At 40.3% G+C, this 138807-nt stretch overlaps 2 long non-coding RNA genes across 2 annotated transcripts; one reads left to right on the top strand and one right to left on the bottom strand.

Annotated features, from left to right (window-relative positions):
• Nucleotides 1-17157: 17157 nt before the first annotated feature.
• Nucleotides 17158-75542, bottom strand: LOC131191109 (uncharacterized). Its single transcript, XR_009153420.1, has 3 exons — nt 75394-75542; nt 49983-50180; nt 17158-18514 (listed from the first exon to the last, which is right to left on the bottom strand). It is a non-coding gene; the product is annotated as an uncharacterized LOC131191109 (long non-coding RNA).
• LOC131191110 (uncharacterized) lies at nt 75477-79824 on the top strand. The gene is made up of 2 exons (XR_009153421.1): nt 75477-75613; nt 79643-79824. It is a non-coding gene; the product is annotated as an uncharacterized LOC131191110 (long non-coding RNA).
• The last annotated feature ends 58983 nt before the right edge of the window (nt 79825-138807 follow it).

The following is a 138807-nucleotide window of genomic DNA, read 5'->3' as shown; positions in this document are numbered from 1 at the left end:
TCATTGTCTCGAATGAGACCAATCACTGTTGTGTCATTTGCAAACTTCAGTAGCTTAACAGATGGATCGTTGGAAGGGGTTTTCCCTGCCGCCTTGAAAGAGGCGGTGGTGAGACCTCTCCTCAAGAAGCCTTCCCTGGACCCAGCTATTTTGGGAAATTATCGTCCAGTCTCCAACCTTCGCTTTGCGGCGAAGGTTGTAGAGAGTGTGGTTGCATGGCAGCTCCCCCGACACCTGGAGGAAGCTGTCTATCTAGACCCGTTCCAGTCCGGCTTCCGACCCGGTTACAGCACGGAGACGGCTTTGGTCGCGTTGGTGGATGACCTCTGGAGGGCCAGGGACAGGGGTTGTTCCTCTGCCTTGGTCCTATTAGATCTCTCAGCGGCTTTTGATACCATCGACCATGGTATCCTGCTGCGCCGGTTGGAGGGATTGGGAGTGGCAGGCACCTTTTATCGGTGGTTCTCCTCCTATCTCTCCGACCAGTCGCAGACAGTGTTGACAGGGGGGCAGAGGTCGTCCGCGAGATGCCTCACTTGTGGGGTGCCTCAGGGGTCGATTCTCTCGCCTACCCTGTTCAACATCTATATGAAGCCGCTGGGTGAGGTCATCAGTGGTTTCGGGGTGAGTTATCATCTGTACGCTGATGATACTCAGCTGTACTTTTCCACCCCGGACCACCCCAACGAAGCGGTCAAAGTGCTGTCCCGGTGCCTGGAAGCTGTATGGGTCTGGATGGGGAGAAACAGACTCAAGCTCAATCCCTCCAAGATGGAGTGGCTGTGGATGCCGGCACCCCGGTACAGTCAGCTGCATCCGCAGCTGACTGTTGGGGGGGAGTTAGTGGCCCCAAAGGAGGTGGTTCGCAACTTGGGCGTCCTCCTGGATGGACAGCTGTCCTTTGATGAACATCTGGCGGCCGTCTCCAGGAGGGCTTTTTACCAAGTTCGCTTGGTCCGCCAGTTGCGTCCCTTCCTTGACCGGGATGCCTTATGCACAGTCACCCACGCTCTGGTTACGTCTCGGTTGGATTACTGCAATGCTCTCTACATGGGGCTGCCCTTGAGGTGCACCCAGAGGCTGCAGTTAGCCGTTCTTGGCTCCCACATAACATCACTGCTCCGTAGTCTGCACTGGCTTCCTGTGGTCTTTCGGGTGTGCTTCAAGATTTTGGTTACCACCTTCAAAGCGCTCCATGGCTTAGGACCCGGGTACTTACGAGACCGCCTGCTGTTTATTTATTTATTTATTTATTTTTCATATTTATATACCGCCCTATCTCCCTAGGGACTCAGGGCGGTTTACAGGCAAGTAAAACATATAAATACAGACTAAAATAACAATTAAAAAACTTATTCTAATAAGCCAAATTATTAAAAACAATATAAATGATAAAAACCCATTAAAAACCAACAAATTTAAAATCTAATCCAGTCCTGCGCAGATGAATAAGTGTGTTTTAAGCTCGCGACGGAAGGTTCGGAGGTCCGGAAGTTGACGAAGTCCTGGAGGGAGTTCGTTCCAGAGGGCGGGAGCCCCCACAGAGAAGGCCCTTCCTCTGGGTGTCGCCAGACGACACTGTCTCGCTGACGGCACCCTGAGGAGTCCCTCTCTGTGAGAGCGCACGGGTCGGTGAGAGGTATTCGGTAGCAGTAGGCGGTCCCGTAAATAGCCCGGCCCTATGCCATGGAGCGCTTTGAAGATGGTCACCAAAACCTTGAAGCGCACCCGGAAGGCCACAGGTAGCCAGTGCAGTCTGCGCAGGATAGGTGTCACACGGGAGCCACGAGGGGCTCCCTCTATCACCCGCGCAGCCGCATTCTGGACTAACTGAAGCCTCCGGATGCCCCTCAAGGGGAGCCCCATGTAGAGAGCATTGCAGTAATCCAGGCGAGACGTCACGAGTGCGTGAGTGACCGTGCATAGGGCATCCCGGTCCAGAAAGGGGTGCAACTGGCGTACCAGGCGAACCTGGTAGAACGCTCTCCTGAAGACGGCCGTCAAATGATCTTCTAGAGACAGCCATTCATCCAGGAGGACGCCTAAGTTGCGGACCCTCTCCATCGGGGCCAATGACTCGCCACCGATGGTCAGCCGCGGATTTAGCTGACTGTACCGGGATGCCGGCATCCACAGCCACTCTGTCTTGGAGGGATTGAGCTTGAGCCTGTTTCTCCCCATCCAGACCCGTACGGCCTCCAGACACCGGGACAGCACTTCGATAGCTTCATTGGGGTGGACCGGTGTGGAAAAGTACAGCTGGGTGTCATCCGCATACAGCTGGTACTTCACACCGAAACCACTGATGATCTCACCCAACGGCTTCATGTAGATGTTGAACAGCAGGGGCGAGAGAATCGACCCCTGTGGGACCCCACAAGTGAGGCCCCTCGCGGTCGACCTCTGCCCCCCTGTCAACACCGTCTGCGACCGATCAGAGAGATAGGAGGAGAACCACCGATAAACGGTGCCTCTCACTCCCAATCCCTCCAACCGGCGCAGCAGGATACCATGGTCGATGGTATCAAAAGCCGCTGAGAGGTCTAATAGGACCAGGGCAGAGGAACAACCCCTATCCCTGGCCCTCCAGAGATCATCCACCAACGCGACCAAAGCCGTCTCAGTGCTGTAACCGGGCCGGAAACCGGACTGGAATGGGTCTAGATAGACAGTTTCATCCAGGTGCAGGGGAAACTGATATGCCACCATACTCTCTACAACCTTCGCCGCGAAGCGAAGGTTGGAGACCGGACGATAATTACCTAAAACAGCCGGGTCCAGGGAAGGCTTCTTGAGGAGGGGCCTCACCACCGCCTCTTTCAAGGCGGCCGGAAAGACTCCCTCCAACAAGGAAGCGCTCGTAATCGCCTGGAGCCAGCCTCGTGTCACCTCCTGAGTGGCCAGCACCAACCAGGAGGGGCACGGGTCCAGTAAACACGTGGTGGCATTCAATCTACCCAACAGCCTGTCCATGTCCTCGGGAGCCACAGGGTCAAACTCATCCCAGACAATATCACCAAGACCGCCCTCAGACGCCCCGTCTGAATCGCCGCAATTTTGGTCCAGACCGTCCCGAAGCTGAACGATTACCCTATGCCTCCCACCGACCCGTACGCTCTCACAGAGAGGGTCTCCTCAGGGTGCCGTCCGCCAAACAGTGTCGGCTGGCGACCCCCAGGAGTAGGGCCTTCTCTGTGGGAGCATCGATGCTCTGGAATGAACTTTCCCCTGGCCTACGTCAAGTGCCTGATCTTCGGACCTTCCGTCGTGAGCTAAAAACACACTTATTTATTCAAGCGGGACTGGCATAATAGTTTTGATTTGATTTTAATTTGGGGTTTTATTGATATTTTTAAAATTTTAAATTCAAATTCTTAAATAATCAGCCTTTTGCAATTTGTTACGTTTTAATTGTTGGTTTTAATTGTATATATTCTGTGTCTTATCTCTGGCTGTACACCGCCCTGAGTCCTTCGGGAGAAGGGCGGTATAAAAATTTAATAAATAAAATAAATAAATAAATCGTTGGAGATGCAGTCATTGGTATACAGAGAGAAGAGAAGTGGGGAGAGCACACAGCCTTGGGGGGCCCCTGTGCTAATTGTACAGGTATTTGATGTGATCTTGCTTAGCTTCCTGTTTGTTAGTTGTGCTCTTGCACAGCTGAATATTTCAGCTTCCCCAAAGTTACTGAATACATGTCATATATGAACAATTATTCTGTTATCGGAAGATTATGGCTAGTACAACATTCTGCTCAGAGTCACAGAATGGTGAGTTCCATTGCTGAAGAAATCCTGGTAGTCCACACGGTCTTTGTCCTGAAGCTAAAAAAAATAAAAATAAAGAACCTGTTGCCATCAAATATTGCAGAACTATAATTATGGTATTCTCTACCATTTACCATCCTGGTAGAGACTCTTAGGAGTTATATTTCAACATGAGCTGAAAATTCCAAAGCTGGTCAGCATTTAATATCTGAGGAACATGATCACTTTTTTTGAGTAAAGACTTCAGTGGACCGAGTTATATTCAAAACATTTTCACACACAATGGATCTGACATTTTTTGGTGGGGGGAAGGGATTTTTTTTTTTCTTATCGTAAAAGGTCTTACCTTCTACTTGTACTTCATGGTACTGATCATTGTGATTGAAAGAGAGTTGTAGAAAAGGAGTTGACGATCAGAAACAACACTGAGGCCTCAAGTCCTTCTCTATTCCTCTAAAGGCCTATTATCAAAGATTGTACACAGACCGTTCATCAAATCTGCCCTTTGAGTTTCTTCATACTTCTTCATAGCACTTTTACAGGTAGTCCTCAACTTACGGCCACAACTGAGTCCAAAATTTATTTGTCAGTTTTCATTTACGTGATTAGTTTTGGGAGAGTTGGCTTGCTGTCAGGGTTCTAACTGATGCCCTAATTAAATCATGAGCCTCAAGCCAAGCTTCAAAAGAAATCCAGTTATTTATTAGGAGTTTCATGTCAGCAAGATCCAAGTGAAGCCAACTCTGACCTCACTTAATTCGCGCCTTGGCTCTGACTCTGTTTCCCCCTCTTCCCATGTGTGTTATCAGTCACATTTCCCAATGAAGCAATTCCACTGGTTGTAGAAGTCACTCCCTCCGGCCACTGTGGGTCCCCCTGGAGATGACTTTGATGTTGCCTCTGGAATGTGCTTTATTTTGATTGAAATGCAAGTTCCTCAATTCAGCCGCGAGGCTCGGTTTTCCCATCCCTCTGCCTATGGCAACTCGAGAGCAGGTCAGGAATGCTTCGCGAGTTGACATTATGTTGCTAAGTGAGAAATGTGTAAAGTGGGTTTTGCCCCATTTTATGACTTTTCTTGCCATATTTGTTAAGTGAATCACTGCAGTTGTTAAATTAGTAACATGCTTGTGAAGCGAATCTGGTTTCTCCATTGACTTTGCTTGTCAGAAGGTCACAAAAGGGGATCATATGACCCTGGGACACTGCCATCATCATAAATACATGCCAGTTGTCAAGCACCAAATGTAAGTCATGTGATCACGTGGATGCTGCAACTTAAGTGTGAAAAATGATCATAAGTCCCTTTTTTCAATGCCACTGTAATTTTGAAGGGTCACTAAGTGAACTGTTGTAAGTCGAGGACTACCTGTATAGACTTCTTTCTCCATTTTCATAGGAGAGTACTCTCCAGGCCTCATTTTCTATGTTATTATATCCAGGAAGAGTTTTTTTTTCCCCTTTTCCTTGGCTTTCATCCTATCGCTAAAAAAAATAATGGAACGGTATGACCCTTTCAACAGGAGGAACAGGAAGAGCTACAACTATTGACCCAGTTGTAACTTTCTGAGGAAAAACAATCCTGTAGCCTTTCTCTATCTTATCACATAGGCAAACTAAGGTTCATTATCACCTCGTATTCAAAGAATAGTTGACTCAGAACAGTTAAATAAGAACCTCAGCTGCCTAAGCACTGTTATCCCAAATCAGATCGGAGCACATGGCATTTGATCACGTAGAACTATACCAACACTTTGTTCATCAGAACTTGTGGTTTCAGAAAATGTTATTTCCATTTGCTTTTAACTGACCTCCTCCATCTTTCTCTCGCTTTTTTAAAATTAAACCCAACCTACAATCTCAGGACAAGGCTTCCTCTTTCCAGCTTACTGTATTTTATTAAAATGAAATATGACATATTTTGTGTATATAAATATGGAGTTGAGAATAACATGTCTAAATGCTTGTCAGCCTGGAGAATTGAGTTGTGGTTGAAGTTAGGTTGAAAATTGTTCTGTTGGCCTTCTTTCAGAAGAATAGATAGATAGAAATTCATAAATGTTCTCCAGTATATTTGTAAGAGGGGAGGGGCTTGTTTTACATATTGTAAGAAGCCAGGGCTTCTTGGAACTCTAGTTTTGGAACTAGCAATAGTGACTTAGGCAATGGTAGTGGCTTTGTAACAAGACCAATTGTTAAATTTTCTGGAACTCGGTGAGCTGGTTGAGAGCAAAGCTGAGCTATATTGCTTGGAGCCCCAATCAGTTCAGCAGTTAGTGGTAAAGCAAGGCAGTATCAGTGGAATTGTCAAAACCAAATATTAACCATTTAGCAGTACACTACTGGACTAAAGTCATACACAACATTAAGCGATAGCCATAATTTACAACCCACAGTGACTGAATTCATTCATCATTAACATCAACATTAAGCTGCACCCAATCAAGCTATAAGCTGATGCTTTACATAATGTGTGAAGCCAAAGAGAAAGAGAATTTTTATAGCATCAAAAATATTTCATACCAGTCTGGTATAGATTTCAGGAAGATGTGAATACTGTTTGTCTCGGTATGTATGTGTATGTGTGTGTATATAGAACACTTCAGCACAGTAGTGAAATTTCTGTTGTATTTCTGTTTGAATTATGGCATAAATTACATTTTTCAACGAATGACTAAGGTGTTTTTTAAAAATATGCTGAATGTCTGAAATATTAAAGAAAAAAACACACATATGCATTTTTTTTTCTCTTGAAGGAGTTGGCATTGCAATAAGCTGCAGTTTCACCTTTGAATTTGCTCATTTGAAAATCCAGAATAACTAACATCGTATGGCTTAAAATTCAGCAAAGGAACATCGAGCGAAAATTTTCATTAAACCCTCCTCTCACTTAAACAATTCCCATTGGCCTGTGGCTTACAGCTTTTCCAATGTCTGATCCTGTCTAATGCCAAATATCTTTATTTATTAGGCATTTATCATTGAGACAAGTCTTGGAAAGCACTGGTGTCATAAACATTTTTCATATTTTGTAATAATAAACTGAAAAATATCAATCTGGACATAAGATAAATATTTTTGAAGGATCTCAGCTGAGCTTCTAACAAGACCTCCGTGTTCAACAAAAATGTTATTGAATGACACCATGTGTTCACTTTCAACTATTGACATGAGTTGCTTTCCTTTTCTATAAATCAAAACCTAGAACTTTCTGTGTAAAAGTATACACACTGTTTTGCCGATGATAATTCGGTGAAAATGTCGAGATTATGCTACTGAGAAGTGTGGGCGAACAATAATTTTATTTTTGAAAATAGTACAATTGAAAAACAAAATAAAACCACAATACAATACAATATAATATAATACAATACAAATGGAAAAATGGTAGAAATTACCTTTGTTTGAAGTCCTAGTGAAGGAGAACTTGACACTTCATATGGCTGCCTACTTTATTGGATGACAGTCTGCATAGTAAAAAAGATTTCCCTGATATCTAGCCTCAACCTGCTTCTTTATAGTTTTAATATTTTGGTTGATCCTGTCATCTGGGGCAATAGAGAAGAACCTGACTCTGTCCTTTATGTGACAATACTTCAGAATAATCAAACTTTTAGGATAGCACTCTCACAAAATTATTCCACTGGATGAGGTGTCTGTTCGTACCCTTTCCACCAAGGTAGTAATCACCAATCCCAAACACCTATTTTCAAATGTAAATACAAACTCACATAATGTATAGGCAAAAGAGTCAAATATTGGAGCATAAGAATACAAATTATATTTTGATTGTTTGCTTTCAGCTCCGGATGAATTTAGCTTTTCTCAATGAAATCCCTTGGCTATGTTCGGCACATTGCTGTGCTGAAGGAATATGTTAATAGACAATTTCAAACTGTTGTCAGGAGGACTGAATAGCTCTGTGTAAGAATAATATGGATGAATTACATTTTAAGTGTCTCCATGAACCATGAAGATCTTAAATGAGTGATAACATGAGCTATTTACTTCTTCAAGTAGACAGAACTTCGACCACTTCGTTTTAATGTGGGGTAATACTGCTCACATATAATTCCAATTCTACAAGCCAGTTGTAGAATTATATAAAAGATAATACAGTACCTGAACAATGTAACAGGGGCAGCCAAGAGGTGTTCATTAAACTGAAGCCTGTCTCTTAATGTGTGTGTTAATTTCAGATCTGCATACTTACTCTGGAAGCAACGTAGAACATGTTCTTCTTCCTTTTGGGCTAAGACCAACAACCCTATTAAAGTTATTGCCATCAGAGGACATAGCTGAAATCTTTTCCATCTGTGTTTTATAAGCCAATCAGTGGAGGAAGTACCCTAAAAATATGCAGGGAGCTGATAAAACAATCACATTAGCTGTATCACTTAGCTGTGTCTTGAATGAGCGTTTTCCCGTATGTTCTTTGAGAAAAGAGCAAATGAGATCTCTCTGAGCATAGGTAAAACTAAAGTACTCTTGTATATAAAAATAAATTAGAAAAAGAATAGAAAGTCTGTAACTAGGCAAATTCTAGCATGCATGCACAGCCCAAAGCATGACTGGTCCGGCTGCACATTTAGAAATTTCTGAAATATCTCATTGATACACTAATCTCCATCAATAGACTTCCAGGTTATATGCTTGCAAAAGTGTGCATCTACTCAGTACAGTGTGTACTCCACGTATCTCATTGAAATACACATTGTTGTGGTCAAAACCCGGCTCACCTAAAATAACTGAATCACTTTAAAGATGCATCATGATGTGACTAGTACGCAAACATTAAAATGCTGCACGCTGAGCTCTCAGAAAAGGATCGGTAGCCTTTCTGAGCAAAGGCAAAACCAGAGGCCTGCCATATTGCAAAGGCAAGACAAAGGCAGACACTGTGTAAAATTGTGGGGTCCTTGATGCTCTCTGAGCTTGGTTGTTTTCTTGTAGATGTTTCATTATCAAACTAGGTTACATCATCACTGCTCTCTGTTTTTAAAATGGATGTTCTTACTTACCTCTGATGGTTTACTCAGCTGAACATAAGAAACAGAACAAAACCATCAGCGGGGAAGGTCAGTGGACTGCACCTGGGATTCTCCTCCCATCCCAGGGTTGCTTCCATGCTAACCAGCCTTGAACCACTGGGGACCCACTTTCGTCCTTTCTTCCCAGTCAAAATGCAATGTCCCAAAAGAGTTCCCAGTAGGACAGAGGTCACGACACCCAAAGTTGCAAAAGGCTGGACCAAATCTGTTACTAAATCACAAGAGCTAGAGAAATGCTATTGGAGATATCTCCATCTCATTTAAAGACTCATCTCATTCCTCAGAATGCAGCAATGGATTCTAGATGGGGCTGCCCCCGAAGACCCTTGTTGTTTAGTCCTAAGTCACATCTGCCTCTTTGTGACCTCATGGACCATAGCACATCAGGTTCTTGTGTCCTCCACTGTTCTGAGAGTCTTCCCAAACTCATGCCCATCACATCAATGACACTATCTAATCATTTCATCCTCTGCCATCCCCTTCTCCTTTTGCCTTTAGTCTTTCCCAACATCAGGGTCTTTTCCAATGAGTCCTCTCTCCTCCTTAAATGGCCAAAGTATTTGAGCTTCAGCATCCATATCTGCCCTTCCAAAAAATAGTCAGGTTTGATTTCCTTTAGGATTGACTGATTTGATCTCCTTGCAGTCCAAGGGACTCTCAAAAGTCTTCTCCAACATTCTAAAACACTCTGAAGACCATTGAGAAGTTAAAGTTTGGCTGGAATGCAGCAGCTCACACAGGGCTGAACACCCATCAATTTGCCTATGTTACATCATTGCTGGCTCCCAGTTTCTTTCTGGGTGCAATTCACGCAGCTGATTATTTAAAATCGTACATAATCCAGGGCCAGGTTATTTGTGGGATTGCCTCCATGGTCTACGGACAGGGTGGTTTCGGACCGCTGGAGTTCAGTTCACAGCCCGCTTCTGGAAGAGCCTGATGGCGCGTTGGAGGTGCAGGTATGTCTGTCGTCATCGCACCATCCGGAGACCGACGGGGGTACAGAGAAGGTCATCGGTATACTGGAACAGTATCTCCGTTGCTTCATCAACCAGCAACAGGACAACTGGGCCGACTACCTGTCCCTGGCGGAGTTTGCTTTTAACAACTCTCAGCACACCTCTACTCAGATGACCCGTTCTTTGCCAATGTGGGGTACCATCCGGCTCTTCCCTCTGGCACCACCGGACTCTCCTGTTCCCGAAACGCAGACCTTCCTGACGGAATTGCGTGCGGTCCAACAGTTGGTACGCCAGCAGCTGAATCGGGCAAAGGAGGACTACAAACGGTCCGCCGACCGCTCCCGACGGGCAACGCCCCGCTGGCAGTTGGAGACCGGTGTGGCTCTCCACCAAACACCTCCCGTCCGACCGACCGGTAAAGAAGTTGGACCACCGATTCATCGGCCCGTTCCTTGTCGAGGCAGTCATCAACCCGGTAGCCTACCGACTGACCCTGCCACGATCCATGCGGATCCACCCGTTTTCACCGGTCCCTTCTGGTTCCTGAGGCCACACGAGTCCCCGGTGCCCAACAGCACCCGTCACTGTCGCTGAGGACGGATCTGAGGAATCTGAAGTCCACAGCGTCACGAGACTCTCGCTGGCTAAAGGGTCGTTTCAATATTTGATCGCGTGGAAGGGATACGGGACTGATTTCTCCTGGGTAGATGCCTCCGGCGTTCATGCCCCTGACCTGGTGCAGGCCTTCCATGAGCAGAACCCAGCCCGACCGCATCCCGATCGTCAGCCCGGGGAAGGGCCCTGCGGTGAGGATAGTGTTGTGACCCAGGTTCCTGGACCCAGACTCCTGGACTCGGATGATTCAGAAAATGAGGAGAAGACCTGGCAAGCCCTGCTTCTCTTGAGCCTCTCCTCCCTGGCACCCACTCAGAGGAGGGCCGGCGGGCCTGATTCTCCCGGGCTTTCTTCTGATTTGGCAACGCCCCAAGAACAGTTTTGGAGGGACGCAAGGTTACGAAGGCTTGATCGGCGTGCGCAGCAGCGGAAGAGTTGGGACAAAGCCAAGTCATAATTGTCATGCAGTGACATCTGCAGAGACTATAAATAGGAGGCGGGACTTCCTGGTTTTTTGTCTCGGACAAAACAATGAATTTGGCGCAAGCTAATTCATGGAGGGAAGAATATATTCGTGAGTAATTCTGGCCTTATCTATAATTTCCTCGTTATCTCCAGAAACTTGGCAGGCCCGTGGGTAGACGTGGCCAGGACATGTATCTATGTAAATAAAAGGAAAAAAAAAGGAAGGCCTCTGACGGACTCTTTGCTGGGAGTATTGGGGGAAGGGAAACAGAACAGATATCTCCATCTCATTTAAAGACTCATCTCATTCCTCAGAATGCAGCAATGGATTCTAGATGGGGCTGCCCCCGAAGACCCTTGTTGTTTAGTCCTAAGTCACATCTGCCTCTTTGTGACCTCATGGACCATAGCACATCAGGTTCTTGTGTCCTCCACTGTTCTGAGAGTCTTCCCAAACTCATGCCCATCACATCAATGACACTATCTAATCATTTCATCCTCTGCCATCCCCTTCTCCTTTTGCCTTTAGTCTTTCCCAACATCAGGGTCTTTTCCAATGAGTCCTCTCTCCTCCTTAAATGGCCAAAGTATTTGAGCTTCAGCATCCATATCTGCCCTTCCAAAAAATAGTCAGGTTTGATTTCCTTTAGGATTGACTGATTTGATCTCCTTGCAGTCCAAGGGACTCTCAAAAGTCTTCTCCAACATTCTAAAACACTCTGAAGACCATTGAGAAGTTAAAGTTTGGCTAGAATGCAGCAGCTCACACAGGGCTGAACACCCATCAATTTGCCTATGTTACATCATTGCTGGCTCCCAGTTTCTTTCTGGGTGCAATTCACGCAGCTGATTATTTAAAATCGTACATAATCCAGGGCCAGGTTATTTGTGGGATTGCCTCTCCATGGTAGATTTTTTTTCCTTCATCAAGCCATTCTTGCTGTGTCTGTAGTCTATTTCTTTTGTGCAAATGTCTCAGTCTGCCACGTGTAATCAGATCTTTCTTATTATAACCATCTTTTAAATTGAAAGTGTTTGAAAGGTGAAATTGTTAGACTTATCCTGGCTTTGAGGAAGTTCAAAAAAAAAATTTTTTAAAGAAACTTTTATTTAAATGAAACTGGAACAGGAACCCTTCCAAGTTACTCTCCCACACAATGCAAGTTTTCTTCCAAAGCGACCAGAACTAAGTGTAGATCTTTGCTGATGTATCAAAATTTATTCAATATGTGACTAAAATAAAAAATAATCTTCATTCTTAGGAATTGCAAATGCTTTTCTCTGGCATATCAAAGTGGAACATCACGCTTGTATGATTTATCACTCATTGAATGTAATGCTACAGCTGAGCCTAAAAACCTCAAGAACTGTAACTTCTTATCATTGGATACCATGAATTCTTATAATATTCCAACCACTGATTAGATTGGTTTCACCATGAAAATATATTCAAATTCCATGTAGTTTTGCTATAATAAGGTATTATCTATGCTTCTATAACCATTTATATGAAAATTTCACAATTTCAATGTATCATTCTGCATGCTTGTATAGTGAGGTTTTTATTATTATATATGTATTTTATTGTGTATGTATGTGTATGTATATATATGTATATGTATATATGTTTTCTGAGGTTTTCACGGGTGTTTGTATATAGGTCTTTGGTTGTTCGGGTTTTCTCCCGTGTAAAATTGGAAGTGTCTTGGCGACGTTTCGACGAAGTCTCATTCGTCATCTTCAGGCTTCAGCTTCGTGCTTCTGGGAGCAATGTGTGATCGCAGCTATTTCTTCCTTTTAACTGCTAGTGGGGGTTTGAACTGATTGGGTGGGAGCTTGGCTGTGCTCTGATTGGCTGGGGTTTTCTGTGCTCTGATTGGCTGGGGTGTGTCCTGTGTTGGTGGGGGCTTGGTTGTGCTCAGTCTAATCTGTGCTGCAGGGGGATTTGAGCTGGTGAGCTGCACTGCTGCTGTTTGGCTTCGTGTTCGTGGTCGTGCTACATCTTCGTAGTGGGTGTCAGTCTGCTGCATGTATGGATTGGAGAGGTTTGAAGTGGCTAATGTTGCAGCTGCGGTCTGGCTTCTGGTCCTTGGTCGTGCTTCCTGATCAGTGTGGGTTTGGGTGTGCTTTCTGGGTGGATGTGTGGTGGTGACATCCTGTGTGGACCTCGTGAATGTGACCACACAGGAATGACACCAGACCCACACTCACGAGGTCCACACAGGATGTCACCACCACACATCCACCCAGAAAGCACACCCAAACCCACACTGATCAGGAAGCACGACCAAGGACCAGAAGCCAGACCGCAGCTGCAACATTAGCCACTTCAAACCTCTCCAATCCATACATGCAGCAGACTGACACCCACTACGAAGATGTAGCACGAACACGAAGCCAAACAGCAGCAGTGCAGCTCACCAGCTCAAATCCCCCTGCAGCACAGATTAGACTGAGCACAACCAAGCCCCCACCAACACAGGACACACCCCCAGCCAATCAGAGCACAGAAAAACCCCCAGCCAATCAGAGCACAGCCAAGCTCCCACCCAATCAGTTCAAACCCCCACTAGCAGTTAAAAGGAAGAAATAGCTGCGATCACACATTGCTCCCAGAAGCACGGTTGAAGCCTGAAGATGACGAATGAGACTTCATAAACGCCGCCAAGACACTTCCAATTTTACGGAGAAAACCGAACAACCAAAGACCTATATATGTATATATATATGTATACACACACACACACACACACATATATATACCTGTACAATAAAAATGATTTTTAATGGTTAAAAATGATTATAGCAAGAAGTTACTAGGTAGCCTTCAAAACAGTTATAAGAAATGTTTCTAGCAAATAAATGGTGCTATGGAAGCCTACAGTAAGTTGCTTTTAGTGCTAGATCATAAACTTGTTTTATAAAATGTGATCAAATTCAATCACTTCTACATTAAACCAACATAAATAAGGAAGCAATTATATTTATGCTTTACGTTTTGCTTTAGAAATGATAAAACAATGAAAAGTATAAAATTAAACATTAAAATATAATTTTTTTACAAAGATTAAATTGTTTTTATGTAAGCTAATATATCACAACTTCTCTCTGAGTCTGCTTGCAAATTTCAGTAAGAATGTAAGATCAAAAATAAAAAAAAACATTTGCTAATTGAATAATTTAAATTACTAGCCAAGCCAAGCTTTCCAAGAAGATTTGCAGGAAACCTTTCTAAGTTTGTAATGTTCAAGTCTAGAATTAATTACACCACAGCCACTCCAGCCCACATTTAATTATATCAACCCTAAGAATAACTACACCTAATTCATCCGCAACTGATATTTATGTAGCATTCTTTACTTAATAATACATGCATAGTATACTCTAGAAGGTTTACTAGTGGAAAAGACTAATGTTTAATTTATACTTTCTTGTAAATTAAGCCTGCTATGTCTTATACTAATATGTATAATATATTCGTGGCTTCAATTTTCCAAAATCATAAAGTGTACATTTCCATGACTTCAAACTATTTGAGGGACCTCATCTTCACAATTATTTCCACCCAAACCATCAAATCCAGAAGAAGAGATGTGCTCCAGGTCAAGTTTGCAAAGGAATTGTGTTGGTGGGACCAAGAAGATGGACCTCTTGTGGTATGGCACCCACCCTGTGGAACATCACGCTTGTATGATTTATCACTCATTGAATGTAATGCTACAGCTGAGCCTAAAAACCTCAAGAACTGTAACTTCTTATCATTGGATACCATGAATTCTTATAATATTCCAACCACTGATTAGATTGGTTTCACCATGAAAATATATTCAAATTCCATGTAGTTTTGCTATAATAAGGTATTATCTATGCTTCTATAACCATCTTTTAAATTGAAAGTGTTTGAAAGGTGAAATTGTTAGACTTATCCTGGCTTTGAGGAAGTTCAAAAAAAATTTTTTTTAAAGAAACTTTTATCTAAATGAAACTGGAACAGGAACCCTTCCAAGTTACTCTCCCACACAATGCAAGTTTTCTTCCAAAGCGACCAGAACTAAGTGTAGATCTTTGCTGATGTATCAAAATTTATTCAATATGTGACTAAAATAAAAAATAATCTTCATTCTTAGGAATTGCAAATGCTTTTCTCTGGCATATCAAAGTGGAACATCACGCTTGTATGATTTATCACTCATTGAATGTAATGCTACAGCTGAGCCTAAAAACCTCAAGAACTGTAACTTCTTATCATTGGATACCATGAATTCTTATAATATTCCAACCACTGATTAGATTGGTTTCACCATGAAAATATATTCAAATTCCATGTAGTTTTGCTATAATAAGGTATTATCTATGCTTCTATAACCATTTATATGAAAATTTCACAATTTCAATGTATCATTCTGCATGCTTGTATAGTGAGGTTTTTATTATTATATATGTATACACACACACACACACACACACACACACATATATATATATGTATACACACACACACACACACACACACACACACACACACCAACACACACACACACACACACACACACACACACACACACACACACACACACACACATATATATATATGTATACATACACACACACACACACACATATATATATGTATACACACACACACACACACATATATATATATGTATACACACACACACACACACACACACACACACACACACACACACACACATACATATATATATATGTATACACACACACACACACACACACACACACACACACACACACACACACACACACACATATATATACCTGTACAATAAAAATGATTATAGCAAGAAGTTACTAGGTAGCCTTCAAAACAGTTATAAGAAATGTTTCTAGCAAATAAATGGTGCTATGGAAGCCTACAGTAAGTTGCTTTTAGTGCTAGATCATCACATTGCTCCCAGAAGCACGAAGCTGAAGCCTGAAGATGACGAATGAGACTTCGTCGAAACGTCGCCAAGACACTTCCAATTTTACACGGGAGAAAACCCGAACAACCAAAGACCTATATATGTATATATATGTATACACACACACACACACACACACACATATATATATACCTGTACAATAAAAATGATTTTTAATGGTTAAAAATGATTATAGCAAGAAGTTACTAGGTAGCCTTCAAAACAGTTATAAGAAATGTTTCTAGCAAATAAATGGTGCTATGGAAGCCTACAGTAAGTTGCTTTTAGTGCTAGATCATAAACTTGTTTTATAAAATGTGATCAAATTCAATCACTTCTACATTAAACCAACATAAATAAGGAAGCAATTATATTTATGCTTTACGTTTTGCTTTAGAAATGATAAAACAATGAAAAGTATAAAATTAAACATTAAAATATAATTTTTTTACAAAGATTAAATTGTTTTTATGTAAGCTAATATATCACAACTTCTCTCTGAGTCTGCTTGCAAATTTCAGTAAGAATGTAAGATCAAAAATAAAAAAAAACATTTGCTAATTGAATAATTTAAATTACTAGCCAAGCCAAGCTTTCCAAGAAGATTTGCAGGAAACCTTTCTAAGTTTGTAATGTTCAAGTCTAGAATTAATTACACCACAGCCACTCCAGCCCACATTTAATTATATCAACCCTAAGAATAACTACACCTAATTCATCCGCAACTGATATTTATGTAGCATTCTTTACTTAATAATACATGCATAGTATACTCTCTAGAAGGTTTACTAGTGGAAAAGACTAATGTTTAATTTATACTTTCTTGTAAATTAAGCCTGCTATGCCTTATACTAAAATGTATAATATATTTCTGGCTTCAATTTTCCAAAATCATAAAGTGTACATTTTCATGACTTCAAATTATTTGAGGGACCTCATCTTCACAATTATTTCCACCCAAACCATCAAATCCAGAAGAAGAGATGTGCTCCAGGTCAAGTTTGCAAAGGAATTGTGTTTGGTGGGACCAAGAAGATGGACCTCTTGTGGCATGGCACCCACCCTGTGGAACATCATCCCCCCTGGAGGTGAAACTGCATCCATTCCTGCCATCCTTCTGGAATTCTCTTAAAGCAGAGGTCTTCAAACTTGGCAGCTTGTGGACTTCAATTCTTAGAATTCTCCAGCTAGCTATGCTATGCTCCAGCTATGCTGGCTGGAGAATTCTGGGAGTTGAAGTCCACAAGTCTTAAAGCTGCCAAGTTTGAAGACCTCTGTCTTAAAGCCTAGTTCTGTCAACAGGTTGATAATCTCACATAAATCAAATTTAATGAGATGTCTACATTGTGTTTAACATCTATGCACTCCCTACTCTTTTTAGTTTTTTTTTAAAATAACAACACTATTTATATTTTAATTTTAGACTATTTTTATAATGATTGGGGTTTTCATGATTTTATTGTACACTGCCCAGAGTCAATTTTCTGTGAAGTGGGCAACATATAAATATGATCAATCAATCATTTCTTTCTCTGAAGAAGCGAGTAGTGAAGCTAGTGAAATATTGGCAGGTATATTAATGGTCTTACATGGCATAACTCAGAAGTCACTTCATCAATATTTCCTAAACTGTATTTCACTCAGTATGCTGCATAGTAACGAAGCGGACTTTGGAGAGAAGAAGTGAAATTTTGCTTTCATTTCTGTGTTTCTTAAGGCTGGTTAAAAGAGTTTGGGGATTGGAAGAAGAGCTGGCAAAAAAAGTAGGGATGAAGCAACAAAGCATTCCTATATCAAAACTACAGATTGCAAATAAATTCTGTTTGGTTTGAATTAAACCAAATTGGTTTCTCACACTTTCTCAACATTCTCCTGGCTAAGTTAGGTTCTTCCAAATTTTAACTCAATAAAAAGTAAGCCCGAATTTCTATTTCCCCAAAGGAGAATGCACACATGCTCATATATAGTTATTAAAAATGAGGAGATCTCAAATGTACATTAACATCAAACTGTGCCTATAGTCCGAGAAACCAAGTGGCTTAACAGACCCATCATTTTAATGTTTCCAGTTGCAACGTAGATTTTGTATAGATTTTTTTCCTCCTCCCCAAAAAAGCTCATTTGGGTGATGGTTTTAGCTAAAGTAATATTTTGAAGTAATGCAAGCCATATGGATCTGTAACTTCCATCAGTAAAAATAGCCAGGATGGGACATGTGGTCAAAAAGTAAGTGGGGGATGGGGGACACGGGGGAGAGAATCACAGTTGGGTTTGTTTTTTTGTTTTTAAGAAAAGGGCTTTAAGAAATTTCGAGCTTGGAAAAAATAAAATTAGATAGAAGTTACATCTTGCTATTACAAAGAGGCATTTTGGAGACAGTCAAGAGGCAGGAAATTCAAGACCTAACTGCATTTTTCCCATTATAAAATTGAGTGATGAGATAGCATCACGTAGTTTCTAAAGAGTGCTTCAAAAAAGCTTCATTCGGACCACTGATCAACCTTCGCAAATCGTGTCAGGAAGCTGTTTCAAAGCCGTGAATTGAATAAGTGCCCAAGTGCTTTACAGAATTCACTGTTTTTGCTTCTTTCCACTTACAGACAATGAGTCCGGGTTAGATGTGATTTTCACTTAGATGCTATTCACACTTTCAGAGTTGTAGCTCTGCTGTTCATTAAAGCAGCCTTTTTTCAAACTTTTGCTCAAACCTGAAAAACATAAGATATATTGCTATATTAACTTAGTTATGTCATGACCCCGTCGAAGTTGTGTCATGGCCCCATCGGAGCCTGGGTCTGAGGAGGAGAAGGAAATGGAGCCCGGACCAACAGAGTAGGAGGGCGCAGTCCCTATGGACCATGAGGAATGACCTGGGGATCAGTGGTGGGTTTCTACTGGTTCGCCCTGGTTTGGACAAACTAGTAGTGGCAGTGTCGGGAGGCTCCGCCCACCCACCCAGACATCATCACAGATGCTCTGCGCATGCGTAGAAGGTTCTGTACATGCACAGAAGTGCCATGCACAAGCAAAGCGAGCGTGCACGTGTGGTCACAGTTCCCAGCAGTGTGGGTTCCACTACTGCTGGGGATGAGGACAAGTCAGTCCTGGGTCCCTTGTGCTTTGGAAGAGTAGGGAGAGAGGGAGAGAGGGCACAGGCTGATCAAGGAAGGGAGGAGGAGATGAAAAAGGCAGGCAGAAGAACAGAGGAGGAGCAGAGCTATTTGCACAGTGCTGGGCTGTTGTGCTCGCCTCCCTTTATCCTTGCTACCTCTACTTGAAAAAAGCCAGAGGTAAAGGATATTTCAAAAATGTATGGTGGTAATATCCTTCATGTGGTATTGAAAAGAAACATTGGAGTAACTTCATCGAACTATCAGCTTTTAGTCTACCATGCCAAATTTCCAAAACAATGGCAGTAAAAGAAAACAGAATGTAGCTGTGCAAGACTTGAGTTGGATTCAGTTTAGTCTTTGAATCCAATCCACTCTCTGAATTGGATTAAAAAAATATGGAATGAACCAGATGGCCCACAAAGTGATTCCATAATTGCAAGGGCTTTTTTACATGGAACTGCCACCCCACTGCATTGATTTTCTTAGATGGCATTGAAAAATGAATTCCAGTTATCAAACTGAATTGACTTGATTTCCTAAATACAATCAGATCCTCAAAGCAGACTGAACTGACGTTCTAGAGCAGCAGATTACATACCCCTAGAATCTGAAAGCACTAAATAACAGAAATTTCAATGTGTTTTTAGATGTTGGCTGAAAATCAGAAGGAAATATGAATCCATCCCACTACAGCTGTCATCTTACTATTATGTTAGTTCAGGGGTCAGCAACCCACGGCTACAGAGCCGCATGTGGCTCTTTCATCCCTCTGCTGCAGCTCCCTGTTGCCACCACAATTTTGAGAGGAGCTTCCGGTTATGGGGAGGAAAAGCACAGCGCACCAGGAAGAGACTCTATGGCAAGGAGCGGGTTTTCATAATTGACAGGGCTTTCAGTTAGGACAGATAGAAGAAAAAGGATGCCACGCTAGGAGGAGACTCTATGGTGGGGGAAACTGGACTTCCAGTCGGCTCCAGAATTGAAGGTGGGGGGGCTTCCTGTTAGGACCTTTGTGGCTCTTTGAGTGCTTAAGGTTGCCAAGCCCTGTGTTAGTCCATCAATCATTTTAAGTATATATCAATTAATCTCCGTGTTTATCAATAGCACAGTATTTATTTTTGCCCCCAAAATCTTTTGCTGCATTAGATGTAAAATTGGATTTTGCTCCACCCATGCCACATTAAAAACAACAACCAATAAATTATTATTTGATTACTCACTACGGGAACTATCTTCTAACTTGCCTACAATAGCAATAGCAATATCACTTAGACTTACAGTAGATACCACTTCACAGTGCTTTACAGTCCTCTCTAAAAGGTTTACAGAGTTAGCATATTGCTCTCCCCACCCCCACCAAAACAAATCTGGGTCCTCATTTTACTGACCTCGGAAGGATGGAAGTTTGAATCAACCTTAGCCTGTAAGAAGTGAACTACTGACAGTTGGCAGAATTAGCCTGTAATACTGCATTCTAACCACTGTGCCATCAAAGCTCATTTAGCATAGCTTGAAAGATTGGAGCACAAACCATGTGGAACATGTAGCTCTGCCTTCTCATGCTCCTGCATTGCTTTTTTTCCTTCCATCATGTTGTGCTTGAGAGACTTGCTTTCTTTTGAATGATAAGCCTTATAAGTATTATTAGATGCTTGGGGAGAAACGAAGAAGAATGTTTTCATTATATTCATTCCAGATCTAAATTATTATGATTTATGGAATCCTCAATTATAAACTGAGACACAACAAGGTTGCACTCAAATGCCATTGTTCTCCTTCTTAAGATACAAGGGGCACTATTAAACAGTGATGGTAGAGGCATCTGGAGGCAAGTCGTTCCACTGATAAATTGATCTAACTGTCAGGAAATTTCTCCTTAGTTCTAGGTTGATTCTCTCCTTGATTAGTTTCCATCCATTACTTCTTGTTCTGCTTTCAGGTTCTTTGGAGAATAGGTTGACCCCCCTCTTCTTTATGTTAGTCCCTCAAATATTGGAACAGTGCTATCGTATCTCCCATAATCCTTCTTTCCATTAAACTACACATACTCATGTCTAAGATAAATCTGTCAAATGTTGGAAATGTAACCAAACATCAGGTTCATATTATCACATGTGGTGGATGTGTCCCAAAGCAAAAAAATATTGGAAGAAAATTTGCATGTGGCTAGAAGCTATGATAAAACAACACATAGACTTGAAATCTGAGCTATTCCTGCTGGAAAAGTACAATCAGGGTAACACATATTTAACTTTACATATTTTAACAGCAGCTAAGATTGTATACGCACAATGTTGGAAAAATCAACAACCCCCCCCCCAGATGAGAATATAATCAAATAAATAATGGAATGTGCAGAAATGGATAGGTTAATGCTAAAAATTAAAGAAAAAGAAGGTTCTGAATATTTTATGACATGGGAACTTTTTTTACAAATAGTCAATAGTTACAGAGTTCAGATGGATGGGTTTATATGGAAATATGGATTATATCAGTGGTGAAATCTGAACCAGTTTACTACCGTTCGCTGGATGAACATGAGCACCAAGCCCCAAATGCGAGGTGCGGATACAGTGCACACCAAAAGGAGGCATAGGGTAAGTAGAACAGCGCGCGGGGTGTGTGTGATCAACTGTGGGAAGCGATCTTTTTTAAAAAACTTTTAAAAGCATTTTTTTACAACCTATTCAGCCGAATAGGTTGTAAAAAAATGCTTTTAAAAGTTTTTTAAATAGGCTCTGACAATCAGGCGGTTCAGCTATGAGAGTCAGAGCCTCTTTTTTTACCTTTTAAAAGCATTTTTTAAAAGAAGCCGCAATCAGGCGACTGGGCGATTGGGTGGACATGGGCAGGGGGGGAGGGGCAGGGATTTTTGCTACCGGTTCTCTGAACCACCCGTCACCATCGCTACCGGATCGGCCGATCCAGTCCGAACCAGGAGCATTTCATCCCTGGATGAAAGAAAGAAAGAAAGAAAGAAAGAAAGAAAGAAAAAAAGAAAGAAAGAAAGAAAGAAAGAAAGAAAGAAAGAAAGAAAGATTAGTAAACATTTTGATGCTTATATAATTGATGTTCATATGGAAGATAGTATAGTTTATAACAATGATTGATAATATCTACTATATATTTGTATGTTGATAGGATCACAATGATTACGGGGATGTTTAAATTTTAACACTTTTGTTACTTAGAAAACATACTGTTCAATTTTAGAAATGGAATTTGTGATATAAAAACAATAGAAAACAATGAAACGTGGGGGGGGGGAGAAACTACATATACCCAATTGCTGCAATTGTTCTTTATATGTTTTAGCCTCCAGTCCCCCAATCGTCTTTGTTGCTCTTCTCTGCACTCTTTCTAGAGATGAAGCAGCTGAGAATTCAGCTGCTCTGTGCTCAAGTTTCCTTCCCAGGTTTACTGAAGAAATTAATTTCATCTGGCAACAGAAATACTTTCATTCATTCAACCTTTCTTTTTCAGCCTAGCTCATGAATGTTGTCGATTAGACTACGTGAGTTAAAAGAGTATCCAGTGTTAAAGATTTCTCAGAAATGTTTGTCTCCAATTAAAATTCTCCAATGAGGTTATTTGTAAATGAAAGGAAATACTCAGAACAAAAGCCTACCACATCAAGAATGGCCATCTGGCAACATGCAGATATAGACCTGGCAAAGAAACAAACATATAGCCAAAGGGGCTGAAATAAAAAATGTTCTCCTTGCATTGGGTAGAGGATTCTCCTGCCTTTTTTGCAACTGGCTCAATTTGATAAGAAAGAATTTCCTTTAGAAATTCTTGCAACTGAAAGGAGAATTGCAGAGGAACTCCTAGAAACTTCTCAAGAATGTGGCATTCTTACATTTATTTGGTTACCAAGAGAAGTGCCAGAATGTTCTGCCATTGATGTTTCCAGTGACCTGCACCTCTTTGACTTCCAAATTCCATTAAATCCCAAGGAAGAACTTTCTGAGGAAACTTGTCCTGTTGGCCAATGACTGTAAGTTGGAGCATCGGCCTTAAAATATCATTGTTATTTTCTTCAGAGATATCCCAGAAATAAAGCAGATTTCTGAAGGAGTGAATTTCTGCACTTGGCAGACAATTGGACAAGTTGATCTCCACATTCTGTTCCAAACCCTTAGATTCAGTTTTGAGGAAGGGTCTAGTCAGTTTCTCCATCAGCAAATCTGGTGAAGAACTTAAAAAGGTTGTTAGTGCCTATCTGTACTTTTTCCACAGAAATCTGTGCTTTTTCAACCTTCAGATTTTTGCCATTATCATCCTCTGATCCTGCCTGACACACAGACACTTGATAATTGATTTTTTTTCCTGTTAGAATCCCTCTATCTCTTATGGACATAGTGTATATTGGTTTTTTCCCTCCCCAAGTGTAAAAGGAATGTTTTATATTTTTCTTACAGAGAAGCATTTCCTACAATACTGTTACCCAAATTTCTGCCTTCTAAACAGGGCATCCGTGAGTATATGTTTGTGTGTTGGTGTGCGTGTGTCTTTATCTGTCTATGCCTGTGGGGGGGAGGGGAAATCCAGATAATAGTTAGGTAAAGGTAAAGGTTCCCCTTGCACATATGTGCCAGTTGTTCCCAACTCTAGGGGGTGGTGCTCATTTCCATTTCAAAGCCGAAAAGCCAGCGCTGTCCGAAGAGGTCTCCATGGTCATGTGGCCAGCATGACTAAATGCCAAAGGCGCACAGAACGTTGTTACCTTCCCACCAAAGGTGGTCCCTATTTTTCTACTTGCATTTTTTACGTGCTTTTGAACTGCTAGGTTGGCAGAAGCTGGGACAAGTAACGGGAGCTCACCCTGTTACGTGGCACTAGGGATTCAAACCGCTGAACTGCCGACCTTTTGATCGACAAGCACAGGATCTTAGCCACCTCGTCCCTATAGATAGTAATTACAACCAGGCAATCAAGGCCACACTGCTTTTTAAAGTATGTCATATGTGTTATGTTCTGGGTGAAGAATGGAGATGAGGCCAGAGTGATTTCTAACAGCTCTTTATTCAATGTTGCCTATAAGGCAACTGTTGCTCCCTGGCTGACACAGCTCCTTTTATAGAGAAGCTGATCAGCCCACATCCAATCAGGAGAAAGTATTTTCTCATTCAAACAGAGGACCAGACTGAGAACTTCAACTGACAACTACATAAAATACATAACAATATGGATCACACGCTTGTAAAAATAGGGGTGGAATTTCAGATGTGCTTTAACTATATCATAAAAAAATGCTCCATCTCCCCGCCCCTCCCATGGAAACCTCTTCCTTTAAATATATTGGATTTCAGTCTGCAGAATTCCAAGGCATCAATTCTGCCATGTGTGAATTCTGAAAGTTGTAACCTAAACTGCTCGTGTCAAAGAGACTAGATTGGGGATCGCTATTTTCATGCAAACTAGATTCATGAGCAACTCAATCCAAGTATCAGAAGAGAAAGAGTGGAGGTTAAGAAGAAACCGCTCCAAGAATATAACTCAAGCATTTCAGCCTTGATTTACAGTAATAGGAAACGTGACTGAAGTAATGAAAGAGTTACATTAAAGTGTTGTTACGGACACAAAGAGCATCATTAACATTTTTAAAATGCCACAGATCAAAGCAATGATGGCAGGTGATTTATTAGGTGGCAATGTTATTTTAATCATCTTACTCCACCTGAAAGCTAGTGAAACTACAATCCTGTCAAGGGAGGAGAAGGGACTACCTACAGATTAGCTGAGGTTCCATATTTCCTGCTTCAAACAGAGTCAAACTTGTTTGCGGGACTTCCTTTGTGAGGCAGGTTACAAAGTACAAAAAAAGCTGGGAACTAACAAGAAAACCACCTTGGTTTATTTATTTATTTATAAAATGTATTGCTCACCCATCTTACCATAGGATAATTCTGGCATCTTATAGCTACATCTAAATTAAACTCTAAAAAGTTAAAATCAAACATTAATATCAAAGACACATGGGGGGGGTGGAGTGGGGGGGAGAAAGTTGGATCTGTTATTACTCAATCAACCACCTCCATTGTGCTGCTCCATCTCTAGGACCCCAAGCCAACCAAAGCCACATCTTTAGGCCCTTGGTTGGGAGCAAAATCTAAGTAGTAGCTGTATTAGAAAAGGGAACTTCAAAACTGAGATCTGAAAGTCAAAGAACTGATATTGTAGGTGCAGACATTGGGCTGATCCTCACCTCAAGAGCTTTTTTGTCATCTTTGAAACAGGATGCCAGCCTTATGAGGTAGACCAGCAGGAAGCAAACCCAGATGAGCCAACTCTGCTTTATTGCAAGATTACATTAATAGAATTTTCCGTTGGGCTGTCATGTCTACAGCCTATGACATAAGGAAGGTCTTTTGAGATGTTTCCTATACTCATATTCCTTCTGCACGCTAAGCTGTTTCTTATCCAATCATTCCCATGGCTTTGGTTCATCCTTCTGTCTCGGAAGGACATTACCACATACTCAGGGTGGGGGATAAGAAAAAGATGCCCTGGTAGTGGTCTTTTGGTGGTACCTTGAAGATAAAGCCAGCAAGGTTATCGCTTTCCACAAAGGCAGGGGCAATGTTTCTGTTGCTGCCGTCAGAGAACAAGGAAAAAGAAATTCCAGCTAGTCATCTAGGAAGCCAAACGTCTTCCTTCGGTTTCCTTTATTTCTTCTTTTTGAATACTTCCAAGGTTCTGTTACAGAAGACCTAGCTGAGTTCTTACTTAATGAGGGTCTTATGCTTTTACTTATGTGAAGTCCTGGCAATCTACTGGAATAGAGAACGGGGAGAGCATTTCATAGCATGAAAAAGACAATGAGAAAGCCTCTTGAAGGGTTGAAATCTCCTGATCTTTGTGATTCTAAGAGTAGACTTGATTCTTGGGACGTTTTAAATCCTTTGAATGGATGTTGACTGGAATAATATCATTCGTGTCACACTTCACATTCTCTCCTTTTTACTGCTAATGTTTCAGATTGGAAAGAGACTTATAAATTGCCAAAGCCCCCACAGATATTTAGGGGCTTTGGCCTTACAAATAAACAGAACTGTAGCAATAAAATCTTTGCCACCGCAAAGGATATTCCAACACAACAACCACATCTGACCATCTTACACTGTTTTGTGCTTTTAAAGTGCCAAATGCTTGGTAGACATCTCTATGCCTAAACAAGACTCAGCCTTGGTCTTAAATCTTGTTACCCAAACACTGGAGCATGCAACCTCAGAAATATAAGTAACACTGAGGAAGAGAGAAGTTCATAGCATACAGTACAAGTTGCCAAAATCCCTGGCATGCATTAAACGGGTGGTCCTAAGAGCAAATTGATTTAACTGGAAGCTGAACCACATGGAACTCTGAGACCCTCAGAACCACTGCTTCCCTTTCTCCCCCTGGCATCAACGAATCAAATTGTAATGTTCAAGAATAGGGCAACAAAAAAAAAAAAATCTAGAGGAGACTCCTTTACGATTCCTTTGTAGTTCAAATGGTTTTGAAAACACAATTGCATTTTTATCACCATCTCAAGAAAGAGCCGTGGTAGCACAGTGGTTAGAATGCATTAATGTAGTTTAATTCAGCTCATTGCCAGGAGTTCAATCCTGATCAGCTCAAGGTTGACTCAAGGTTGACATCCTTCCGAGGTTGGAAAAATGAGGATCCAGATTGTTTGGGGGCAATATGCTGACTCTGTAAACCACTTAGAAAAGGCTGTGAAGCGCTATGAAGCTGTATATAAGTCTAAGAGCTATTGCTATTACAATAATTAAACAAAGCAAGCCATTGCATTTTGCTGTTCAAGGCATCATGGCTATAATTACTGTAACACTTGAGAAGAAATACTATAATTGGTTTATAATTGTACACATGCTGGATTTATTTCAGACTGAATCCAGCTCACAGTTGGTCAGCCTGGAATATGTCAAAAGTAGCAAATCTAGTCAAGTAACAAAAAGACCTAGGCCTGGCTGTAACACTGAGTTAGATCTATGTAGCTCCTTTTCCCTGGTTAAAGGAAAACCACATCAACCACACAAGAATAGCATTTCTTAATTTGAACTGCATATGCGATGGACTCCTTTGACCAAATATTGTGCACATTTGGCAAACTAGCACTTCATGAAGACTACTGTCAAATTCATGTTGTACCAAAGTCTGTTTTCCAAAGAGTTCTCTTTCCCTGGAAAAGATGCATTTGATATTCTACTTCATTCCCAGAGTGCTTTAGAATTAATAATAATAATAATAATAATAATAATAATAATAATAATAATAATAATAATAATAATAATAATAATAATAATAATATAAAAAAACAGAGTTGGAAGGGACCTTTGAGGTCTTCTAGTCCAACCTCCTGCCCATGCAGGAAACCCTACATCCCTTCAGACAAATGGTTATCCAATATCTTCTTAAAAACTTCCAGTGTTGGAGCATTCACAACTTCTGCAGGCAAGTTGTTCCACTCGTTAATTGTTCTAACTGTCAGGAAATTTCTCCTTAGTTCTAAGTTGCTTCTTTCCTTGATCAGTTTCCACCCATTGCTTCTTGTTCTACCCTCAGGTGCTTTGGAGAATAGTTTGACTCCCTCTTCTTTGTGGCAACTCCTGAGATATTGGAACACTGCTATCATGTCTCCCCTAGTCCTTCTTTTCATTAAACTAGACATACACAGTTCCTGCAACCATTCTTCTATGTTTTAGCCTCCAGTCCCTTAATCATCTTGGTTGCTCTTCTCTGCACTCTTTCTAGAGTCTCAACATCTTTTTTACATCGTGGTGAACAAAACTGAATGCAATATTCCAAGTGTGGCCTTACCAAGGCATTACAAAGTGGTATTAACACTTCACATGATCTTGATTCTATCCCTCTGTTTATGCAGCCCAGAACTGTGTTGACTTTTTTGGCAGCTGCTGCACACTGCTGGCTCATATCTAAACGGTTGTCCACTAGGATCCCAATTTAGATAGATGCTGATTTCCTCTTCCCATGATTGCGTATCTTTCCACCCTGATTATTGTGCAATTTGTAAACAGTCCTTTGTGATATAAAATGGAAGAAAGAATCCATGCAGAAGCTGGAGAGTTAACTGGGAAATAAGTGAATCAGAGAAGCCTGGGAGATTACAGACCTGAGAGAAACACTGTACAACAAAAGGCAGAACTATAATACAACCAACCCTCATAACATACAACCACCACATAACTAGGATTAGGGCAAGAAGAACCCCATCCCTAACTATGAGGATTACAGAGACATCCCATCCCTTACAAAAAAAGTAATAAAACAATGTATTTTTCCTCTCTGGTATAAAACTAACACAGAAGGGAATTTTAGCAAAGCACTAGCTAAAATCCTTGATCCTAAACTGTAGTTTTCAAATTACAGTCATATGGCTGAACGTTTTGATAGGCATCCCAAAGAAATAACACATTTTTCTTTGAGCCATACTTGGAAGCGGAACAGTTTAAAACCAGGATAATCATATCCAGGGTCAACAAAACAGAAGGACTTGCGTTTGTACGTCTGTACGCCCTAGATAGATAGATATGGATAGACGTGTGTATGAAACTATCACTGCTTAACCAATAAAATATGCTTTACAAAACACTCAGTTGCAATCTAGTACCAATGGGATTGTAAATGCTTAGCCTTGAAGTGAAGCACTCTGGCATGAAATGAAATTGCTATTATGGAAGAGTTATTTCATTGCATGACAACTGAAACGCATGTTGTGGAAGTATTTACATATGTTCTTTTGGATGCTACAATTCATTTCACTTTGATAGAACACAGATAACATTTTTTTTTATAATCTTAACAATTGCCTTTCACTTATTTTTAATACTCCCCTTGCAAATTGAAAGTACAGTCTCCACCCTAGAATATTTTCCTATCGATGCACTCCCCCATTAACAGAATGTTGCTTTTTCAGGCCCACCGATCATCCTTAGTTACCCAAACACAAGATGAAATGGAGAATCTGTTCCTGATGAGCAACCCAGCTTCACATATACATTTTGATCATTGAATAGCCCTCCATAAACCTACAAGCTATTTTAATGATTGCTGGCTTTGCTGGTTTTAAAGGGCTAGAAGACAACAGGTGCTGCCCATGACCATTGGTGAAATGTCAGATTCTGACACTACATGTCCATTGCTAAGCAAGAGAGTTGTTAAGTGAGTTTTGCCCCATTTTACGACCTTTCTTGCCACAGGTGTTATCCATATGTGAATCGCTGCCATTGTTAAGTTTGTAAAATTGTTGCTACATGAATCTGGCTTCCTTGTTGACTTTGCTTGTTGGAAGGTCGCAAAGGTGATCACATGACACTGGGACACTGCATCTGTCATAAATATGAGTCAATTGCCAAGCATCCAAATTTTGATTGTGTGACTATGGGGATGTAAGTGTGAAAAACGGTCATAAGTCACTTTTTCCAGTGCCATTGTAACTTTGAATGGTTACTAAACAAACTATTGTAAGTCAAGGACTACCTGTACTTAATTACTGGCCTAATCCAGTCATTTCTCTCCTCTTTTTATACATTCTACAGCAGTGTTGGCAACTTTATGATACATAGGCTTCAACTCCCGGAGTGCTTCCCTTATTTTTCCTATTCTTTTTTTAATTCCTCCTGTACCACGTTTTAGTTCCTAAAACTTGAGATGCTAATGGAAATAAGCCACCAAAGATCCAGCCTAGGACTGGATCATGCAAGATAACTCCCAAAGATCTGAATGTGAATTGATGTGAGTCCAGATATTGAATGTGCATTGATGTGAGTCCCGATGCTGCCACCCAAGGCTGCTACAAAGCCTTGATGCTATCATTCAAGCCTGCCTCTGACTAGCCTCCAATTATGATTATGTAATATTAAGCTGTGATGGCACAGTGGTTAGAATGCAGCATTGCAGGCTAACTCTGCCCACATCTTGGAGTTTGATCCTGACAGGCTCAAGGTTGACTCAGTCTTCCACCCTTCCGAGGTCGGTAAAATGAAGACCCAGATCTTTTGGGGGTGATATGTTGACATTGTAAACCTCCCAGAGAGTGCTGTAAATTGTTCAGAATGCTTGCAGAAAAAACACAAAAGTTTATATTCTCTTAAACATCAAATTCTTCTCCTTAAACTACTATGATGGTGTTATTTTGCTAGGTAGTTAGACTTTGTTTTATCCCTAATCTGGGTGCAAACATGATGTCTTTCAAATGCACAGGTCAGTTTAAGTCAATGGGGAGAGACCTCCACTGACTTTGCTTGTATGTCAGAATGTAAGGCATCTGGATGGGGAATAAGCCCTCCTTTCTGCTTGTCAGTTCTGACAAAACCAATTTGAGTAAAGCACTTGTCATCCAAGTGGATAGCACATATCTAATGAAGGAGAAGGAGGAGTCCGAGTGTTTCCATTTACACTGCATTGCTCCGATTGCCTCTCTTGATTTACGTTGTGGAATGCTATGCCAAATTGGCATTCTCCTGAACTGGAATAGAGAAAGCATCCCATTGCAAGTTCCAAAATAATTAGGAACAGAGTACACTTGGAAAAAAAAGGGGGGGTGGATTTGAAAAACCCAAAGACGTCACTGACCAAATATTTTATTCCTTTTCTTGCTTATTTAATGATGGTCATTGTAGCATATTGTTGGTGCCAATAACCCTGGAATTTTGTCTTACTTCAACATGAGACTGGCTCACAAGCAGAAACAGACAGACTATCAAACTTATATTTCATGCAATTAATGTCATTTGCCTCCTGCTCTTGGCTGGGTGAACGTAACAGTATTTTCTTCCTGCTTAATTTAAGCAATCAGCTTCAGGGATTCTAAGTTTACCCCACATAGCTTTCATAATTAGATCTGAGTGTGCCCACCCACTACTCTATGGATTGGTTTATTGTAACAGAATGGATACATTTTGTAAAAATAATACTTTACCGCCCCTTCCCCTCCAAAAATTGAAAAGCTCTTACTGCTATTTTTTTTTTCATCATTCAGGGAATGTCAGACAACATTCAGGGAATATGGAGTTTTCCTTCAAAACACTTCTTTGCCAATCCAACCTATCCTTTCCTTCTTAGATTTCAAAAGTTAAATTGGAAAGAACAAACATGGAATAACTTCCTCTCTTGAGAATGCAAATTCTTCCTGCTTTAACTTCAGCCAGAGATAGTTTGAGGACAGAGTTGCTCACAATATTTTTTTATTTTTTTGCCTCTGGGAACCAAAATATTTAATAGTCTTTGAAAATATTTGGTTCAGATTTTGGATATTGGGATGTTGCCGAACCTGGAGATGAAAGAACAGAAGAGAAAGAACTGTAGAAAATCACAACATACGAAGACTTGCAAATAGAAGTAGAACTGTGGAGAAAGAAAGCAAAGTAGTAATAGGTGCCTTGGGTGCAATCCCAAAACATCTAAAGCACTCAAATGCCAATGTTTAATGATTAGTTATTATAGGATCATATGTTCTCCATCAGCATTGACAAAATCGCCATCAGTCAATTGCAAAAGGCAGTTTTACTTGGAACACCATATATCCTCTCTCAAAACATCTGGCTGACTGTGGGACCAACCCTAATAATCAGAGGTGGGTTTCAACAGGTTCTGACCAGTTCTGGAGAATCGGTAGCGGAAATTTTGAGCAGTTTGCAGAACTGATAGTAAAAATTCTGACTGGCCCCGCCCCCATCTATTCTCTGCCTCTCAAATCCCAGCTGATCGGGAGGAAATCGGGATTTTGCAGTAATCTTCCCCGAGTGGGGAGGGAATGGAGATTTTACAGTATCCTTCCACTGCCACGCCCACCAAGTCACGCCCACCAAGCCATGCCACACCCACCAAGCGACACCCAAAGAACCGGTACTAAAAAAAATTTGAAATCCACCACTGCTAATAATTTAAACTTGTATGCCACTGATTTTCTACAACTCTGGCTGACACACAATAATCGAACATAGAAATAAAATCAATAAAAGATAAATAGGGATAAGTGCAACAAAGTGATTGGTCTTACTCTCCCTTGCCAAAAATCTGGATGAAGAAGCAGGTCTTCACAGCTTTCAAACGACACAACAGTGAGAGCAAATCAGGATCACAGATTTCACACATAGTTTAGGACAATCAAGACTGGTTGGCAGCTTGGCCACATAGAATAATAATAATAATTTTAAAAATCATTAAAAAGTAAGAAACACCATACTAAACCCTATCTAATCTAGTATATCATTCATACAATGGAGCATAGTAGCATCAGAATACTAGCACCATTGCTAATCATAGCTGTGTTTAATGCCTTTGAACAAAAAGTCTATGAACAGGCAAATTTTAATCAGCAAAACTGAGAGCTGCAATTTCACATTCTGGCGTGTAAATATTTCTTCTTTACCTTTGCACCAGCTTTCAAGTATCCATCATGGACTTCTTGCCAATTCTTCTCCTAAACCGAGCTACATCTGTTTCCTAGTTTTGGAAACCTTTGCAGTTGTCTCCTAAAAATATCCAAAATCTTTAGATATCCAAATGATAATGCTTTATATCAATTTTGGCTGACAATTTCCACAGATGAGGAATTGGTGCAGCATTGTTTCAGAGGCTCCCTGCCAAGTGAAGTTAAATTGTACATTACATGTATATTACACTAGAATCCATAACTAATCATTAAACGTTGGCATTTGAGTGACAACCAAGTTGCTACAAGCATTCATCATGGAAATAGTTTTAACCATAAACATACATATGCTTCACTGCCAGACGAAACAAAGAGCAAGCAGAGTCTATCACAGATGCTAAATCTGGCCTACTTTCCTACCACAGAGTACAGTTCATAATTTCATTATTAGAACTCTGTACAGAATAGCGAAATGACTAGTTTCATGAGTCTGGGTTGGTAGCTTCTCTCCCCTTCCAAACTCTTCTGGAAAAAAGTTTGTTTGAAGTCTATTTAGAAAACACTATGAGTCTAATTAGTAAGTAACCATTAGCCATTGTGAACAAGGAAAAACAGTGTGCTCCACAATGCTTTCAAACTAATGAGCTGCATGCAAAAATGCAACTGATATACTTCACTTCTTGTTACCCTCAACTATTTAGACTATTTGCATCAAATCAATCGACACAATTATTACATGCTGGCAGGGGTGAAATCCAGAAGGTTCTGACAGGTTCTGGAGAACCAGTAGCAGAAATTTTGAGCAGTTTGGAAAACCGGCAGCGGAAATTTTGAGTAGCTCAGAGAACCTCTGGCTGGCCCCAGAGTGTGGTGGGAATGGAGATTTTGAAGTATCCTTCCCCCCAGAGTGGGGAGGGAATAGGGATTTTGCAGTATCCTTCCCCTGCCACACCCACCAAGCCACACCATGCCCCCAGAACCAGTAGTAAAAAAAATTGGATTTCACCACTGCATGTTGGACTATTCATGGAAACAACAACTGTTTTAATGCTACAAGCCAGGATACGCTGGAGAATACATGTCATACCAGTAATAAAGCCAGTTAGATTAAGATCAAACAGTGTTAACTCATAAATGCTAAAACAGTGTCTTTGAACACATATTTTCTAGAATTTCTTGGCCCCTGCAACTTATGCTTCTCTTCACTGGATAATAGAACTTGTTTCTGAGTCCTTCGGGAGAAGGGCGGTATAGAAATTTAATAAATGAAAAAAATGAAATGAAATATTGACAATTTGAGTTTTTATAAAATTAAAAAGAACCAAATATTGTATTACTATTATTATCACCATGTGGTTTATCCAACAAGTAACCTTAGGCTCTGTCACAGAAGATGGAATAGTTGAAGGTGTTTGGGGTCCCCACTATGTAAATCATTAGTTTTGGATGAAGTAGCACTTCCCTGTTTGAGACTGATGTGGAGACCAATGATTATCTTCTTCTCAAAAGAGTGGCTTACTACTCTTTTGTTACATAATCTATCCAAGCAAGAAAGAAAGACTGAAGTTATGGAGCACAAGCTGTTCTCCACTGTGAAAGCCCAAGAGAGAGAAAGAGACAGACTTAACCACCAGACATTGGTCATTTCTCTACTAATGACTTAAAATGCCTTCTGGAGTCATCCAATCATTATGCTATAATAACAGTAATGACGACAAGCAATAGCTGAGTAACGCTATGAAGAAGCTATAAGTCACTAGCAAGGAAGTAAACCAAGACAAATATCAAAATACAAAATGCAGCTTTTTGACTGCTGTTTCCAAGCACCTACACGGAATTTATTAGCCAATGCCTGAATCTAGGCAAGTAAAGAAATACCAGCCAGTCTGCAACTGCTCCACCTAAGCTGAATATTTGTTATTCATTTTTAAAATATGTTTTTCACTATAACCATCATATTTTTATAGATATTACTATCTACTCTACAGCTGAAAAGTACACAATAAGTTTATTAAATAAAAAGCAAGTAGAAAAATGGATAATGCTGATAATGATCAAAGAATCAAATTTTATGCAATTTTAAAAATTTAAATCACAATTGTAAGAATCCATACCCAGCATCTTTTAGAAAAAAAGGGTTCAACTGATAAATGCCAGTTGTGGGCCATAATGAATTAAAATGTTCTTAAATTCTTCCCTTTGCTTTCAAAAATACTATGCAGTTTCCAATATGAGTAGATCATTCTAATAGATATGCAGCATATGTATTTCATAGGAGTTGGTAAATGGAGAGGAGAGAAGATAGGAGAGGACATGAAGGGGGGATGGGATGCGATGGGAGGGAAGAGAAGAGAAGAGAAGAGAAGAGAAGAGAAGAGAAGAGAAGAGAAGAGAAGAGAAGAGAAGAGAAGAGCTTTGAACATGCAGCTGAATAACATCTGGAGATATATGTGACTGTTTGTATAAACAGAAAAAAATAATATGTGTCAGAAAATGTGCCCCTGTTTTTGTACCAAATATACAAATTACATTCCAAGGTGTGCTGCCTTAATTTGTTCCATTTAGATGGGCTGTTTACTTTTAGTTGTTTATTTTTACCATAAAGTGTAAAATATTTTATAGGGCTTTATTCATACACCAAGTATTTACAGGGCAGCATTCACTCTTAATGTATTGTCTTACTTGACATTAAATGACTAGAGTTACATTTATTTATTTATTTATTCAATTTATATACCGCCTTTCTCCCGAAGGACTCAAGGCGGTTTACAGCCGAATAAAAACAGAGTTACAAAAATTAAAAACAATTTTAAAATCCAAATTCAATTAAGGCCAAAACGAATAAAACAGTGATAAGACCATAATTAAAACCCACATTTAAAATACGTTAGGCCAGCCCTGAACAATAAAACAAGGTCTTTAACTCGCATCGGAAGGTCCGGAGGTCAGGGAGTTGGCGTATCCCCGGGGGCAGCTCGTTCCAGAGGGCAGGAGCCCCCATGGAGAAGGCCCTCCTCCTGGGCGTCACCAGTCGACATTGTTTGACTGATGGTACCCTGAGGAGTCCCTCCCTTTGGGAGTACACAGGTCGCTGGGAGGCTATTGGTGGCAACAGGCGTCCCATGATAACTACTGCGCAGATACCTGGCTACAAAACCAGAGAGATGACCAGCTTCAAAATTTTAATCTGACTGATTTTGCCTGCATTGATTTTACTGTTATGTTATATCTGAATCTTTTTTACAAAAATTCTAAGATGCCTTGAGCACTTAATACAACAGAAAGGCAGGGTATATTGAATGAATGCATGAATGAATGAATAAGTGAACGAACAGGTAACCAGCCTTCAAATACAACCCTGAATCATTGATACGGATGAGACAGAAACCAGTGGTTGGCAATCAAAGATGATTACTACCAAAACATACAAGAACTTCTAATTCCAGGGGCAAACACTGTACTCTATCAAGAATCAGCTCTTCTAGAGGTGAGGAGGAAAATGACTTGAGTTTAAAATCCTGAAAGTACAAACGTATTTTACATCTTTATTCTAGCAGTGGATAATCAGCTGATAGGTAAAGTTAAGCTTCTGAGCTGAGCTAAGCCCCAGCTGAGAATTTTCAACCAAGTGAAGCCAAGTAGTTTTATTTATTTTTTTATTTGTCACAACAGTATATATAAGCATAAGCATGGAATAACTATACAATATATAAGCATAAATATAATCATAAGTATGTAATAACTATATGAAATTGGATACAATCAAAGGGAACATTAGGACAGGAACGGTAGGCACATTGGTGCTCTTATGCATGCCCCTTACAGACCTCTTAGGAATGGGGTGAGGTCAATAGTAGATAGTTTTTGGTTAAAGCTTTGGGGATTTTGGGAAGAGACAACAGAGTCTGGTAGTACATTCCAGGCATTAACAACTCTGTTTCTGAAGTCATATTTTCTGCGATCAAGATTGGAGCGGTTTACATTAAGCTTAAATCTATTGTGTACTCGTGTATTGTTGTAATTGAAGCTGAAGTAGTCTTCAACAGGAAGGACGTTGTAACAGATGATTCTATGAGTTAAACTCAGGTCATGTTGAAGGCAGCGGAGTTCTAAATTTTCTAAACCCAGGATTTTAAGTCTGGTGGCATAAGGTATTTTGTTGTAATCAGAGGAGTGGAGAACTCTTCTTGTAAAATATTTCTGGACACGCTCAATTGTATTAATGTCCGAAATGAGGTATGGGTTCCAAACAGGCGAGCTGTATTCAAGAATTGGTCTATCATAAGCTATCATAAGCCACAGGTGTCAAACTCGTGGTGTCATGTTGCCGTCTCGTGACATTTAGCTACATTTTTCCCTTTGCGGAGCTGGGTTGGGCGTGGCCTGCACATGATGCATCTGGCCCATGGGCCACCAATTTGACACCCCTGTCATGAGCCATGAAGCATCAGAAGGCCTTTGATAAATTTCTGAGCATGGCTCAGCAATTGAATCCTGTGGTGCAGTAATTAGAATTCTTTTATTCCAGGCTAACTCTGCCCACAGTCAGAGTTCGATCTTGACCAGCTCAAGGCTGACTCAACTTTCCATTCTTCCAAGGTTGGTAAAATGAGATTATTTGAGGACAATATGCTGACTCTGTAAACCGCTTAGAGAGGGCCATAAAGCACTATGAAGCAGTTTAAGCGCTATTGGTATCAGGAAGACGTCAAATGAAATCCTTTCTCACATCTCTCATGTAATATTAAGTATCCCTTGCACTATCATTATGATATAATTATAGAACAAACCATCTCACCGAAACCAAAAGGTGAAGCTGGCTGGTGCTCTTCTGCATCAAAAGCTTCAAAAGAAGATCTTCAGTTTTGCCAATATTGCAACCACCTTTTTTTTCACAGCCAGCATCAAATATCAGAAGAAGCAATCAAGACAGTGGGCAAGTTTAGATTGGGAAACATCCAAAATACCATGAAGAATTTCCTGTTCTGGATGATGCACTTCCAGAAATGTACAAACTACACCCAAAACGTTTATATCAGCCTGTTCTGGGGGGGGGGAGGAATATTCGGGGGGGGGGGGGAGAATAGTGATTCAGAGCTAAATCTTTCTATTTTGGACATCTCTAAATGATGCTATTATGCAGATCATCACAATTTGATTTCAAATAGGCACTTTTTCATACCCGGCCAAGAATAAATCAGTACCTAGCATATTGCTGAGTGTTTTATGGCAAAACCTTAAATCTTAGGCTTTAACCATCATCATAGTTTCTGCAAAGTGTTCTTCAGCCACAGTTTTGTTTCTAGCCTCAAATCATTTTCTTCATTTTCCCATAACCCTGACTGGAGAAATTATGTATTAGCTATCAAATCATCACTAATCCATAAAGCCTGTAAATTAACTGAATTCGTAGGAAAGGAACACAGTGCAAAGCGCATTGGAATAGCAATAGCACTTAGACTTATATACAGCTTCATAGTGCTTTACAGCAATCTTTAAGCAGTTTACACAGTCAGTATATTGCCTCCAACAATCTGGGTCCTTATTTTACCGACCTCGAAAGGACAGAAAGCTGAGTCAACCTTGAGCCGGTGAGAATCGAACTGCTGGCAGTCAGTAGAGGCAGCCTGCAATACTGCATTTTAACCACTGCACCACCACAGCTCACGAACACCAGCTGACTATGTGGAGCAACTTTAAAAGACACATTTAGGGATCAAGATGATTAATGGGAAGAGAGAAAACAAACGAAACAAGCTTTCAAAGGTGTTATACACAATCATAAGAGCGATGAACTCTTCTACTATTTTGGACTACAATTCCCCAAAGAAACATTACATTAAGAACTTTGGGGGCACCTTCATTACGACAGAGTCAGTTTGGGGCAATGGTTAAGGCACCAAGCTAGAAATTGGAAGACCATGAATTCTAGTCCTGCCTTGAGAACAAAATTAGTTGGGTGACCTTGGACCAGTCATCCTCTTTCAGCCCTAGGAAGAACGCATGCAGTTCCCAGGAGTATTTAACTCAATACTAAGTCAAAGGCATGTGAACATACACAAACACACATTATGATATTCTTGGTGCCAGGATAGATTTTATTTATTAACAATGATATTTATACCCAGGCATGAGGTGTTAAATTCCACCCTGAATTACTTAGCTTGTTTGGGCACAAAGGCTTCCTACAAAATCATTTTGAGGGAAATGTTTAAGCCATGTAAATTACATGCCAAATAAACTTAGTGAAGTTGTTATCCATTTTCTCTTAGGAAAATCTGACCTCTTTGAGAGAAACCTACAAGATGTATCCAGGCTAATCAATTGATCTTAGCCTGCTGTTTGTTGTGACATCCACTTGGAAAATATTTGCAAAAATTAATTCAGTATGTTCAGTAAAAAAAAAAAAAAAGCAAAGCAAAACAAACACAGTGAAGCCAATATTCTGGATATATCAGCATTAATATTTACTATCCCTTTAAACTACATTTTTATAAAGTAATGCTGAAATTGTTATTGTCCCAAAAGAGATGACATAACTCTTCAATTCTAGCTTTTACAGTTAAGATTGCTTGTAATTGGATAGGCCTTTGATTTTCAAAATTCTATGGCAAAGTTTATTTAACAAATGCTGTAACTAGGAAGTAATAGGTTAGCAGTAACCAGCTTTTTGACAATGGTCTCTCAACTGAAGTCCAAGAGTACAAAGAGCCAACATCGGTGATGAAACACATGTTTTGCATTGAAAGATTGCAGGTACAAATTTTGGCATCTCCAAGCAGAAAAGTTATTTTAGCTTGGGAGGTTGCTTGCTAAGCCAGACTTTATATTCCTGTCCGGAACACTTTTGTCATTTTTGTGGTTATTTCTTGGGAAACTACCAAAACAGAGATATTTTAACATGGCTTTGCAATGAGACTGTTGAACTTCATTTATAAACATTTACAATCGAAAAGAGAGTCTTCTGCTTGTCACAAGCTGAACTTCACAAGGGCTGAGGAGTGAAAGTTGAGGCTATGTCAGACTGATTTTGGAAGAAGAGACAAGTTTTTATATTTTGTAACTGAAAAGCTTTTTTTAAGATATGTCAAGGCTGGAGACAGGGTTCCCACCTAAAAATAAGGGGAAATGTGGAAATGGTGTTTGCACCAAATTTTCAGCATTTACAGTACCTTCAGGATTTGGGGCAGGGGTGAAATCCAGCAGGTTCTGACAGGTTCTGGAGAAATTTTGAGCAGTTCAGAGAACCGGTAGTAGAAATTTTGAGTATTTCGGACAACTGGCAAATACCACTTCTGGATGGCCCAAGAGTGGGGAGGGAATGGGGATTTTCCAGTATCCTTCCCTTGCCACACCCACCAAGCCACACCAAACCCACCAAGCCATGCCCACAGAACCGGTAGTAAAAAAAATTGGATTTCACCACTGATTTGGGGACATATTTAGGACTTGTCAGGTGAAGGCACTTTTTAAAAAAAGTTTGGAGGTGGCATCCATGATATGAAAACTTCTGTAGCCGTGAAACAGAGACATTTGCTACTTGGGAGAAATATTATGGCTCATCTTCACAAAAAATATTAAAATGCAGAGATCTCACCCTGTCAAAAAAAAAAAAAACCCTACATATTTTCAAGGCCATTGTTCTTCCAGCTGAAACAGATGTCTGCAAAACTCAAGATTCCTGGACTATATGCTTTTGAAACAGGGATGAAACTGTTGAGAATACCACAAGAAGAAATAATTTTTATAAAAAATAAATAAAATAATTTCAGGGGTTAAGATGCTGATCTTGTTGGCAGCCCAGGTTCAAGAGTCAAATGCTGCGGGATGGGGTGAGCTCCATTTTTGCCCCAGCTCCTACCAAACTAGCAGCTCGAAAGCATGGAAGTGCAAGTAACAGTAGGTACCACTTCCCTTAGGTGGGAAGGTAATAGAGCTCCGTAACATCATACTTGGTCAGTGAACAGTAACAACAATTCCCAATAATAAGATGAAAGGAAACTGTATGTTGTTTGACTAGAGGTAGCTTTAAAATCTCATCCATCAACTCTGTCACGTGAACTTTATTTGCTCTAAAGATGCCGGAAACCGAATCTGGGACTCTTTACATACAAAACAAGTGTTGAATTACTAAATTCTGATCCTAAGACAGAAGTTGGGGACCCAGGAAGGAAAGAAAATACATTCTGTAACCTACTCTGTGAAAACCTTCTATTTGAAAGACAGCGGAAAAACCATACATTTACACACACTCACCAATTTGCCAAAAGAAAAATAAAAGTTTTCAATGAAAACCAATGAAAGAAAGCAATTAGCTGGAAACAGATCACGAGAATTCCACAACAAATCTGTACTTCATTGGCATGTATCATGCAGCTATGATCCTTAAGATACCCAGAAGAATCAGACGAAATTCATGAAAGTTGTAATAGGAAACAGACACGCTTACTTTCCCAATAGCCTTATTTATTCCACCTACTAATGATTCAACAAGACTAATAATTTGCTGTGTCTCAAGACTATTGTTTATATTTTAGAGCTGCCTTCAAGGATGGTGGCAACTGACATAGAATTCTGTTCAATTTCTCAACATTTTGAGCCAATCTAGAAAAAAAAATATGGTTCAGGAACAATTGGATATAAACAATCATACAATTGGAAGTATTGGCTGCTAATTTTATTCCTAAACAGGCAGTGGAGTTGGAGAAACTCTGGATAGCCCAAGGATAGGTGAGCTGATTTCCTTCAGAAGTATTTTTTATTCAAGTGAACAAATGTGACCTTGAGAACATATCTGATAGGTACAAGGTGCCATTTATTATTAAACTTTAAGATATGTCACTTACTGAAAACTCTTAATCTGAAAATTGTCCAACTGTTTGGAAAGGAAATTCCACTTCTGTTAAATTTTAGCTCATCAACTAACCTTGAGACCTGAATAAAGCTTCATGATGCTAGAGGAGCTAAATTGAGGAGAGGTACATAATGGTCAAAGACAATTCCTATTAAGAGTAATTAGTGGGTTCTAACTTTCCCATTGACATATTTTCTAAAATTTGAATGGGGAACGGAATAAGAAAGATAGTCTCTACTTGATTAATGTCAGGCACTGCTGGATGACCATCTTCTGGAGACAAGGAAAGTCATACAAAATCCAAACGAACAATTTACAGTGAACCCATGAAAAGTCTGAGGGCAATTTAGCTGAACTTAAATTACATTTAAGGCAATTATTCTTGGAACAGATGAAGTACAAACCAGTATCAAAATATTTTCTTCAGACACCTTAAAAAGGCAAGAAAATTGTATCCTCTTTGCTACAAAACTAAAAAATGTAGAAAATCATGTATTATTCTAGTCCTAAATTTTCAGTAGTATAACCTTGGGAATAATACAGTACAGACAGACACAAACACAAATGTTCAATGTGGGAAATTGACTTAAACTACTTATACACTTATACTTTCAGTGATTCCCAACAATATTTCCTAGGTTCCTATATTCTCTTTATCTCCTAGTTCTTTCTGAGCTTTTATTGACCTTACACCCTAACACACCAACTTTCAGCGATATGGAGACCTAGAAAAATAATGCAAATATTTTAATATACCTTTACCCTGCTTTACTCAAGAGTACTTGTTACTCAAGAGTAACAAGAGCTTCTGTCTCTTTCAAGTTTGGGGGAATTTTGGTAGAATTTATTTTTATTATTTTATTTTTATTTATTTGTCACAACAGTATATATAAGCATAAGCATGAAATTACTATACAATATATAAGCATAAATATAATCATAAGTATGTAATAACTATATGAAATTGGATACAATCAAAGGGAACATTAGGACAGGAATGGTAGGCACGTTGATGCTCTTATGCATGTCCCTTACAGACCTCTTAGGAATGGGGTAAGGTCAATAGTAGATAGTTTTTGGTTAAAGCTTTGGGGATTTTGGGAAGAGACAACAGAGTCTGGTAGTACATTCCAGGCATTAACAACTCTGTTTCTGAAGTCATATTTTCTGCGATCAAGATTGGAGCGGTTTACATTAAGCTTAAATCTATTGTGTACTCGTGTATTGTTGTAATTGAAGCTGAAGTAGTCTTCAACAGGAAGGACGTTGTAACAGATGATTCTATGAGTTAAACTCAGGTCATGTTGAAGGCAGCGGAGTTCTAAATTTTCTAAACCCAGGATTTTAAGTCTGGTGGCATAAGGTATTTTGTTGTAATCAGAGGAGTGGAGAACTCTTCTTGTAAAATATTTCTGGACACGCTCAATTGTATTAATGTCCGAAATGAGGTATGGGTTCCAAACAGGCGAGCTGTATTCAAGAATTGGTCTATCATAAGCTATCATAAGCCACAGGTGTCAAACTCGTGGTGTCATGTTGCCGTCTCGTGACATTTAGCTACATTTTTCCCTTTGCGGAGCTGGGTTGGGCGTGGCCTGCACATGATGCATCTGGCCCATGGGCCACCAATTTGACACCCCTGTCATGAGCCATGAAGCATCAGAAGGCCTTTGATAAATTTCTGAGCATGGCTCAGCAATTGAATCCTGTGGTGCAGTATTAGAATTCTTTTATTCCAGGCTAACTCTGCCCACAGTCAGAGTTCGATCTTGACCAGCTCAAGGCTGACTCAACTTTCCATTCTTCCAAGGTTGGTAAAATGAGATTATTTGAGGACAATATGCTGACTCTGTAAACCGCTTAGAGAGGGCCATAAAGCACTATGAAGCAGTTTAAGCGCTATTGGTATCAGGAAGACGTCAAATGAAATCCTTTCTCACATCTCTCATGTAATATTAAGTATCCCTTGCACTATCATTATGATATAATTATAGAACAAACCATCTCACCGAAACCAAAAGGTGAAGCTGGCTGGTGCTCTTCTGCATCAAAAGCTTCAAAAGAAGATCTTCAGTTTTGCCAATATTGCAACCACCTTTTTTTTCACAGCCAGCATCAAATATCAGAAGAAGCAATCAAGACAGTGGGCAAGTTTAGATTGGGAAACATCCAAAATACCATGAAGAATTTCCTGTTCTGGATGATGCACTTCCAGAAATGTACAAACTACACCCAAAACGTTTATATCAGCCTGTTCTGGGGAGGAATATTCGGGGAGAATAGTGATTCAGAGCTAAATCTTTCTATTTTGGACATCTCTAAATGATGCTATTATGCAGATCATCACAATTTGATTTCAAATAGGCACTTTTTCATACCCGGCCAAGAATAAATCAGTACCTAGCATATTGCTGAGTGTTTTATGGCAAAACCTTAAATCTTAGGCTTTAACCATCATCATAGTTTCTGCAAAGTGTTCTTCAGCCACAGTTTTGTTTCTAGCCTCAAATCATTTTCTTCATTTTCCCATAACCCTGACTGGAGAAATTATGTATTAGCTATCAAATCATCACTAATCCATAAAGCCTGTAAATTAACTGAATTCGTAGGAAAGGAACACAGTGCAAAGCGCATTGGAATAGCAATAGCACTTAGACTTATATACAGCTTCATAGTGCTTTACAGCAATCTTTAAGCAGTTTACACAGTCAGTATATTGCCTCCAACAATCTGGGTCCTTATTTTACCGACCTCGAAAGGACAGAAAGCTGAGTCAACCTTGAGCCGGTGAGAATCGAACTGCTGGCAGTCAGTAGAGGCAGCCTGCAATACTGCATTTTAACCACTGCACCACCACAGCTCACGAACACCAGCTGACTATGTGGAGCAACTTTAAAAGACACATTTAGGGATCAAGATGATTAATGGGAAGAGAGAAAACAAACGAAACAAGCTTTCAAAGGTGTTATACACAATCATAAGAGCGATGAACTCTTCTACTATTTTGGACTACAATTCCCCAAAGAAACATTACATTAAGAACTTTGGGGGCACCTTCATTACGACAGAGTCAGTTTGGGGCAATGGTTAAGGCACCAAGCTAGAAATTGGAAGACCATGAATTCTAGTCCTGCCTTGAGAACAAAATTAGTTGGGTGACCTTGGACCAGTCATCCTCTTTCAGCCCTAGGAAGAACGCATGCAGTTCCCAGGAGTATTTAACTCAATACTAAGTCAAAGGCATGTGAACATACACAAACACACATTATGATATTCTTGGTGCCAGGATAGATTTTATTTATTAACAATGATATTTATACCCAGGCATGAGGTGTTAAATTCCACCCTGAATTACTTAGCTTGTTTGGGCACAAAGGCTTCCTACAAAAATCATTTTTGAGGGAAATGTTTAAGCCATGTAAATTACATGCCAAATAAACTTAGTGAAGTTGTTATCCATTTTCTCTTAGGAAAATCTGACCCTCTTTGGAGAGAAACCTACAAGATGTATCCAGGCTAATCAATTGATCTTAGCCTGCTGTTTGTTGTGACATCCACTTGGAAAATATTTGCAAAAATTAATTCAGTATGTTCAGTAAAAAAAAAAAAAAAGCAAAGCAAAACAAACACAGTGAAGCCAATATTCTGGATATATCAGCATTAATATTTACTATCCCTTTAAACTACATTTTTATAAAGTAATGCTGAAATTGTTATTGTCCCAAAAGAGATGACATAACTCTTCAATTCTAGCTTTTACAGTTAAGATTGCTTGTAATTGGATAGGCCTTTGATTTTCAAAATTCTATGGCAAAGTTTATTTAACAAATGCTGTAACTAGGAAGTAATAGGTTAGCAGTAACCAGCTTTTTGACAATGGTCTCTCAACTGAAGTCCAAGAGTACAAAGAGCCAACATCGGTGATGAAACACATGTTTTTGCATTGAAAAGATTGCAGGTACAAATTTTGGCATCTCCAAGCAGAAAAGTTATTTTAGCTTGGGAGGTTGCTTGCTAAGCCAGACTTTATATTCCTGTCCGGAACACTTTTGTCATTTTTGTGGTTATTTCTTGGGAAACTACCAAAACAGAGATATTTTAACATGGCTTTGCAATGAGACTGTTGAACTTCATTTATAAACATTTACAATCGAAAAGAGAGTCTTCTGCTTGTCACAAGCTGAACTTCACAAGGGCTGAGGAGTGAAAGTTGAGGCTATGTCAGACTGATTTTGGAAGAAGAGACAAGTTTTTATATTTTGTAACTGAAAAGCTTTTTTTAAGATATGTCAAGGCTGGAGACAGGGTTCCCACCTAAAAATAAGGGGAAATGTGGAAATGGTGTTTGCACCAAATTTTCAGCATTTACAGTACCTTCAGGATTTGGGGCAGGGGTGAAATCCAGCAGGTTCTGACAGGTTCTGGAGAAATTTTGAGCAGTTCAGAGAACCGGTAGTAGAAATTTTGAGTATTTCGGACAACTGGCAAATACCACTTCTGGATGGCCCAAGAGTGGGGAGGGAATGGGGATTTTCCAGTATCCTTCCCTTGCCACACCCACCAAGCCACACCAAACCCACCAAGCCATGCCCACAGAACCGGTAGTAAAAAAAAATGGATTTCACCACTGATTTGGGGACATATTTAGGACTTGTCAGGTGAAGGCACTTTTTAAAAAAAGTTTGGAGGTGGCATCCATGATATGAAAACTTCTGTAGCCGTGAAACAGAGACATTTGCTACTTGGGAGAAATATTATGGCTCATCTTCACAAAAAATATTAAAATGCAGAGATCTCACCCTGTCAAAAAAAAAAAAACCCTACATATTTTCAAGGCCATTGTTCTTCCAGCTGAAACAGATGTCTGCAAAACTCAAGATTCCTGGACTATATGCTTTTGAAACAGGGATGAAACTGTTGAGAATACCACAAGAAGAAATATTTTTTATAAAAAATAAATAAAATAATTTCAGGGGTTAAGATGCTGATCTTGTTGGCAGCCCAGGTTCAAGAGTCAAATGCTGCGGGATGGGGTGAGCTCCATTTTTGCCCCAGCTCCTACCAAACTAGCAGCTCGAAAGCATGGAAGTGCAAGTAAATAAGTAGGTACCACTTCCCTTAGGTGGGAAGGTAATAGAGCTCCGTAACATCATACTTGGTCAGTGAACAGTAACAACAATTCCCAATAATAAGATGAAAGGAAACTGTATGTTGTTTGACTAGAGGTAGCTTTAAAATCTCATCCATCAACTCTGTCACGTGAACTTTATTTGCTCTAAAGATGCCGGAAACCGAATCTGGGACTCTTTACATACAAAACAAGTGTTGAATTACTAAATTCTGATCCTAAGACAGAAGTTGGGGACCCAGGGAAGGAAAGAAAAATACATTCTGTAACCTACTCTGTGAAAACCTTCTATTTGAAAGACAGCGGAAAAACCATACATTTACACACACTCACCAATTTGCCAAAAGAAAAATAAAAGTTTTCAATGAAAACCAATGAAAGAAAGCAATTAGCTGGAAACAGATCACGCAGAATTCCACAACAAATCTGTACTTCATTGGCATGTATCATGCAGCTATGATCCTTAAGATACCCAGAAGAATCAGACGAAATTCATGAAAGTTGTAATAGGAAACAGACACGCTTACTTTCCCAATAGCCTTATTTATTCCACCTACTAATGATTCAACAAGACTAATAATTTGCTGTGTCTCAAGACTATTGTTTATATTTTAGAGCTGCCTTCAAGGATGGTGGCAACTGACATAGAATTCTGTTCAATTTCTCAACATTTTGAGCCAATCTAGAAAAAAAAATATGGTTCAGGAACAATTGGATATAAACAATCATACAATTGGAAGTATTGGCTGCTAATTTTATTCCTAAACAGGCAGTGGAGTTGGAGAAACTCTGGATAGCCCAAGGATAGGTGAGCTGATTTCCTTCAGAAGTATTTTTTATTCAAGTGAACAAATGTGACCTTGAGAACATATCTGATAGGTACAAGGTGCCATTTATTATTAAACTTTAAGATATGTCACTTACTGAAAACTCTTAATCTGAAAATTGTCCAACTGTTTGGAAAGGAAATTCCACTTCTGTTAAATTTTAGCTCATCAACTAACCTTGAGACCTGAATAAAGCTTCATGATGCTAGAGGAGCTAAATTGAGGAGAGGTACATAATGGTCAAAGACAATTCCTATTAAGAGTAATTAGTGGGGTTCTAACTTTCCCATTGACATATTTTCTAAAATTTGAATGGGGAACGGAATAAGAAAGATAGTCTCTACTTGATTAATGTCAGGCACTGCTGGATGACCATCTTCTGGAGACAAGGAAAGTCATACAAAATCCAAACGAACAATTTACAGTGAACCCATGAAAAGTCTGAGGGCAATTTAGCTGAACTTAAATTACATTTAAGGCAATTATTCTTGGAACAGATGAAGTACAAACCAGTATCAAAATATTTTCTTCGTACACCTTAAAAAGGCAAGAAAATTGTATCCTCTTTGCTACAAAACTAAAAAATGTAGAAAATCATGTATTATTCTAGTCCTAAATTTTCAGTAGTATAACCTTGGGAATAATACAGTACAGACAGACACAAACACAAATGTTCAATGTGGGAAATTGACTTAAACTACTTATACACTTATACTTTCAGTGATTCCCAACAATATTTCCTAGGTTCCTATATTCTCTTTATCTCCTAGTTCTTTCTGAGCTTTTATTGACCTTACACCCTAACACACCAACTTTCAGCGATATGGAGACCTAGAAAAATAATGCAAATATTTTAATATACCTTTACCCTGCTTTACTCAAGAGTACTTGTTACTCAAGAGTAACAAGAGCTTCTGTCTCTTTCAAGTTTGGGGGAACTTTGGTAGAATTTATTTTTATTATTTTATTTTTATTTATTTGTCACAACAGTATATATAAGCATAAGCATGAAATGACTATACGATATATAAGCATAAATATAATCATAAGTATGTAATAACTATATGAAATTGGATACAATCAAAGGGAACATTAGGACAGGAATGGTAGGCACGTTGGTGCTCTTATGCATGTCCCTTACAGACCTCTTAGGAATGGGGTGAGGTCAATAGTAGATAGTTTTTGGTTAAAGCTTTGGGGATTTTGGGAAGAGACAACAGAGTCTGGTAGTGCATTCCAGGGATTAACAACTCTGTTTCTGAAGTCATATTTTCTGCAATCAAGATTGGAGCGGTTCACATTAAGCTTAAATCTATTGTTTGCTCTTGTATTGTTGTGATTGAAGCTGAAGTAGTCTTCAACAGGAAGGATATTGTAACAGATGATTCTATGAGTTAAACTCAGGTCATGTTGAAGGCGGCGGAGTTCTAAATTTTCTAAACCCAGGATTTCAAGTCTGGTGGCATAAGGTATTCTGTTGTAATCAGAGGAGTGGAGAACTCTTCTTGTAAAATATTTCTGGACACACTCAATTGTATTAATGTCCGAAATGAGGTATGGGTTCCAGACAGGCGAGCTGTATTCAAGAATTGGAGGCGCTCTCTACCTCTTTCACATTATCCCATTTGCTTTTGCCCCTGGGCCAAATGGGAACAACCCATCTAAAATACAAAGAAAAGTCACATCCAATCTCTGCCCTTTTGACATTGCCTGTCTACTCAGAGAAGGAAGGTAAACAGTGACACCAAGAATAAGGTGCGGGTGTTGGGGAGATCAGAAATGGGGATGATGGAGAATTTAGCCTATTAGATTCCTAACCAAATGTATCTATTTTCAGACTGCCACTGTGTAGGTGAGTCAAAAGGGCATTGTCACGCATGAAGTTCCAGGGAACTACTTTATTATGTTCTACCTATAATACAGGAATCTCCTCAGACTGGCTACACACTCCTGGGAACCATTAGATAAGGCTCCAAGGAGACTTGGGGTGTGTGGGGTTAATTTTAGATCTTTTGTGGTTACACAGTGAGTCCAGGCTAACTCCACACTTGAGTCTTCCTCCCTGCCGGGTTGCGTATTTCTCAACAGGTATATACATAATTAAACCCATTTTTATATGATATGATTTATAGCTAAAAAAATGCCCTGAAGGTCACTGGGGAAAAAATGTACAAGTATATGTATGTATTCTTGTACATCGTATATTATGAGAAATTATTCAGAAAACAATGGTTTTTCCTCACACAACTCAACAAAATCCTTCTAGGAACATTCCATCATTAAAATTAAATCCAGCATAGAGTTAAATTCAGGTTGGCAATATCAGCCCGAGGTTTGATGATCTCACAGAGGATGTGCAGGAAATCTTTACCCAGGCACTGATGGTCATTACGCTCTGTGCATTCCATTATCCATAAAGCTAAAAGATAATCTTCAACTGTGTTGGGTGGATTGTCCCAGTTGTTGCTTTTGACACATGATTTTATTTTATTTTTTGCTCCATCTGGTCAATGTAGCAGCAGCTGCAAACATTAGCTGGGGTCAGTAGTTAAGTATAGCCAGCTGTGTTTTACAGGACTTGCCCTTATAAATAATTGAATAACTCCCTCCCTCTGTCCTATGCTGAGTAGAGCAGGGAGGTAGAGGAAAATAAGCCAACTGAGCTGTAAAATAGTATAACAATGTTTTCAGACCCATTTGGATAACAGGCCTATGGGCTCTTTTTATTATTAAGAAGGGGGAGGAAGCACTGCTATCAGTCAGAGCACTGGGCACCAACCCAAAGGTTACCAAAGAGACATCAGCTTGTTCCAATCAAAAACACAACTGTGTAAAAGGCAACTTCATACCTCTAGTGCAACTCTTGGATTGGCTCGGGATCAAGCAGCCTGATTAAGAGCTTTTAAGACATGGCATTGCTGCCAGCTGTATGACCCCCTGCTCAGAAATGGCCATTCTGACAGTCCGGCGCACAACCTGGAATACATGGAAGTTTTACGGATGACTCCCTCAAGTGATACTCATAATCCAGATGAAATTCAGTTTTCCTGGAAAGAAAGAAAACGATGATGCATGGGCCAGTTTAGTGGGTTCTCGTGTGTTAATTCACAGTTTTAAAAGAATTCGAACAATGCACATCCCAAAGAAGAACTTGAACAAGAGGTCAGGCTAAACATGGCAAGAAAGAGGGCATGATTGCACCTCGTATCTTTTCCCTCCAAAATGGACTACTGTAAAGCCACTAACCCAGAGGTGTCAAACACAAGGATGTGGTCAGATTCGGCCCGCTGGGCCATCCTGGAAAATGTAAGGGGCTGGCCTGTGTCATTTTGGCCCTGTCTACCCGTGTCGCTTTGGCCCAGTCTACCCAGTGTGAAGAGGAAACATGCCAGCAGTTTGGGTAGTAGTGTCAAGCTGGCCACGCCCACCCAGTCAGCCATGCCCACCCAGTCAGCCACGCCCAGTGAGTGGCATCAAGCTGGCCATGCCCACCCAGTTGGCCACACCCCACCCAGTCAGCCACACACACCTGGCCCCCCGAGGTCAACCACAGTCCTGATGTGGCCCTCAATGAAATTGAGTTTGATTCCCCTGCACTAACCATAGAAAGAAGCATATTTTCATCAGTGGCAACCAAAAAGAGACTTTAAACACCTTCGCTGCATGTTCACTTTATCTGCTGTTTATAATACATTTAAAACCCAAATTAGGGATTTAAAAGAAAATCAGAAGACATTAACCTTCATTAATAGAGCAGACCCAGAAATGGTTTACTTAAAGTGGAATATGCAGGACTTAAAAGAGGGCAGGGGGCATTGACAACACACTGAGCTGTATCTGCAAAGTTAGTTAGATTTGTGATTTATTTATTTTTTTGCTGGTTTCCAGCAATTTTGCCCAGTTTCTAGTTCTGTTTAATATCTGCCATGTTCACTTAATGATAGTGATGAAAAATGTCAGAAAAACACTTCTGGTCAAGTGGGTGTCTTGACTTATGACGGTAATGAAGTACGACAGGATTTCTAGTCTCAATAGCTGTTGTAAATCAAGGACTCTATACTCTGCTCTTCCATTTTTTTAGTTCTATATATAAAATGAGGCCTAGTCACTGCTGCAACACACAGATTTGAGTAATCTCTTCACAGACAGTGGTACTCTTTGAATATATCCTTCATTTCTTCAAAAAGCTCTTTGTTTCCACTGGTGACATTAGCTGCCTCCACATCATTCCTTACTCAGTAAAATTCACACCCAAAGGAAATTCACTCAGTGCATTTCTTGTAGTTTCTTCAATTGAGGATTAAAATGTTCACACAGGTACACCCACAGACATTATGTGAGTTTTCATTGAAGTATCGAAGTTCCTTACATTAAAGATATGTATTCTATGATATGCAAATAGAAAAAAACAATAGATCAAATGCTAATAAATAATTATTAGGGCAGTGGCAAAAGATAAAGAGGGGAAATCCACAATTACGTTTCTACTTTTCTTTTGTTAAATCTAGTTTGGTGCCTGAAGGAAGGGAGGGAAGAAACCATAACCCACTGGAGTAGCTGCAGAATGAGGAAATACAATTAAAGAATGAAGTTAAAAAGAAAGGATGGATTTTTTCCAACACTTCATGGAGAAAATTCTGTTCTCACTTGTTATCCAGGACTCTCCTAAGTCAGCCATGGCTCTGTTTTCCATGCTTATGGAGACAAAGCTAAGTATTAATACAGGTCTTTGATTTTCCATTTTCCTTTTTCTGCCTGTTAAGGATAGGTGTCTTTCTCTGCCATGTAAAAACTCTCTCTCTCTCTCTCTCTTTCTCTCTCCCTCTCCCTCTTCCCCCCCTTCCCCCTCCCCCTTTCTCTCTCTCCCTCCCTCTCCCCCCTCACACACATCTTGCCAAGGAGATCACATAAATCCTACCAGAATATCCAAATTACATTTGAATTCCAGGTCTTCCCAAGAAAAATTTGGATGAACTAAGACTCCTGTTTACTAGCAGTTTTGGTAAAGAATATTCCAAGTAGTAAGTGATTAAGTATAACACAAGCATGCAAAAGTGTGCATGGAGGGAGGGAGAGAGAGAGAGACAGAAACAGAGACAGAGAGAGAGAATCACTTTCCTGATTCACAACTACTTCTAGAAACAGCTTTGATCTTACTTTTGTTCTTGCATGTGTATCTCATGTGAATGTGATCTCCCACCACTTCACTTTCTTATCTATTTTTTTCTTTTTCTTCTTTTTCTTTGGTTTCTCTATTCCAACCCCCATTTCCCTCCTTTTTCCTTCAATGGACTCAAGTTTTATTTTAATTTCTTTTATTGATTATAAATCCATGAGTTTTATGTTGCCTCAAACCTTTCCTCTTTTAAGTAGCTCCAGTTCAACACTGTGCTGTATTGAATCTATTAGGGATATCTCCAGAGGTGGGTTTCAGCAGATTCTGACCAGTTCTGGAAAACTGGTAGCGGAAATTTTGAGTAGTTTGGAGAACCGATAGTAAAAATTCTGAGTGGCCCCACCCCCATCTATTCTTTGCCTCCCAAGTCCCAGATAATTGGGAGAAAATGGGGATTTTGCAGTAACTTTCCCCTGTCACGCCCACCAAGCCATGCCACTCCCACCAAGCCACATCCACAGAAACGGTAGTAAAAAAATTTGAAACCCACCACTGGGTTTCTCCCTTATATTTTCCTAAATCTACTTAAAAGTCTGGGAGAATACAAAAAAAAAAGTCACCTGGTAAACTAGAAGATATTTCTCAAGGGGCAGGAATTACATAAAAAGTATTTCATTATTCATTTGCGGACAAATGCTAAAATGAATGTTTGGAGACCTCCACATTGTCATCATAGCAGTCACTTCTTCAAAGATTAATTTCTGACTCTGAATATGAAAGAGGGATACCAACAAGAAGGAGATGAAGCAGAAGGATAATAGGGTGCTTGTAGACCTCAGCTGACTTTTCTAGGGGACCCAGCTTGATTTCATAGAGGAAAACCCAGCAGTCAGGAGCTTCTTCACGCATTTCTGAGTTTCTTGTTATCTGAATCTCTAGAAGAAATTATCGTGATTGGACAGTATGATTTCCTAGGGTCCACATCTATTATCGGCACAAGGAAATAAGATGTTTTGCAGGGAAGCAGCAACAGTTGAAAATTTATAACTTTTTTAAAACATCTGCTTTGTTTGATCTCTTTCATTTTTTCCTCTTTCCTCTTATTTTTAGGTTAGTTTTGCTTAAGTCCCTTCTTTTAGCATTTTTCTAAAGGTAGAGTTATAGTTTTAAGCATCCATTTGTTATTGTATGTATGTTGTTTTGTGTGGGTTTGTGGGTACACTGTGTAATAACTCAAGATACCTTTTCTCCTTATTGCTACCATGGTGTAGTTCAGAAGCACGGGAAGTGAACACTTGTAAGAGAAATCAAAATTATATGGAGTTAGAGAAATAAATATTTGCTCCTATTTTTTCCACTTCATTTGCAGAATAACATGTATAACAACTTAGAAATTAATTCCTAAGGATAGAGGTTGTTCAAAAATAGTTACAGTTGTGTCCTTTAAGACTGCATCATGACATCTTGACTTTTTTCTTTTTGACAACCATACCCATTTGAAGAAGCCTCTGAGAACTGTCCAATGGTCCTACTTCCCCGAAAGTAGATAAGAATGAGGTCAAAGTTGACAATGGATTTCATGATGATGTTACCCTTTCAGCTGTGTCTGACTCTTGGGGATTCTATGAGCCAGATCTCTCCATATCTTCCAATCTTGCACCATTTCTTCGAGTTGTCTATGCTTTGGTTGATGTCAGCTTTGATGTTGTCCTGCCACCCTGTTTTTTTGGTGGCCTGGTTTCCTTTTACCGCTAACTCTTCCAAACACAATTGCTTTCTCCAGTGAATTCCCCCTTATGACATGACCAAAATAAGTGAGATAAAGTTTTGTAACATCTCCGGTCTTATGCGTTCTAGTACTTGCTTGTTGGTGAATGAATTTACGTCACTGATATTTATATTTCTCTAACATGAATATACCTAACACAATTATTCTCAGGTCAGTTAACAATCTCCCCTCTTATCTTAAAAACAACCATTTTATTACAACATTGTACAATAACAACCTCTGGAGGTTTTAGCCAAAGCTTTCACGGATAACCCTGAGGTCTCCTATTGGCAACTCTGATGTGAATTAATAGCATATCAACATTTGGCCTGACTAGGTTAAAATAGTTCCCGAGACAGAAAGTTTAACAAAGTAGAGAGATGAAAAGTTTGAAGTATTTGAAAAGTATATTGCTGGCAGGCAAAATAGCAATGTTGGTGTTACAATGAGTACATAGCATATAAGACCAACATATATTAAGATTAAAAACAAAATGACTACAGATATAGAGGGAACACTGGCAATAGATAACCACATCGAATCATACGGCTGGGAAGGAATCTCAGAGACCTTCTACTCCAACCTTATGTTCAAGCACAACCACAACTATTTCATTAAAACATATTTTAATGCAGCACTCCTGGTTATACTCCTGGGAATACATCTGTTTTCTCAGGGACTAGATGTAGTAGAACAAATATCAACAAAACAGAGTTGGAAGAAAACATAATTAATGTACTGTGTGGGCAAGGACATTGCTACCATTCCACCTCCAACGGTATGAAAAGCTATTGTTTGTACAAAGAGTTTTTGTTCTCTGTTATTTCAACACAACCTTTTGATCCTTGAAAGAGCAGAAGTATAAAAGCTTCCAGGATTAAAATAAATAAATAAATACATTTAGGTTAGGTAATAGCTAGAGTCAATGGAATAACCTGAAAGCCTCTTGTTCAAAATGCCTAAGTGGAACCTGCTTCTAGAAGTCACAAAATGAAGAATTGTATCATTTCAATCTTCCTGCTCAACCTTTTTCAGAACTCAGATTAAAAAGAAACCGTTTCTAGACAATTAGTAGAAGGATACATCCACAATAATATCTCTACTCCCTGGAAATCAAAAACCAGTATTAAAGAAAAAAGGCCTTTTGGATTTTAGTTTAACAACTTACGTTTTAAACATACAGTACTTCCCTCCCATAACTGTGCACTGGGTTCTACTTTTAATTGTAAATTGTGTGATAGGTAACATATAGAGCATAAAAAGTGCCTTTCTAAGGCTTGAGCTGCTTATCAAGGAAAGTTTCATTGCAGATAAAAGTGTTTCCTTTTTAAGAATGCAGCTGGAAAAATGCCATTGTTAGAACGATATGGCATTATCTCCTCTTTTAAGCATATTCGTATTAAGGAGCAAAATGTATGGGAGAAGGCAAAATGTTCTTCTGTTTTAAGTGAAAATAATCTGAAAGGCCTTCTCCTTTGAGTAAGGGATATTTCTACACAGCTACATATACTTGAAATCCTCAGAGCCACCTTTTCAATGCCCTGCAATCATATAGAAAATATCATCAGTAAGAGCTGCGGTGGCGCAGCGGTTAGAGTGCAGTAATGCAGGCTACTTCTGCTGATCACTGTCTGCCAGCAGTTTGGCAGATCGAATCTCACCAGGCTCAAGGTTGACTCAGCCTTCCATCCTTCCGAGGTGGGTAAAATGAGGACCCAGATTGTTGGGGGCAATAGGCTGATTCTGTAAAGCGCTTAGAGAGGGCTGTAAAAGCACTGTGAAGCAGTATATAAGTATAAGTGCTATTTCTATCTCACCTGTTATCTCTATGAACATCAATCTTTGGAAGGCACAACAATCTTTTCAAGATTTTAATGAAATATCTAGTCATATCAGGGTCAACTAACCCTCTCCCAGTCAGCATCCTTGTGCATTCCCTTGAATAGAAAAAATGCAGAAAAATTGTCTAGATATAGGAAGCCCAAAATCTGATGGAAGGGTTCCATAGTCCAGAAGAGAGGGGGAGAACCAAGGGTCAGAAAGGGAACATTGGCAGAATGTCTATGGAGAGTCTCAATCATCCAGGTCATGGTTGTCTCAAAGGTGCTTTTTCAAAAGGCAACTTGACTTTCTTGGGGGTTTTTTCCCTGAAAATGTTTCACTTCTCATCTGAGAAGCTTCTTCCTGCTGGGCCTCAACTCTCAGGGGACATAAGCAACTTATTGGGCAACATGATTGCTGAAGAACACAATGCCAAAGTCGCATGCGGAAATACATGTTGTATCACTTTCTCTTTTATCCAATTGGCATTTATTTGGTTTAATGCCCAGCAAATCACTTTTGGTTTATTCAGAAAACCAGATGAAAGATAGCTTCATGTGATGTTGGAATCCAGCCTCTGGATCCTCTGATTCTTTACCAAATTCCTGCTTACATCAAGCTCATCACAGCCATTTTCCTACTGAGATCCATATTTTTTTTTCAGAAACATGCATGTCAAGCCATCGCACAAGAAAGATTGCCAAATGAAAGAGCTACCTTTATCCACAAAGGGAACAGCAAATATCTTCCTAAACCTGCCCTTTGTGCTATGCCTCATGGCACAAAGGTCACTCTGGATTTACTTATTTCAATGATATGTCAAAGCAATCTGATTTACTTAGCTAATGCTTTATTAATACTTGGGCAATCCTTGCTCTGTTTGACTATTGGAAAAAAAGGCAACTTCTCTGTGAGAGAAGCAAGAACATAAGATGAAAGAAAATGGATCTCTACCCTAGAATCCAACACTTAATGGTAAAATGGTAATTTGCCAAAAATGTGATAGGCTGGGCAACTCAGGTGATGCTTCCATGCTGTGCAATTGGTTTAAGTTTCATCCATGTAAGCCAGAAGGCAATTGTGTTCAATCTGCCACCTGTTGAATCCAAAGTAGATATAGAGACCGCTCCAGAATGAACCTGGAGATTTAATGGACTTGTCATTGAGCCAATACACCAGCAACATTCAAAGAGGAGTGCCAAGGCAGAATTAAAAATGTGGACCATACCAGGTCTACAGCTGTGCAGGCTCCAGGTATAAAAGTAAAAAATATCGATTTTTGAGGAGTTTTCTTTAAAATACTATGATTCATGTGACATAGTTGGAACTCTGTGACAAACTTGGAACTCCGTCGCCTTCGACAAGACCTGAGTTTAACTCACAGAATCATCTATTGTAATGTCCTTCCTGTTAAAGATTACTTCAGCTTTAATTGCAATAATACTAGAGCAACCAATAGATTTAAACTTAATGTCAACCGCTTTAATCTAGATTGCAGAAAATATGACTTCTGTAACAGAATCATCAGTGCTTGGAATACTTTACCTGACTCTGTGGTCTCTTCCCATAATCCTAAAAGCTTTAACCAAAAACTCTCTACTATTGACCTCACCCCATTCCTAAGAGGACCATAAGGGGCATGCATAAGCGCACAAACGTGCCTACCATTCCCGTCCTATTGTTTTTCTTTTCTTCTTCCTATATACATATATGCTTATACCTCCTTATATTTACTCATATATGTGTTTATATATTATATAATCTTTTGTATGATACCTACATATATTGTTGTGACAAAATAAATAAATAAAATAAATAGTACAAAACGACCCGTTTTCAAACCTGGTTTATGACACGCTGCAGAGTGTCAGAGCAGAGTGTCATAAGCCAGGTTTGAAAACATGTCATTTTGTACTGGTCTTGCTCTTGGGACTTGATAGTTTGAAACATGGTCATACAGCCCATGTACATGCACATGCACATACAGATACATGCACACTGATGCAACAGAAGAAAAAATATCTGCTTTTGATCCTCCTGTTTTCTTTTTGCTCAGTATGACAGGTTTTTGGTCAATCAGCAGTTCCTGTTGAGTTTGGAGTAGGTTACAGAGAGAAAAATTGGGGTGGCATTGTGAAAGTACAATTGTTGCAGTTGCTGGGCACAAGCTGGTCAAAGTCAGTATCCCCTAGTAAGATTCAAAGTTGGAAAGCAAGAAGGGAAACTGAAGGAGAGATGCAAGCAGAAAGAGATGGAAGTTTAAGTCAACATTAACTTAAATACATGCCAATCCAGAACAGAAATCAAGGAATATAATGTTAAAAGGATACAGAAAAGGACAGACAATTTCATTGAAGCCCAAGGAGAATATTATCAGATAAAGCCAGTGGTGGGATTCAAGTAATTTAACAACCGGTTCTCTGCCCTAATTATTTCTTCCAACAACCAGTTTACCAAACTGCTCAGAAAGTTAACAACCAGTTCTCCCGAAGTGGTGCAAACTGGCTGAATCCCACCACTGGATAAAGCATCTCTCGTCATTCTTTCAAGAAATGTTATTTGCCACATTTGACAGGCAGTTCAAAACAAAACAAAACAATGCACATTCACTTTGTCAATATTGGCAATGTTTTATAGTGGAGGGTATTAGATCCTAAAATATGCCCATTTCCCTTGATTGTAATTTGTACCACAAGGTTTTCTCAGGCAGCTTGGTTGCGTAATACTGCGTGCCTACGTGAGGCTGAACAAAGCCCAGTGTTGTGATGACTCAAAAGCTTCCAAACCAACTCCAGCTGTTTAATATCTTGATTATTCTTTTTGCTTAAGACCAACATTCATGAGCAAATTAGTGTGGCATGTAGACAAGGTGGGTAAATTGCTTTTAAGATCAGATTGTTAGATTTCAAATGGATCTGAGAACAGCGAGCAGCGCAATTGATACTGAACTCAAATTCTATATCTTGAGGTCGTGGTAGAAGTTCAATTAAGGTTGAGACAACTAGTTAGTTTCTTCATTGTTGAAAGGCAGGATCTCTTGACATTCCAGAAAGTCTTATTCCACACTCCTTTGCTATAAAGTATGTTAGCCAATCATTTATTGTACATTTCATTTTCAAGGGCTTTGTTCTACCAATTGGATTTAGTGAAGGTTGCTTCTTTAAAAAGCTTCAGATGAAGCATTTTAGTCCCCTTGGGAAAATAATGCAAGCTAAAATCCATTATTTAATAAAAGCATGTGTTTTTTATATGGCTGAAGTTTCTGTGGTTTTTTTTTTAATATTTCATTTTAGAGTGCCGGAATAAACTCCATCTTCTTAAGAAGGTGCTGTCCAATGGGCTCCTTCTGTTTCAGAACTGAAATGATACCCAGCAGTGGCTTTCACAAGTCATGATACTGTCAAAATGATGATGTCATCATATATGTATCAAGCCCACCTTAATACCTCTGGATATATCATACTTTCAAAAGAGATCCCATTAGAAAGAACAGGCTTGTTTCCTCTCCACGTCTTATGTATCTGCCATAGCATTCTTCTTTATATTGTCTGAATATCGTTCCAAAATCTTCATAGTCTAAATAACCAAACAACATTGTAAAAAGGATCTAAGACTGTACTATATTGCCTGTTTTCTATAGGCAACACTGAAGAGTAAGATGCATAGAATAAATAAGCTTCTCTATCACTGTACCGGCAGCTTTTGACTAAGCGAACCTCATATATTGTTAGTTTTTATTTATGCTCTGGATGTTGTTTTACTTGTTATGAGCCAGTTCCAGGTAAGATGGGCAGCTTTACAAATCAAATGAATAAAATTAAAAAATAATAAATAAAATTCTTCAATTTACCCTCAGAAAGGTAAAATAATATCTTATTCTGCAAGTTGGGTGATTGTGTTTGTACATATACATATACATATACATATACATATACATATACATATACATATACATATACATATACATACACTGTACACACACACACAAATTTATATTTGCTGATAAAGAAATAAAGGCAGACTAGTGTAGATCTATTTCGAGCTATTTAGATCTCATCAGCCAGCCATACCTTTACTCATATTTGAACTTATTTCTTTATCAGCAAATATATATTTGGTATAAAAATGGTTTGTCATGAATGCGACTGCTTGAGGGCTCCTGGATTGGAGCTGAAAGGGGAAAGGGAAGCAGTATGTTTCCTCCCATATTGGGGTAGACCAGATGCTTCAACAGAAAAACACTATATATATCAACAAGGTTAATGCTACATGGAACAAAACTGTGATTGAATCTAGATGTTCTGCTTTGGATACTCCAAAGCTTCCTCCCAGAAAGTAACAAGGAAAAGAGATCATGAAGAGAATGTGCAGTGTCCCATTCAGTACTGAGGACCATGCAAGTTGTCACCATGCAAGTTGGAAAAGGCTGGTACTTGAGTCACAGCTCCACAAAGCGCATTTCATCCTTTGCCACCATAGGCATAGCAGCCCTGCCTATGAATTCCATCTCTGCCTGATGCGCACTCACCAAATTTATTTCAGATTTTGGCTAATTTACGGTAGGTTTTTGCCTTAATGCCTCTTACAGTCCTACACAGCCAAACAATCCATTGGTGTGGCAATACGTGAATGAGAGTAAGGTATATCACAGGAGGGTGGGGAGAGAGTAGCCTCTGACAAAAGTTGTAGGTTAAATGGAATGAAAGAAATAAAAAGTTAAAATGAACACGTTGACTGCAATGGGTTAAACTGATAAGGAAGCAGGCTCAGGAGAGGGATCAGGAGCGACTTCATGGCAGCTGGGGAAAACAGGCTACCACACTGCAGGGTTCTTGTAGCTGGTCCTCAACTTATGTCTGTAATTGAGCCCAACATTTCTGTTGCTAAGCAAAACATTTCCTAAGTGAATTTTATGACCTATCTGGCCGCAGTTATTAAGTGAGTCACTGCAGTTGCTAAGTTAATAACACAGCTGTTAAGTGAATCTGGTTTCCCCACTGACTTCGCTTATAAGAAGGTCGCAAAAGCTGATTGTGTGACCTCTAGGGCACCGCAAGCATCATTAATATGAATCAGTTGCCAAGCATCTGGATTTTGATCACATGACCATGGGGATGCTGCAAGTATGAAAAAGGGTCATAAGTAGAGGTGGGTTTCAACAGGTTCTCACCAGTTCTGGAGAATCGGTAGTGGAAATTCTGAGTAGTTTGGAGAACCGGTAGTAAAAATTCTGACTGGCCCTGCCCCCATCTATTCTCTGCTTCCCAAGTCCCAGATGATTGGGAGGAAATGGGGATTTTGCAGTAACCTTCCCCTGCCACGCCCACCAAGCCAAGCCACACCCACCAAGCCACACCCACAGAATAGGTAGTAAAAAAAATTGAAACCCACCACTGGACATAAGTCATTTTTTTTCATTGCCGTTCTAACTTTGAATGGCCACTAACTGAACCTGTCATAAGTCGAAGACCATCTGTTCACCATCCCTGGGAATGTCTTCAAACAGAAGTTAATTGTCATCCACCCAAAATGCTTCAGTGCACTAAGCAGAGGGTTGGACTAGAACAGGGGTCTCCAACCTTGGCAACTTGAAGACTTGCGGACTCCAACTCTCAGAATTCCTCAGCCAGCTTTGCTGGCTGAGGAATTCTGGGAGTTGAAATCCGCAAGTCTTCAAGTTGCCAAGGTTGAAGACCCCTGGACTAGAAGACCTCTGAGGTACCCACCAACTCTCTGATTCTTATGGCAGAAGCAGTATCTCATCTCAAAGGCAAAGCAATCCAGTCTTCGCGTTCAGAACACACACACACACACACACACACACACACACACACACACACACTGCTACTAAACTTTCCCAACAGGCTTTTTACAAACCACACAGTGGACTTTATCCCTTATAAAATACCTTTTGTGTGTTCACTGGGTAAATGAGGAGCTTTTCACCTGGTGCATACTGTAAATTCTCAACACTTCTGAAACGAAATCTATAAAGAGGCCTTCAAGTTATTTACCAACTAGTGAGCAATACTCTACTGTCCCAGTGCAATACAGCCGTAGCCTAAAACTTCTCAGAAATCAACCTTGGAAAATGTTTGCTCCCAAAGGAGTGCCAGCCAAACGGGAGAAAAATAATGAAAAAAAGCCACAAACTACCTCATTTTTTACCTTTGTCTTACAATAAGACACTGCTCCACCAAGCCACTGGATCTCTGTACACTTCTTTAAAAGTTAAACTAGACATATCCTAAGTATCAAGCAATAATCCTGTTTGTTTGCCCTTTATGATGAGTTTCAGCTAACAATTCCATTAAGTTCAGATCTTCTATTATTCAGTCATCAGTTCCCATTGAATTCAGAACATTCCGCTATTGGGATATTGTTGATCATGTAAATAGTTTCTAAATAAATAAAAAATAATAAGGCTGTTTCCTCCAGATTAGGCAATAGGAATGGGCAGGTCTCTTGATTCAACGCATCAGAAGTTTCAGATTTGGGGGTGAAGGAGTGAAAGGACAAGCTTTCTGTATATGTCAGGAGCTTTCATACCAGATCCGAAATGCTTTTCCTGCTGGGTTAGTTTAGCTGCACATGTCTGGCAGGGAATGTGTGGCTCTCAAGATAGTAAGGAACTACAATTCCCAGAAGACCCTAGCAGTTATAGTTCAACAATAGCTATAGAATAGAATAGAATAGAATAGAATAGAATAGAATAGAATAGAATAGAATAGAATAGAATAATTTAATTTCTATACCGCCCTTCTCCCGAAGGACTCAGGGCGGTTTACAGCCAGGTAAAAAACAATGAATATACAATTAAAATCAATTTAAAAACCCTATTCAATTTGGCCCATTAATTAAAATACATATTAAAACCATAAAAACCTCATTAAAATTACTAGTAAATTTCAATTTTATGCCAGTCCTGCACGGAAGAATAAGTACATCTTCAGCTCGCAGCAGAAGGTCCGAAGGTCAGGAAGCTGTCGAAGTCCTGGCGGAAGCTCATTCCAGAGGGTAGGTGCCCCCACAGAGAAGGCTCTCCCCCTGGGGGTCGCCAACTGACATTGTTTGGCTGACAGCACCCTGAGGAGGCCCTCCCTATGGGAGCGCACAGGTCTATGGGAGGCAAACGGTGGCAATAGGCGGTCCCGTAAATACCCCGGTCCTAAGCCATGGAGCGCTTTGAAGATGGTGACCAATACCTTGAATTGCACCCAGAAGACCACAGGCAGCCAGTGCAGCTTGCGCAGGAGAGGTGTTATAAAAATAATAATAATAATAATAATAATAATAATAATAATAATAATAATAATAATAATAATAATAATAATAATAATAATAATAATAATAATAATCACATTTTCTCTCTGTCTTCAATAATTGTGGGAAATAATCAGCATCTGAAGCCAGTTCTAAACACTTTCATAGTACCCTGACAGTCTTACTTTCAGATATGAGACCTTTGGTAAGATAATGGTAAAGGTTTCCCCTGTCCGATTGTGTCCGATTCTAGGGGCGGTGCTCATATCTGTTTCTTAGCCAAGGAAGCCAGCATTGTCCAAAGACACTTCCATTTTCATGTATTTGTGTTTATATTTATTAGTTTGTCAAACATGTACAAGATAGCAGGTATAAATATAAATATGGATATGAATGAAAAAACTAATACAAATAAATGGGGACAGTAGGACAGAGACAGTAGGCACCCTGGTGTGCTTATGCACGCCCCCTTTACGGACCTCTTAGGAATAGGATGAGGTCCACAGTAGACAGTTTAAGGTTGAAGCTGTGGGGGTTAGAGGATGTAACAACGGACTTGGATAGAGCATTCCAGGCGTTGACCACTCTGTTGCTGAAGTTGTATTTTCTGCAATCGAGTTTGGAGCGGTTTACCTTGAGTTTGTACTGATTGTTTGCTCATGTATTATCGAGGTTGAAGCTGAAGAAGTCGTTGACAGGTAAGATGTTGTAGCAGATAATTTTTTGAACTGTGCTTAGATTGTACCGCAGGCGGCGTAGTTCCAGATTGTTCAAGCCCAAAATTTCAAGTCTGTGGCCAACATGTCTATACGCTGAGGCACACGGAATTCTGTTACCTTCCCACTGAAGTGGTACCTGGTACATTTGCATGTTTTCGAACTGCTAGGTTGGCAGGAGCTGAGGCAAGTAATGAGAATTCATCCTGTTGCACTCAGGTCTTGAACCCAGCCTGTCCAATTTCCAGCTGACAAACTCCTTGGGCCCTCTTGAGACCTTTGGTAGATGCTACTAATCATCCTCTCCCAGTCTCAGGACCGGACCTCATCTGAGCTTTTGCCTATTGATTTGGCTGAAAATCCTGCTTCTGATTTCTGATCCTAGATACTTTAGGAAATTAAACAATTACAATAGGAAATTAAACTTTTCCTCCTTCCCTTAAAATGAGCTGGAAAGACAACAAATTCCTAACGCTGAGAGCAGAATCTTCTCTCATTTGCTTGATCTTTTTCCTCCTGGCCTTTTCTGATGAGTCAGGTTTGTTTGTTTTTTACTGTTCCAAGAGAAAATAAGTGTTCTACTGACACTAAAAGAGGGTCAATGAGGCTAAACAATTTGACCTGCTTGTTGACCGTGCATCTATAAACCCCTTGTTTGTTTTGGAACTGTTCTCACAGTTGGCAAGGGAATTTTCAAAGCATACAAGAAATCCAAATATTTAGCTCTATGGTGAATTAACAGGTGGGGGAAGTATATTAAAGGAAATGAGAGTAAAGGAAACAAGCTGCTTGAGAGTTCTCTCTCTTTCTCCAACTCCATCTGAAGCACGAACTCATGTCTCTGTATGCATATGTGCATACATGTTGATTATTTTCCCTTCTAGACCAAAGTAAAATCTAGTACAAAACTCTATGGGTAGGGCAAAAAGAACCCAGGGGGCAACAGGTTAATGATATGCCAGAGGAACTGTTCCAATGAATTTCTTTCTGAAGTTTTGCTCAATCTTGAACAAGGCAGGAAATAGGAACAGAAAATGTAGGAGGATCCCATCCCCTACCATATCCACTGAAGGTGGCAGGACTCATTTATGGTTTTCCTGTGAAACAACCTCATTTCTGCCAGTGTAGGTATCTCTCACAATTAGGCAACAAGCTTGGGAATATTATTGTTGGATCAGCAAGCAAAGAGCAGCAACTATACGAGCAAGCTATTGCATGTTGAAGCCAATTATACATGGAGGGAAAACAATGATTCAGATCTACCTAACATTCTTTAGAGAGATCCTGAGCATTGCCTAATGGGAGAACACAAGGCACAATTAAATTTAAATTAAAAAGAAACCAATGGTGAATCATGCTCTCCCTTTCAAGCGCACAGAAGGTCTCTGTGAAAGAAGAGAATGTTCTTATCACATGTGAAATGCTGAGAATTAAAAGACCTGCACATAGTTTGGTTTATTATGTCAGCCATACAAGATAGGTAAGGCAAAGAAGTCCCTGCGGCTTTTACTCCACTATGGGGATGTGTGCCATTTCAAGGCCATTGAGCCAGCACTATCCAAAGACATTTTCCTGATCGTGTGGCCAGCATGATGTCACAAAGCACTGTTACCTTCCCACCAAAGTGCTGTCAGTTCATCTACTCACATTTGCATGTTCTCAAACTGCTAGGTTGGCAGAAGCTGAGGCAAGGACTGGAGTTCACCCCATTACATGGAGCTTGGGTCTTGAACCTGGGCTGTCAGCTTTCTAGTCAACAAGTCCAGTGTCTTAACTGCTGAGCCACCACCCCAGTGACCCCACTCCTCATACAAGATAGACTTGACTAAAAAACTAATCCCATATGGGTCAGGGCTACATTTCCTACTAAAGGTATAATATAGACTATTTCAAGTCTGAATATGTTTCTCCTCCCTTCCTTTTAATTTCACATGAACTAGACCAGCAGTTCTCAACCTGTGGGTCGGGACCCCGTTGGGGGTCGAATGATGATTTGCCAGGGGTCGCCTAAGACCATCGGAAATATGGGAAATATACTTGGGAGTCAAAGAATTGCGCTCCAATGGTTGACTCCACAAGCCAGCTGCAGGCTCTTCAAATCGCTAGCCGAATTCGGCTTCAGGCGCGATCAATTAAAAAAGAGAGAAATCTTTGCTCTGATGTCTCCCTCTCAAGCCAGCTGCAATCACTCCCAATTGCTAGCCTAATCTGGCTTCAGGCGCGATAAATTTAATAGGGGAGGAGTCTCCGCTTTAATGCCTCCGTCCTCAAGGCAATCGCAAGCAGTTCAGATCACTAGCCAATGCGGCTTCAGGCACGATAAATTCAAAACGAAAATAATTTTATGGTTGGGGTCGCCACATCGTGGGGAATTGTATTAAACGGGTCACCACATCGTGGAGAATTGTATTAAAGGGGTCGCAGCACTATAAAGGTTGAGAACCACTGAACTAGACAGAGCCTTATCTGAATGTTTTCCTATCTTCTTTTCTTGGTCTCAGCTCAAGCATCTATTATCTGACTATTGTTTTGGTAGTTGCCTATCCTTCAAGGCTACTCCCTATACCTTCCATTTTATGCCCTTGCCCTTCCCTCACTGCTTCTAACAGCCTAATTCAGAAATATCAAAAGGAAGAAGACTTACATCATATAATTTGGGAGGTAGTGTAAGGTTACAAGGCGAGGGGAAATTCTGAGGGTTTAAGCCTTCAGTAGGGATTTTAGATGTTGCCATTTTCATTAGCTAGACTGGAGATAGATAATTAGCTTCCCAGAACCTCTTCCAAATGGTACTACTGAACTTCAATATTTAATGGGATGGAACTTCAGTAGACAACAGCACTTGATTCTTCACTGGGCTCAGAAGCTGAGCAGGATTAGGTCAGGGGACTGTTTGGATGGGAAAAATCCAAAAAAATGAGCTAGTAGGAGAAGCAAGGAAGGCAATTTTAGGCACTTTTCATTTGATGGAACTCTCAAATGAAGAATGGAAGAGAGAAGTATTAAAGGCATGGAGGTTAATTTTATTAGTTACATTCAATTTAATTTGAATTGACTCAAATGTAAATTGTGCTGGCCCCACCCCATTGTTCAAATGCACCATTTGAAAGACCAGAAGTGGCCTTTTGCCTCATTAAAATTTGTGTATGCTTGAGCTCGGGTATCAGAGTTACATATAACATTGAGATGACCAGAAAGTAAGATTTGTTCTCAACCAATACCTGTTGGAAAGTTTGCTTGCTTGTGAACAGTCAACTTTTATTATATTTTAAATGTCTACTGGGTAGAAGCTTTCCCTAATTTGGTGGCCCTTTCAGGTGTGGCTAGGAATTCTGGAAGTTTTAATCCCAAGGTTTTTGGTGGGCATCAAGCTGAGGGAATTCTGTTCACTGTCATAAAAGGTATAGAAATATTGCTAATTGGTGATTATGACAGTCAGTTTTTAAATCAATAAAGAGATTGCTGGTTATCACAATAATAAGCAGATGTAAACTTTCCCATCTTTACAAATCAACCATCCTTATCCCTTATATCTTCTGGAGGTGGGGAGGGCACTGTAAGAGTAAGAGGTTTTCTGCCACTTTATGTGATCATAAATAACCACCTTATCTAAAGATAAAACACTGCCCCAGATTCTTGAATTACAACTTTTTCCTTCCCCGCCCCCCCACACACATACACACATGTCATCATATTGCTGTCCAATCTGTGGGAAGTATAACATTGGGCAGTATAACATTGGGCAGCTCAGTCTACATTTCAAGACTTAGTCCTTCATTGTGTTAACCCCAGCTCTACAGAGTTTGCTATTGCTTGAAGTAAGTTTAATCCATACGGTGCCAAAATCCTTGCAGAAAACCTTTAATGGGCATTTGATACCTAATTTTTTCCTCTGGGCAACCTACAGGGGTATGTTTTGAGTATATGGATCCCATGCAGAGATGGGTTTTAGCAAGTTCTGACCAGTGTTGGAGAACCAGTAGCGGAAATTTTGAGTAGGTCGTAGAACCGGTAGTAAAAATTCCGACTGCCCCCCCCCATTTATTCTCTGCCTCCCAAGTCCCAGCTGATTGGGAGGAAATGGGAATTTTGCAGTAACCTTCCCCTGGAGTGAGGTGGGAATGGAGATTTTACAGTATCCCTCCCCTGCCACACCCACCAAGTCACACCCACCAAGCTACACCCACAGATCCGGTAGTAAAAAAATGTGAAACCCAATACTGATCCTGTGCTATTTTTAAGAGTAAGGATGGAGAGCTTCTGTTTTGTTATCTTATTGTTTTGTATGTTGCCCTGTGTTTTGTGAGTCAGCAGCATCAAAGTGGTGATGGGAGACCTAAATAAATGAAATAAATAATGACAGCAACTTAATCCACAGAAAAACCTGGATAAGGGCTTTAAGTGCACTTAAGGATCTGCATGTTTTGGCCCGCAGTGATTAATATCAGGATAATCACAGCGTGGATCTTAACTGTGCTAAATAAAGCTGGGTTTTGTGTACTGCTGGAAAGCAAGCTGACTGCACAAACATTGGGTTTATCAGAATTCAAACAGAAGCAAAAGTGCCAAGCCAAAGAGGATAATAAGAGTTCATGATTAGGTTGCCCTTCTCCGAGGAACAAAATCCAAAGTTACAACCTGCTTCATAATCGTAGATAGCGTGCCACGAATTCAATAAAAGCAAAACTCCGCCAAGCCTCCTCAGTGAGTCTGCTGTGGATTTTCATATTCAAACTTGCAAAGTAAGAAAAGAGGTGCAGAGAGCAAGGAAGAACATAGTGGGCTTTGTTGGAAGGAGGAGTGAAAAAAAAGAAGAGACAAAACTGAAAAATGATTTAATAGAGCCCAGCTTGGGGAAAATATCAGGCAGGTTACAAAATGTGCTGGTTGTTTTTCAGTTCATTTAATCATTCAACAGAAAGAAAAGGTTTACTTGCAACTCTTTTTAGTTACATATTAGATTCATACATCACATTCAGATAACCTGTGTTTCGCTTTCTTCTTGTAAAACCATCTTGGAGATTGGTAAACCATGGTTTGTGACATTTTGTTCCACAGAGTTATAGTTTATTCAATAAATATCCGATTCATCAAGAGTACATGAACCCAACTTTATTTTCCTTTGGTATTATCTTCTCACTTTTCTCCTTTACCTTATTATTATTAGAATAAATGCTCCAAAGTAGAAACTTGTTTTTCCTGTTCTTATATTCTGTTCTTATATTTATAATCATACATACATCTGCCACCATCTAGATAAACACTCAGGAATAGAATAGAATAGAATAGAATAGAATAGAATAGAATAGAATAGAATAGAATAGAATAGAATAGAATAGAATTCTTTATTGGCCAAGTATGATTGGACATACAAGGAATTTGTCTTGGTGCATATGCTCTCAGTGTACATAAAAGATACATTCGTTAAGAATCATAAGGTACAACACTTAATGATAGTCATAGGCTACAAATAAGAAATCAAATCATATTAGGAAACATCAATATAAATCATATAAATATAAATTGTATTTATATAAAACATATAAATAAATGTTACAATGGTTCAAATATGTCTGTGTTAATACAAAGATAATACAAAGAATTGCACCCACAATTTTCTTTGTATTATTTAGGAAGTGATGGGGGTCTAAGGGCCCTATAGAAAAGCCCACTTCAGAATTATACCTGAGATATATACTAGAGATGTAAAATATTTGATTGTGAATATTATTACAGCAGCCAGGATTGTGTTTGCTAAAAATTGGAAAAATGAGGAGTTACCTTCGCAAGATGAAATAATTAGAAAAATGATGGCATGTGCAGAGATGAGTAAATTAACATTTGAAATTAGAGAGCAAGAAGATAAGCAATATTATAAAATATGGGATTTATTTTATCATTGGTTAGACGGAAAGATATGTTAGAAAAGAAAATATAAGATATATGTATGAAAGAGATGTTTACTTTGTGATTGCACAAGAAGATATGTTAACACGCATACAGCACATTGTAATTGATTTGATGAGGGTTTTTTTGTTTGTTTGTTTTTTGTTAAAAATAAAAAACAATTCCAGAAAAGAAAAGCCCATTTAGAGGGAGATGGGCAATACAGAAATGTGAAAAATAAATAAAAATAAAATGTATATTGCCAAACTACAATTCCCCAGCATCCATTACTGGAGGAATCACTGGGAGTTGTGTTAAAATATTTAACAAATATTTAACAAATCACAAGAATGTTTCTCTGAGATACTAAGTCTCCTCAATAATGACCTCATGCCAGTCATATGTAAGTTAAGAGATATAATTTCTTATTTTTCCCTGTTTAGGGGCTGGATTTCATTTCTAAATAGTTTCCAAGCTCAATCATCATTGTAACTCTAATAGCTATTAAAAGGATACAATCAAACCATCCTGCATGGCTATGGAGATTCTCAGTCATCCAGGTTACAGTTGTCCCAAAGGCACTTTTTTCAAGAGGCAACTGGACTTTCTGTTTTTTCTTTGAAGATGTTTCGCTTCTTATTTGAGAAGCTTCTCCAACTCTGACTGGATGGTGGGGAACACACTGATGACACAGGGTCATCTGAAACCTCCAGGTGGCCTTAACGACTCGCTAAAAGAATGGAAATGACCAGCTGCCTGCAAGGAGATAAATCCTTCCATTTCCCACCATCCGGTCAAGAGCTGAAGAAACTTCTTGGATGAGAAACGAAACATCTTTAAAGAAAAACAAGAAAGTTCCTTTGCCTTTTGGAAAAGTACCCTTGAGAAAACATCCTGCAGTTCTTTTGTCAAGTCCAGGTAGAACTAAGCTAATGGAAATGACCACTTAATACAGGGAGTCCAGATGATTTAAGAGTTTTAGCCTAGGACACATTTCAGAATAAAGAATAAAGTGAGACCCGTGTTACTTATGCTTTAAATAATATTTTTATTGTAGAATTTGCTGTTACTTTGGGTACCTTAAATTAAGCACTGAAACAATGAGACAAAGGCAGTGGCGGGATTCAGCCAGTTTGGGCTGGTTCGGGCAAAATGGTAGTTAAATTGATGGCTGGCACCACCCCTTCCCACCCTGTCCCTTCCAGGAGTCCCCATGCATCTCATTTTGGCTCCCAGGTAAGTGCAGGGAGGCCTACTAGACCCAAAATGGAGTGTGGGGAGGTGAGATGCGTCACCCCCATGGCCTGTTTTTGCTCCCAGGAGGCCGCCTTGTCCCAAAACAGGAGGTGGGGGGCAGGGGGGCGGGGGGGCGCATTCCACCCCTTGGCCCATTTTTGCTCCCAGGGAGGTGCAGGAAGCCAAGTGCTGCCACCATGGCCACGCCCACTCAGCCGGTTATTAGGGTAGAGAACCGGTTGTTAAATTATTTGAATTCCACCACTGGACAAAGGTATACGGAATTAACCAAAACCCAAGATGGTAGTCTATCGACAGACTTCTTCCTAAAAAAAAAGAGTTGTATACAGTAACTATAATTACTGTGGCATCTGAGTCTTCCCCTTCTGGCAAATTAAATAGGCTTTTTCTCTCAAACAAGCTGAATGCACCCACTCCATTTTTTATTGACATAAAAAAGGACCTTTAAATATGGGTCAAAAATCCCACCAGACCGAAAAAAAGATGAAAGCAAGCAATGATGGCATTACCTCACTGCATAATATTGTGTCCCTGCCTGTAGGAAAGAAAAATAGAAAAAGTGACCCTCATCCACAATAATACAACCTAGTCTTTGTGGAGTAAATAATGGTCAATTGAATTATCTGGTTCCCTTTAAAACGAAAAGATGAGTTATGAAAGAAAGCAACAATAAAAACAACATCATAAAAATGGAGAATCCAAGTTTTGATTCCAAGACTAATGCCTCTTTAAACAGGGGAGAAGAATCAGAACAGCAGAAATAGGTTTCTGTTCAAATGCAGGAACAGATTGTTCAGAGAAAGAAGCAATGAAGATCTAAATAATAATACATAGGGATCATAGGGATCCCTAGAGCATAGGGATCAACCCTTTATTAAGTACTTTCATTAGATACCCTTGGCCAGACCATTCTTAAAACAAGTTCCTACTTACTGACCGTACAATTTCAGCCTTCGGCTCTGAATTTTTAGTCCCTTTATAAAAAAGGTAATACAAGGAAGTTTGAAACTGTTAGGCAGGGATGTGGGATAAGGCTGGTTAAAGCTCAGTATGTGACCAAAGAATGAGGAATATCACACTTTCCTTGTCTGCTGTGATTCCGAGGGGACTGAAGAGGTGTAAATGGTCCAGTTTTTTAAAAATTAAACAAAATGTGGGAATCTTAAATCAGAATGAATCTTTGCATTGCAAAGGAAAATGTAAATTGGAATGAACTTCATGATCTCTGTGGTTGAAAACTCCTCTATACAGTACAAAAATCATCCGAAATTATCAGAGGGCTTTGGACGAAACTTTGCCAAGATATAAAAGCCAACGGCGAAAAGCTTTATTGATAATGCAGCCAAGAGATCTGGGCAGGTTCCGTTAAGTAACACTTTCGGTTTCCTTGTGAGGCAATCATTTAATCAAGGCAAGTGGTTTCTTTTAAAAAGAAAAAGAAACAAAGAAGCAAAGGTACACACATACACAAGGGAAAGGGTTGTGCAATAGGCAGAGAAAGTTACACTATCAGGTATATGTTTGGAAATGAAAGAGTTCTGAGCAGTCAGATGACCAAATTCTTTGGACAACAGCATCCACCAAAATAAACAGACCATTTTAACATGCTGTAGGAAGGATTTCCCAACCAATCTACCCAACTTGCTTGCCTCAAATATATCTTTATTTGCTTCATCAGGAAGTTACTGGGATGTGGCTTCAGGACGGCAAATGATGCTAAGTCATGAGTGAGTCTAAGCCAGTGTCTTTCAATCTCAGCAACTTTAAAATGTGTGGACCTCAACACCCAGAATTCCCCAGCCAGCATTGCTGGCTGGGGAATTCTGGGAGTTGAAGTCCATGCCTCTTACAGTTGCTGAGATTGACAGATACTTGTCTAAGCCTTCTCTCTACAGGAACATTTGCCAGATTCCAGCATTCCATTCTCAATCATGACGGAAAAAAGTCTATCAGGAATCCTGCTCTGAATAAGCCTATTTGGTATGCTAGGATAACAACTTCCAGAATTCCCAGCCAGCAGGGTTGAACCGTTTTGACATCGTAATTGATGATCCCAGAGAAACCAAGTGGGATGAGTGCCACTGCCACATCAGTGTAGCTCCAGGTTTATCCCAACTGGAGAACCGGAGGGCTACATCATCAGCTGGCGTCCATGCTCACATTTCCCTGCAATCAAGGGCCACTTGCCACTTTGTGCCAAGTCTACAATCCTAAAAACATTCATCTCACTAGAAAGCCCACTGACGTCAATGGGCTCAGGCCAAAATAATTTGAAGAGGGAAAATATTTGGGGAATATAGCCAAAAGAAGAATCTGTCTCTGGAGGCAGTCTTCCTTGGAAAAGGCATATATCTCTTCTTCTTTTTTTTTCAGTCTGCAGATTCAGCATCTTACTCAAGATTAAAAAAAAAATTTAAAAATCCTTTTTTTTATGCTTGTGGGGAAAAAAAGAGATTATTGACAGAGGAGAAGTACAGACTGTAGGCAGTAGTTTTAAGAACTACAGGGTAGACCCGAGATAGAGAATTCCAGCACAAAATATATAATTGGTAGAAGGAAGGACAGGTTAATTTGGTCTCAGAGGAGGAACCTATGAAAGCTTTAGAAACAGAAAATGATTTTTTTAAAAAAAATTCTGTGCAGTTATTTCAGATCTAGCCAATATAGGCCTACCAAGCAAAACGTATGTCTTAATTTACAGCATTTTGCCAGGGAATTGAGGAACATTCTTTTTAAATATTTGCCCAAAGGCCTGTGTATATGTGACAAATGACAATTTGGGCTGAATTTGGATTGATATGATATTCAGTATATTGAATCTAACATGTGAAGCAAATAAACATTTGGGAAAAGTGAGTTCTTGGGTATTTGTTCCCTGATCTTTCAACTTTAATTGTGTGGCTGAGGGGAGATTGTGTGTGTCTGTGTCTATATTTGTGTGTGTGTCCTTTTTTAAGTTTAATGTCTGTGGAGATTTTCAGTCATCCAGGTGATGGTTGTCCCAAAGGTGCTTTTTCAAAGGCAACTGGACTTCATTTTTCCTTAAGACATTTTGCTTCTCATCCAAAAAGCTTCTTCAGTTCTGACTGAATTTTGGAGATGAAAGGATTTATATTCCTTGCAGTCAACTGGCCATTAGCAGTTTTTCTGAGAGTCGTTGAGACTATGTTGAGGCCACTTTTTAAAGTTTATTTACTAATCTTGTCATCAGAATTAAAGTTTAGACTTTTAGTTTAGTTTCATGCCATATATTAAGAAAAATTCTCCAGAAAAAATGTGACACTAAATATTATTTCTGTGCTTTTTTAATATATTTGCTATTTATTCAAGGTCTCAGTCCCGTAACATTTGTATATTGGCATAAGGAAGCAGATGTAAGAAAGAAAAAGCAAAAATCACAGTTCACCATCACAAGATCTTAGACATAAACAAATCTTCAAAATTAGAAAATATCTATTATATTTAAGCCATACTTCTTTTCAGTTTATCCAATATTGGCAGTATGGCATTTGGTCAGGGTTCCCCAAGTGTCATCCACAATTGCTTAAAATTGAATTATTTTTCATTTCATCTAAAACTAGTCCAAAACCTGTAGAGAAGTTCTTAGTTGCTTTTTCAGAGAAGCGATTGTGGCTTGTAAACCATAATTAATTGCTTAATATAGTAGATAATTACAAACAATCAACTCTTATTCAACAAATTGAGATTAAGAAAACATTGGCTTAGTAAGATATATGAATTTTTCAGTAAGTGTTTTGTTCTCTGTGTTTATCTAATACAGGCAGTCCTTGACTTACAACAGTTCACTTAGTGACCTTTTGAAATTACAACGGCACTGAAAAAAGTGACTTATGACCATTTTCCACACTTATGGGTGTGGTCACATGATTTACATTTGGATGCTTGACAACTGACTCACATTTATGATGGTTGCAGTATCCCAGGGTCTTGTGATCCCCTTTTGCAACCTTCTGACAAGCAAAGTCAATGGGGAAACCAGATTCAGTTAACAAACATGTTACTAATTTAACCACCCCAGTGATTCACTTAACAAATGTGGCAAGAAAAGTTTTAAAATGGGACAAAACTTACTTAACAAATTTCTCACTTAGCAACATAAATTTGGGGCTCAATTGTGGGCATGCATCGAGGACTATCTGTATATATAAGCTTAAAAAGCAAATTTAACAAGCTTTTTGGCTGCTGTCTGTTCCCAAGTTAGGCTGAGCTGCTTTAATCTAATGCATGTGTATGTCTCTTCAGGACTTTCTATTCAACCCCAAAAAACTCGAGAATCCCATCCCTCTGACTTGTGTGAAAGCATCCAGTTCAGGCATGCTCCCTCGATAAGGCTATACAAGCACACCCACACTTTCCATTCCAGAGACTTAAGCTGTGATGAGAAGAATTTGGAGTTTTGCAATGTTCCTTACCTATTGCCTTAAGTCACAATTATAAGTTTTGGCGTGCAAATCCAGTTCTAATCTCAGCAAGGTTTGTAGCGTCCCCAGTCTTCAAGCCATCTGGTGGACCGTTCCTGTTTTCAATTGTAGAGAGTCACTGACTGAAGTGCCAATCAACAGCAGACAAATGGGCTCTCCCATCAAGATGTGGAAACTGTAGGATTGTCAATTCCTTGGTCTCATGTCACATGTGAGTGAAGTAAGATAATTTGAGCCTGTGTGCATCGAGTGAGCACTCTGGATTGATTTATTCCAAAATTTCCTTCCTTCCTTCCTTCCTTCCTTCCTTCCTTCCTTCCTTCCTTCCTTCCTTCCTTCCTTCCTTCCTTCCTTCCTTCCTTCCTTCTTCCCTCCCTCCCTTTACTCAAAGATGATTCTTGGTAGTGGAAGAAAAAAAAAGTAGACCTAATGGGACAAATCTGTGACTGAAAGCATGGCTAGTCTAATAAAGAGAAGGAGCAGGGGAGACATGATAGCCGTCTTCCAATACTTGAGGGGTTGTCACAGAGTGGAGGGGGTCAAGCTGTTTTCCAAAGCACCTGAAGGCCAGACAAGGAATAATGGATGGAAACTGACCAAGGAGAGATTCAACCTAGAGATGAGGAGGAAGTTTCTGACAGTGAGAACAATCAACCAATGGAAGTTGTGGGAAGTTGTGGGAGCTTCATCACTTGAGACTTTCAAGAAAAGATTGGACTGCCATTTGTCAGAAATTGTGTAGGGTCTTCTGCTTGAGCGAGGGGGGGGCTGGACTAGATGACCTATAAGGTCACTTCCAACTCTGTTAATCTGTTTAAACATCTGTTTAAATCCAGTTATTCAAAAGTACTAGAACCCCTACAAGGGGAGGGATAGTTGCATTATAAGCTGGAAATGGTAAAAATATTCATAGTGATGAAGTTACTGGAATTATTGAGGTCATCTGCATTAAAACAGGTGGAAGATAACATACAAGCAGTACTGATGTTGGTATTTATTATAGACTACCAAAAGAAGTGGTTGATGTTTTCAAAAACTAGCTGCAAATCTTTCAGAGAGTCATGAAGTAGGAACGATGGGGAACATGAATTCACCTGAAAGCTCTCGGGAGGCAAACTCTGGCAAAATCATGGTAGTTGTAGAAAATTCCTGGCCTGCTTTGACAACAATTTTCTCCTTCAGAGGATGGAGAGAAAAACAAGGGAATCAACTATCCTTGACGTCATTCTGATGTGGTTCTTGACATCATCCACTCCAGCAGAGCGGAAGTAATGGAAATTTTAGAGCACCAAGTTGGAATTCTTGATACTAACGGAAAGTAAAACTAAGTGTGATCAAAAAGCTGATCCTAAAATAGGAGAATGTAATGGATAGAAATTCTTTATGTACAGACAAAAAATACACCTCTAATAAAGGGACAACTAGAAATATTGGCAGCATAGGGAGTGGGGAAAGCAACGCGGCTGTATTGAATTCTATTAAATGACTTATTTGAATATGCTGATATTAGAGTTTGCATGTTTTTGGGCTCCGTAATTGAGATGAATTTCAGAGCATGTTTGTTCAGTGGCAGAACTACTTCAAAAATGAGATGCTGCAGAAATGTGAAGAAAGCTAGAGGCTGTTTCCTCTGAGAGGAAAACAACTTCTGGAAGGTCCTTCTCTACCTTGGGAACTAAAGAACTGTTAGTGCTACAGCCCCCACGATTCTCATCCAACATGGCCAAAGACTATGGAAACTAAAGGAAAATGGGTTTGTAGTGCCAGCACATCTGGAGAGAAGTCAGTTAGAGAAAGACAAACTTTGAGAAACAGTTGTCTTGGCTGTCTTAGTCTACATTTGCTCCTCAACCTTCAGATGCCACATGGGATTTTTTTTCTTCTTTACATAAAATTAGGAAAGGGGGGGGGGAACTAGAAGAAAAAATCTTTCACTCCTTGACATATGAAAATGTTGTTGTTAGGGGGAAAAATTGAGCATTCCCCCCCCCCCCAATATATAGAAATGAGTATTTATTTTTCACCTCTTACTATATATACTGATCTGGAAGCATCTCGCCACAGCTGCATAACGTTGGCCTACTCGTGTTCATGTAAAGAAGAGGATGTAGAAATATTTGCTCTTCTGATTAGCAGGCTTTGGAATATCTACCTAAAACAGATGTGGAGAAGACTTGGAATATATGCCTGGCTTGGTAGTCTTGGATCCGGTAGTCCTTGTTTGAGTAATGCCATTGGCTTTCAAAGTAAATAATCTAGTACAGGAATGTTAAGATTCCTTTGTTCCCCTAGGACGATACCACTGATTGTTGGATCCTGCACAGCTATACTTTCTTGAATGCATTTCTCAACACAGAATGGAATTCCATGCATCTGCTTCAAATTACCATACAGGCTCTACTTGAATAATTATTTAATTATTCTCCTTTTTACTCCCTTCTGGTGTCATCAGTGTGCTCTTTTCTGGCTGTGAAGATTTCATTTGAAAATTCTCTCTAGAAACTACCACTCCTTACATGAGGTCAACGTGTAAAAAGGCAAAATCTCAGCACTTTTTTTTTAAAAAAAGAAACACTATAGACCTCTATGAATTATATCCTGAATTTCATCAGTATTAGGCTTCTTTCTATTAGGCATCCTTGCTTTAATGAACTGGAAATCAAATTCACCTCATTTGATCTGACAGCTTGTGTGCAGGTTTATAGCTGTGTTTTTGGTCAGCCATATTTAAAGTTTATCAAAAATCTTTCTGGATCTTCATTTCTGCCAATTTTAGCTCCATTCACTGCTCTAGAAGAATATATTTCTCCTCTCATTTATTGTATAGACCAGGAAATTGAGACAACCTAGTCAGTAATTAAGCTGAGACAAATATCTGAAATAGTTCATGGGCATACTGTTGAAATGTAACATATTGTGGCAATTTGTTACCGTAATGAAATAGAATAACAAAGTTGGAAGGGATCTTGGAGGTCTTCTACTCCAACCCCCTGCTTAGGCAGGAAACCCTAAACCACTTCAGACAAATGGTTATCCAACATCTTCTTAAAAATTTCCAGTGTTGGAGCATTCAAAACTTCTGGAGTCAAGTTATTCCATTAATTAATTGTTCTGTCAGGAAATTTCTCCTTAGTTCTAAGTTACTTCTCTCCTTGATTAGTTTCCACCCGTTGCTTCTTGTCCTACCTCAGTGGCAGAGGCCTCCAACCTTGGCAACTTTAAGCCTGATGGACTTCAACTCCCAGAAATCCCCAGCCAGCTGGCCTCGGAATTCTGGGACTTGAAGTCCACCAGGTTTAAAGTTGCCAAAGTTGGAGACCTCTGCTCAATGGTGTGTGAAAATGATTTTGCCCCTGCTTAGGAAACAATCAGACAACAGAGGGGGTAACCTACTAAACAATCAGAGAAAGAAACATAGATTGATGTCATTCCTCCAAAGGAAACTTGACAGAATACAGGACCAGATGAGCTCATTCTACTTTATTGTAAGGCTACATCTATAGAATCTCGCAACTCTAAAGATACAAATCTCCCTCTGTCACTTTTAGCTGCCTGATACATTAGGGTAAGTCCTTCCTAAGTTTCTTTCCTGGATCAAGTTGATTATTTTTTTAGTTAAAAGGATAGTAATTTGCTAACATAGTGTAAGCCGCTCTGAGTCTTCGGAGAAGGGCGGGATATAAATGCAAATAAAAAAAATGTGGTAGGTTTTTTTTTTGAAGAAACCTACATAATCATAAATACAACATTAAAAGGCCTAAAGATGAAACACATATCTTAAGAAATCCAAAAATAAAATGCCACTATCACCATATAAATGAATAATAATGCCCGATGTATTTTTAGATAAACACTTTTTTTCAGTAGTTTTTGTAAGTACAGGTCTCCCATGAACTTTTCTAAAATCCTTGGAGATGGAAAAATCAATAAAGAAATTCAAAATGTCATATGAGATGTTTAAGGGGTTTATTACTTTCAGCTACTGAGTCCATTAAAGGCATCTTAAATTATTCATACGGATATAAAATAATAGGGACCTCAGAAGAGTTTTGCACAATTCGTATTTGATCTTCAGCACACACCTGCTCCTCTGTCTGCAAAAAAGGACACAGGGGAATAACATTTACACAAACCAAAATGTATCTTCAGGGGGGAAAAAACACCTCGATCATCTCAGTTTTTAATTTACTTTTAAATTAAAAGTTAAACTTCTTTTCTTTCTTCTCTTTTTTTCTAACAGTTCCATGTGAATCCTTCTAAAAAAAAAGGAAGGGCCAGTGAAGTCTCCATCGACAAGCTAACTGGAAGTTAATGGCTTAATGGCTACCAGCCATGTCTATTGAATAGAATAGAATAGAATTTTTTATTGGCCAAGTGTGATTGGACACACAAGGAATTTGTCTTGGTGCATATGCTCTCAGTGTACATAAAAGAAAAGATACCTTCATCAAGGTACAACATTTACAACACAATTGATGGTCAATATATCAATATAAATCATAAGGATTACCAGCAACAAAGTTACAGTCATACAGTCATAAGTGGAAAGAGATTGGTGATGGGAACGATGAGAAGATTAATAGTAGTGCAGATTTAATAAATAGTTTGACAGTGTTGAGGGAATTATTTGTTTAGCAGAGTGATGGCCTTCGGGAAAAACTGTTCTTGTGTCTAGTTGTTCTGGTGTGCAGTGCTCTATAACGTCATTTTGAGGGTAGGAGTTGAAACAGTTTATGTCCAGGATGTGAGGGATCTGTAAATATTTTCACGGCCCTCTTCTTGATTTGTGCAGTATACATGTCCTCAATGGAAGGCAGATTGGTAGCAATTATTTTTTCTGCAGTTCTAATTATCCTCTGAAGTCTGTGTCTTTCTTGTTGGGTTGCAGAGCCAAACCAGACAGTTATAGAGGTGCAAATGACAGACTCAATAATTCCTCTGTAGAACTGAATCAGCAGCTCCTTGGGCAGTTTGAGCTTACTGAGTTGGCGCAGAAAGAACATTCTTTGTTGTCCTTTTTTGATGATGTTTTTGATGTTAGCTGTCCATTTGAGATCTTGCGATATGATAGAACCTAGAAATTTGAAGGTTTCTACTGTTGATACTGTGTTGTCATTGTGAGAGGTGGAAGTATGGAAGGGTTTTTCCTAAAGTCTACCACCATTTCTACGGTTTTGAGTGTGTTCAGTTCCAGATTGTTTCGGTCACACCACAAGGCTAGTCGTTCGACCTCTCGTCTATATGCGGATTGGGCTGAGATTGCAGCAGTCTGGAATTCCAGCAGTAAAGTAACTGCTAGTACTTTATTTGCTAACAGAGTCGATCCCATCACAATGAAGAGGGAAGATGTGAATGAGATCTAAAAATACAGGTAATCCTCGATTTACAACAGTTCACTTAGTGACCATTCAAAGTTTACAACAGCACTGAAAAAAATGACTTATGACCACACTTATGGCCATTGCAGCATCCCCGTGGTCACATGATTTACACTTGGGTGCTTGACAACTGACTCACATTTATGATGGCTGCAGTTTCCTGGGGTCATGTGATCACCTTTCGAAACCTTCTGACAAGCAAAGTCAATGGGGAAACCAGATTCACTCAACAACTGTGTTACTAATTTAACAACCGCAGTGATTGACTTAACAAATGTGGCAAGAAAAGTTGTAAAATTCACTTGACAAATTTTTCACTTAGTAACATAAATTTGGGGCTCAGTTGTGGTCATAAGTTGATGACTATCTGTAGAAGTACTATGAAGAAGTATGAGGAAACTCAAAGGGCAGATTCGATGAGCTGGTAAATCTATTTTTGCCGTCATTTTCTATGTTTCTATGTTTAAGGCATGAACTGGTAGTAAAAACAAAAAATGAATCACAGTAAACAGCCTATGGCTGTTGCATCCTAAATAGCAACATGGTGAATTTCCTAACTAACAACCTACTATAGTATTCTTTTGATACAATGGTATGATAGAAAGACATTATTTTGCATAGTAAAGGGAAAAATGAATTTGTGATTGCATATTATTTGTAGTGGCTTAAACTAGTCTAGATGCAAGCCAAATGATTTTTTAAAAAAGATCCATCAGTGATCTGTCAAGGTTAAGATGATCTGCCTCCTTTTGCTACACAATTATTACTATGAGCATAGAAATGGGATCTAACAGTCCATGTCATCAAAAATTACCAGCTAGGGTAGAGTAGGGTAGGGTAGGGTAGGGTAGGGTAAGGGTAAGGGTAAGAGTAAGAGTAAGAGGTAGAGTAGAGTAGAGTAGAGTAGAGTAGAGTAGAGTAGAGTAGAGTAGAGTAGAGTAAAGAATGGAATAGAATATAGAATAAATACTATATACATTATTTATCATGTCATATCATATTAATTCACAATATTTATTCAAGAGATAAAGGAAAGTGAACCAAGTATGTAACTTGAAGCTCCTCATAAGGACAAACTTGATAGCCAGTTGTAGTGGATTTTGAGAATTCATTATGCCATGTAATATTTCATTTCAGATTTACCAGGTAGAATACATAGGAAACACAATCAGATAAGATAATTCTGCTTTATTGGGAGACTACATTAAACAGCATCTTGCAACTCTGAAAATAAAGCTCTCCTTATCTTCTTTACAACTCAAGAAAGTCTTGGCTTGTAACACATGGATTTAACTGAGGTTGAAAAGAAGTGTGGATAATTGATGTGGCAGAACCAGGGGATAGTAGAATACAAGACAAGATATTGAAGAAGATCACAAAGTATCAAGATCTGAAAATCGAAAATGGAAGATTATTGCATATACCAGCCATGGTGGCCCCAATGGTTATTGGCACACTGAGTTGCATACCAAAAAAACTTGGATGGTACTTAGAAAATTGGCACATTAACAAAATTTCCATCTGTCAATTGCAAAAGGCCACATTGCTGGGATTGACACATACCCTACACCAATGTGTCACAACAACCTGGGTTTTTGGAAAGAACTCGCTACATATAGAATGCCAAAAGCCAACACCAGCTTAAGAACTGGCAGCTGTAACTTCACATTGCTTTCTACATCCTGAATTATGGTCATTGTTAAAGCAAGAGAAGGCAACGCTGATCTGGGTTCAGGTTTCTGAAAAATCTGAATGCTTGGTGATTTCATTGTGGATAACTTGCTGGGTAATTGGACCCTGATTTGCTCTAAAAGGTTTGCCAAAGTTCATGATCCTCAGCTTAAATTCTGAGCCACTCTGAAGCAAATTGTAGTTTTCAGCAAAATTAAGCCAGATTTAGTGGTTCAGACCCCAAGAGATACAAGTTAGGTATTAGTTTGATTCCCCCCCCCTTTTTTTTTTGCATTTAGAAAGCGAAACTGAAAACACATAAAGTAGTTCATACATAATCATAACTTGAAATGAGATGCAAGGGAAGAATAGCATTTTTAACTTCTAAATCACCTTTCTATAATTTATTTATTTATTTATTTATTTAAATTTTTATACCGCCCTTCTCCCGAAGGACTCAGGGCGGTGTACAGCCAAAAATATAAACAGCAAGTATACAAAGTTAAAATATCAATTTAAAATACCTATTCAATAGTGGCCGAATTAAAACCGTCAGATTGACCTAACCTAAAATACCCCATATAAAATTACAAAGGATTAAAACTTTAAAATTTGGAATTTAAAAAATCAGTCAGTCCAGTCCCGCTTGAATAAATAAGTGAGTTTTTAATTCCCGGCGAAAGGTCCGAAGGTCAGATATTTGGCACAAACCGGGGGGAAGGTCATTCCAGAGCGTAGGTGCTCCAACAGAGAAGGCCCTCCCCCTGGGGGCCGCCAGCCGGCATTGCTTGGCGGATGGCACCCTGAGGAGACCCTCTCTGTGAGAGCGTACGGGTCGATGGGAGGCATAAGGTAACAGCAGGCGGTCCCGTAAGTACCCGGGCCCTAAGCCATGGAGCGCTTTGAAGGTGGTAACCAAAACCTTGAAGCGCACCCGAAAGACCACAGGTAGCCAGTGCAGACTGCGCAGGAGCGGTGTTACCCGGGAGCAACGAGGAGCTCCCTCGATCACCCGCGCAGCTGCATTCTGGACTAACTGGAGTCTCCGAGTGCACTTCAGGGGTAGCCCCATGTAGAGAGCATTGCAATAATCCAGGCGGGAAGTGACGAGAGCATGAGTGACCGTGCATAAGGCATCCCGGTCCAGAAAGGGATGCAACTGGCGGACCAGGCGAACCTGGTAGAAGGCTCTCCTGGAGACGGCCGCCAAATGATCTTCAAATGACAGCCGTCCATCCAGGAGAATGCCCAAGTTGCGTACCCTCTCTGTTGGGGCCAGTGACTCGCCCCCAACAGACAGCAGCGGTTGCAGCTGACTGTACCGGGGTGCCGAAATCCACAGCCACTCCGTCTTGGATGGATTGAGTCTGAGTCTGTTTCTCCCCATCCAGACCCGTACGGCCTCCAGGCAATGAGACAGCAGTTCAACAGCTTCGTTGGGGTGGCCCGGGGTGGAAAAGTACAGCTGAGTGTCATCAGCGTACAGCTGATAACTCACCCCGAAGCCACTGATGACCTCACACAACGGCTTCATGTAGATGTTGAACAGGAGAGGCGAGAGAATCGACCCCTGAGGCACCCCACAAGTAAGGCGCCTCGCAGTCGATCTCTGCCCCCCTGTCAACACCGTCTGCGTCCGGTCAGAGAGATAGGAGGAGAACCACCGATAAACGGTGCCTCCCACTCCCAAACTCTCCAACCGGCGCAGCAGGATACCATGGTCGATGGTATCAAAAGCCGATGAAAGATCCAACAGGACCAGGGCAGAGGAACAACCCCTATCCCTGGCCCTCCAGAGGTCATCCACCAACGCGACCAAAGCTGTCTCCGTGCTGTACCCGGACCGGAAGCCGGACTGGAACGGGTCTAGATAGACGGCTTCATCCAGGTACTGGGGAAGCTGCCATGCCACCACACTCTCTACAACCTTCGCCACAAAGCGAAGGTTGGAGACTGGACGGTAGTTACCCAAAATAGCTGGGTCCAGGGAAGGCTTCTTGAGGAGGGGTCTCACCACCGCCTCTTTCAAGGCAGCGGGGAAAACCCCTTCCAACAAAGAAGCATTTATAATTCCCCGGAGCCAGCCTCGTGTCACCTCCTGAGTGGCCAGCACCAGCCAGGAGGGACACGGGTCCAGTAAACATGTAGTGGCATGTAACCTCCCCAGCAGCCTGTCCACGTCCTCGGGAGCCACAGAATCAAACTCATCCCAAACAACATCAACAAGACGTGTCTCAGTCATCCCATCCGGATCATCACAATCTTGGTCCAAACTATCCCGAAGCTGAGCGATTTTATCGTATAGATAACCACTAAACTCCTCAGCACGTCTCTGCAAGGGGTCATCCCGTCCCCCCTGGTGTAAAAGGGAACGGGTCACCCGAAACAGGGCAGCCGGGCGGTTATCTGCCGACGCAATGAGGGTGGAAACATAGGAACGTTTCGCAACCCTCATTGCCACTAGGTAGGCCTTCGAAAAAGACCTAACTAGTGTCCGATCAGCCTCGGAACGGCTGGACCTCCAGGTACTCTCTAGGCGTCTTCTCCGGCGTTTCATCTCTCTCAGCTCCTCAGAGAACCAAGGAGCCAATTGAGATCTACGCCGGGTCAGAGGCCGCAAAGGCACGACACGGTCCAAAGCCCCAGCCGCAGCCTGTTCCCAGGCCGCAACTAGTTCTTCAGTCGTGCCGTGGGCAAGATCATCAGGAAATGGCCCAAGCTCCGTCAGGAACCTCTCGGGGTCCATCAGGCACCTGGGATGGAACCAACGCATTGGTTTCGTCTCCCTGCGGTGGTGAGTGGCGGTCTGAAAGTCTAGGCGGAGGAGAAAATGATCTGTCCATGACACCGGTGTCGTCACTAAATCCCCTAATACCAGATCATTAAACCACTGTCCAGAGATATAAATCAAGTCCAGTGTGGACCCCCCCGTGTGTGTAGGTCCATCAGTTACTTGGATCAGGTCCAAGGCCGTCATGGAAGCCTGGAACTCCTGAACCACCGTCGATGACAAGCCGGCCGATGGCAGATTGAAGTCCCCCATGACCAAAAGTCTGGGGATCTCAATCGCACCCCGGCAAGCACCTCAAGCAGCTCAGGCAGGGCTGTAGTCACGTAGCAAGGAGCCAGGTACGCGATCAACAGACCCATCTGATTCTTATGGCCCCACTTCACAAGAAGGGATTCACAACCGGCTATCTGAGGCACAGTGGACTCTCTCGGCTCAAGACTCTCTCTCATCACAACCGCCACCCCGCCACCCCTACCCTGGGCCCTCGGCTGATGAAATGCTCGGAAACCCAGTGGGCACAGTTCAACCAGGGGCACACCCCCTTCTGCGCCCAGCCAGGTCTCCGTAATGCCCATGAAGTCCGCGGACTCCCCCCAAGTATGATCACAAATCAGGGGGGCCTTGTTAACCACGGACCGGGCATTGCACAACATCAGCCGCATGCCTGGGCCCTGAGGATCCTGACCTTCCGGGGAACGGGTAAGAACTGAGGGACCGGAGCACGTTATCGCTTTTAAACAGCGAGTCCGTGCTCCCGAAAAATGATAGGGCCCCTTGCTTCCGCCATATCTGCCCCTCCCACTTACCGTAATATTATTATTATAAAATATTACACAAATAAATCACTTTTTTAAAAAAAACAAATCACAATTGCACTCACCCAAGCAGATATAATGGTATGATCCTACACTTCTATATTCAAATACAAATATATCGAAAGAAAACAGTGATAGGAATCTAAATTAACATAATACAAACTGCAAGTTTTCAGAGGGATTTTTAATAGAAAAGTCCCAAAGGTGCTTTTTCAAGAGGCAACTGGATTTTCTGGATTTTCTTTGAAGACGTTTCACTTCTCATCTAAGAAGCTTTTTCATCTCTGGATGGTGGGGAATGGAAAGATTTTTATTCTTTGCAGACTGCACTACTCAGATGGCCCTGATGACACAAATAAATCTCCAGGTGGCCTTAAATAAAATGCAAACAACCAGCCATCTGAAAGTCCAGTTGCCTCTTGAAAAAGCACCTTTGGGACAACTATGAATTGGATGACTGAGAATCTCCATAGACATTAAATAGAAAAGAAATCCCTGACAACTGGCCACTGTGTTCTAGTGACCTATCGTCTAATACAAGAGTCTCCAACCTTGGCAACTTTACGAGTTGTGGACTTCAGCTCCCAGAATTCCTCAGCCAGCACATGCTGGCTGAGGAATTCTGGGAGTTGAAGTCCACAACTCGTTGCCAAGGTTGCCAAGTTGCCAAGGTTGGAGGCCCCTGGTCTAATACAGAGGTCTTCAAATTTGGCAGCTTTAAGACTTGTAGACTTCAACTCCCAGAATTATCCAGCCAGCATAGCTATGCTAGCTAAAGAATTCTGGGAGTTGAAGTCCACAAGTCTTAAAGCTGCCAAGTTTGAAGACCTCTGGTCTAATACCTTACAATGACTGATTCCTACATAAGGGCAGGTTTGTATGAGGCAGATATACCTTCACATTACTGTATTCCCAACTTTTTTTTTTGGACTTTAAAGAATGAAAACAGCATTGAATTGGGCTTTGCTCCAGTTTACTTAGAACAATTAATCAGCGGAACAACTTGCCTCCAGAAGTTGCAAATGCTCCAACACTGGAAGTTTTTTAAGAAGAGATTGAACAACAATTTGTCTGAAATAGTATAGGGCTTCCTGCCTGAACCTCCAAGGTCCCTTCCAGCTCTGTTCTTCTGTACTTCTCAAGAATCCTGGCACAATGCTCAAAGGACTGCATTAATCTTGCAACTAGCAGCAGAGTATGCATCAGATTTAGAGGGATAGGAGAACACCTCCACTTGGCACTTCAGCCTATGACAGGTAAATGAGAGCAAGGGAAGGTAGATGCCTTGGTGATAAAAGGTTTGCTTTAGGACTGTTGGCTGTAGTCATCATGAAGTCATAGAGTTAGCTTATCTCATAGATATAGTGGAAGAGGATGGGTTCCCACTGAATGGTACTTTGATTTATTTTTCGAAAGTTCTCTTTGCTTGCCCAGTCCTGCCCTATATTGTGCAAAACTGGGCTGCTTCTTCAAATCTCATCAACAAATTTCTCTTTTCTGCATTCAACTTTCTATTACATGAGGCCAAAAGGATATGGCTCCAGGCTGTATAAGCATATAGTGAGTATGGTCAGCCAGAGAGGAATTATACTGGGTGTATTAAGCTGTGCTTGGATACTGATTTATATCACATCTACTGGCATTATTACTTTTACTCTGGCCAGTTTTTAAGTTATGCCATCAAAAAATGCATAAGCCAATATTCAATGAGTAGTGATTTTTGCCTTTATAACAAGAGAGACTCAGGGAACATGTAATGTTGCATTGCTCATTATATAGAAACATAGAATCAAGTACTATCACATTTAGGATGGAACAATTTCATATCTGCTTTTGTTAGTCCAAATATTCAACGGCGTGGTGGCCTGGTGGTGAAGATGCTCACCTCCCATTCAGAAGGTTGAGAGTTCAATCCTAGGTAGCAGCTGATGTTTCTCGCCTAGGGTGCAAAGAAAAAATATCTGCTGTGAATTCTATGTGGTGTCAGGAAGGACATCTGGCCAGTTGTTGTTGCTCAGGTCCATCCAGTCGCCCTGACTCTATCCTGAATTAAGGGATTACAGGATCATTAAAAAGGGAGCATTTGTTAATCCTAACATAGCACAATGGAAGACTCATGCATATAGTTCTTGTAATGTTCATAATGTGTTATTTCTGGATTTTGTGGTTAAAATGTTGGCATAAAACTAATTTGGGCAAGTGTTTCATTTTGGTTTGTATGTTTATGTATATATACACACACACACACACACACACTGCATTAGTTGTAGCAGCAATACCATTCCCCCCTCCCCCACCCTGGTGATCTGTACATGTCCAATCCTGGTATTGTTTTGAAAACATAGTTTTGTTCTCAGGCCTGTGTGTAGGGTGGCTGTGATCCCTTTCTAGTTATGGATGAGGTTTGTTTGTGGTCTACTCTATTGTTCCTTCTGAAGTTTTGGGAATTTTCATGATTTATTTTTGTTAAGTTTATTTTTTTACCATGTAAACCACGTAGTCATTAAAGCTGGGCAGCATCTCAATTCTACAAATACAGACATAAATAAATAAGGCCGCCGGTTTTATTAGTTTTTAATAGGATGAAAATTGCCTTACTATGGTGACTCTTGCTAAGCAGTTGCTCCTCCATATATTCACTGATAGAGATTACTCTTGTTAACAGAGGATGGAGCATGTTGGACTCTGGAAAAACATGGGGTTTGAAGTAGTGTGAGATTCCACAGCAGTGATCTATTCATTAGAACTATGAAATCTTGTTCACACATGAATGACACATATAATGAATATAAATATGTGAACTAGACTTGCATCTCATCAGATTGACAACTATGCCTGGATCCGGTGGGAATAGTGATAGCCAAACAGCTGTGAAATTCAAGTCAACTTCTTCAACTCTAGAATATCATACTGCTCAAAGAGGAAAATAAGTACAGATGGACTTAACTGATGCTCTACCCTGCCAAGGGGAGTGAGGACTCAATGTAAACAAGTCAGTTACAATATTATTGTTTCCCTCTGTTTGGCTTCTTTTAATCCCTCCAATTTTACAGGTCATATTTCTCATCTGGATCCTCCACTTGCTGCGGATGCAGGGACTTATTTTTGCTAAAAGATCTTTATTCTTATTATCAAACAAGACAGCATATATTGACCTTGAAGTATATGCAAAATACCGTTGACATTAAAATATTCATCCATTGGTAGATCTTCCTTTATTTTGTATATATTACTGTTTTATTTTATTATTTTAATTTATTTCATTTTATATTGTATTTATTTTATTTTAAAATGGGAGTGTAACAGTCACATTAACCAAGAACTACTGGCTAGCAACTCCTTATTAGAAATGACATGATGGGTTAGGGAAGAATGGACAATGTATGTATCATTTGCTGCCTCTGGATTAGAAGAGAGTATGGATTACCTAACTTTGTTATCTTCTCCCTAACTTTTTAATGTCTGAGCAAGGAGTAGCACTTGGCTAACTTTGTTGACCAGAAGTTAAACAGAATTATACCTGATTAGTACTTGGTTGGGAAATCCCAGGGCTGCAGGTTAGACTACAAAAAAACACACACAGAGAGAAAAATCACTGTTTAAGTATATAATTGTCTTAGAACTATATTCTTATCTTAATATTATAACTAGAATTCAAATTTGAAGATATTTTTACCTTTCCTTAATCTTTTAAAATCAGTTATGACAGTTATGATTTTTGTGAGAGGGAGGGAGGAAGGAAGGAAGGAAGGAAGGAAGGAAGGAAGGAAGGAAGGAAGGAAGGAAGGAAGGAAGGAAGGAAGGAAGGAAAAGCAGAAAAAAATAAATTCTGATCTCAATAGCAACTTTAATATTAACAGTGCTTCAGTATTAATTTAGTATTATTTAGTTGTGTTCTTTCTTAATGGATTCTTGAGAAATATATCAGAGTAGATTGTAAGTTAAAACTATTTCAATGTAGTTTTAAACTTAGCACATACTCAAGCCTCTGTTGTGTTGTCTTCTGCACTGCCCTACCTAGTCCTCCCTTTTCCTGCCTGCCTCACTGTCTCCTAGGGCCTTAGTAGTACTTTACATTAGATAATAGAATAGAATAGAATAGAATAGAATAGAATAGAATAGAATAGAATAGAATAGAATAGAATTTTTTATTGGCCAAGTATGATTAGACACACAAGTAATTTGTCTTGGTGCATATGCTTCCAGTGTACATAAAAGAAAAGATACGTTCATCAAGAATCATAAGGCTCTTATCACTTAATGATAGTCATAGGGTACAAATAAACAATCAGGAAACAATATCAATATAAATCATAAGGATACAAGTAACGAAATTACAGTTTGTGGAAGTGGAAGGAGATGGGTGGTGGGAAGAAATGCTCAGATATTAATTTAGGTATGCCCAGAATGAGAACATTGGAAATATGTGGCTCACACATTTAAGACCAATTTACGATGCTGTTTTTAAAATTCATATAGTGTCCTTTAACAGATCAGAAATTGATCTAAAGACAAACTAAGGACAAGCAGAAATAAAATTAAATAATCCTATAATCTATATCACACCTACATATAGTAGTAGTAAATATTTTACAAGAAGAGTTCTCCACTCCTCCGAATATAACAAAATACCTTATGCCACCAGACTTGAAATCTTGAATTTAGAAAACTTAGAACTCCGCCGCCTTTGACAGGACCTGCATATAACTCATAGAATCATCTATTGCAATGTCCTTCCTGTTGAAGACTACTTCAGCTTCAATCATAACAATACAAGAGCAAACAATAGATTTAAACTCAATGTTAACCGTTTCAATCTTGATTGCAGAAAATATGACTTCTGTAACAGAGTTATTAGTGCTTGGAACACACTACCTGACTCTGTGGTCTCTTCTCAAAATCCCCAAAGCTTTAACCCAAAACTCTCTACTATTTACCTTACCCCATTCCTAAGAGGTCTATAAGGGGCGTGCATAAGAGCACAAATGTGCCTACCCTTCCTGTCCTATTGTTTCCTTTCATTATATCCAATTAATATAGTTATCACATACTTATGCTCATATATATGTTTATATATTATATAGTTATTTTCATGCTTATGCTTATATATACTGTTGTGACAAATAAAATAAATAAATAAATAAATAGTACATAACTGAAAGCAGTAATAGATCTTTCGGACAAGTTCCAAATCAGTAGATCAAACCATTAGGTCAAACCTACAGCTCTGTAACTAAATCTCTGATCCAATTAAATTTGGACCAAAGCAAACAGAACCATCAAGGATTATCTGGATTGGAAGAGGGTGAGTTTTTCTCTTGCTTCATGATCAACTTTATTATCTAAACTGAGGAAGAAAATGATGTATTCAGATGGATTTCACCAATAGGATTTTATTTTATTTCTCTAATTTATATAGCTGACCATCTCACAAAGCAACCAGACAACTCATAGCAATGAGTAAAACTATCATTATTAGTAACTCATTGTTACTCATTATTATTGTTATCAATTAGAAGCAAACCATTTTAATAATGTCTAATAAACATTTTAAAATGTTAAAAAAGGGTAAGGCAAATAAAGAAGCTTTCTGAAGGCAAAGAGCACAGTGGAAGTAGCATGACTCCTATCACAATCTACCACCCAAGCAGATGTCTGCTGCCTTCTCCTCCACCTTCTTCATTGTGGCCTCAACACTATACTCTCAGGATGTATATGGTTGCACAAGTCTATGTTTTAATTAATCTCGATTTCACCCTACAACCACAAGGGCAAGGCAGATGTGCTTCACATTCCCCAGAAGAATCCAACCCTTGAGCAATCCTGTAGCCTGGGGCTTTTAATTTCTTCATCTACTTGGAATGTAGTTGTGTTGTACCCTCTTCTTTTTGGCCAGTAGCCTGGTAACATAGTCAACTTTGAGTCAGCTGAAAGATGAAAAGAAACATTATGTAATGGAGAGAGTTATGGACTCCTTGGTTTCCTCCAAAACTTTCCCCTTCTTTTTCTGTTTCTTATAGATTTCAACACCATATCCAGTATCCATCTGTCAAAAGCAATTTATGTGAAAAGATGGGAAAAATTAGACAAACATCCCAATTTGCAGAAGCTTCCCTAGAAATCTATAAAAAACAATAATACATGCTTGGAAAATAAAATATGGGGTAGTGCTTTGCTTTCTTTTTTACCTCAGAGGTTATTTATTCCACATATACCTTGTAGTTTTGATTGGCTCAAAGAAACCAAGTCAGAGACTGCAATTGGTATGAAAACTTTTAGGGATTTTATTTTCTTTAATTAAGAAATCCTCCCTAAAGAATGTGAATAATGGAGAGAAATGAGTTCTGGTTTTCTAAATAAGTTTCTGGATTGTGACAACAATCAAGTAAGATTACTTTCCTGAGCAGGTTTCATCTGGTTCATGCAAATTAGTTATAAAATACCAAATAACCAAATACCAGCCTTCTCTTACTTGTCCCTCCTTGTCCTTTGTCCATGATCTCCAGCCTTTCCAAAAATTAAGGTGACAGTATGTGCCATGCCATGCCAACAACTCCATGGCTCCATACCAGAAAGAAAGCAATAAGAATCTTGATCTGTCCTTTTAATGGGGTAGTGGTAATACCTGGATATGGAGGACTAGAGTGCCAAGTAAGGATAGCATAAGAAATTCAGCTGGATGCAGAATCAAAGGCCTGCAATAGGAATCTAGTGATGAGGTAACTAGCTCAGCCCCAAATGTATACAATATCTACCCACCAGACATGATAGCGCTGGTGTTAGTAGAACAGTGTGTCAAAAATGAAACCTGTGTTCATGCATTATGAATGGAGCCAATGGAGCCTAATTTGGACAACCCTACTTTAGAATGATATGTTGGGAATTTTGCTGGGAATTAAGAGCCATGGTGGCACAATGGTTAGAATGCAGTACTGCAGGCTACTTCTGCTGACTGCCGGCTGACTAGAATCTGGCAGTTCAAATCTCACCAGGCTCAAGTTTGACTCAGCCTTCCATCCTTCTGAGGTCAGTAAAATGAGGATCCAGATTGTTGGGGGGCGATATGCTGGCTCTGTAAACTGCTTAGAGAGGGTTGTAAAGCACTGTGAAGCGGTATATAAGTCCAAGTGCTGTTGCTATTGCTATTTTTTGAGCGGTATATCCAAGTTTCAATGTGGGTTGGATGATCTCTGCACACTTTTATTTCTAACCCTTTCATTAAATTATTTTGAAAAGCTATGATATGTATCATTGCAAAGACTATCATCCTATGCTGAAGTAATATAGCGTAAACAGTAAACCAGTCTTTTCCAGTTTTGTAATCTCCAGATGTTTTGGACTCTTTGGAAAGTGACATACTAGAAAAGGAACTGTGATTCTCATTACCTCTTTCCCCTTTGGCCTTCTTGGCTGGAGCGAATGGGAATTGTAGTCTAAAACATCTGGAAGGGTACATGTTGCCTATCCTTCTTCTAGTCTATTGGAACAAATTAAAGAGACCTCAGTTCACATGCTTTTTTGAGCCAAGAAGCTCATTGTGACCATAAAGAGCTCAAATTCTCTCGCTCTCTCCCCACCATGAAAGAAAATCATGTGATTGTCTCAATACATCCACTCACAAAACAAGTTTATTTTTTGAATCTTACCGTGATTTTTTTTTAAAAAGTTTTTTTTTCATTTACAACATTTCTAGCCTGACACATTTTAGGGCCTTTGTGATTAGAGTAATGATATATATATATTTAAATATATTATTTTTAAAAAATGCAACTAATCAAAATTTAGTTATGTCAATGGAAACATCAGGAGAGAAATTCTTGAAAAATGAAGTTTACCGAAAAATATTTTAAAAAACTCATACCTAATATTTTAATTTCACAGATCCTAAATGAGCTCTTACAAATACCATGTCCTACAGACCATTATTCGTTACATTTTACTTTATCCATTGTTAAGCTCAAGCATTTCCATCACTTAAAAATATCCCACAGCTGATGATATGCCTCTTTTTCACAATGAAGGCTTGAAACATGGGAACAGCACCCCAACTTGTTCTTTTAAAAAAAACTTTAAATACGATTATTTCTCATTATTTGAACAATTCAAATAATACATCTGTTTCATTCACTCTATGATAATCATATTGTAAGACAGACATAGTCCAAAAACACAAGGAAGTCCATTTGTCTCTCCAGATCACTGAGAAAGAAAATCCAATCCAGACTCAGAAGATGAGATAGACGTCACACATTTGAAACATGCTGCATATGTAGGCCAATCTGGAGACAATAGTTGGCTTTCAATGTTGCATCGTGCCATAGTTTGCTTTGCCTTAGTTATGTGAATAGAACATAATAGCTGGGTTCACTCAAGCCTGCAAAGGCAGAACCCAAGCATGGAACATTATAATGTAATGCCATGCTGGGAGTTGGATCTATGTATATATGTTTCCTGTCTTGCAAACAAATATGGACATTGAACTATTTTCAGAATAATCAAGTCATCCCCAAATTTTGATTCAGATTGTTAAAACTAGGCTGTGTATCTAAACAAGAATACTGGCCTGCAGTACATTAAGCAAGAAAAAAATACTGAAGTTTGACAACATAAGTCAAAAAGAATTTAGGAATTGGTCGTGGTCCATAGTTCAAGACATAAATAATAAATATTCCTTATTTTTACATCAGGTTGATGTTGCCTTTTCTGATGATAAAAACAGTTATAGAAGCTAATGTTTAAAATTACATAGATTGATGGGAGATTTTTAGACTTGCCATAAGTTTTGACTATTTACTTATGGATTTTTATTATTTACGGATTTGACATTCAGTTATAATGTTTCTATATCTGGTACATTTATTTTTAATATAATAGGACTTTTGTTGTTTTACTGCATTTACAAATGCATGGCTGAAATGCAGAAGTATTCAATAATTGGCAAAAAAAAACACCTTGGGTTTATGAACTTCATTATTACCTAATATTCTGATGCTGTTTAGCAGTTGACATACACAATTATCTATAGGACTCTTATAATGCCCTTTGCATTCTATTTTCACAACATCTTCGAGGAATTATCTTCCTAACAGGTCCCTGATATTCACTGGCCCTCTCAAGAAGGCATGCTAATTGCCATTGTTATCAAATCCCTAGCAGTTTAGCCATCTCAGTAAATTCAGTATTTTTGTCTGTATATTTTTGTCTGCACTCTTGGTTGCTTAAAATATTTTCCATGTCCTTGATGCATATATGTTGGTCTTTGTTAAAATTAAATAACTCAAACAACCAATGCATAAAATTACAAACTAAACGTTCGGTCTGATTTTCCAAATTACAAAGTTTGCTCCATTTTGAAAATGTAAACTATTTCCTGAAACCCACACCACGAAAGCAGTTCTATTTCAAATAGAAGAAATACATATTTTAGAAGACAAGGCTAATGATGCAGCAGCTAAAATCTGCAAACGCAATGGGAGGTCTCCTAGCTTTGGACTTAATGGTTTTCACCCATGGCTATTTTTTTCCATAATTAATGATGGGCCTCAGCTGCATGTCTGGCTTTCTGGCAATTATTTCATCTTCATCTGAAGATATCTATTATAGAAAGGTTTTTATAACAATTAACTGATTCCATACCAGTTACATATGTCCTTTTGTGTAAACTGAAATAAAACCAGGCAACGAGCATCCTATGTAAAATATGAAGAGTTCGATGTCAACTATGGTTATGTTCATTTCTAAAAATAATTATGGGTCCGCTGGTTTTTGTATTCACAAAGAACTAAATAATTGAACAGGAGCCATTAGTTTTAATTTCCCAGAAGGAATCTGTAGTGCCATTATGTAGGTTTTGAAGCCCAGATGCGCAGTAATAAATTCAGGAAATTAAAACAATATAATATGAAATTGCTGGAAAAACAAAAAAGAATATTACTGGGTTGGGTTTTCTTTTTCTACAGGTATAAGAAGCAAATAGGGATAGATAACTCAATGAATTGACACTAACAAAAGAGAAAGAAACTTTGATTAGGGAGAAATGTGGTTGGTGTTGCTACACTCCAATTTTTGTATCACATTCAGAGAATATTATAGTGAACAATTTAGTCATTTACCTTTGTGGTAAGAATATTTCATCCTAAAAACAAGTTTAAAAAATATTAATAAAACTATGAGACATCTATGTCCAGAAATAGCTTTTGTCTTATATTTATGACAAAGATATTTAATAACTATTGCAAAAGCCTTTAAAAGTTAGGGAGAGAAACAGAACTATCACAGGCTGAGGAAGCTGCAGTTTGTCTGACTGCTACTAACTCAAGGAAATCAATGAGAAATTAAAATATATATTTTATTGCTGTGAACATGGATGTTTCCCTTTTGTGGCAAGCTAAACGTGCTGAGAAGCAGCCAACGAACATTTTATTTAAAAAACAACAACAACAGATGTCTAATTTTTAAAATTGTATCCCATGATGAAAGGACATGAAATAAGGATTTATTGATTTGGTAAGTAGGATCAGATTGCAAATATAAAAATGAAGACCGTACAAGAAAGTAGGTGAATAGAGAGCAATTAGAAGCACTGAATCCTGCCTGGAAGACGACAGTAGGTGAATTTGTAAAAATAAAAATAAGATGCGCACCAGGCGATTTGGAGGCTTGAGAAGACAGCTTGCTGTTCCCCCGCTATCTGCTGACCCAATAATGGGATGTAACTCCCCCCATCATGGGATCACTGATGGACTACTGTTTAAATGTTTGTTAAAAGTGGCTTCTGACCATGTGCTGATTGTAAATAAAAGCTGTTGTTCCTAGCCATTCTACCTCCACAGGGGACAGCCAAGTACTATTTCATTTGGATGCTATGCTTCAAGGGCATCTTTTGAAGAGTCTTAAGGAACCTGTGAAGATTTGCACAACCCTAAGCAGGTGGTCATGTGTCACTGGAGAGAGAATTCCAAATTATTAGGATGGAGGGAAAAAAAGATTTCGTTTTTTCAAAGCATTATTTTCTTTGAGTGAAGCTGAGAATCTGGGGTGGGGGAGGGGGGAATAAAAAATGAAAAGAAAGGCGAAAAAATACTGGTCCAGAATTAGAAACTGGATAGAAGATATAAGTGGATATAATGTGGACTTGAAACCAAAGACGTTTTTACTTGGGATATTAAACAGAACCTACAGTAAAGAAATTCAGTATTAATCATGGCTGCAAGGATTGTCTACGCACAGTGTTGGAAAAACAAAAATGTACCAACAGAGGAAGAAATAATAAGAAAATTCTGGACTGTGCGGAGATGGATAAATTAACAAAAGAAATAAAAGAAAAGGAAGAGACAGAATACTATCAAGTATGGACCAAGTTGTACAAGTGGTTAGAGAATAGGAAAAGTAAATAGGAATAAATGATGTAGAAGAGAGGATGACAAATGTGGAAAATATTGTAAATAAATAGAACCAGATATAAAGGGATAATAAAGATAAATACAATAAAAGAGAGGGAAAAAGGAGGAATATATAAAGAAGAAAGTAGATGGGACAAAACTGACATGTAAAAAGAAAACACATATTATGTCTTTATGTTACGTACAGTATGCTTGTGTTGTGTTTTGTTGTTGTAATAAAACCAATAAAAACTTTTTATAATAAAAAAATAACATCCCAGAACAAATGAAAAGAAAGGCAAAGGGATCTATTAGATTTCTTGAAGTTGAATCCCCCTGGCTTCCTTTGGTAGGTACAGAGCTATAAATTTAACCACTGTCATTGTCCATGTTGTTCAGGGTTTTTTTTTCTCTGCAATTTCTGAAGCTATTTTTTTTTTCAGTAGAGATGAATAAGTAAGTCTGCTTCCCATTACTTGCAAGTTTTTGAAGCATTAGTCCATTGTAATTCATTTCCACATCAGTATGGAAAGTTTTTTCCAGAAAAAAACCTATTTGTATTTCTTGTGCATTTTGGGGCACATTTCTCCTAATACACGTGGTTTTATAGTCATGTTTTCTTAAAATATTTATTTTTGCCAAGTTCCATGCCTTTTTGTACACTGTGTTCCCAATACATGTATTTAATTGCAATTTTCCATAAGATATGTACACTTTTTTAAACAGAGTCCTGCATCACAAATCTAAGAAAAAATGTGAAAACAAGTATAAATTTAACTGGTTTGTCATTAAATGCCATCCAAGCTAAATAGTCCTCCATTCTTATGCTTCAATATGCTTAAAATCTAGAAGGAAAATCATATATACACACCCTTAAGGTTCTTTCAGCCTTTCCAGTCAACCAACTACCAAAAAAAAGGACAAGGGTTTGTGGCATTTGTATCCAAGACATCTGAGTTGTCTGTTCTGGCAAAAGATCATAAGAAGCTCCAGATAGGCCACCTTGAATTTCACGATAGAAGATAGAACTTCATTCCTTCTATATCCAGTGTTCATAAATGTCTGCTGATTATGTCATGTTGATAGAACAGAAGAAAAAGAATCTTGAACTTTTCCACATGTAACAGAATAACAGAGTTGGAAAGGACCTTGGAGGTCTTCTGGTCCAACCCATGCTCATTCCAGAAAAGTCTCTTAATAAAAGTCTCCAGTGATGGAGCCACCACAACTTCAGAAGGAAAGACATTCCACTGGTTAATTGTTCTCGCTGTTAGAAAATTTCTCCATACGGGGTCTAGGTTGCTTCACTCCTTGATTAGTTTCCATTCGTTTTTTCTTGTCTTCTCTTCTAGTGCTTTGGAAAATAGGTTGATCCCCCTCCTCTTTGTGGCAGCCTCTTAAATATTGAAACACTGCTATCATGTCACCCCTAGTGAAAAGAAACATCAGGGAAAAAATGGAAGGGAATGTTCTGATAAAAACAATTGATTGTCTGGAAACCATAAGAACATCTTGGATAACATGATGAAGAGGCACAGGCTCATGTCCATCCTCACTCAAGGCAATTGATTGGATGACTTTTGGCCAATGGCTTTCTCACGGATATACCACTATGGGATTAAGACAAATGGCAATTCCAATATAAGCCTCCTTGAACTTGTGAAGGAAACTTGGCAAATTATAAATCTAAGAGGAAATAAAGGACCAAGGAGTCCTCCTTGTAGCATACCTTCCAAGTAACATTTGATCATGGGCCATATAATTAAGTAAATAGAAACACAGACACAAACCATACATATCTGAAGAATTTAATTCCTTTTATTTTACTAATGACAAATGATATACATATATGTATACATATACATATATATATATATGTATACATATGTATATACACACACACACACACACACACACACACACACACACACATGTAGATATTACCTGTTGTGTCTTCAGCCCCCGAGCCAGGCCTCCTGGCAGAAAGTGACTCAGAGAGTGAGTGGGAAGAGCCGACAGGGCTTCCCACTGCAGGGCCTTCCTCTCTGGCTCCACTCCAGGTCCCAGAGGCAGGCCAGGTGGAGGAGCTGATGAGGCCTCTTTCTCCCGCACCTTCCCCCTCCCAGGAAATGCCTCAAGACGCAGCTGCTGACAATCAGTCCTGGTTAGATCCCAGGCATCGCAGAAAGGAGAGGCGGGAACAACAAAAGAAGGGGTGGGGCAGGCCTAGAGAGTGCTGAGTCATGAAGCCACACCCCACAGGATATAAAAGGAGGAGGAGCTGCTCTATAGCTTCTTGTGATGTTCAAAAACTGACTCTTGGAGACTTTGGCTTCTGTTTATTTCTGAACTGCAGTTACGCTGGTCTGAGGAGATAGGAGAACTTGGCAGGCAATCGCAGGTTCATTGCCAGAACTGATATCTGTCGTCGGAGTAAATTGCTGGCAGATATCGTCAGCTCGCGTGTCTGCTTGGTTGTGGCTGGTGGGGACAGAACATTACCACTCTACCAAAGCCACAGCATTCAAACTCATTTATTCCTGACAATTAGTTTTTTCCATTCTAACTTCTAATCTAGGAAAGCAAACATATGCACGGAGGTTAGAAAAAAAAAGAGGGAACAGAAACTATTTGGGTGGCTTTTTACAAAGCAACATTTTTGAACACCCCTCGTGTTTCCTAGTTTTAGAGCAGGGACCAAGTCTGGAAGACCACAAGAAAAGCCACTGTGAATATTTCTAGCCTGCTCAAATCTCATGGCAGCCTTCTGCATCTCATTAGATGGCTTGGCTTTGGGATATTCCTAGTTCAGAGGCTTCATCTTACAGCTGAGGCATGCATCTGAAGCAAATGGCCCAGGGTAGGTGATGTATCTGATGTATTTTTGCCATGATTTATGTGGGGCTCATGGAACGGGATGGCAGGAGGATCAGTATGACGGGTCTCATCCTCCATTGGGGGATTCAGTAGAAAATATCAACATTTAACTCCAAGGTTAACTTCAGAACAACAGTCAAGTAAACAATACCCCAATCAAGAAACTGCCAAAGAGCCATCAGTAAACAGCCCAACCAAAGAATCTCTAAGACCGCCCCCACCTACACAGACAGACAAGTCACCACAATATAAACTGACAGCACTCCTTACTAGCACTGAGGATGTTACTTAGTTAGGGTAATGAAACATCTAAAAGAATACAAGCAAGCTCAGAGACCACCAAGGACCCCTCACTGATTATGAGACATAGGAAGCTGTGACTGTGCAGAATTCATCTAATGATGGCAACACAAATTACTGGAACTGCCGTGATGAGTCAGAATGGTTCATGTGATGGTACACTTTATGCCATGCCCCTTAGCAATGGAATTCCCAATCCCAAGTACTATCAGCAGGTGAGGACTACCTACACCAGAGGTGAAAGTCAGCAGGTTCTGACAGGTTCTGGAGAATTGGTAGCCGAAATTTTGAGTAGTTTGGAGAACCAGCAAACACCAGCTCTGGCTGGCCCCAGAGTGGGGTGGGAATGGAGATTTTGCAATATCCTTCCCCTGCCACACCCACCAAGCCACGCCCACAGAACCGGTAATAAAAAAAATGAATTTCACCACTGACCTACACAGTATAGAAATCAGAGGTGGGTTTCAGCAGGTTCTGACCAGTTCTGGAGAACCGGCAGAGGATAATTTGAGCAGTTCAGAGAACCGGTAGTAAAAATTCTGACTGGCCCCGCCCCCGTCTATTCTCTGCCTCCCAAGTCCCAGCCGATTGGGAGGAAATGGTGATCTTGCAGTATCCTTCCCCTGGAGTAGCGAGGGAATGGAGATTTTACAGTATCCTTCCCCTGCCACACCCACCAAGCTACACCCACATAAGACGGAGTGGCTGTGGATGCCGGCATCCCGGTACAGTCAGCTGCAACCACGGCTGACTGTTGGGGGCGAGTCATTGGCCCTGATGGAGAGGGTGCACAACTTAGGTGTTCTCCTGGATGGGCGGTTGTCTTTTGAAGAACACTTGACCGTCTCCAGGAGAGCTTTTTATCAGGTTCGCCTGATCCGCCAGTTGCGCCCCTTTCTTGACCGGGATTCCTTATGCACAGTCACTCATGCTCTTGTTACCTCTCACCTGGACTACTGAAATGCTCTCTACATGGGGCTCCCCTTGAGGAGCACCTGGAGACTTCAGTTAGTCCAGAATGCAGCTGCGCGGGTGATAGAGGGAGCTGGTTGGAGCTCCCATATAACACCAATCCTGCGCAGACTGCACTGGCTGCCTGTGGTCTTCTGGGTGCACTTCAAGGTGTTAGTTATCACCTTTAAAGCGCTCCATGGCTTAGGACCGGGTTACTTACGGGACCGCCTACTGCCACCGTTTGCCTCCCACCGACCCGTGCACTCTCACAGAGAGGGACTCCTTAGGGTGCCGTCAGCCAAGCAATGTCAGCTGGCGGCCCCCAGGGGAAGGGCCTTCTCTGTGGGGGCTCCTACCCTATGGAACGAGCTTCCCCCTGGACTTCGCCAACTTCCGGACCTTCGGACCTTTCGCCGCGAGTTTAAGACCTATTTATTTACCCGTGCAGGATTGGCATAGCACTTTTTAGTTGTTTTTAGGGTTTTAAACTTTTAAATTAGGTTTTTGGGATTTTAAAGGGATTTTCAATTCGGGCTAATTTAAATAAGTTTTTTAATTAATATTTTACTGTATGTATTTGATTGTTGTTTTATTTTGCCTGTTCACCGCCCTGAGTCCTTCGGGAGAAGGGCGGTATACAAATTATAATAATAATAATAATAATAATAATAATAATAATAATAATAATAATAATAATAATAATAATAATAATAATAATAATAATATTACCAGTAGTAAAAAAATTTAAAACCCACCACTGATGGAAATGGATTGTAATGGGAAGAAAGAGTATGGCAATAGGGAACAGGGTGCCCCATCTAGTCTAAATGAAAGCAATTTCTTCTGGTTCCAAACCATCACTGGATGATTTGTTTGGAATTTGGTGTTTTCAGGCCTGAAACATACTCCCATTGTGAACAGAAGAGAAACAGAGTAGCACAGTGAAAACTTGCTTCCCTGTTAAATCTAGGAAATTTATGTTTTTAGAAAAGGAGATTGTCTGAATTCTGTGAAATAGACATCCATGTTGAGAAGAGCTAAGCTTGAAAAACTGAAATTTAAGCAGTAGCAGGGCAACTCAGAAATATTGAAATCTCTAGACAGTGAATTTATATTTCTAAGTATTTATATTTCTAAGAAGAAAAATTAACCAAATTAAATTGGGCAAAGCACTGGGGACAACTAGGATAGTAATCATCTCCTGAGCCAGTAAAAACTCTATGACCTTTGAATGAGTAATATAATTATGTAGAAATTCTTGATCCCCATTTCTATTCCAGAAAAAAACATTTATTGTGATTCAAATTGCAATGATCTACTAGATTTTCTTCTAATTGGAAAAATATGGACCTCAAACAACAAGCTTTTAATGGCACAGTACACAGAGTTTCAGAAGTTTCAGAGGCAGAAAAAAAGCAAAAAAAAAAAAGCAAGGCACAGAGCTCACAACTAAGGAACCTGTTGCTAAAATTCACCTCTGGGAATAGCTGTTTGGGCGTATTCTGGGAGGCCGGTCCACCTGCCAATCACCTTTTTTCGTATTTTCCTCCCCAAAAACTAAGGTGCGTTTTATACTCTGAAAAATACGGTAGCTTTCCAAATGTTATCTGAGGTTCCCCCCTCCCTCTTTATTTTTTCAAGGAATAGTTTCCTTTGTGTAATGTTTTATATTTTTAAAAATAAAATGCTGCTCAGAACTCAAAATAATAAAACATTACTAGTACTGTCACATACTTTGGTAAAAGGGCATATTCACCCTAAATTTACTACAAATATTTTCAACTGGTTTCTGTAGTGATGGTATATAGAGTACTGTGCCATTAAAAGCTTGTTGTTTGAGGTCCATATTTTTCCAATTAGAAAAAAACTGCAGAAAAAATAATTGCTACCAACCTGCCTTCCATTGAGGACCTGTATACTGCACAAATCAAGAAGAGGGCCGTGAAAATATTTACAGATCCCTCACATCCTGGACATAAACTGTTTCAACTCCTACCATCAAAACGACGCTATAGAGCACTGGACACCAGAACAACTAGACACAAGAACAGTTTTTCCACGAAGGCCATCACTCTGCTAAACAAATAATTCCCTCAACACTGTCAAACTATTTACTAAATCTACACTACTATTAATCTTCTCATCGTTTTCATCACCAATCTCTTTCCACTTATGACTGTATGACTGTGACTTTTTGTTGCTATCATTAAGGGTTAAATTGCAACCTATGACCATCATTTGTGTTGTAAATGTTGTACCTTTGATGAAGGTATTTTTTTTTCTTTTTCTTTTATGTTCACTGAGAGCATATGCACCAAAACAAATTCCTTGTTGTCCAATCACACTTGGCCAATAAATTCTATTCTATTCTATTCTATTCTATTCTATTCTATTCTATTCTATTCTATTCTATTCTATTCTATTCTATTCTATTCTATTCTAAGTGGTGGTAGTGGTGTTGTCATGCCTGAAAGGCCTGGAAAGGATGTCTTCTGAAGCTTACCTCATGCACCCAGCTTCTCTCCCTGTCCTTCTGTCCTGCTCAGGGGTGAAATGCTCCCAGTTCGGACCGGATCAGCCGATCCAGTAGCGATGGCGGTGGGTGATTTGGAGAACCGGTAACAAAAATCCCTGCCCGCCCCCCCCGCCCATGCCTACCCAATGCCTGGTCGCCAACTTCCCCGCTTGCTGCTTCTTTTAAAAAATGCTTTTAAAAGTTAAAAAAGAGGCTCTGATGATCACAGCTGAGCCGCGTGATTGTCAGAGTCCTTTTTTTACTTTTAAAAGCTTTTTAAAGTATTTTTTTACAACCTATTCAGCCAAATAGGTTGTAAAAAAATGCTTTAAAGTAAAAAAAAAAAAGATTGCACGCCACAGCTAATCACCCCCCTTCCCCCACGTGTTGTTCTACTTACCCTATGCCTCTTTTTGGTGTCCACTGTGCATGTGCACCTTGCATTCGGTGTGTAGTGAGCACTGAGCATGCATGCACAGCCAGCAAACTGATAGTAAACCGGTTCAGATTTCACCACTGGTCCTGCTGATCTCACTCATTCCAACTACAAAGTATGCCCTTTCTCCCCATTTGCTCTTCTTGTGCAGTACCTCCCCCTCCCCTCTTCTTATACTCATGTTAATTAGGGAGGTGCAACCCCAGAAGAAAAAAACAGGAGTCATCTGCAACATACATAGAGGGAGCCCCTCATGGCTCCCACGTAACACCTCTCGTGCGCAGACTGCACTGGCTGCCTGTGGCCTTCCAGGTGCGCTTCAAGGTTTTGGTAATTATCTTCAAAGCGCTCCATGGCATAGGGCTGGGCTACTTACGGGACCGTCTGCTGCCACCGATTGCCTCTCACCGACCCGTGCGCTCTCACAGAGAGGGACTCCTCAGGGTGCCGTCGGCCAGGCAGTGCCGACTGGCAACACCCAGGGGAAGGGCCTTTTCTGTGGGGGCTCCCACCCTCTGGAACGAGCTTCCCCCAGGACTTTGCCAACTTCCTGACCTTCGAACCTTCCGCCGCGAGCTTAAGACACACCTATTTATTTGCGCAGGACTGGACTAGAATTTTTAAATTTTAAATCAGGTTTTAATGGGGTTTTATTATTTATATTTCTATTTTAAATATTCGGCCTATTGAATAAGTTTTTTAAATTACTGTTTTATTCTGTATATATTTATGTTTTTATTTGGCTGTAAACCGCCCTGAGTCCCTAGGGAGATAGGGCGGTATAAAAGTATGAACAAATAAATAAATAAATAAATAAATAAATACAATATAAGAACTTTAACAACCACAATGTAGGACAAACAGGCAGAAGGCTGGCAGAACACATCCATGAACACCAACTGGCAGTCAGAAGGAATGACAGAAATTCTTTAATTTCATAACATACAGACAGATTTAACCATAGTTCTGATTGGGAAATGTGACAATCCTAGACCAGGCCAAGTTCAAAAATGCCAGGGAATTTCTAGAAGCCTGGCACTCTGACAAATCAGCCATCAAGAGACACATAAAAGGTAAAGGTTCCCCTCGCACATACGTGCTAGTCATTGCCGACTCTAGGGGGGCGGTGCTCATCTCCGTTTCAAAGCTGAAGAGCCAGTGCTGTCCCAAGATGTCCCTGTGGTCATGTGGCCAGCATGACTCAACACCAAAGGCACACGGAACGCTGTTACCTTCCCACCAAAGGTGGTCCCTATTTTTTCTACTTGCATTGTTACATGTTTTCGAAACTGCTAGGTTGGCAGAAGCTGGGACAAGTAACGGGAGCTCACCCCGTTACACGGCAGCACTAGGGATTCGAACCTCCGAGCTGCCGACCTTTCGATTGACAAGCTCGACATCCTAGCCCCTGAGCCACTGCGTCCCCTAAGAGACACATAGACATTAGCAACATCTGTAGACTATGCAAAAGAGATAATCAACCTGCTCCAAAAAAGAAAAAGACTCCAGCACCTCTCCATCAGTAATCAGCACTCAGACCAGCATAGATTAACTTCAAGGTTAATCAGTGATCAAGTAAGCAATATCCCAATCTAGAAACTGCTAGAGTCATCAGTAAATAGCCCAACCAAAGAATCTCTAAGACCACCCCCACCCACACAGACAGACAAGACATAATATAATATGATATAATAAGACCATAATATAAACTGACAGCAAACAGCACTCCTTACTAGCACTGATGATGTTACCTAGTTAGGGTAATGAAACATCTGCAAGAAAACAAGGAAGCTCAGAGAGCACCAAGGACCCCTCATTTCAACCCGGAGCTACAAATATTCTCCTTTATTGGTAGGGAGGTGTCTGTCTGATTCTCTTCCACAGATTTCCTGCTTACTTTGGACCTAAGATATTTTTTGCTCTCATTGCTTTGGTAACAGATCTTCCATATCCCTGTCAAGGCCATCTTCCTTACTCCATACACCTGGCTAATAATTTCACACTCAATTGCTATTGTTACATATGACTTTATTATTTAAATCACTATCCCACAGTACTTCTTCAATATGTGGTTCTCCAGGTATTCTGGCCTCCTGCTCTTATGATTCTCAAGTCATTAAAGATCATTTTGTCTCAATGAAGGAAGCTTTTAAGCCAGTATCTTTGCTTTATGGTTGTGCTGACAGGACCTTGGTGTTCTTTTTAATAAATCCTGTAAACAGCCAGTGGAAACGTCTGTTGAAAGCCTGTTTTGTGTGCCTAAGCTTGCATGTTGTAAACAAAGTGAGCTTTCCTGAACATGCCACACATTGTTTACACCATTCCCTTGTGCACCTCGGCTTTTATATTCAAAGTTCCTCAGGCTCTTTATCCCATACATCACCATTAGGTACTTCCTATTGTCCGGGTGATTAAGCTAGGATTATAACGTTACTGCTAGTAATGCACCATGAAGACATCTATAGAAATTAGTTTTCGTGTTTTCTTTTAGTGAAGGATGAAAATAACAGAATACCTATTGTTCTCATCCTTTTACTCTATGGCAAAGGACAAACAGGAAGGAGTTAAGAGAAATGTAGCAATCGTCTTTACTTCACTAAAAACCCTTCTCTTCTAGGACAGATTAGGAAACAAAGATAATTGCATTCCAGAAGAAAATCAACCTGCTATTCTCCACTAGATTCATAAGCAAAATCCTTCTGCTTATTTGTTAATTTGTTTGCCATATGGGCCTAAGCCAATGGCCCCGTGTATCTAAAGAGCCTGGGTTTTTCTCCTTTCCTCTCCAAGAATGAAAGGAAATGCAAATTTCTTTAATCTGATTCCCCAGACTACTATGTTCACTGAAATGCAATTCACATTTCCTCAGGTTTTTACAGTGCACTTCTTCCATATTTTTTTAATGTATACAATGACTGTCAGGGTTCCAAATAACACCCCCAATGAAATCAAACTCCGAGGCTTGCAGTTCCTCAAAGCTAACTTTTATTAGAGATGTCATATTGGCACATCTGTGGAAAACCCGAATCTGAGATCTTCTGGATTTTCCTCACCCAAAAGAAAGTTCAAGACCTTGCCCACTTCTCCCACATGTCCACCACTGCTCCAATCAATTCCTTCATGTACAGAAAACATTCTTCTCTGTACAGCTGTCAGACAGCATGGCCTTGAACTTCTCTGCGAAGTTTGGTTATGGCTAATTCTACTTCACTCATGCAATCCCTCCTCCCAACTTCCCACGGTAGGATTGTGCAGGCCTGGATCCTGAAGGCACCAAGGTAATATGGCTTCGAGGCCTCACAATGATACATATTAATGGAAATAACGTATAAAGAATATGCTATTATGTTCTGGGAAAATTGTCTGTGAAATTAAGCAGCATTAACCGCAAAAAAATGCCCATAATTCTAATTCAGTGAGAAAGGGCTAATCTCTGTCTCTGGAAGTCAAATCCTAGGATCTAGAAGAGACTGCCAGAGACCTGAATTAGGAAGACTATCTCCCTTTTTGATCCAATTGGACTCTGCTTTCCCCTACATCAAGACCATTATTATCTCCATTCCACCCTGGAATAGTAAAATACAGGCGTTAACCTACAGTATGACATTCTTCCAGGTATTTGAATATAATCCCGCACAGTCTTCTCAAGGCTAAACATGACCAGTTAGTTCTATGAATTACTTTAGAATAAACTCAAATATTTGGCCACCAAATGAGAAGAGAGGACTCAGTGGTAAAGACCCTGACTGGAAGCAAAAGTAGAAAGGTACAGTAGAGGATGAGATGGTTAATAGTGTCATTGAACATGAATTTGGGGAAATTTCAGGTGACAGGAAAGGACAGGGGGCCTGGTGTACTATGGTCCATAGGGGGTCACAGAGTTGGACATGACTTAGTGACTAAACAACAATAATGGAGTCATAGAGTTGGAAAGGACCTATGAAGTCCTCAAACTCAATGACCTGCACAGTAAGGGATTTACTACACCATCCCCAATAGGCGACTGCTCAGCCTCTGTAAGAAAAACTCCAGTGAAGGGAAGAAATATCACTCCATATGTTAACCTATTCCATCATCTGACAGCTCTACTATCATCTTCCCAATGTCTAAACTCTAGCTGCATCCTTGATGTTTCTCCCATTAGTTCTCATCTTATCCTTTCATAAGACATAGATTCCAGTCCTCTGATCATCCCTTCTCTGAACTTCTTCCAATTTCTCCAGATCTTTCTTCAAGCATAATACCCAAAATTTGAGGTGGATTTCAACTGTAGCAGAATGCAGTGAAACAGTTCCTTCCCCACGAAATAGAGAGAGAGGTGAAGTTAACCTAGTGATGGAGGGTGGGGCACGGGTCAGAAATGAAGGCCTTTTTCTCTATGAATAGAAGAGAGAAAATTGGAGGCTGGAGTAGGTCAGGAAAAACGAATGAAGTGGGCCTGAACCATGCAGAGGTAGGATTTGCTTGGACCCCTCCCTTCCAATCTGAAAGAATATATAAGTTGTTTGAAGGCTGAAAGCAGACTGCACATATAGCAACCAAAGACACCTGTCACAGAAGTGCTGGAGAAGATCAAGCTGGAGTAACTGAAGTCCAGAAGTAGCAGTGTGGAAAGACAGTTGGCAGCCAGCTCAGCTGCCTCTGATCCTCTTGCTGCTCGAGGGATGGAGAGAACTAATTTCAAACATGTGGTATATAAAACCATATGCAAGATGTGTGCTGTGGTTTCAGTTTTGAGGATTGGGAGGTGTCGTTTGTCCAGGACAATCATGTATATCTCTTGGGGCTCTGTTAAAGCAATCGGAGTACACATTTTGCATGATATTAAATGCCATCATGGAGAAGGAGGCGACCTGTAATTCCAGGACTCCATAGGACTTGTGGCCAAATTTCAGAAGAATTGTGCAAGGGATTAGTTCAAACCTCTTACATGAGCATTCTCATCCTCCTCTACCAGCCAACTGCAAGAAAGGAAGGAAAGAAAGAAGAAATGTGTATTTGAAAGAAAGAAATGTTGCAAAGAAAATAGTTGGGTAGTATAGTATAGTATAGTATAGTATAGTATAGTATAGTATAGTATAGTATAGTATAGTATAGTATAGCATAGTATAGTACGTTGTTGTTGTTAGTTGTGAAGTCGTGTCCGACCCATCGCGACCCCATGGACAACATCGCGACCCCATGGACAACCACCTATGGGTCAATTTATACTATTTATAGTATAGTATAGTATAGTATAGTATAGTATAGTATAGTATAGTATAGTATAGTATAGTATAGTATAGTATAGTATAGTATAGTATAGTATAAATGGTATAAATTGACCCATAGGTGGTTTCTCGATTAATTTGAAAGTAACATAGTCCTCAGATGAAAACAAAAACAGATTGTCATCTCCAATACAAAAGTAACATTCTGCTTCTCCTTCATCAACTTTGGTTGGACATGTCTTCAGTGTGTGGATTTTCCATTTTCTTGGCAACTGTCTGGAATGAATTTGCTGTAGCTCTCTTCTAGAAATTAAGCCAGATCAGCCATTCCACAGGAATTGATGGAAAAATTGAGAGAAATATGGCAAGCAACAGAAGATGAATCAGTTAAGGTTACAACCAAACCATGCAGCAAATCTGGAGAATGACAGAGTGACCAAAAAATTGGAAGAAGCCAACCTTCGTACCATTATCAAAGAAAAGAAATCTTGTAAAGTTGTACAAAATCCTTTTGTACAATATTACCTTCCTTTTAGGAAAGACCAATCCAAAATTGTGCCACAGAACAACAGTTAATAGGGTAGCACTGAAGGCTTCAAAAAGGATACTCGTTTCTTCATGAAAGAAGGCCCTGGCTACTCCAGCATGAAAGAAGGCTCCTGTCAGCATTTAAGGGGAAGGCCAGGCTAGCACAAAAAAGAAGGCTCTCGGAGTGCAAAAGAAGGCTGGCAGAAAAGTAGATAATATAAAAGAAGGCTTCAGCTGGTAGTGCATGATATTGTGGGCATGATGGCAGCAGAACTGGGTCGTAGGGACAGGTGGTGGTTGTAGGTAGGTGAGCAGCAGAGATAGGAGAGTTGAAATGGAGGCATTCTCTAACCTTATTCCAAGAATGGCTTGGATTCAGTGGGTCCCTACCTCACCTCATAGGATTTGCTTAATGACAGCAACTAAGACTGCTGGAACTGCTTTCGCTAAGTAGTGTGGTCATGTGGCATTTCACTTAACATTTCACTTGCTTAGCAGAGGAACTGCTGGTTCCAATAAAGGTCATGAAGTGAGAAGTAATCAGTTATTTTTAATGGACATTTGTTTTTAAAAAGCTAACAACAGGGTAGTCATAAACTGTTGGCCAAAGCTTAAGGAATCTGGCTATGGCTAACTGCTATAGCAGAGAATGCCAATCTGTTCAATTTGATGGGAATCCAAAACACAGATTTCCACAAAGATGCCAAGAAAGCACAACTTCTTCCCAACAAAAGGGACTGAGCTTGAGGCAAGCTTTCTGCAAGGGCTGATTCACCAAAGAAGAAGACTTTAAAAATATCTTGTAAATTAAGTGAGTCAGAAGAACATAATGTGCACACCATGTTGATGCCCATTAAACTAATATTTTTGCCTATTTCATTGCAGTGGGTATACACGATGAAATCCTTGAGTAAACAGTTGGAATTTCAGCATTGCCTAAATGCCTCATGATATCTGGAAACCCAACCACTTCTCATCATTTAGGGTATTTTTAAAACAAAATATAATAACACAGAAATTATATCCCTAAGAATAAGCAATGACTATAACATAAGATCTCAGACAGAGCTGTGTACACACAGACAAAAGCAGGTGAAGATATTATCTATGGAATTACGTACTCCAAATTTTTGTCAAAAGTTGGGTAGAGAATGTAGTTTTATACATTCTTCAAAAGTCAGGTAGGTAATTACCATGTTTCCCTGAAAATAAGACCAGGTCTTATATTATTTTTTGCTCCCAAAAATAATTTATTTTCTGGTTAGATCTTGTTTTTAGGAGAATATGGTACTAAATGTATCCATCTGGCTGACAATCTTAACTAGGGCTTATTTTGAGGAGTGGGGTAGGGCATATATTACGAGCACCCTGAAAAATCATGCTAGGACTTATTTTCTGGTTAGATCTTAGAAACAGGGTAATCGCCATTCCATATTAGACAGCAAAATCCATTTACAGTTCAGGTCATAGTCCAAAAATTCAGTCCAGGATTGAAAAGTCCAAGAAAACCTGTCATAGCATCACCAAAAATCTGGACAACACTTCTAGTATTCCTGTGTAAAATAGTGTAGATTTACTTTGACCAAGTCATCCTGGCCATATTTTGATCCACTTCACCGAAAAACACCTCAGTGAAACTATTTGGGTGGCCTCAGACTTCTGTAAGAGAAAATTCCTGTTAGTCTTCTCCACAGGCCAGACCACAGTCTCTCCAGACTAGATGGATTTGGGATTACCCATAATATATACTGAAGCCATCCAGCATGGAAGGCTGCTGTGCACTAAGGGGTCTTTAGATTTAACTGCGGGACAGACCTTCCCACTTTAGTAGCTCCTTTGGCAAATGCTATGGCTATACTGCTTGCCTCTGCCTGTCTGTTTGGTTGGCTGGTCCAGCTGGTGCTTCATGTAGATTGGCACACACCACAGGATTGCCAAAGCAACCAGATATGGAAAATCTTCAGCACATGCACGAGGAGGTAAGAATTGTTAGGGCAACATTGGTGGAAAGATATTAAGATGTGTAAGTGCTCATAGAATGATATTATTGGTTTTCTATAAAGAATGTCTACTCATGAAAAGATCTAAAGTAGCAACATATAAGATCATAGCTCTGCAACTTGCTTATATAGAATAGATGTGTCAAGAGAAATATTAAAATAAGCTAAATTGCAGACCAAATGGAATATGTATGATAAAGGAATACTACAATAAAAGAAGAGGAGATAGGGTCATGAATGAATGGGTGCTGAAGAAATGTGCATTGAGTACAGCATTCATTGTCCAATGTATCAAAACAGTACCCTGGTGTAGTTTAGTCATATAGAAAGAGTGAATAATGATCAAATCACAAAACAAATACATGATGGAAGGGTGAACAAGTCAAGAAGACAAGCCAAAAAAAAGTCATGGTTGGATGAAAGTGGTGAGATTCTGAAAAAGAGAAGGGTGGGAAATTTAAAGAACAAAATGCAACATATGAAGAAATGTGTGATCATGGGAAAAGATGTGATGGATTGCAAAGGTACAAAGGTATGAAAAGAAACAGTGAATGTTTTTGGTATAAACTAGGTTTACCTGTGTTTTCTTTAATGTCACATGTCTTTGATTTCCTTGGCTGGCTGTTTCTTATCACTTTTCTATACTCTGGCTTACAGGCTTACTCCAAAGGGGAAGAGCTAGATGAAATGCCTAAGCATTGCTTTGTAAGCTTGGTTGTTTTCTTGCAGACATTTCAAACTAAGTAACTTCATCAGATTGGTGGTTGTTTCAAGGAAGCTCAGTCTGGATCCAAAAAAATCTGTGAGTCACTGACATTGACTCAGTCTTGCTTTTCAGCTCAGATACCATGATATTCTATTTTATTTATTTATTTATTTATTTTACTAAATTTTTATACCGCCCTTCTCCCGAAGGACTCAGTACAGCCAGAAATAAAATACAAGATATATACAATTAAAAGGAATTAAAATATAGCAATTACTAAACGGCTGATAGTTAAAAATGAATTTAAAATTTAAAATATTAATAAAACCCCAATATAAAATCAAACTATTATGCCAGTCCCGCTTGAGTAAATAAATATGTTTTTAGCTCACGACGGAAGGTCCGAAGATCAGGCACTTGACGTAGGCCAGGGGGGAGTTCATTCCAGAGCGTCGATGCTCCCACAGAGAAGGCCCTACTCCTGGGGCCGCCAGCCGAACATTGTTTGGGGCGTCGTTAGCCACGACTGCCGGGTTTGGGGCGTCGCTAGCCACGACTGCCGGGATGGGACTTGTACGGCTTGGACATCCCCCCCCTCCCTTTTTCCCTCCTTGGGGACCGGAACATCGTTTGCTCCCCATTGCTGGTTTCTTGCCACAGCCTGCCATAATCACCGCAATTGCCATCTGCGGTCGATTTTTCCTCAGTCGTTTCTCCATCTGGAACTGAGAGATGGCTTCCATAACTTCATCATTGGCTCTGTGGCTTGTTAGGGCCATAAATGGGCCCAGGACTAAGTGGGCCCAGGACTAAGACCATAAATGGGCCCAGGACTAAGACCATAATCGGCTGGCCTTAAGGAGGAGACATGGATGGCATGAGGGCATGGACGTCGTTATTTCAATTAGCGTACTGCACGGGTCTTTGTCCCGTAACGGTGCGCAGCCGGGACAGTGTGGGAGACCTTTTCATTCTTGTGGTCCCACGGACTCCTACGGACTTGGACCCATATGGTTGGCCATCTTTTATGGGCCTTTGGTGATCTTTGTTTCTGACGGATACATCTCTGAGCGGCCTAGGATGGACACTTTTACCGCGACTATCTGGACTATCGCTCCATGAGATATACACTGCGAACTACTACGATTGCGAGGTTCCCCGCCTCGCAAGAATGGCCCTCAAGCTATCGAGGCCTACCTCATGAAGGTCTTGGGACCCAGAGAGGTGGCACGCGAGCAAGAAGAACTTATGGGGTTTTTAAATAGATTTTTAATAAGGGGTTTTAAGGAGGAGGGATCTGACAGGTGGGGTGAAAACCCGTCGGGAGGATCCAGCCCCTGTGCTAGTTCATGCACTTTGCTATCTTGTCCAGGCGGCGGGGAGGCGATGTTCCAGGTTCAGAGGGCTTTTCGATCTGTACGGTAAGTGGGAGGGGCAGATATGGCGGGGAGGCCGTATCGAGTTGGGAGCACGTGTTCGATGTCTAAATGCGATCGCGTGCTCCGGCCCCAGCCCCCACCCGTTCCTCAGGTGGCCATGATCCTCAGAGCTTGGACCTTGGCTGATGTTGTGTAATGCCGGTCCGTGGTTAACAAGGCTGCGCTGATCTGCGATCTCATTCAGGCGGGGTCCGCGGACCTTATGGGGATTTCGGAGACCTGGTTGGGCGCAGAGAGCGGGGGTTCCCCTCGTTGGGATGTGTCCTCCAGGTTTCCGAGCATTTCATCTGCGGAGGCCCAAGGTAGGGTGGGGGTGGCGGTTGTCATTAAGGAAGATCTAGAGCCGAGGAGGCCACTGTTCCTCAGATTGCCGGCTGTGAATCCCTCTATGTGCGGTGGGGCCATAGGAGCCAGTTGGGCTTGTTGGTCGCGTACCTGGCTCCTTGCTGCGTGACCACAGCCCTGCCAGAGCTGTTGGAGGTGCTTGCCGCTGTGGCGGTTGAGACCCCCAGACTTATAGTTATGGGGGATTTCAACCTGCCGTCAGTTGGCTTGTCATCAACGGCAGCTCGGGAGTTTGAGGCTTCCATGACGGCCTTAGACCTGACTCGAGTAAATGATGGCCCTACGCACATGGGGGGAGGCACGCTGGACTTGATTTATATCTCTGGTCAGTGGTTAAATGATCTGGTACTAGATGATTTAGTAACAGAACCAATGTCATGGTCCGATCATTTTCTCCTTCGCCTAGACTTCCGAACCGCCATTCACCATCGCAGGGAGACGGAACCTATACGTTGGTTCCGTCCCAGGCGCCTGATGGACCCTGAGAGGTTCCTGACGGAGCTTGGGCCTTTCCCTGAGGATCTGGCCCACGGCACGACTGAGGAACTCGTCGCGGCCTGGGAACAGGCCGCGGCGGGGGCCTTGGACCGTGTCGCGCCTTTGCGGCCTCTGACCCGGCGTAGGTCTCGTCTGGCCCCTTGGTTCTCCGAGGGGCTGAGGGAGATGAAACGCCGGCGAAGACGCCTAGAGAGCACCTGGAGGTCCAGTCGCTCCGAAGCTGATCGGACACTAGTTAGGTCCTATACTAGGACCTACCTAGTGGCAATGGGGGAGGCGAGGCCTCCACCCTCATTGCGTCGGCAGATAACCGCCCGGCCGCCCTGTTTCGGGTGACCCGCTCCCTCCTTCATCAGGAGGTGCGGGATGACCCTTTGCAGGGACGTGCCGAGGAGTTTAGTGGTTATCTATACGATAAAATCGCTCAGCTCCGGGACGATCTGGACCGAATTTGGGATGATCCAAGCGGGGGAGAGGAGGCACGTCTTGTTGAGTCTGTTTGGGATCAGTTTGATCCTGTGGCTCCCGAGGACGTGGACAGGTTATTGGGGAGGCTCCATGCCACGACATGTTTACTGGACCCGTGCCCTTCCTGGCTGGTACTGGCTACTCAGGAGGTGACACGAGGCTGGCTCCAGAGGATTATCAATGCTTCTTTGTTGGAGGGAGTTTTCCCCGCCGCCTTGAAAGAGGCGGTGGTGAGACCCCTCCTTAAGAAGCCTTCTCTGGACCCAGCTATTTTAAGTAACTATCGTCCGATCTCCAATCTTCGCTTTGTTGCGAAGGTTGTAGAGAGTGCTGTGGCTCGACAGCTACCCCAGTACCTGGATGAAGATGTCTATCTGGACCCGTTCCAGTCCGGTTTCCGACCGGATACAGCACAGAGACGGCTTGGTCGCATTGGTGGATGATCTCTGGAGGGCCAGGGACAGGGTTATTCCTCTGCTCTGGTCCTGTTAGACCTCTCAGCGGCTTTTGATACCATCGACCATGGTATCCTGCTGCGCCGGTTGGAGGGATTGGGAGTGGAGGCACCGTATATCGGTGGTTCTCCTCCTATCTCTCCGACCGGTCGCAGACGGTGTTGACGGGGGCAGAGGTCGACCGCGAGGGCCTCACTTGTGGGGTCCCGCAGGGGTCGATCCTCTCGCCTGCTGTTCAACATCTATATGAAGCCGCTGGGTGAGATCATCAGTGGCTTTGGGGTGAGATACCAGCAGTACGCTGACGACACTCAGCTGTACTTTTCCACCCCGGGCCACCCCAATGAAGCTGTTGAAGTGCTGTCCCGGTGTTTGGAGGCCGTACGGGTCTGGATGGGGAGAAACAGGCTCAAGCTTAATCCCTCCAAGACGGAGTGGCTGTGGATGCCGGCATCCCGATTCAGCCAGCTGCAACCGCGGCTGGCTGTTGGGGGCGAGTTATTGGCCCCAAAGGATAGGGTGCGCAACTTGGGTGTCCTCCTGGATGATCGGCTGTCGTTTGAAGATCATTTGACGGCCGTCTCCAGGAGGGCCTTCCACCAGGTTCGCCTGGTTGCGCCCCTTCCTTGATCGGGATGCCTTATGCACGGTCACTCATGCGCTCGTTACCTCTCGCTTGGATTATTGTAATGCTCTCTACATGGGGCTCCCCTTGAAGTGCGTCCGGAGGCTTCAGTTAGTCCAGAACGCAGCCGCGCGGGTGATAGAGGGAGCTGCACGCAGCTCCCATGTAACACCTCTCCTGCGCAGGCTGCACTGGCTACCTGTGGCCTCTCGGGTGCACTTTAAAGTGTTAGTCACGACCTTTAAGGCGCTCCATGGCTTAGGACCTGGGTACTTACGGGACCGCCTACTGCTACCACATGCCTCCCACCGACCCGTACGCTCTCACAGAGAGGGACTCCTCAGGGTGCCATCCGCCAAACAATGTCGGCTGGCGGCCCCCAGGGGACGGGCCTTCTCTGTGGGGGCCCCCACACTCTGGAACGAACTCCCCCCGGGCTTACGCCAGATATCTGACCTTCGGACATTCCGTCGCGAACTGAAAACATATCTCTTTATTCGCGCGGGGCTGGCTTGAATGAAATTTTAAACTTAAATTTTTAGCAATTTTAATGGGGTTATTGGTTTTATGGTAAATTTCTTAAATTTTTCAGGCTCATTTAATAAGTTTTTAACTGATTTTAATTTTGTATATTGTATATTGTTCTTTGTTGGTTTTATTCTGCCTGTACACCGCCCTGAGTCCTTCGGGAGAAGGGCGGTATAAAAATCAAATAAATAAATAAATAAATAAATAAATAAATAGTTAAAAATGAATTTAAAATTTAAAATATTAATAAAACCCCAATATAAAATCAAACTATTATGCCAGTCCCGCTTGAGTAAATAAATATGTTTTTAGCTCACGACGGAAGGTCCGAAGATCAGGCACTTGACGTAGGCCAGGGGGGAGTTCATTCCAGAGCGTCGATGCTCCCACAGAGAAGGCCCTACTCCTGGGGGCCGCCAGCCGACATTGTTTGGCGGACGGCACCCTGAGGAGACCCTCTCTGTGAGAGCGTACGGGTCGGTGGGAGGCATACGGTAACAGCAGGCGGTCTCGTAAGATCATATTCTATGATCTTCCCAGCTCCTCCTCAACTTCTGAAGATGCGATTATATTAATAAACCAGCTCAAAATCTCCATGGCCTATGTACAGTATTTGATATGGGAAATCTACTTAAAAATATACATACTTGGAAGTTACCCTAAAATTTCACCTCGATAATGTTGCATTTTTTTGTAATTTGCCTGGCAAATATTGGTAATCAAAAAAGCAGATAATGATTATATTATAGTAAAAATATATTGATGTGATGTAATAAATATCTTCGATAAATAGTCATTCACCTGTGCATTAATCTTTATGCAGTTATCCTTATAGTATCAACCCTTCAGACTGTGATAGTATTAAAAAATAAAGAAAATGTCATATAGCAAACTAAATATCAAAGTCTCGTGAAATTTAGCTTTAGGAGGTTTTTATTTTGCTTTGTATTGATTTGCTTTGGGAGTTTTTTTTGGGGGGGGGAAGGGGAGGGGGAGGAAGAGGAGGTGTCTTTTCGAGCTACTACACACTTGATTTTGGCCAAAAGGCCAAAAACAACTAACATGTTTCTTCCAGGACTTACTTGATGCTCTCTATGAACTGTGCCAGTTAACCCATTGGTTCCCATTGGCAGCTAATTGTACATTTGCATCATGTAGGAATAAAAAAAACATGGAGATCTGTGTGTAGGCAAAGCCCTACCTGGGACAGCATTTATTGGACTGATTTGAGGAGAAATGGTCCTGTGAAAAGCTAATTTAATCACATCTTTGGCTCATTATTTAGGGCCATTTGGCGCTTAAGCTACAAAACTATTTTGGTGATGTTTTTATAAGTAAGAGCATAAGATTAGACAGCAAAGAGGTGGGGGGGGATCCTGGGGCAGTGTCTATAAAGTGCCTTCCAGAACCATATTGTGCAAGCAAGTTTATTATTATTATTTTTCCATTCCAGATGTTTATGGGATTTCAGTTTTCAAAGTCATTCTTGTTGCAATTGCAAATGGAAACTGGGAAAGTTTGCTATACTTTTCTAACAAGTGTTCCAGAACGATATTCTAATGGGGGATTAATTGAGAAATGGAAGGCTTAATTTCCAGCATCCCCTTAGCTTGGCTGTATATTAATTTATTTAGAGTTTGCCCTTCTAGTGCAAACATAAGTGTTTGAGGTACGTCACATGTTTAAAATGTATAGTTCCATCAAAGCAACAACAGACAAACATTAACAAAAGAGGCAGGGATCCCAGTTAAATTCATTCCTTGCCACACACAACAAGAAGCCTGCCAAAATAACAACATTCAAAATCAGCAGTGGTGTCTGCAGGTGTAATGGACTATGTGGATGACCTTGGAGAAAGAGAGGAGGGGACGTTGCCTATTAAAACAATCAGAGAAGAGAGACAGGAACCTCCAGTGACTAACAGTCAGAGAAAGAAACTTCGGTCCCACAAGAATGGTTCAAGCAGCTAGAAGTCGCAGCAGGAAGTCTGCATTTTCAGGCTTGCAATTTTCTGTTAATGTAGCATCACAATAAGGTAGCATTAGTTCCAGTGGTGAGATTCAATTTTTTTTACTGCTGGTTCTGTGGTCATGGCCTGGTGGGCATGGTATGGTTTGGTGGGCATGGCTTGGTGGGCATGGAAGGGGAAGGTTACTGCAAAATCCCCATTTCCTCCCGATCAACTGAGACTCAGCAGGCAGATAATAGATGTGGGCAGGGCCAGTCAGAGGTGGTATTTACCGGTTCTGCGAACTGCTCAAATTTTCCGCTGCTGGTTCTCCAGAACTGATCAGAACCTGCTGAAACCCACCTCTGATTAGTTCACCTGGTTGTGTTTTTTTTTTTTTAATTCAAAAAGTTTTACAAAAAATTTTCCCCCCCTTTCCCCCCAACCCCTCTCCCTTCACAAACCCCCTCCCCCCTCCCCCCCTGGCTTCCCGGAACAAACACAAGGTATAGTTAAAAATAAAACAAACATATGCTAAAAAAAATTTTTCCCAAAACTATTATACCAATTCTCCCTCTCTAGCTCTGACTTCCTCCTTACATAACCAAATCCTTCAAAAAATTAACAATAAATAGTAATAAAATATATAAATCAGTAGAACAAATTAATCCTAAAATATTTAAAACCAGCTAAAGCATAAAAATCCAATCCAGTTCAGAGAATATCTCCCTTATAGCTTCTATAACCATATAACCATATAATTTCCCCCCCAAGTCTTTCTTACATAAGATCTTTCGAGAATATTCTATTTAAAATTCAATACAACAGATTATAAAATTTATAAAATTTCAATAGAGAAAATTACAATATTATTTAATTAATTACAATATCTATTCAACTTTAGTCCTTCCTCATCAAAATCCAGTATATCCAAATATCTAGTCTCTTATAATCACAAATTGTCTTTCGGGGACACTAATATTTTTGTCTATTAATATTTTAAAAAAACCTTGTTTCAAGAATAATACTTTTGTCTCTTGCCATTTTTTTTGGTGCATTAATCTCTGTCTTTCCTTCGTTGCTCCTTTTAAAAAGTCAATCACAATATTTCCTAGTAATTCCTTATGTCCAAAAATCCAAAAATTACTGCCGTATATTCCATCAGTCCAAAAAGAGAACTCTTGGGAAACATTAAACTTGTGAGTCTTTTCCATTTGAAGGACAATCTCCTGTAGCACAAATTCAGGCAGCTCATCCAAACTATTTAAAGAAAACTTCTTTAGATCACCTTGTTTCTTCACGATCAAATCTTCATATTTATCCACTTTTATTTGTATGTCCTCCATTCCATTTTCCGAATAATTGCACTGGTTAATTTGCTCCAAACTCTCATCCAAAACGTCCCCATTTTTTATCAATTCGTATTTTTGAATAATTAAATACATACTTTCTGTGTAGTCCTGTATAAAGTCACGAATCCATTCTTCTGAAAGAACCTCCATAACAAAATTCCTGCTGAGAATCCCCTTGTAAAGTACTTAAACAGCGTAATATAATCCAACAGTCCACAGTCAAACACAATAAGATAAAATCTCCATTCAGTTTCGATTCAACAGCAAAGCTCCCTTTGATGTATCGCTCTGCTTTCAGTTTCTCTAAAACGAAACTGAAGGGGGGGCGGAAATTCCTCTTTAAAAAAAAAAAAAAGGGGGTAGAAGTCAGAAAATCAAAAATACTTGCAAACCAATAATTGTTCCTCACACTCGTTCCGCCTGCTTTTCGTATCCACAAAAAGAAATCAATTGCTAGCAGAAGTGGACACCTTCCTCTTTTCCTGCTTTTTCAGGAGCGCAGAGAATACTGGAGGTTGGGGGAGGGGTAAATAAGGGGATTCGACCGTTCAGGACTTTGTATTACAAAAACAAAGCCCCTAGGGGAATCTACCCAATTCCTCCCCCTTGCTCTTTCTCTCTCTTTCAACCAGAGAGAGAAATGAAGCCGGGATCAGTTGTTAAATCCGTCTTTTACCATATTCAATGTGGAGTGCCATAAATTAGCACCCAGCGAGAAAGGTGGCGCCACCCAGAAGCCACCTGGTTGTGTTTTATGTCTGGTTTACTCAGGAGGTTGGCATCGGTCTTGCAAGTCTCCTACTCTCTTCCAAAGAGAGGAATTGCAAGAACAGCTTCCAATGCTCAAGGAACCCCACTAATCCCTGAGCATCTGGCAGCCATGTTGTTACCACACCAACAGCATGTAGATGTACAGCTGACCAACTGACAAAATGCCATGATATGCAGCAACTGGGACAAAATTTGGCTCAACCTACCACAACACAACAAACAGTGGCTCAATGAATGCTTCTGCATTCCCATGGGAGCTTGTCAGAAAGGGTTTTTTTTTGTGGGGGAGGGAATCAGAATCAATTCCCCAATTTTGTTGCTCAGTGTGAGATGTTTATGACAAGCAGAATAGTGGAGTTTATCACCGATCCAACCAAAATGACTTTTGGTGCTGAGCTTGCTGAAGTCAGCCGCCGCCAAATGGGCAATACCATTCATTGAGGGCACAGATCCAATGCTGGACTACTATCAAGGCTTCATGTATAAGACGATTTTCAGATTTGCCTGCAAGGATGGTTATGTTTCAATGCCTGATGTAAGCCAGGCAGAGAGCTAACACAAGTCAATACATAATTTACCTCAGAGGATTATCGTGAGAGAAGGAGATAGAGAAGATCCTATTCTGCCGCACTGAGACTGGAGGAGAGGGAGAGAAATTAAGAAGGAATTGAAAAACCAACATTCTAAGTAGTAATTATTGGAAATATTTAAAGAAAACATGATTCAGTAGAAAAGTAAAATAGATTTTTTAAAAAAATGTGTGTATGAGGTGTCTTTGGTGCTCTCTGAGCTTGCTTGTTTTCTTGCAGATGTTTCATTACCCAAACTAGGTAACATCATTAGACCAGCAGGGATGATGTTACCAAGTTTGGGTAATGAAACATCTGCAAGAAAACAAGCAAGCTCAGAGAGCACCAAGGACCCCTCATTTCAACCCCGCGCTACAAATATTCACCTTTAAATGTGTGTATGTTTGTGTGTGTGTTTTTCCACCTAGGACTCCACACTGATATTCCTGTTCCTTTTGAGAGTTACACTTGTTATTTTGAAGAGCCATTTATCATTTTTAATTTAAAGACAGCAGAATCTAGCAGAATAGCATAAGCAGAATTGGACTGCCGGTAAATGCATCTGAGTATTACCACTTATGGATCCTATGTGAGTTTTGTTAATAAAACCCAGCCATATATCAACTTTTTTTCTATTTTAGATATTTTCCTGTGCTCAGGTTGACAAACGAAAGCAAGAAAAGAGAGACTTCAATTCAGGCATGAGCCTGTTCATTCTAACTCTTTCAATGCCCTTCAGATTTAAAATAACTACAATTATAAGCTTGGAACACAGAAGACAGAATTGTTCTTACCAAGAGATTTCATGCGTCATGCAAGGATGGCATTCAAACATGCCCTCCCTTTTCAACGTTTTGTTTTTGAAGTATTATTTTCCATTGTTAGCTACAATGTGCTCAAATCCCAGGAAGGGGGCAAAACACACACAAAAAAACACCATCCATGGGAGATGATGGAGTGGTGGCAATGCCACTATCTGATTCCCCTGTCTTCCAACGGATGTTCAGAGGATTGCAATATTTTTTTTTTCTTAGATGCACAGCAGGAATGTTTATGATAATAACAATGATGTTTATTTTATGAGGATTATGCCGAAGTGAGTTTAATTGTATTAGTCGAAAACAGATCGATGCTGGGGCTGATGTAATATGTTTAGCATCAATATAAAGGTTGCTAAGTGTTAGGCTTTCAAATGGAATTAAGGAGGCAATAGGACAATGGAACATATGGAAATCATTTGGAGTTTTTATGTTTCTTGTCGAGCAAGAAGAATTAGCGAATTTGCTAGTTTCTGGAGGATCAGAGCTGCTCTGTGCAAACAGATGGGCTTCTTCCTCCTCCTCCTCTCCTCCTCCTCCTCCTCTTCCTCCTCCTCCTCACATCACTGCCACCATCTCACATTATTTTCTTCTCTCTGCTTCATCCTCCTTCTCACTTGTCTACCTGAACCTGGATGTTTAGAGAGCCTAAAGAAGCCTGACAGCTGGCTGTAGCTTGCAATAATTCAGAACATGCTTTTTAATGGATTATAAAAATGGTGGGGTGTATACAGTCACATCTCAAACATGACAGACTGTATATAGGGTTGTGCCAAAAGGCTTTTGTGTTGAATTTATCAATCCACATTAGAAATGGCAGAATAATAGTGATGGCAAGGGCCTGGATTTTATCTGTGCTTTATAAGGATATCCTAATCATGAAGAGATGGGTTCTGGCGAAGATTTTGCTGTACAAAGACATGGAAGTTGAAATCCATACATTTGGCAATGACGGCATAATGCTGACAAGGCCCTGATTTCACTTCACCCCTACATTTGGGTCCACAATCTTCTAAGGACCAAACTAGATGAAAAATGTGAAAGAGTAACGTTGCTTTGATATCAGAAGCTCCAGAATGTTCTTTTAGCACTGAAAGGACGATTGAACTCTTCCCTGTCATGAAAACAACACAGATGGACCCTTAGCTATTTTCTGTAGCTCCTGAAAGAAAAGGTTTTAAATAATGTAGTGCCATTGTTTTGAAAATGTCTGTGTTGGTTGACCTATTTGCCAAATCACTTAAGGGCAGGACAGAAAATAAAGGGTGGAAGATCATTAAAGAGAGATCCAACCTAGACCTAAAGAAAAAAAATCCTGACAATGAGAATAATTAACCAGTGGTTAAGGCTTGCTTTCAGAAGCTGTGGATGCACCATCACAGGAGGTTTTCAAGTAGCAACTGGACAATCATTTGTCTGAAGTGGTATAGGTCTCCTACTCAAGCACAGGGTTGGATTAGAAGGTTCCTGCCAACCCTGTTATTCTATGTTCTATGCTCTAAGTTCTTCCAAAATCTGCAGTTTTGATTGGATTTATTGATAGGACAGTAAACAAGTTTGCCTTAAATAACCATAAAGATTATTTTTCTTCTCCAAATCTTTTAATTTTTCTCAGCTGGTAAATTTGAAACTATCCTGATTGTGCCCTATGTGAAAAAAAGATATAGACATATGGTTTAATATTTATTTGAAGAATTTGAGAAGATAAATATGATTTGCATTTCACGCCAACATTGATATAAATCTTCCTTTTTTAATTCCTTCATGCTACTTGCATGAATTCATAAAACTCAAAATAAGTACCTATACAAGGTACCCCGTTTCCCTGACAATAAGACCTATCCTGAAAATAAGCCCTAGCATATTTTTACACATGCACCTGATATAAGCCCTACTCCTAAAATAAGCTCTACTTAAGCACCTATGCAGCCAGCTGCCCAAGAAGTGGGCTGGCGGCCACATGGGTTCCTGCTGGAGGGGGTTGCTGGAGCTGCCGCCATGAGGCAAGGCAGGTGTTGGGGCATAGGTGGCCTGGCTGCAGGGGCCCTGAAGTAAACCAGTGCAGGGCATGTGGAGCAGCTCCACAGTCCCACCTCGTGGCGGCAGCATTGGTGCGCCACATGGCCTACTGCCCCACTGCGAGCAAGCAGAAGAAGTGGGCCATACATGAAAAAAATAAGACATCCCCCAAAAATTAGCCTTAGTGTTTATTTCAGAGCCCAAAAGAAAATAAGACTGGGTCGTATTTTTGGGGAAACACAGATACTTATATGCCTTAAGATTTTTACTGTCTAAGTTACAAATTACTATTGAGGAAGGTGAATATAGGTTTATGGGAATTTATTCTGGTTGAAATAAAGAACTTCAGAATTCAGCCATAATTTTTTTTTGTCCAACTTGAAAGCTATTAAGTGACCTGAGTGAAATTGTGGAAGTATTTTTATATCCAGGTATCAGTTTCAATACTCCACTTAATATCAGAAGACACAGATATGGAAAATGTTAGGTCATCTGACTAACCTTTTTTGTTACCAATGAAAAGTTTCCCTGGTAGCATTAAAATAGCTGGTAAAATTGTTTTGTGATAAATTGGACCTTTCACAAAATGAGCGCTTTGGAGCAATTTCATTTGAAATGTAACTGTTTTTTTAAAAAAAACCTCTCTGGAATTTAAAACAGAATTTGGTTAACCTATAAGTACTTCTTGGTCTGGGAGTTTTTTCAACATGCTCTTAATTGGGCTGATCTGTCCTGATGCCACTGCTGCTTGTGGTTAGAGGCTTAGAAGTTGAGGTTCCTAGATCGATATTCTATTTTTAAAAGCAACTGACTACCAAGTTTGACCTACAAAGATGAGATGGTCAAACTATTTTCCAAAGCACCAAAAGGCAAGACAAGAAACAATGGCTGGAAACTAATCAAAGAGAGAAGCAATTTAGGACTGAGAAATTTACTAACAGTGAGATCAATCAACCAATGGAATAGCTTGCCTTCACCGGAGGCTTTCAAAAAGAGACTGGACAACCATGTTTCTGGAATGGTATAGGGTCTTCTGCTCGAACAGGCGGTTGGACAGGAAGACTTCCAAGGTCCCTTCCAACTCTATTATTCTATGTTATTCTATGTTATATGACGTTAGGCAAACTTTACAAGATCAGATTTGAAGTATTTTTATGTAGCAATGGGAGGTCACCACGAAAAAAATGCAAACTTCTTTGATGCTTACAAAAATGTATTTTGACCTTTAAAATGTGGATTAGACAACAAAAAATATCTGTCATGGGTATACAACACCTGATAGAGTGCTTACTAAAGGGCGGATGCAATTGCCTGCTATTAGAGGTGTAATTCAGAAGTTGGAACATTTTACTCACATGAATTTGGACTCATTTTACTATTGTCATATTTTGGGCTGAAATCCACAAGATTCTTAACATGAGTTTGGTCAATTAATGCTGATTAAGGATACATATGCTCTTGGTTATATCCCCAGCATTTGGAATCTATCAAGACATCAAAGTTTTGCTTACATTTTTTGTTGTTGTTCAGGGAGGACAGCCAAAAAGATTATATACAACATTGGAAAGACAACTCTACACCTGATTTGCAGAAATGAATTGCTGACACGTGTGATCTGTCAGCATTTGAATTAAGGCATTTGGTTGATTTCAGTGAAAAGGCAACTAAAGACTTTTCCTCATTCAGGTTAATATTTTACTTCTTTTTTTAAAAAAATGAAATTGGTTTACAGGCCCATACCGTAGCATTTTAGAAAAAAAAAACATTTTTCAACTGTTGTATATGAATAGTTATATGAAGGAAAGTTATAAAAAGAAGAGAGGCATTGTTTCTTTCTTGGACTGAGGAAAACTATGTTCAGTTTAGGTTCCATGCAATCTTGTGTGATTATTTTCTGATGGCACACAATCCAATATACTTCTGTCAAGCTGTTCCAACTGTTCATTTTTTCTTATGGCTTTTCTGCTACGATGTTTAAAAAGCACTCCAGCATACAATTCCCAGCTGCGAATTTTGATCCCTTCTGGCTGTGTTTTCTCATGTAACCAGGCTAGGATCACAAGAATACATACAAAGAAGACAAGAAAGCCAGCGAAAGAACAGGATGATTTCCATCATTGCTGGAAATCACAATAATGAAGATTCTCTCTCTCTCTCACACACACACAACACACTATATATATATATATATATATATATATATATATATATATATATATATATATATATATATATATATATATATATATATATATATATATATATATATATATATATGTTTTCTGAGGTTTTCGCGGGCGTTTGTATGTAGGTCTTTGGTTATTCGGGTTTTCTCCCGCGTAAAATTGGAAGTGTCTTGGCGACGTTTCGACGAAGTCTCATTCGTCATCTTCAGGCTTCAGCTTCGTGCTTCTGGGAGCAATGTGTGATAGCAGCTGTTTCTTCCTTTTTAACTGCTAGTGGGGTTTGAACTGATTGGGTGGGAGCTTGGCTGTGCTCTGATTAGTCTGAGTTGCAGGGGGATTTGAGCTGGTGAGCTGCACTGCTGCTGTTTGGCTTCGTGTTCGTGGTCGTGCTACATCCTCGCAGTGGGTGTCAGTCCGCTGCATGCACGGATTGGAGGGGTTTGAAATGGCCAATGTTGCAGCTGCGGTCTGGCTTCTGGTCCTTGGTCGTGCTTCCTGATCAGTGTGGGTTTGGGTCTGCTTTCTGGGTGGATGTGTGGTGGTGACATCCTGTGTGGACCTCGTAAGTGTGGGTCTGGTGTCATTCCTCGTGTTAAGGACTCGTTTGTCAATAAGGGCGGGTTTCCAAATGGCTGGTAGGCGGGAGGTATCATCTCGTTTGTTCATGCTGTGTGGGCATTTTTCTATCTCGATGGCTTCTCTGATTATTCTATTGTTAAAGTGTTCAGTTTTGGCGATAGTTCTGGTCTTTTTAAAGTCAATATCGTGTCCTGTGGCTTTAAGGTGTTGGACCAGGGAAGAAGTTGGTTCCTCTTTTTTGACTGAGTTCTTGTGTTCTTCAATGCGTGCACTTATTCTTCTGTTGGTTTGTCCAATGTATGTGGTGGGGCAGGTGGTGCATGGGATTTCATATACTCCTTGATTTTCTAACTCAATTTTGTCTTTGGGGTTTCTTAGGATGGTGGATATTTTTTGGTTTGTGCAGAATGCTGTCTTGATGTTGTGTTTGTGGAGGATCTTGCTGATTCTGTCTGTGGTGCCTTTTATATATGGGAGGAGGGCTGTGCCATTTTCTTGTTCTCTGTCTTGGATTTTAGTGGGGGGTTCTTTTTGGATTAGTTTGGTAATCTTATTTCTCTGGAATCCATTGGATGTTAGTACGTTTGTGAGAGTGTAGTTCGTTTTTAGGTGTTGTTCGTCAGCTAAGCGTTTTGTTCTAGAGATGAGTGTCTTGGCTACGGAGTTGATCTGTGCTGGGTGGTGGTGTGAGAGTGCGTGCAGATAGCGGTTTGTGTGTGTTTTCTTCTGGTAGATGGTGTGTCCTAGGGAGCCATTGGGTCTCTTGTAGACTAAGACATCTAGGAAGGGAAGTTGGTTGTTAACTTCTGTTTCCATGGTGAACTGTATTTTGGGGTGTAGGCTATTGAGGTGTGTGAGGAAGTTGTCAAGTTTTTCTTTCCCGTGTGGCCAGATTATGAAGGTGTTGTCTACGTATCTGAGCCAGAGTTTGGGTTTGTGATCCGATTTTTCTAGTGCTTGGGTTTCAAAGTGTTCCATGTAGAGGTTGGCAATGACAGGTGAGAGGGGTGATCCCATGGGTGCGCCTTCTATTTGTTTGTATTTGTGTCCGTTATAGATGAAGTATGTGTTGGATAGGCAGTGGTTGGTCAGATCTAGGATGTGCTTGGGGGGGTTATATTTGTTTTGGATAGCTTTCAAGGCTTCTTTGATTGGCACTTGGGTGAAGAGGGATATGACATCAAAGCTCACGAGTAGGTCGCTGGGCTGTAAGTTTTGTTTCTTTATGATATCTATGAACTGGAATGAGTTTTTTACGTGTGAGGCGATGGATTCTGCATAGGGCTGTAGTTGTTTGGCGAGAAATTTGGCTAGGTTTTGTAGAGGTGAGTCTATGGAGCTGACTATGGGTCTGAGTGGGGTTCCTTCTTTGTGTATCTTGGGGAGGCCGTAGAGCTTAGGGCATCTGGATGATTTCTCTCTGGGAATGATTCTTTGTTGGATTTCTTCGCTGATGGGGGAGGCTTTTATTTTGGATCTAGTGGTTTTTTCTAGGTAGGTGGTGGGGTCTGTTTTTAGGGGCTTGTATGCAGGGTCTTGGAGTAGGTTGGTTAATTTGGTTTGGTAGTCAGATGTGTTCATAACCACCGTGGCGTTCCCCTTGTCTGCTGGTAGGATTATTATGCTGGTGTCTTTTTTCAGGTTAAGTAGTGCTGTCTGTTCCTCTTTGGGTAAGTTGTCAGGTTAAAGTCACAGGACACGATATAGACTTTAAAAAGACCAGAACTATCGCCAAAACTGAACACTTTAACAATAGAATAATCAGAGAAGCCATCGAGATAGAAAAACGCCCACACAGCATGAACAAACGAGATGATACCTCCCGCCTACCAGCCATTTGGAAACCCGCCCTTATTGACAAACGAGTCCTTAACACGAGGAATGACACCAGACCCACACTTACGAGGTCCACACAGGATGTCACCACCACACATCCACCCAGAAAGCAGACCCAAACCCACACTGATCAGGAAGCACGACCAAGGACCAGAAGCCAGACCGCAGCTGCAACATTGGCCATTTCAAACCCCTCCAATCCGTGCATGCAGCGGACTGACACCCACTGCGAGGATGTAGCACGACCACGAACACGAAGCCAAACAGCAGCAGTGCAGCTCACCAGCTCAAATCCCCCTGCAACTCAGACTAATCAGAGCACAGCCAAGCTCCCACCCAATCAGTTCAAACCCCACTAGCAGTTAAAAAGGAAGAAACAGCTGCTATCACACATTGCTCCCAGAAGCACGAAGCTGAAGCCTGAAGATGACGAATGAGACTTCGTCGAAACGTCGCCAAGACACTTCCAATTTTACGCGGGAGAAAACCCGAATAACCAAAGACCTACATATATATATATATATATATATATATATATATATATATATATATATATATATATATATATATATGTTTTCTGAGGTTTTCTGAGGTTCATATATATATGAAATCAATATATATGAACCTCATATATATCATATCATATATATATGAACCTCAGTATCATATATATATGAAATCAAAGAAATGTACTCTGTGCTTAATATTAGCCATATAGTGTCTTTTAGTAGAGGTTTGCACTGTCTTCTTTACATAATTGTATAGATGGACAATGGCCACTGACTTGGTTACAAACAACATTTGGACTTCTATACTGCTTCACATTGCTTTACACTCCTCTCTAAGCAGTTTGCAGAGACAACAGTTTGCAGAGCATATTGCCCCCAACAATCTGGCTCCTCATTTTATTAACTTCAGAAGTCAACCTTTTTTATTTTTTTATTTTATTTTATTTATTTGTCACAACAGTATATATAAGCATAAGCATGAAATAACTATACGATATATAAGCATATATATAAGCATAAGTATGTAATAACTATACAAAATTGGATACAATCAAGGGAACATTAGGACAGGAATGGTAGGCACGTTGGTGCTCTTATGCACGCCCCTTAAAGACCTCTTAGGATCAATAGTAGATAGTTTTTGGTCAGGATTGAACTGCTGACAGTCAATAGAATTAGCCTGCAATTCTGCATTCTAACCACTGTGCCACCACAGCTCTACTAGTTCATACATTACTCATAGCAATACTGCATCCAGATTTGAGCACCACATATAAAAAAGATGTTGAGACTCTGAAAAGAATGCAAAGAAGAGCAACAAAGATAATTAAAGGGCTGGAGACTAAAACATATGAAGAATGGTAACAGGAATTCGGTATGTCTAGTCTAGTGAAAAGAAGGACTAGGGGTGACATATAGCAGTGTTCCAATTTTTGAGGAGCTGCCTCAAATAGGGATCAACTTATTTTCCAAAGCACTAGAAGGCAAGACAAGAAACAATGGATAGAAAATAATCGAGGAGAGAAGCAACCTAGAACTAAGGAGAAATTTCGTAACAGTGAGAACAATTAACCAGTGGAACAGCTTGCCTTCAGAAATTGTGGGTTGCCAAGCAGTCAAATTATGATCACATGACCCTGGGGATACTGCAACGCTTGTAAGTGGGAGAAATGGTCATGTCATTTTTTCCCCAATGCCATTTTAATTTTGAACGGTCTCTAAATGAATAATTGTAAGTTGAGGGCTATCTGTATAAGGTAGCTTGCCATGCCAGTGATGGTGAAGGTTTGTCCTTGATAGTTTGAGTAGGGTATTGTTTTCTGCTTGATTGTTTGTCTGGAATAAATCTATTTATCTGGGTGTTGGCTGCTTGAGGGAATGTGTTCTGGTCTTTTTGTTTCCTTGTTAGCTTTTCGTTTGGTGATGTTACCTACTTGGATAATGAAATATCTGCAAGCCACCAAGCTTTCTATAGGATTTGAAATCTAACATATCTACAGCATGGCAGATTGGAAAAGATAAAATTTAATAATAATAATAATAATAATAATAATAATAATAATAATAATAATAATAATAATAATAATAATAATAATAATAATAATAATAATAATAAAAAAAAAAGAGAGAGCACAGGGGCTGGACACATATATGGCTTAGTGACATGTGTGAAGCCAGACATTGTTGCTTAGCATTATTTCTAAACTTGGTTGATGTAGTTTATTCAGCAAACCATAATTTAAACATGCAAAATGACCATAGTGTTGACTGTCAGGAAATGGCACAGAGGAAGTACACCGTTGTTCAGAAGAAGTACGCAGCCTGGGAACGGGCTGCGGCTGGGGCCTTAGACCGTGTCATGCCTCTGCGGCCTCTGACCCGGCGCAGATCCCAACCGGCTCCCTGGTTCTGCGAGGAGCTGAGGGGGATGAAACGCCGGAGAAGACGCCTAGAGAGCTCTTGGAGGTCTAGCCGTTTAGAGGCTGATCAGACACTAGTTAGGTCCTATACTAGAACCTACCTAGTGGCACTGAGGGATGCGAGGCGTTGCTACGCCTCCTCCCTCATTGCGTCGGCAGATAACCGCCCGGCCGCCCTGTTTCGGGTGACCCGCTCCCTCCTTCACCAGGGAGAGCGGGAAGACCCGTTGCAGGGACGGGCTGAGGAGTTTAACGGTTATCTATACGATAAAATCGTTCAGCTTCGAGACGGTCTGGACCAAAATTGCGTCGATTCAGACAGGGCATCTGAGGGCGGTCTTGGTGATATTGTCTGGGATGAGTTTGACCCTGTGGCTCCCGAGGACATGGACAGGTTGTTGGGCAGGTTGAATGCCACCACGTGTTTACTGGACCCGTGCCCCTCCTGGTTGGTGCTGGCCACTCGGGAGGTGACACGAGGCTGGCTCCAGGCGATTACGAGTGCTTCTTTGTTGGAGGGAGTCTTTCCGGCCGCCTTGAAAGAGGCGGTGGTGAGGCCCCTCCTCAAGAAGCCCTCCTGACCGGCTGTTTTAGGTAATTATCGTCCGGTCTCCAACCTTTGCTTTGTGGCGAAGGTTGTAGAGAGTATGGTGGCATATCAGTTTTCCCTTCACCTGGATGAAACTGTCTATCTAGACCCGTTCCAGTCCGGTTTCCGGCCCGGTTACAGCACTGAGACGGCTTTGGTCGCATTGGTGGATGATCTCTGGAGGGCCAGGGACAGGGGGTGTTCCTCTGCCCTGGTCCTATTAGACCTCTCAGCGGCTTTCGATACCATCGACCATGGTATCCTGCTGCGCCGGTTGGAGGGATTGGGAGTGGGAGGCACCGTTTATCGGTGGTTCTCCTCCTATCTCTCCGACCGGTCGCAGACGGTGTTGACAGGAGGGCAGAGGTCGGCTCCGAGGCGCCTCATGTGTGGGGTGCCGCAGGGGTCGATTCTCTCACCCCTTCTGTTCAACATCTATATGAAGCCGCTGGGTGAGATCATCAGTGGTTTCGGTGTGAGGTACCAGCTGTACGCTGATGACACCCAGCTGTACTTTTCCACACCGGACCACCCCAATGAAGCTATCGAAGTGCTGTCCCGGTGTTTGGAAGCCGTACGGGTCTGGATGGGGAGAAACAGGCTCAAGCTCAATCCCTCCAAGACAGAGTGGCTGTGGATGCCGGCATCCCGCACAGTCAGCTGAGTCCACGGCTGACTGTTGGGGCGAGTCATTGGCCCCGATGGAGAGGTGCGCAACTTGGGTGTCCTCCTGGATGAACGGCTGTCTTTGAAGATCACTTGACGGCCGCCTCCAGGAGAGCTTTCCACCAGGTTCGCCTGGTGCGCCAGTTGCGCCTTTCTAGACCGGGATGCCTTATGCACAGTCACCACGCACTCGTGACATCTCGCCTGGATTACTGCAATGCTCTCTACATGGGGCTCCCTTGAGGGGCATCCGAGGCTCCAGTTAGTCCAGAATGCGGCTGCGCGGGTGATAGAGGGAGCCCCTCGTGGCTCCCGTGTGACACCTATCCTGCGCAGACTGCACTGGCTACCTGTGGCCTTCCGGGTGCGCTTCAAGGTTTTGGTGACAATCTTTAAAGCGCTCCATGGCATAGGGCCGGGTTACTTACGGGACCGCCTGCTGCTACCGAGTACCTCTCACCGACCCGTCCGCTCTCACAGAGAGGGACTCCTCAGGGTGCCGTCGGCTAGGCAGTGCCGTCTGGCGACACCCAGGGGAAGGGCCTTCTCTGTGGGGGCTCCCACCCTCTGGAACGAACTCCCTCCAGGACTTCGTCAACTTCCGGACCTCCGAACCTTTCGTCGCGAGCTCAAAACACACCTATTTATTTGCGCGGGGCTGGGTTAGTTTTTAAATTTATTGGTTTTAATGGGGTTCTTAGTATTTATATTGTTTTTTATCAATCTGGCTATTGAATAAGTTTTTTATGTCTGATTTTACATTGTATTTATGTTTGTTTTTAATTGCCTGTGAACCGCCCTGAGTCCCTAGGGAGATAGGGCGGTATATAAATCTATAAAAAAACCAAAAAAACAACAACAACAACAAAAGTATTCAGTTGAAGTACACTTCTAAAATTCAAGCTTCTGAGAATTGGTGTCAATCTGATAAATTTCCATAGGTCCAGATTACAGAAGAGATGTGATCTGAGACCATGCCTCAAATCCATCTCCTCTTCTTCAACATCTGAATTAACAAATCAAAGTAGGTAGACTTAATTTGGTTAGCCTCTTTGCTTCAGCAACAAGCTCTTCTGCCCATGTGTATTCATGCTCAGAAGGTCATGACAACCTCCAGATTGAAGTCTTCAAATCAAAGCTGGATTATTTTGATTTGGCAATCTGCTTCAAAGGCTGGTTTGATCAAAGCTCTGCACAACTCTAGTCCAATATATAGTTCAGATTTAAAGAATATGACAAGTTTCTTCATATTCTTGGGCTTGGAAAATTGGACTGTTCGATGTTCATTGTCCCAAGACTATATCAACTAGGAGTCTTGTATGATATTTAGTAGTCTTTCTCTCTAATCCCCACTTAACTAAAATTTCAGAAAAGAAAAAAAAAGCCACAGAATTCCAGACTATAAGTAGCATACAGTGGTTGTTTGTCCCAAAATACCACCAAGCTGACTACAGCAAACACAAATTACAAGCTTTGCCTAATCAGATATGCTACCAAGTCATTTCTGGTTTGCACAAATGACAGTGAGCGGGTGCAGTCTTGCCACTGCCTGAATTTCTGTTTTGAGTTTTGCAGATACTGTATTTGAAGGACTCTGGTTCAGATTTAGAACAGGAATGTTGTTTGGAACAGATAGGAAGCATTATCTGGGATCCTTCATTATACCATTTGCTGCACATATAATGCCTTTAATTACAGCAGTGGTAGGTTGCTCCCGGTTCTGTCCAGTTCTATAGAATCAATAGTAAAATTGGCAGGAGGCTCTGCCCACCCACTCAGATGTCATAAATGACAATCTGCGCATGTGCAGAAGCTTCTGTGCATGCGCGCACAGCCCCGTTATGAACCAGTAGTAAAGTAAGTAGTACCCACCCCTGAATTACAGCCATATTAATAATCACACTCTCAACAAAACCTGACCTGCTGTTAAATCAGTTAAGGATACTGCTCCAAAATTGATCTTGAGTATCTTATAAATCAACAATGTCATTATCACCATCACCACCACCACCACCATCATTATCATTGTCCTATTTCAAAGAAGACACAACGAGATTTTCTCTTAAATCTGCCATAATAATTTGATAAATTGGACATTGGGCACCTTGGTGGGAAGAGATTTATTATTTGCTTATTCTATTTTGAGGATCAAATTTTAAAACCATCCATCTCTGGGTGGTGTACAAATAAAATATTAAAACACGAAAGCGGTATATACAATTTTTAAAAAGGTAAAGATCAATGTTAAAAATTAATTAAAAGGCAGGGAAATGTTTTCAGGGCACTAACCAGCCTCCTGGCTGTGTGTTTGCTATTTTACCAGGGGGAAAAAAAACCTTGGTCTGGCTTTACTCTTTTCTCAAGAATCTCTTGGGAACCATAAGCTGGACATGGGCCACTAACAGTGAATTCTTAGGACATATTGAGAATCCACAAAATCCAGGATAAATTTGCAGGAAGTGGTAACAGTGCTTCTTGCCTGAAAGCAAAATGAGTTGTAGTACATAGCTGGCTGAAGAAATGCCATATTTTCTTTTTCTTTCATTCTTTTTTCCTGGCAGGGTTCATGGGCCTATAAAAATTATGGAGCTGGCAGGTGCTCCCAGCAGACAACATGCAATGGGAAAGCTCTAGTTTGAAGTATTTCTGCCAGATAGACAGCTCCTAATAGCATGATAGCCCTGCCAGGAAAAAAAAAAAAGCCGAGAGGGCAAATTCCAACATATCAATTCTTAGAAGCAAAGTAAAAAGAGGATAGCAAAACTGAAAGCCACCAGCATTTGATTTTAGTACCTCGTAAGTTATCTCTAACTTTTTTTTGTCCTGCTTTCTTTTCAGCAGCTGTACATTTTTAGGGCATGAAAGAATTATCGGTTGTATTTATCACTTCCTGTTTCCTAGAAAATGATATGATGTGTCAAACTGCTATCACTAGCATTTATTTTTTAAAACAAAAAGATGAAAACAGAGTTCATGAAGTCTTTTGAAAAGACAAAGAACGACAACAGAGATTGAAGCCCTCACCATTTTATCTATGTATTGTGTGGCTGCCATCTTGACTTAACTTGACACACACACCCCAAATATCCTTGACTCCACATATCTAGGACGGAAAAAAATGCAAATTGGCAAAAGAATTTAATGGGGCTTCTGTTTTACTAGGAATCCTAGAAATGATAGTGAAGGACGTAGGTGCATTAACTGAAATAAGCAATATTAGTTTTGGGGCGGTTCCCTCTCTGAAACTGAGGATGAAGAGACACAAGCAAGCAGATCATGAGAAAACAAGATATACTCTCAGCAGGCATGCAAATGGAATTACAGAAATAGCTTTCAAAAATCATTGAGAATAGCTGCAGAATTAATATATGGATATCTCCCCCATGTAAGAAGGCAGTTGCTTTAACACTTTGCCTACCACACCTTTCTCCAACAGACAAATTGAATGCATATGCTAATATTTCTATACATATAAAGCACAGATGAATGGAAGGAAACAGTAGAAATTTAATAATGTATTTACACAGAGAAGACCAAGACATCTAAGTGTTCTTTTTAATTTGTTGCAATGGCCATGTTAACTAATATTCAAAACAACTAGAAACTGTCAGGTTAGTTATTGATGGCCATTGTCCTACATTCTAAAACATTGCAGTCAGATGCATTGAAAATAAGTGCTGCATTGTGTGAATCTGAAACACTAAAGGAATTGTCATCTTTTGCTATCTCTGAAGCTGAGTCTAGCTAGATCACCCATACGCAGGTGGATATTCTTTCAGTTGTTACCATTTCAGGTTTGAGGCTGAACACTTGAGCGAATTTCTATGAAAGATATTACATTAGGGCTAATATAAAGGACCTTACCTCACTGGAAAGCTGTGCTGCTGCCCTGAAAGTACTGCTATAGTTGAATGATTTTTGATGTTTCATTCTCGTACGTGAGTCCCTTAACATTATGCAAGCATATCAGTTACACTCTCCATTAAGAAAGGAATGATAGAGAGAATGAACGAGAATGACAGCGCAAGAGAGATCAGTTACCCCAGGAGTGGTATCCTATCCTGTAACATGAAAAGATGACATCAGTTACAAAACTATTTATCACAGGTGATTGTATTACTGCTGACATGCAGTGTGGGACATCAACACTCCAGACGTCCCATAACATTGGGGAAGTTTAGGATTAGCTCTCTGTAACAGGGCTCATTAATACTCATTCATTTACTATTGAAAAAGTAAAAGAACACACAACAGTGAGCATCCAAAGGCATGGTGATAAAACTCTGGTGCAAAAATTAAGGTTCCTCCTTCTCTGTATCAAGATTCTTAGTTATCCAGGTCATGGTTGTCTCAACGGTGCTTTTTCAAAAGTCAACTGGACTTTTTAGTTTTTCCTAAACTAAAGGAAGAAGAAGAAAATGTTTCGATTGTCATCCAAGAAGCTTCATCAGTTGACAGGATGGTGGTGGGGATGGAAGGATTCTATTTCTTTGCAGTCATCTAGTCATAAGCACTCTCTTTAAGACATGGGATGTCTAACTGGTGGCCGGATGTATCATGCACAGGCCATGCCCACCCTAGCTCTGAGAATGTAAAAAACATCACGAAATGTCACATGACGGCAACGTGACACCGTGAGTTTGACACCCCTGCTCTAAGAGCTGTTGAGGCCACCTGAATCCTGGTTCCCATTTGTGGCCTAAGTGTTTGTTACTTTCAATCTGGATATACAATCAGCATTATAGACGTATTGTATTGTTTTTTTGTTTTGTTTCTTATGTTTGGAAAAAGTACAATTCTCAACCATTTACCTGCATTAACCGAGAGGCGCATAGCATAAACAAAGAAACGAAGACCACTAAGTTACCTCTGTTAAATGATAATGTCTTGATACTCTGCTTGGTGCTTAAAAAAAACAGAAAGAGGGGGAAAGGAAATCATTATCAAATAATCAAATCATTAGTCAATGGTCAATATTGATAGGATGTTCCTCACAAATCAAACTGCTAAATTTAAGCCTTAGATAGCATCTTAGCTAGTGAAAACACTACAATTACTGATTCATTGGATGTTATTGCCTTTGTTTTGATATCTCCACTGAAAAATTGTCACAAACATTCAGGAGCACACTGATTCAGAATGAACCGAATAATTTTTTTTAGAAAGACTGAACATCTTCAAACATGCTTGCCTAGGCATTGTTGTTGTATTGTTGTTGCTACATTTTTATCCACTATTTTTAAAAACATGTTCTAGATGAGGCCTGTCAAACTGGCGGCCCAACGGCCGGATACGTCACATGCAGGCCATGCCCACCCCGGCTCCGCAAAGCCAAAAAGCATCACAATCCAGCCTGTTTGACACCCGTGTTCTAGATGGACCACCATATAAGCTGTCCCTGAAAAGCTATGAAAACAATCAAAGTTATGTCAGCATTCTTGCTTTCTCGGTAGTAACTCAATGCAGGGTATCTGCAGATCATAAAATAATCAAGATGAAGCTTGTGACCAAAAGTCTGCCTGGTTTTATATGCGACACATGTAATGTGCAAGTTTCAATCACACTCTCACCATTTTGATATTTTAGCCGAACCCTGTTGACACCTTGAATCAATGGCAGGAAGTGTGTAAGATAATCACTTTCCAAAAACAAAATTTGACCTTTCAATTTATTTCACACTCCAACCAGCACTTGATTCCATGCTAAAGAAAACAAAGATACTGC

This window comes from Ahaetulla prasina, chromosome 2, assembly GCF_028640845.1.
Source record: "Ahaetulla prasina isolate Xishuangbanna chromosome 2, ASM2864084v1, whole genome shotgun sequence".
NCBI classification, from domain to species: Eukaryota; Metazoa; Chordata; class Lepidosauria; order Squamata; family Colubridae; genus Ahaetulla; species Ahaetulla prasina.
Note: the sequence above shows the minus strand (reverse complement) of the source record. Positions and strands in the feature narration are given on the sequence as shown.